At 47.1% G+C, this 129,339-nt stretch overlaps 2 protein-coding genes across 2 annotated transcripts; one reads left to right on the top strand and one right to left on the bottom strand.

The window, feature by feature from the left end:
- Window positions 1-22,655: 22,655 nt before the first annotated feature.
- Srd5a1 (steroid 5 alpha-reductase 1) lies at window positions 22,656-63,398 on the bottom strand. The gene is made up of 5 exons (XM_052159956.1): window positions 62,901-63,398; window positions 51,710-51,876; window positions 44,202-44,303; window positions 35,355-35,505; window positions 22,656-24,381 (listed from the first exon to the last, which is right to left on the bottom strand). Exons 1-5 carry the CDS (start codon window positions 63,179-63,181, stop codon window positions 24,315-24,317), a joined length of 768 nt encoding a protein of 255 aa, XP_052015916.1. The 5' UTR covers window positions 63,182-63,398; the 3' UTR covers window positions 22,656-24,314.
- Window positions 63,399-63,694: 296 nt separating this feature from the next.
- Window positions 63,695-85,272, top strand: Nsun2 (NOP2/Sun RNA methyltransferase 2). Its single transcript, XM_052159671.1, has 20 exons — window positions 63,695-63,766; window positions 64,128-64,321; window positions 64,409-64,566; window positions 65,115-65,219; window positions 67,547-67,652; window positions 69,919-69,990; window positions 71,015-71,099; window positions 72,149-72,341; window positions 74,185-74,259; window positions 75,445-75,575; window positions 78,474-78,547; window positions 79,005-79,135; window positions 79,560-79,656; window positions 81,067-81,242; window positions 81,476-81,568; window positions 82,099-82,234; window positions 82,674-82,754; window positions 82,944-83,082; window positions 84,206-84,245; window positions 84,506-85,272. Exons 2-20 carry the CDS (start codon window positions 64,151-64,153, stop codon window positions 84,786-84,788), a joined length of 2,346 nt encoding a protein of 781 aa, XP_052015631.1. The 5' UTR covers window positions 63,695-63,766; window positions 64,128-64,150; the 3' UTR covers window positions 84,789-85,272.
- Window positions 85,273-129,339: the final 44,067 nt, after the last annotated feature.

Genomic DNA, 129,339 nt, shown 5'->3' with positions numbered 1-129,339 from the left:
ACAGACACATGCTAACCCCATCTCTAGTTTCAGGTATTAGACTCTATAGTCTATTTTAAAACAAATCCCCATCCAGTAATAATTCTCTTGAAGTTGGATGTTTCTAAACAAGCTTGCTGAAATTCTTGGTAGAACCAAGAGTGATGCTGTATTTGTTCTTTTAAATTTTTATTTTATTTTTGAGAATATAATTACAACATTTCTCCTTCCCATTTCCTCCCACCAAACCCTCCCTTTATACCTCTCCTGCTCTCCTTCAAATCCATGGCTTCTTCTTTCCACGAATTGCATATTTGTAAGTGTGTATGTGTGTATGTGCACGCCTGTGTGTGTACACTATATATGTATGCATATATATATTCATATACATTCCTAAATATAACCTGTTTGCTTCATGTATGTATGTATATTCTCAGAGAAGCTCTCCTACAGCCCTTTGTTCTTTGACCTAGTGCTGGCAAAGGCCTGGCGCTGTCCATGGTGGTAAAACCCTCTCTGTAGATGGAGAAAACCCTGCTTTTCTGAATGATTCTGGGCAATGAACCGCTTGTAGCAATTTATAGCTTTTAATTTGGAATCTACAAAAGGAGGAGGAAGAAGAAGAGGGGGAGGAAGAGAAGGAGAGAGAAGAGAAAGAGTAGGAGGAAGAGAAGGAGAAAGGAGGAAAGGAGGAGAGGAGGAGAAAGAAGAAGAGGAAGAGGAGGGAGGAGGAAGGGGGAAGAAGAGAAAAGGAAGAAGAGGAGGAGGACGAGAATGAAGAAAAGAGGAGGAGGAAGTGGAGGAAGAGGCAGGGGAGGCCTAGGTCTTCCTAGGAGAACTATGACTCTGAGCTGGCTCACATGTTGGCTGACCCTGAGTCATCTTTTTGGACACCCAAGGAACTGAGCAGGGTTGTCAGGCTCAGGACACCCTGGGGAGGTTGGATAGCCCAGACCCTATGCAGAAACATTTCAGTGTCTATGTAGAGTTCAGCAGCTTGTATCACATTGTAATCACAATCTTCTTGCACACTCACATTTGAGCCGCCCTATTGAGTTGCACACTAAAGGTACTTAATTATCATTGACCCCAAATCGGAAGCACAGGACAGGGAAGAGAGGGAGACAGCTGGGGTCTCAGCTTGGTGTGCTCGGCCTGTGCTCTTCCTGGGTCCTCCCTGCCTAGGCGTAATGCAGCGCTGTTTCCCAGCTTGCTCCAATGTATCAGGAATTATCTGAGAGCAGGCATGGGGGAATCCTCTCCCCCCCAGGCTAGGAAGACAGAAATCCCCTCAGAAAAAAAACAGAGACACATGGTACTGACCGTGTCCATAGCTCACGTGTGCCCCAGAGACCACCTGACCTCTCCAGCACCCACTCAGTAATGAAGTGCTCGGTTAATGGCATGGAAAGCATCATGCCCACTAATAGAAGCTCGGGGCTTATGGGACTCTAAACAGTACACTCAGATGCTAAGTGTTGCCTCTGACGTCCTGGGATGTCCTCAGTGTAGAACATCATTGCAGTTGTAGGTATAATGATACTCGGTAACTCTTTTTCCCTAGGAAACATTATCCACTGTGCTTCAGACCGCCTAGTACCAAACAAATAAGAGGGTGAGCCTGTGAGAGTGCCCTGTGTTCCCTTCTCTGCCTGTCATGAACTTGAGATGCCTGTTGTAGATGAAGTCGTATTCTCCTCTAGCGAACATGTTAAAGCTGTAATTCTCCATTAAGACTGTAATAGGTGGTAGATGCGTTTAGGAGTAAATAGGTTAAATGAGGTTATGGAGTCAGGGCTCATATGACGGGACAGGTGCACCTTATAACAAGAGGCAGCAGAGGCCACTGTCTGTGAGCAGAGGCCGCATGTAAGCACAGTGAGAAGACACCTTTTTTGCAAGGCAGACAGGCAGAGCAACTCGGGTTCCCCTCCCATCATGAAGCCCTTCTGGTGACTAACTCCAGAGGCTTCCAGAACAGCAATAAAATGAGACACCATTGTCTAAGCTGGCTGAAGTGTGATACTTTGTCACCACCTCTGAGCAGCAGAGCACCCATCACTTCCTGATCGCCAAATCCATCCTGAGGGATTCCGGCAATGAGATAGATCCGTGTGCTGATATCAAAACAGCCGAGTTCTCACAGGCAGACTAGGGCAGAGAGAAGAAAAGGGAGCACAATTCTAAGGCAAGACTGTAAAGGGACACTGTTGAGCCTGAGGGTAAGAGGAAACCTCTGGCATTTGCAAATTAGAAGAGAAGGTAAGGGCATTCGTCAGAGAGTTTTCTGCCCAGCAAATAGCAGGCCCTGGACCGATGCCCAGCAATGACACCAAATGAGGACAAACGGCCGCTCCTGGGACCACACGGTTGAGTTTATGGAAGCCCGTGCACCCCACAGGCTTCTGAGAAGACCCTGTGGGTAAGTTAAATGGGGTGTAGTTTTGTTCAATTTACAGAGAGAGAATGAGCCAGTCAAAGACACCAGAACTGCTGCCAGCACCGCAGGGATCTCTGTGAACCACCCTGGGCTCCGCTATGCCTTCTGCTTTCTTAATTTAGATGGAAGTAAACATCTAAAAACACCCACTTGCCCCTTTCGGTTGAGCCAGCACCGGAGCAGTGCCAGGAGCAACACGCACGGTCTTCCAGTCGCTGGCTGTGTGCATTCCAGTTGCTATTGTGAGACTCTGGACAAGAACCGCACAGTGAGTCCTCGGCCAGTGGGGCCCACTGCGGGATTTAGGCCAATCCTCATTTTCCATTTGCTCGACACAAGCCTCTCTCTGAGCACTCAAACAGTAGCACTATTATTTCCGAAGATTAGCCTCGCTTCAAAGCAATTGTCTGCTTCTCAGAAGGCTGAGCGTTACTCTTGTCCCCTGTACATCTGCCCTGCTAAACACAAGCTGGCCCCGTGGGAGAAAAGCCTTACAAAATGCATGTATGGCCACTTTGCAAGACCCTTATCTGTGTAAACACTCAGTGGCAGCGTTCTCCCTGGGGATCTGGGTACACCGGGCATGTCTGCCCAGCAACCTCTTACACTCTCTGATCCTCCCCTTGTTCCTGGCACAGTGAGGAACTCTCTGAATGACCAGGCCAGGGCAGGCAGGGCAGGTGGGAGGAAAGAAACTCAGTCCGTGCCGAGCCTTGTGGGGACCGGCGATCTATTGGCCATAACAGTGTCCAGGGCTCAAGTTCTGCTTTCTCTCTTGGGTTCCTGAGTGGGTGACAATGTGGTAGGACCAGCTGCCAACTATTCTGAATTTCTTTTTGTTTGTTTGTTTGTTTGTTTGTTTGTTTTGTTTTTTGTTGTTGTTGGGTGTTTTGGATTTTTTCGAGACAGGGTTTCTCTGTATAGCCCTGGCTGTCCTGGAACTCACTCTGTAGACCAGGCTGGCCTCGAACTCAGAAATCTGCCTGCCTCTGCCTCCCAGAGTGCTGGGATTACAGGCATGCGCCACCACCACCCGGAAACTATTCCGAATTTCATCTTGGTCATCTCATAGCCTTGTTGACCAATCTTATCACTTTTTCCTTTCCTTGCCGATCTCTGCCTTAAATCCCAGTTCCAATGATGAGTCTGGATCAAACACTAAAGTGCTCTGCGGAGGACCCGTGTGACCTCTAACACTGCGGACCAGCACACAAGACATTTGCCGCATGCGCAGAGGCTTGAGAGGTGGAGACCAGCCTTGTCTACCCAGAGAGTTCCAGTCTAGCCAATGGGCAGCAAGACCCAGTCTCAAAACAAAATTCAAATTTAAAGCATGTTTCTCTGGGCTCAGAGGGTAGAGACTCTTGCCACGCCCGCCTGATGATGTGGATTTGACCCCTGAATGCACAGTGGAAGGAGAGGGAACGCTGTCGTCTGACTTCGACAAATGAGGTGACCTGAAACATACACCCCACACAGACTTGCGGAGATAGTGACAACATTTAAGTGGTTTCTTAGATGAGTGTGGTATCACATGATTGTTTTCCCAGCTGCTTTGGAGGCTGAAGTAAAAAATATATATAAATTCTAGACCGGTCTGGACTGCAGAGCAAGACCCAAGACCCAGTCTCAAAAAAAAAAAAAAAAAAGTAAGTTTTTTATTCTCCTTCCTGCTCTCTCCTTTTTTAACCCTTTACTGCATTTGTTATTATTGGTGATGGGTTGGGGTATGACGAGGCTCTTGTTTGCCACTGTGTACGTATGGAGATCAGATCTCGCCTCCTGCCGTGTGGGGTCCTGGCGTGGGGACTCAGGTCGTCAAGCCCTCTGCCTGCTGAGCCGTCTCACTGGCTCCGTGACTGATTGTCAGTAAAGTTTCTCTCGACGTTTACATACTGTTGTTCTGTAAATATAAGTTCTGAAGTCCTGTTGGTATGTAGGAGCCCAAGTCCGATCCAAATTTATGCTTTTAAATGTTTATTTTTGTGTGTGTGTATTGTCTGTATGCGTGCGACTGTGTACCGTATGCATGCAGTACCTGAGGAGGCCAGAAGAAGGCGTCATATCCTGCAACTGGAGTTACAGATGGTTATCAGCCACCGTGTGGGGGGCTGGGGACTGAATACCACGTCTTCTGAAAGAGCTCCCAGTGTTCTTAACCACTGAGTCATTTTTCCAGGTCCTAAGTGGAATTTAGTGTATATTTAGCTTCCTTTGAGATTGCCAGATTGTCTTCCAAAGCGGTCATATTATTTTGACTGCCTCGAAAGGGTCTTTCGGCCCTGCGTTCTGACAGCATTTGGTGTGTTATTATTGTGGGTTTGGCCATTTAAAAGATGTGTCATCAATTTGCGTATAAAATGATTCCCAAGAAGAAGGAAGGAGAGGTCCCTGGTCCTGGAAAGGCTTGATCCAGCATTGTAGAGGAATACCAGGACAGAGAAGCAGGAGGGGGTTGATTGGAGAACTGGCAGAGGGACGAGGACTTATGGGACTTATGGGGAGGGGGGAACCAGGAAAGGGAAAATCATTTGGAATGTAAACAAAGAATACAGAAAATAAAAAAATAAAAAGATGTGTCATGATATCCCATTTTTCCAGTTTGCAGTTCCCTGGTGGCGTAGCACGTAGAGTTTGTCATAGGTGTGTTGCTCAGTTCCATAACCCCCTCCTCCCACCACAGTGCCTATTGGAGATATTTCTGATTCAGAGCAAAAAGGATCCCTTCTTATCGTGGGAGAAATAGGTTCCTGGACTGTTTAAGCCAGATGTTTCTCTAACTCATCTTTCAAAGCTGGTAGGGAGAGAGAGAGACTCATGCCAAATGTTTCCTTTTGAGATGCTTTCAAATTAGGCAGCACAATCTCACTAAGAGCAATCAGGAGTAATTGATGGTCTCCCAGCGAAGCTGAGTGGGGAAGAGTCTCTAGCCACACGGAGCCTTTGAGAATATAGTGTGGTTTTTCAATGGGGAAGCAACCAGCCACACTCTGCACTGTGAGAAACTAATTAATTTGAGTTGGTTTTTCCAGTCCTTCCTCCCACATGTATATTTTAGACTGAATTGGCTAGATTTTAGGAAAGAAAATAAAGCATTATCTCACTGGTATAACCAGCTGGTATTTTTCATCCTATGAAACCAGAGACATATAGGAAACACCGTATTTACTAAGACAGAAGGATTCACACACACCTTCAGGCCCATGCCTTCAGCAAGAGTAGAAAAAAGCCAGGCTCAGAACTCACATCTGTTCCCATCAGAGTCCCCATGACAAGGCAGGATTGACATGACACCGTCAGTAGGAATGGCCACAGATGCAGCACACACAAGCCAAGACCTGCAGTTTCCAGCTTGGCCATAGCTCAAGATGTCCCGGTCCCTGGTGATCACAATCACATGGGCGATTGGTATCGTCTACTAGAAGGAGCATATTGAGAAGAAGGAAGCAACCCTAGGAAGCCATCTGAAGAGTCTGTCAGGCAGGGGTCAGTGCAGGGTCCTGACTAGGAGTCTGCAAGGTCAGCTCTGAGCCCAGCTAGGAATTGTTTCTCTACGTGCTCACTCTGCCCAAGCTGTGATGTGTACAAGCAATGGTGTGGAAGTGAGATATCTACCTTCTAGATTAGTCTTTATCCAAAGGCCATTCATCTACCCAATGGCTTCTCCTCCATCCCGAGCATTACTGAAACCTTTCCCAGTCTTTCCCCCACGGTACAGGTATAACGATGTCAGCCACTCTTTCTTAAGCAGTTCGCAGACATTGAAGAACCCATTCCTCCCCAAAATCTATAAAGTAAGACAATTTCAAGAAGGAATGGAACACAGAGACCCAGCCTCCAAGAGGTAAGAGACCCAAACCTGGCACCCGAGAGAGGCAGAGCACAGCCCAGCCTCTGCGCTGTTTTCTATTTGGGGCAAAAACAATGCCTTACAAAGGATTCAGCTGTGCGAAAGATTCATATCCCAGGTTCTCCACTCTTTGTCCACAGCCTCCTCCTCCTCCTCCTCCTCTTCTCCTCCTCTCCTCCTCCTCTCCTTCTCCTCCTGATCATCATCATAGTCTCCTCCTGTCCTCCTCCCCTCCTCCTCCTCTTCCTCTCCTCTACTCTCACCCGATCTGGATCAGCCCATAGAAACTCCTTCTAGAATTCAGGAGACTGGCATTGTCCCCATACCTGGCACTGCCGGCAGATACCTGTCCAGTTGCCAAGACACATCCCAGGCACCCAGAAAGATGCTAAATGCCAAGGGGTTTTTCTATTTCTCCTTGGCTGTGTGGTCGTTTTGTACAATGCTGTTTTAGGAGGATCAGGCACTGAAGCTGTAGCAGGGTTACGGTGTCTCTGTTTTATTCCTCAGACACTGAAGCTCTTCTGCATGAATTATTGTCCTCAAATTCCACCACTCAGCAGTGGTGACATTTCACGGGAAGCACAGAGTGACACGAAACAGATACAAAAGGACAGGTGGCCTGCCTTCCAGTTTTTAAACTGGTTTGGTGTTGATTGATAGTGTTGATCAGATTATATGCAACACTGTAGAGTAGGGTCTAAAAGTTCAGAAAAGGTTTTGCTGACTTAGCAGTTCATTTTTTTTTAAATTTTGCTTTTAAAAATTTATTTATCTGTTTATTTTTGTATATGGGAGTACACTGTCACTCTCTTCAGAGAAAGGCAACAGACCCCATTACAGATAGTTGTGAGCCACCATGTGGTTGCTGGGAATTGTACTCAGGACCTCTGGAAGAGCAATCACTATACTTAACCGCTGAGCCATTTCTCCAGCCATTAACTTTCTGTCTCACAAGTCAGGTTTTGAAGCTACCTCAAGCAGCTAGGACAACACCCTGGCTAGTTCCGGCAAGCAATGGAGTTAGAACAGACAAGATGTGGGCATAGATGTGATCTGGCTTCTTACTTCTGGCTCCTTACAAGGCTGGCTGCGCTGGCTAGTTTCACTTCATTCAGCCTGGCGGAAGCTCGAGTCACTGGAGAGGAGGGAGCCTTAACTGAGAAAATGCCTCAATGGGATCAGGCTGTGGCAGTAGTTCTCAAAGCCCAGTGCTGTGACCCTGCAATACAGTTTCTTGTGTTATGTGATCCCAACCATAAAATTATTTTCATTGCTACTTTATAACTGTATGAATTGCTACTGTTATGAATCTTAATGGAAATCTCTGTTTTCCAAAGATCTTAAGGTGACCCCTGTAAAAACAGTCATTCAGCCTCCCAAGGGGTCATGACCCACAGGTTGAGAAATGCTGGGGCATAGGCAAGCTTGTGGGACATTTTCTTTAAAATTAGTGATTTTTGAGGGAGGGTCAGCTCATTGTAGGTGGTGCCATCTCTGGAGGTCCCAAGATCTATTGGAAAGCAGGTTGAGCAAGCCAGTAGAGCAGCCCCCTCCGTGATCTACCTCAGCTCCTGATCCTACGTTCCGGACCTGTTTGAGTTCCTGCCCTGACTTCTTTCGATGAACAGTGCTATGCGAATGTAAGCTGAGTAAACACTTTCCTCCCCAAGTTGTTCTGTTCAAGGTGTTTTATCCCAGCAGTAGTTACTAATCAGGACACCATCCTGACCAGGGATGGTTGTATTGGTGAAGTTTTTCCTCCATGTTCAATCGTTTCCAAACAAGGAAAGCTACCTACACATAGGTGTTATGAAACCAGAGTGTTGGGAGAGCCATGGCCTTGGGCACAGCTCACCTAAGTCCTCTATGCACAGGGTCCTTCCAGAATCCACTTGGAATCTGGACCAGTCTTGCAGAGGGTTCAGCTGGTCATTGGAAGCACACAGCTCCTTGATCATAGCTGTGAGGGTCTCACACTTTTCTAGATGCCTACTGAAGAACTCTAAGCTCCTCCCAGACCCTCCCCCTAGGGGAACACAGGGATCATCTTCTGGCAAGGTGGCAGTAGTATAATCCAGTGCCTCTGTCATCTACCATGAGGGTACCACATATGCTGTTGTAAGAACAGGGTATAGGACCTTGGGGGCCACTGTAGGGTCACCCACCTTTCACATATATGCAGACAAATGTTCCTGTAACACCACAAGGAGAATGTTATTCTTACACCATGAAATACTGGAACAACAGTGTCTGTGGGCTTAAAACAAGGAATCAGTAACCCAGGAGCACCTTGCAAGGGAGCACATTTGTTGTGAGTGTGTAAAATACAAGGGGTCTGAGTCTACAGAATGCTGTGTGATACATTGTGTAACAGTCCGAGCATCCCAGCAGTGGGGCGCGTGCTACTGCTGGTCATGTAAGCACATCTGCAATGACTGTGTACAACCTCCACGGGAACCTCCGACCGACCTCATCACCACAGCACTACACAGACATGAGATGACAGAGCTAGGATTTGGACGAGCGCTTATCCACACACCCTGTGCCTCTGAGGACACACTCGGGCGGTCATTGAGTGGCAGCAGAGTGGTGCCTCGACCTCATATGAGCATAGAGTGGGTGGGTGCCTGAACACGTGGTACCCGTGAGTCGAGAATGAAAATCCCTGGAAGGAGGCTGTGTCTGCAAAGATCGGGTGAGTGCAGCTCAGAGCTGTGGGGATTTTGCGGTGATGAAGGTTTAGAGGCTAATTACCTTATTTTAGGCGAGCTTAAACCCCTAGTCCAGCCAGTCCTTCCCCAACTCTGTGACACCCGGTGACTAATAGAGAAAACCTTTTAACATAGCAGACCACTAGCTTCCATCAACTCAAAAGCTAAGACTGTCACAAGATAGTATGTTGGGCTTATAGAAAAACTTCCCCCATCTTGCTGTAACCACCTCTGTAACGTGTCCCTCAATGTATTTTAAATTTGCCTTGATCTCTCTCTCTCTCTCTCTCTCTCTCTCTCTCTCTCTCTCCCTCCCTCCCTCCCTCCCTCCCTCCTATAAAACTATAAAACTTCATAAAACTGTTTCCACATTGGGCCACAGAATTTGGGGGTGATTTGATAGGTACCTTTCTGGTCTGCTTTCAAAGTGTTTGGTATGTAGTTTGAAAACATTCTCTATAGACTGCTTGCTTGCTTTTAGATCTCTAAGGGCATTTTGGGTTCTGCTTGCTCTCTTCCGAATGCACTTTGGTTTCTGTTTCCATCTGTCTTTGAAATGTTTTATTATCCCAAGGCCTTTGTTTCCTTACATTCCTTCTCAAATACACAATCCTGTCCTTCCTGCCGCCTCTCCTGTGACGTTGCCCAGCCTTAGGAGTTTTATGAGCACCTGGTGATAAAGATTCTGAACACAAAATGCACTTGTCCCCTCCCATCCAAAGCGTGGAGGTGTCAGGGGGACACTCCACAAAGTGCAGTGGGCTCATAGGGAAACCCAACTGTATTGGCTCAGCTGGGAAGACACATATGAGGGATCGGTCACCCAGTGACGTGAGTCCTCTGAGCTTCCATATATGTGCAGGATAATGCTGAGACCCAAGGGGAGATGATCTCAGGGTAAAAGCTGAGAAAGTGGGTCCCAAAGGCAGCACAGAAAACAAGCGATCCACACACATTTTCCCTAGCTGGGGAGGTGAGGTAGGTGTCGGGAACAACAAAGTTTCCACAAAGGAAAAAGTGTTTGGAGATGAACCGCCCTCGGCACACCAGCCAACTTTACTATTGAAAAGGACTTTAAAGTATAGTAAGTAAAATTCTAAGTTACAGAGTTTTCTCAAAGGATAAAACCAGATGATAGCATCAATTAATAGGAAAAAAGCCCTCATATCAAAGACTACATTTCTATGAAAAGATTGGGAATATGTTCAGGGACTTCTAACTCCCTGCTAGACTAGAAAACTCAACCAGGGAAGCTTTCTCCCCTCATCTGAGAGTCCATTCATACGGACTTCAGAGATGCCGGATGGAGCCCACTCTCATCACTGCTACTAAGAGAGTACACGGAGCAATTACATTTCTTTCACTTTTTATGTATCTCTCTGTTTGCTTCTGAGACAGCATTTCTCCGAGTAGTCCTGGCTGTCCTGGAACTTGCCCTGGAGTCCAGGGAGACCTTGAACTTACAGAGATCCACCTGCCTTTGCCTCCCAAGTGCTGGGATTAAAGGAGTGTGCCACCACACCTGGCACTTTATGTTTTAAAAATATTTTTATGATTAGATTTATAAAAATTGTTTATGACATTTAATATTCTAAGTGATAAAATAATGTTAGTCTTGGATTTAATACATTTACAATTGAAGGTATTATGTCCTTTCTTTTTGTTTTTATGTTTTTTATAACTGTTGCTTAAACCTCCATACTATGCAAAAATAGTTTTCATGTTTAAAGGATTCAAGTGTTTTTTCTACTCTATATCTATATTTATATCTAGATATAGATATAGATATAGATATATAGAGAGATTTCGTATTGTTCAGTATACTTTGGATAAAACAAAAAAATCTAGTCTTGAAGTTACGCTTTAACTCCATTTACTCTAGTTAGATATAATCAAAGATTTCATTCTTATCCAAATTATACAAAAGACTACTCTCTAATAACATTCATGATGCTTCTATCTTAAGTACTGATGGTTCTTGATAAATTTATGTCTATGATGTTGCATGCTGCTTTTGGATGGGATTAAAACATTAAACAATATTTATATTTTGCTAGGAAAAAGGACAAAACTAGGTGACTCCTTCCAGAGTCCAATTTTAGCCATTTAGATATGACAGAGTACATAGCATCGTGGATATAGAGATAGTCCATGGAGCACAAATACTGTAAGTACAGGATCAGCATGAATAGAGACAACCTAGATTTTTTAATGTAAAATCAGCTATTTTAAATACATATTTTCTTCATATGTTACTCCATTAGGCCAAACTGTGTTCTTGGTTATTCAGTTTTAGGTCTAATAGTTCTATTGTCTGTCACATGAAATCTTATATGTCAGCAACAGAGGACAAAAGAAAACCAGTCAGATGCTAGTCACAATCGCTGATAGCTGCAGCATGACTCAGTTTTTCCTTATGTTCTCCCTCCCTCCCTTCCTCCCTTCCTCCCTTCCTCCCTCCCTCCCTCTCTTCCTTCCTCCCTCCTTCCCTCCCTTCCTTCCTGGTTTTTGAGACCAAGTCTCTCAATATAGCCCTGGTTGGCTGTCCTGTAGTCTGCTATGTAGAGTAGGCTGGTCTCAGACTCCCAGAGATCCCCCTGTCTCTCTCTCTACCTCCTGAGTTTCTTTCTTAAAGCTGGTACCAGCTGTTCCTCTCTCCTGAGAGGGCTAACCTCTCAGCCTCATCTACATCAGATCATAAAAATGAGTCTCAAGGATATGAAGGACCTTACAATGTTTAATAAATAATATATGACCTTTGCATGCAAAAAAATGAGATGCTTGGTCAACAGGGAAACAAGTTATAATTGAGAGAGAGGTTGACTAAAACTCCGATAGTGTGCAAAGGTTACAATGTTGCAGGTCCAGAGGCTGATTACAGTAATTGCAAAGGTTACAATGTTGCAGGTCCAGAGGCTGATCATGTCTGGCTAGCTTTAGCCCCCCACCCCAAGAACAGCTATTCTTTGCCCAACTATTTGTTAGAACTAATATCCACGACTAATAGATAAATCCCTTTGAAATCTATTAACATGGCAGACCTCTAGGTTCCACTAATTCAAAAGCTGAAGATAGCATCTTAGGCTTAGAGAACAGCTTCTCCATCTTGCTCTAACCACCTCACTAACGCACCCACCAATGAAGTTTAAACTTGCCTTTTTATGACTTTCTCTGTTCTGTAAAACTATAAAAGTTCGTAAAACTACTTCCACTTTTGAACATGGAATTTGGGGTCAACTAATTCTGTGTTCCTGAGCCAGAGTCATTCAAAATGGCTCCAGACTAAACTCTGTCTTATCCCTTTAGGATAAGAGCTGTTTGGTGTTTGATGGTTTGTTTGTTTGTTTGTTTGCATTGGCAGAATGAGAGATCCGTGCTGTCGGTGAGGGGGACAGTGACCATCCCAGGCTTGGCTGAATTAGGTTCTTATATCTCTCACTTTTCCTACCCTTATTCCATCCTGATCCCTTCTAACCCCCCAACACTAGGTAGGAAAGAAAAAAAAGTTAGAGGGGAAAGGGGGCACAGACCTCTTCCGGCCAATAATTGACAATTTCCTGCTGATTGGGGGTGCTGAGTTTCTTGGATATCAATATTGGATTCCGATATTCTTGGAAGTCGTCAGGTATCTTCAGCTTCTCATCAAATTGCAACAACAGCAACCAGGACCAGCAGCAGGAGAGAAGCAGCCTCCTCCTCCTCTTCCTACTCCTCCTTCTTTGGGGCGCCTCCCACCCCTCTGGGGGCTCCAGCATTTATTCCTCCCCAGAGTCTCTCTCTGCAGCTGGCAAAGATCATGTCCCTACTAGTACACGAAACAATCATATTGAACGGCTGTGGACAAACTAAGGTAGCTTTATATCTCACACCTGGGGTTAAAAAAAACCAAACATATTCACCCAACATAACTGGGTTTTTAAAGAAACTAAAGTTCTCAGTACACAACTCTTGTGTGATAAATTCTTGGGGAACACTGGGTCTCTTCAGAATAGCCCCAAACATCTCCAGGACAGTGAGTGCGTTTATCTTGTGAACTCACAGCTATCCCAGTTGTGTCTATGTCCCCCCTCCCCCTCTCTGCCCCTAGCCCAGGTTATTCTGTACTATACTGAAGCCTTTGCTGATTTTGATGCTGTTTTATAATTTCACTCTGTAGCACAGGATGGCCAGGAGCTTAATGGGTAGCCCAGGCTAGCATAAGTTTCAGACCCTCTGCCTCAGCTCCCCACCTGGTAGGATTATAAGTATGAGCCACCATACCTGGGCAAGTTTTCTTTCCCTTCCAGTTCTTTCCTTTCCAGGGCTGAGAGGTGAACCCAGGTCTTGTACTGTGCATGCCAGGGGCTCTTTCTACCACTCAACTATGCCGTAACTGTTTACTGTTTTGAACTATTGTGTCACATTACTGTAGGAACCAGGGTGTCGGGAAGGTTCAGTGCAGCTGAGTTTTTTAGAAACTCCAGTCCTTTCTCACGCTTTGAGATGGCAGACCTTTGAGCACAGTTTGCAACCAGGTGCTGGGTGGGTGTGGCCAGCAGGAGAATCCTATGCTATACAGGTTGGCCAGGGCATAGGAGGTGCCTGCTGCCGCTGGCTTCTCCAGGTGAGGTACCTATGCCACCCCCCAGTCCCTGTGCCAGTTCTCTGTTCTGCTGTGTCATGCCAAAAGAGTCTTTCTGGCAGGGAAGGATGCCAGAGGGGTAGAGTGACCTGCTAGATGTGAAGTGCCTCCAGAATCCCCTGTAGCTAGCTTGGAGACCAGCTGGCATTATCTTAGTTTCTTTGTGTTTTGTTTGGCATCTCATCTGACCAGGATCTGTCTGCAGCCCACATGTTTGTTACATAATGAGTGTTCACTCACTGTGGGGCAAGCAGATACATGCATGGTTAACACATTGTGGGATAAACTAATACATGCATGGTGAGTGCTCACACTGTGGGACAGGCAGACACATGCATGGTGGGTGCTCACACTGTGGGACAAGCAGACACATGCATGGTGGGTGCTCACACTGTGGGACAGGCAGACACATGCATGGTGGGCGCTCACACTGTGGGACAAGCAGACACATGCATGGTGGGTGCTCACACTGTGGGACAGGCAGACACATGCATGGTGGGCGCTCACACTGTGGGACAGGCAGACACATGCATGGTGGGCGCTCACACTGTGGGACAAGCAGACACATGCATGGTGGGTGCTCACACTGTGGGACAAGCAGACACATGCATGGTGGGCGCTCACACTGTGGGACAGGCAGACACATGCATGATGAGCACTCACATTGTGGGACAGGCAGACACATGCATGATGAGCACTCACATTGTGGGACAGGCAGACATGTGTGGTGAATGCTCACACTGTGGGACAAGCAGACACATGCACAGTGAGTGCTCACACTATGGGACAAACAGACACATTCATTCATGGTGAGTGCTCACACTGTGGGACAGACAGACACATGCACGGTGAGTGCTCACACTGTGGGACAAGCAGACACATGCATGGTGGGCGCTCACACTGTGGGACAAGCAGACACATGCATGGTGGGCGCTCACACTGTGGGACAGGCAGACACGTGTGGTGAATGCTCACACTGTGGGACAGGCAGACACATGCACGGTGAGAGCTCACACTGTGGGACAGACTCATGCACAGTGAGTGCTCACACTGTGGGACAGGCAGATACATGCACAGTGAGTGCTCACACTGTGGGACAAGCAGACACATGCACGGTGAGTGCTCACACTGTGGGACAGGCAGACACATGCACGGTGACTGCTCACACTGTGGGTCAGACACATGCACACTGAGTGCTCACACTGTGGGACAGGCAGACACATGCACAGTGAGTGCTCACACTGTGGGACAAACAGACACATGCACAGTGAGTGCTCACACTGTGGGACAGGCAGATACATGCACAGTGAGTGCTCACACTGTGGGACAGGCAGACACATGCATGGTGGGCGCTCACACTGTGGGACAGGCAGACACGTGTGGTGAATGCTCACACTGTGGAACAGGCAGACACATGCACGGTGAGAGCTCACACTGTGGGACAAACAGACACATGCACAGTGAGTGCTCACACTGTGGGACAGGCAGACACATGCACAGTGAGTGCTCACACTGTGGGACAGGCAGATACATGCACAGTGAGTGCTCACACTGTGGGACAAACAGACACATGCACAGTGAGTGCTCACACTGTGGGACAGACACATGCACAGTGAGTGCTCACACTGTGGGACAAACAGACACATGCATTCATGGTGAGTGGTCATTCACTGTGGGGTGAGCAGAAACATGTGCCACTCGCCATGGGGAGCCTTAGGAGACAGATGCAGGTTGTCACATTGACTTTGAATGTTGAGCAAGATACCCGATGGCTGTGGTCTTTCTGTAGAGGGTGGCAGATGCAGTCTTTGTGGTAGGGAGAGATGAAGAGAGAGCTCCTTGTGAGTTTTGCAGGGAAGGGGGCTGAGGTCTGTACTGAGCCTGAGGCCTGATAGGAGATAGTGTCAGTGAGTTATCGGAAGTTAGCACCTGACGTGTCCGTCAGAAAGCTGGTCAGCCATGACCAGGCCACGCTACGGGGCCTTAGCACTGGTCGCTGGTATAACAGGCAAGGCAAGAAATGAAGGTATTCTAAAGAGGCATTCTGATCTGTCCGTCTGACTATCCAACTATTCAAACGAAGAAGGACCCCACAGGGAAGAAGAATTCCCCCAGGAATCTCATTCTGGGGGAAGGAAAAGGTGTCAACCAGAGGAAGAACTTGTCTTCTGAAAAAGGACTTTACAGGGCTGAAAAAATATTTATCTATCATGGAAGGTGTTTTGGGGAGGTGTATCTATGTGTGCCACATGCGCACGCACCGTGCCAGCAGAGGGAGCTCCTGGGTCTCCTGGAAGGGGGGCTATGGACTGCTGTTAGGTGTCATGTCAGAGCTGAGAACTGAACCCAGGGCCCCTGGAAGCAACACAGTCACCTCTTCAGCTCCTCACAGTCCTTGAAGGTCTTGTTATGGTGCCTTACTGACCCAGTCAATGGTGGGTCAGTGTAGGGCAGGGTCAGCCCTTGATGAGACTGCCTATGTGTTCACAACTCTAGCTCCTTTTTAAACTTTGGTTTTACCTGAGGACTCCAAAGATGGATTTTGGGGGGTGGTGAATTGGATCTTTGCCCCCCTTCCCAATGTGGCCACATTAAATAAATCTTTTTCCATTTTCAACATTTTGTTTTAAAAAATTATTTATTTCATGCATATGAGTGCACTATTGTTCTCTTCAGACACACCAGAAGGGGGCATCAGATCCCATTATAGGATGGTTGTGAGCCACCATGTGGTTGCTGGGAATTGAACTTGGGACCTGTAAAAGAGTAATTAGTGGTCTTAACTGCGGAGCCAGCCATACAGCCCCCTGCCTTCCACTTTTAATTTGGCCTTTAATTGGCTGATTGAGGATGGCGGATGGGCCAGACCTGGGGCACCGGAAGCTTTGGACCCAGCTGAGAAACGCAATGAACAGGACCAGTCTCAAGCTAGGAAGGCGAGGACTGGCTCCCACCATTGTCCTAACCCCTGTATGTACAAGGCATGTATGTACCTGTGTTCCCCCACACACGAATGCTCACGACTCACGACACAGAAACACAGAGAGAATAAACAATTTAAATTATTATTGAAGTTTGGTTAATTTTTTTCATACAAGGTCTTTATTACCCAGCTCATTTTATATTTTTTTTTTTTATTTATTTATTTATTTATTTATTTATTTATTTATTTATTTATTTATTTATTTATTATATGTAAGTACACTGTAGCTGTCCTCAGATACCAGAAGAGAGTGTCATATCTCTTTATGGATGGTTGTGAGCCACCATGTGGATGCTGGGATTTGAACTCATGACCCTTGGAAGAGCAGTCAGTGCTCTTACCGGCTGAGCCATCTCTCCAGCCCCTACCCAGCTCATTTTAAACATCAGCTCATTGTCCATTCTGTTTCCGTGACAAGTGTCCCCATGGTACCTGTCCCACAGATGACCCATGGCTGATGCCCAGTCTCTTACAGCCACGTCTATAACGTAACATTTCTCCAGAATCCTCCTCTTTCTGAAGTACATGGTGACTATGTCACGGCTCTTTTAAGGAAGATTGAAAAGCAGAGCAGGAGTGATTTCTGCAGACAGGGTCCCGTGCCCAGGCCAGTACAGAACACACTATGTAGCTCAAGATGGCTTTGAACTCAAAGAAATCCTTCATTCTCAGCTTTCCTCACACCAGCCTGAGCGGTTTGGTTTCTAGGATGGGAGCCTAGTTGCTCCCCTTGGGTTTTTCCTGAGAACTAGTATGCAGTTGATTTCTGGGCTTTGAGTTTCTTTGCTAGAGGCAGGACTGCACATGGCTTATGACGTTCTTTACGTCGGTATCTAGAGGGGTTTCCCTGGCTGTGCTCTGGAGGCCAGGACCTCCCATGCACAGGGCGCGTGCGTCCGCATCCACACGACTCCTCACCTGCTGCCTCACTCTACAGCTGCTGAAGGGTGTCGCACCCCTCAAGTCCTTTTAAAAGATTTCGACATGGCAAGTCGCGGTAAGAGCATCTGCCATGCTGATCTCTGGTTCTGGACAGTCTGAGGCACTTCTGAAAAGGAAAAGCCAGTTTCTTCCTTTCTTTTTTTTAAGGAAGACTCTTTAGAATTTGTAAAAATAATAATAATAAAAAAAGAGGGCTGGAGAGACAGCTCAGCAGTTAAGAACACTGGCTGTTTTCTCCAGAGCATCCTGAGTTGTTTCGAAGAATCTACTTGGCAGCTATCAACCATCTGTGACTCCAGTTCCAGGGACTGACGCCATTCTCTGGGCTCCCTGTGCAATGCTCACACATGGTACACAGACATACATTTTTGACAAAACACTCATACACACAAAATACAAAGAAATCTTAAAAAAAAATAAAAAGAAAAATCATTTAATGTTGCAGTGTGGTGTGGTTAGTAAAAAAAAAATGAACTGATTTATTGTCTTTGAAATCCATTTATTTGCTAAAGATGGCTAAAATGAGTTTTATTTAAAAGTTCAAAGTCGAGTATAAAAATGGCTGGTTAATACCAGATGTGTGTCTATCAAGAAAACACTATAGAATACTCTTACCAAAGCAGAAGTCATGAAGCAGTCAACTGGAGTATAGACAAACTTTGTAAACTGGAGGAGTTTACAAAGCACAGCCTGATAGGATGCAGGACTATCATCGAAAATACAAGGAGAGTTAGACATGGGAGATATATCAAATTATAAACAACAATTAAGGCAGAACCGTGGCACGGGTTCCTTCCAATCTGGGCGGGTGCCCTGAGCAGAGGCTTGGACACAAACTCCACAGCCAGTCCTACAACATCCAGAGGAAGCTCCACTGCCGGCTTTCTAACATGCCCAGGACCATAGGGCCAGAGGTGAGGAGGACACGACATCTGTCCCAACACGGGAGTAACTGGGACCCGCCAGACCCAGACACGCAGGAACTTTGCCAGACCAGTGGCACAGGTTCCTTCCAGTCTGTTTGAGCTGGTGCCCTGAGCTGACCTTGGGCACAAACTTCATAGCCAGGCTCACAACACCCCGAGGAAGCTCCCCTCCCAGGTGCTCTAACACACCCAGGATCATAGGATCCCAGGATCCCAGGAGCTTGGTCACACCAGGATCTCAGGGTCCCAGAGGCAGCTTGACTCCCAGGAGCTCAGACACATCCATGATCTCAGAATCACAGAGACAGCTTGACTCTGAGGAGTTCTGACACAACCAGAATCACAGAAGGACTGGCTCTAGTTAGATACAGCGAGGGCAGGTAGTACTGATAACTAGATGGCGGGAGGCAAGCGTAAGAACATAAGCAACCAAAGCCAAAGTTACTTGGCATCATCAGAACCCAATTCTCCCACCATAGCAAGTCCTGGATACACCATCACACCAGAAAAGCAAGATTCAGATCGAAAATCACTTCTCATGCTGATGATAGAGGACTTTAAGATGGACATAAACAACTCCCTTAAAGAAATACAGAGGGGAGCTGGAGAGATGGCTCAGAGGTTAAGTGCACCAACTGCTTGCTCTTCCAAAGGTCCTGAGTTCAAATCCCAGCAACCACATGGCGGCTCACAACCATCCTTAATGAGATCTGACACCTCTTCTGGGGTGTCTGAACATAGCTACAGTGTACTTACATATAATAAATAAGTAATTTTAAAAAAAAGAGAAATACAGAGGAACACAGGTAAACAGCTAGAAGCCCTTAAAGAAGAAACAAAAAAAACTTTAAAGAATTAGAGGAAAATACAAATAAGTGAAGGAATTGAATAAAACCATCCAGGATCTAAATATGGAAGAAGAAACAATAAAGAAATCACAAAGGGAGACAACTCTGGAGATAGAAAACCTAGGAAAGAGATCAGAAGTCATAGATGCAAGCATCACCAACAAAATACAAGTGCAGAAGATATCATAGAAAACACTAACACAACAGTCAAAGAAAAGGCAAAAAGTACAAAGCTCCTAACCCAAAACATCCAGGAAATCCAGTACACAATGAGAAGACCAAACCTAAGGACAATAGGTATAGAAGAGAGCAAAGATTCCCAACGTAAAGGGCCAGTAAATATCTTCAACAAAATTATAGAAGAAAAATTCCCTAACCTAAACGAAGAGATGCCCATGAACATACAAGGAGCCCTCAGAACTTCAAATAGACTGGACCAGAAAAGAAATTCCTCCAGTCACATAATAATCAAAACACCAATTGCATTAAACAAAGAAAGAATATTAAAAGCTGTAAGGGGAAAAAAGTCAAGTAACATATAAGGCAGACCTATCAGAATAACACCAGACTTCTCACCAGAGACCATGAAAGCTAGAAGATCCTGGGCAGACCTCATACAGACTCTAAGAGAACACAAATGCCAGCCCAGGCTACTATACCCAGCAAAACTCTCAATTGCCATAGATGGAGAAACCAAGATATTCCATGAGAAAAACCAAGGTTACCCAATATCTTTCCACAGATACTGCCTTACAAAGGATAATAGATGGAAAACACCAACACAAGGAGGGAAACTAAAGCAAGAAAGTAATCTTTCAACAAACCCACACAAACATAATTCTACCTCTAACAACAAAAATAACAGGAAATAACAATATTTTTTCCTTAATATCTCTTAGTATGAAAATTATTATTACAACATATCCTAATCGATTGAAATTAAAAAATACGGAGATTTAGAAATTTGGCAAAATTTCTAAGTGGTCTCTTTGATTTGGCAATTGGAGAAATAGGTCCAATATTGTACAATCCATCTACACTTTCTGCCTGTTTGCACAGGCCAGTGTCTTGCTGTGTACCACAGAATGGTCTTGAAATCATGCTTATCTCAGCCTCTCTACTAGGATTGTTTATTTGATGTTTTTACACTATACTATGGTTTTCAGAACAGCTTAAATATCCCAAAATTATTTATACAGTCAAAAGAAACGTAGACAATTAATTTGAAAGGTGGCTTGTAAGAGAATAATAGTGAGAGTGAACTTTTTGCTTGATGTTTATAATTATTGTATCAATTTTGAAGAAGAGGACCTTATAAGTTAGTCTTTTTCTCAGATGAATGCTTTTCAAAATCATCACTGACAATGAACCAGAAACTTACCCTCACCTAATGTCTGTGTCACCCTCCAAGCAGAGCCATTGCTCATTGAAACAGTTGATGAATGACTCCATGGATAGACCATTTAATACACACACCATTTCTTTTCTTTCTCTTTTGTTTTTCTACATTCTTTGTTTACATTCCAAATTATTTCCCCTTTCCCGGTTCCCCCCTCCCCATAAGTCCCATAAGACCTCTTCCCTCTGCCCATCCCCCACTTCCCCCCCAACACCATTTCTTATATGAATGTAACCTGTTCCCTATGGACTGAGAATTATGTCAGTTACTCAAGTCAAATAGCTTTGACCATAGCAGGAAATCTGTATCCAAATAATCGTGCCTACAATTCATTCCTCAGAGCAGCAGAACTCAGAAATCCACCTGCCTCTGCCTCCCAAATGCTGGGATTAAAGGCGTGCGCCATCACTGCCAGGCTCCAAAAGTTGTTCTTATTTTTGGGTTTGTACCACAGTAAGAGCCAAGATTTTAAGCTCTACTAGAAACAAAACAAACAAACAAACAAGAAGATGTCTTTAATCCCAGCACTTGCAAGGCAGAGACAGAGGTAGAGGCAGGCAAATTTCTGAGTTTGAAGTCAGCCTGTTCTGAATTCCAGGACAGCCAGGGCTACACAGAGAAACCCTGTCTCAAAAAACCAAAATAAACAAAGAAACAAAAACTTTATTTATGTTCGTTTAATAATATGTCCATCATTTTTATGATTGATATATATATGTATATATATAGTGTTGAATATATATATGTATACACACACACACACACATATATATATATAGTGTTGCATATAATAAAAAAAGTTTTAGCCAATTCACCATGCTTCTGGAGCACTGGCTGCTCGTCTGGAGCACCAGCATTCGATTCCCCAGCATCAACATGGTGGCTCACAACATCTACAACTCCAGACCCCAGGATCTGATAGCCTTCTGTCTCTATAGGTACTGCACGTATGTGATATACAAATACACATGCAGGCAAAACTTGTATATTCACATTTTCTTAAAACAAAAAAAAAAAAGGTAATTTCCAGTGTCAATGAAGGTGTATTCTAACCACCCATGTTCCAGTGTCAGTGAAGGTGTATTCTAACCACCCATGTTCCAGTGTCAGTGAAGGTGTATTCTAACCACCCATGTTCTAGTGTCAGTGAAGGTGTATTCTAACCACCCATATTCCCCACACCTGCTGTAGAATCCTTTCTTGTTCCCTTTATGTATTAAGTAGGTCTGGAAAAAAATCTCAAATTAAGCAAATTATAAATATACTTATACTTATTATAAGTAACTTTGGTTGCATGCACATGCCACGGTAGGCATGGTGAGGAAGGGACAGCCTTGGAGCTGATGCCCTGCTTTCATCTCTATGTGGTACTGAACTCAGCCGGCTGCGTCTGCGCAGCAAATGCATTTACTGGTTGTGCCATCTTGCTTGCCCAAGAAGTAAATGATTTGTTAAAAGGGGAACTAAGGTAGAAAAGACATCAGTAACCACACAAGGAAATAAAGGAATACTCAAAAGCCATTCCTGCCCAATCACATGGGAATCCATGTTCTTGCTGACATAAGCAGCAAATGACAACAATGTAACAATCTCAACGGCAGTGTAACAGCTTCGGATGCTGCCCCGATGGAAATGTGAGGGTGGTGTTGGGACAAGCTGGACGGCATGACATTATTTAGTAGTGTAGCTTGACGTGGCGAGGCCAGAAACAGCCATAGCTTCATTTTATTCCAGTTAAAAACCTATTGTGACGGGTTTTCATTTGAATACCTAACAGCCTTAATTAAAACCATAAAGGAGTTGTTTGACTATGCATCGTCACCTAGGGTATTAAAGGGCTTTCACTACCCAACACTGGGGAAGAGGTGAGCACGATTCAGCTCCAGGGCTGAACTTGACACAGGTGATAGTCTTAACCAGTCATGAAGACAAACAATACAACTAGACTTATAATTGTAGTTTTATTAATTTCTTCAATAATCATGGTTCACACAAGGCAGAGTTTTAGGGAGTGAAGTAGAGTATAGTGTTGGGGCAGGATTCCCCTAATCCCTCACTTAGCAGGGGGAGCAAACACAAGCCTGTGGGCAGCTTGGTCCTTCATAAACAAAGAGGCATCACAGGGCAAATGTGTGATGTGGTTTAGTGACAAAGCATCTGCCTAGCAGCCTGGAGTCCTGGGTTCCAACTTTAGCACCATGTCCTCCAAAGGAGGTCAAGTCCCCAGGGTCTCGGCTGAGTACCTCCTCCCACGCAAACCTTTCAGAACGCAACAGGCAGGCCTCGCTGAAGTTTTGAGAGGGGAACTACACTATTTGAGAGGAGAGCTTTAGGCTTTCAAACAGTTCCTTGGTCAGAAAAAGGAAGGGCAAAGGATTTGACGGGGAGTTCCCCTTTAAACATTGCTCTTTGTTAAAATGAAGTTTCCTGGGTCAAGTCTAGACAGTCCGCGAACTCGAGGCGCAGAGAATAGTTTCTGTCTGTGAGTCAAAGAGCTGAGGAAGGAAGGCCTGCTGGGAAGGCCCGCTCGAAAGAGCACAGGGAAGGTGGGAGTGGGCACACGGAGGTAACAGTGGGCATACGGAAGTGGGGGCGGGAGCAGCAGGTGGTGGGCACTGTGCAGGCTGCGAACCGTGCCTGCAGGTCTTCCTGCAGCATCTTTACGGGAATCAGAGCACACAGTCCTATCTGTTCTGTTCCCTTTAATTCTGGAACCTGATGGCAAAGGGTGAGTGGTAAACGCAGCCGCTGCCCCAGGGCAGTGCTCATCCGTCCAGTGGGGATGGGTCTGCACTAGTGGCCCTCAGACCACTCAGAGCCACCGTGGGGTTAGTATCCCGGTGATCATCTTTCTCCCAACCAAGCTGGTCCTTGTGTGGGCGGCATCTTTTATTACTGCGGTCAATTCCTAGGATTGTTAGCTGGTTGTTACGTTTTTTTTTTTTCCCAAAGAGAGTCTCCCTACACATCCCAGCTAGTCTGGAGCTTTCCATCTTCATGGGCCATGATTGGTCCGTGGGGTGCGTTCAAAAAATATGAAATTCTGTTTTGACATTTTGTTTTATAATATTAAGAAAGAGATTAAAACAAAAAGGACCTCAATGAATTCTAGCGCAAAGGAAGAGCAAAAAATGGGCTAGTGAAGGGGTGCACTGCAGTCTCACCTCTGGGGGACAGAGCACTGCAGAGAGACACTTCTCTTACCAGTGTTGGGGGTCAAAGGGGTCTGCAGTTAAGGCTGCCCCGGGCCACACTCCCACACCTCCAGGCCTCTGCAGCAAGGGCGGAGCAGGCAGAACACATATCCGCTAAGGAGGTGGGTGACTGCAGCTGACTGGGGTGGGATCCTTGCAGGGCTGTAAGGGGTGCTGATACCACAAGCCAGGGGCGCTGTAATGACTCAGTGCCCCCTGCTTCTGACCTACCAGACAGGATAGCCCCCTAACTGCATGTGGTAGATTAGTTTATGATTGGCTTTGTCCTTAACCAGGGGACAACAACCCTCTATTGTCCTTCCCGAGAACCATGGAGCTGCAGGAGAATTAAGGAAAATAATTCATCTGTGAGTACTCAGAGCAAAGACCCCAGGAAGACAGCAGCACTGACGGCACTCTAAAGCACGAACGGAATTAGTATTTTTCTTGATTTGGGGTAATCTTCAAACTTCTCGTGGTACCACCTAAAGTGAGAGAGAAAAGGTTTAAAGACCTGTACATCTTGCGATTTAAGCATTTGTGAAGATGGCGGCAAAGCTATCTTTGCAAGAAATAAGGGTTTCCAGTTTTACAGTTTTAAAATGTGTGTTTGTGTGTGTGCTTGTGTGTGGCAAGTGTGTGGAGGTCAGAAGACAACTTTCTGAGACTTGATTCTTTTCCCACTGTATAGGTACAGGCACTGAACTCAGATCCTCAGACTTGATAGGAAATGCCTTAGGCTACTGAGACATCTTGTCAGCTCTAAGTTTTTTTGTTTTGTTTTTTTCTTTTTAACAATAGGGACATTTAAGTGTAGTTTTGTTCATATTTGAACAATTTCAAGTAACTGAAGTGTGTTCTCAGAAGTGGCCTGGGTAAATTCATATTTCTTTTTGGAACGAGAGTTATTGATGTGTCCTAAAAATTGTAGTGGGTTGGTCGGATGTTGCTTGTCTTCTAAAGCTAAACACCGGCTTAGCTTTAAGATGTGGTTGCATACCCCCACCCCCGCCCCACCCCCACCCCGCCAGCGATCCCCACATACACCAAGTGATGCTTTGTGAACTTTGCTCCCCAATGTAACTGGTCAATAAAAGGCTAGAGCTTGTAAGGGAGAAAGGTGGGACTTAAGGACGGAGGGAGGGGGTCACAGGTAGAGGGAGAGAAGGGAGAAAGAAGGTAGAAGTGGAGGAGGACCCCGTGAAAGGAGATGGACCATGAGCACGTGACCAGGAGAATCAGCAAGCAACACGGGGTTTCATAGCTGGGGAGCAGGTTAGTACAGCTCTGAACCTGCCCAGTCTAGGCGGACGGATTGTAAATAAAATACCTGGATGCTTGCCATTTATACATGGGCTAACTAGGATTATAAATTCATTCAACAACAACAACTACTACTACTACAATTGGTAGTGTCTGCAATTCAGCTCTTCACTCCAAACAAATGATATTTTTAGTTTCGATATAATTACATCGACGTAGGCGGCCAGCTGGGGAGGCTGACAAGGCAACAGGTGGAGTAAGGACCGGAACGAGGGAGCCGCAGCCACTTGAGAGGCTGGGCTGGAGGTGGCCCGAGCCCGGGAGCTGGAGGACAGACAGCAAGGAAGTCTGAAGCCTCATCTGCGGGAAATCACGTTTTCTTTCATAAGATTCAGAAATGACGCGTTAAAAGAAGCTTCCATAGGCATGGAAGATGCTAAGCAGAGTGGCGATTATAAAGGAAATGATTATTTGTCAGTGTTGCAGAAACAAGAGACAAGGAGTGGGAAGGGAAGAAGAAGACGACTGCTTGCCGTCTTTAGGTCGATCCAGCTGCAGCCCACAAACACGGAAATGAGAACCTACTGGGTGGCCACCACAGTCTCTCTCATGTGGTGCCTAGGCAATAGGAAGAAATGACAAGATGTTGTGGATAGCCCTGGGCTTGTATTTTGATGCTAAATCCACTCCTCAGAGGAGCTGCAGATTGAGGAGTTGCCTTGTGAACGAACCTTCTCCCCAATTTCAAATAAAGGCTTGAGCCAATGGTTGGGCAGGAGGAAGGGGGAGGAGCTGAGGGTTTGGGGGAGGAGAAAGGATCAATAGAAAAGGGGAGGAGCTACAGGGGATCCAGAGGAAGGAGAGGGAGTTAGCAGGGATTGGTGGAGAGGCGAGAGAGAGAGAGAGAGAGAGAGAGAGAGAGAGAGAGAGAGAGAGAGAGAGAGAGAGAGAGAGAGAGAGAGAGAGAGAGAGAGACAGAGAGAGAGGAGGGTGGGAGAGAGAGAGAGAAGCTCGTGGCCTGGAGACACCGCAAGTTAAATGGGATAATATAGATGGAATAGAGTAGTGTAGTGGGAGATCTGCCCAATCTAGGCTTATAGCTTGTATTCTTAACTGATTCAGTTGGGATTTCTTTTACACGGTAATTGGGTTGGAAACAAAGTAGCAACAAGAAGCTGGTCAGGGCCCCTGCATCCCCTGACTACCTCTTTGGCATGAAACCCAGTGATGGGAGGCTTTCCCAGAGGTTATGGATGGCTGCCAGTGCAAACAAGGGACCCATTTCACAATGTGACCGCGGACACTCACAGGGGCTGAAGTACCCACAGGCCTGCCAGGGGCTCAGCTGCTTCGAGCAGAATGCCCTGGGGGACACCTGAAAGGGCGCCTAGGGTGTGGATAAAGGAGGCTGGTCCTCCTAGAAGCTGCCTTCTGGAAATGACCCAGAAGGCCAAGGGCAGAACAACCAGGAAAGCACAAGTCAGCAAAGACGGTGCACGCTGGTCCTGTGACCTGGCACACGGCTGTACACCTCTGGCCACTATGAAGTGGAAGGCCATTCACCTCAAGGTGTTGTCAGATTGATTGAAAAAAATCATTAGTTAGCCAGGGATGAGATATGCTGATTGCACATTAAAGTTAGCCTTTTTACATAAATTACTGAAATCACAAGTCCACCTCAAAATATCGTATCCTTTTGTTTGTTTGTTTGTTTTTTCATGACAGGGTTTCTCTGTGTAGCCCTGGTTATTCTGGAACTCACTCTGCAGACCAGACTGGCCTCGAACTCAGAGGTCTGCCTGCCTCTGCCTCCCAAGTGCTGGGATTAAAGGCGTGTACCAACCACTGACTGTCTAAAATGTCGTATTTTAAGATCTCCATGTTTAGCTGGGTGGTGGTGGCAGTGGTGGTGCACAACTTTGATCCTAGCACTTGGGAGGCAGAGGCAGGCAGATTTTTGAGTTTGAGGCCACCCTGGTCTACAGAGTGAGTTCCAGGACAGCCAGGGCTATACAGAAAAACCCTGTTTTAAAAAAAATCTCCATGTTTGCATATATGTATAGATGACTTTTTTAAAGCTGTAATTGTTTTCTCTTGTTTCCCATCCCTCGAACTAAAGCTGTCACCTACTTGACCAAGAGCAGCCAGGCCTGGCTTCTAATTTTCAGTGGTCTTTATGCGCGGACTGAGCGCATGGCCCAACATTCCTCCTCGGGAAAGCTAGCTGCATACCTGCATCCTGTATAGTTTATGCCAATCAGTCTTTAAATTGTTTTCCAGTCAGCTATTGTGTGTATGGCTTCCAAATATACCTATGCTCCTAGCCTCTCCACAGCTTTGTACAGAGTACGCATTAGCTGTTAGCTTTCTGTCTAAGCTCCGCCCCACAGTTACCAGGCAACAGCCCAACTCACTACAAAGGGGGCTGCTTGCCCCCTCCTCGCTCTTGCTCTCCTGCTCTGAGGTCCTCCTCTGAGGCTTGTTATCTTTATGTCCCAAGGGCTGGAGTAACACTGGACTCCTCAGACCGTGTTTCTGAGTCTCGGGCTGGAGAGTCGGTGGGAATACCCGGCATTCCGAAACACATTCTGTTGACGTGCTTTTCTAAATCACTACTGCAAAAAATCCCATCCCTGTATCCTGAGGACGCACTGAGGCGGTTTTTAAAGGGCCACTGAACTTGATAAACAGGTAGCTTTACAGTAGTTTAATCTCTTTCTCAAATTTCAGTGTTTTGTCTAGGGCTGGTCTTCAGGTGCAAGCGTTTACCATTAACAAACAGGAGCGTGTCTGTATCTGCTCTGCCAAACTATGGAGAGCCGTGTCACGTGACCTGCAACCCACTCAATGCTGTACTAATTAAGTATGGCTGCTCAGACTTCTGGAGCAAGCAGCGTCCCCTTAAAGTCCTTTAAGTTTCATCCTCGACAGAGTACCCTGAGTACCGTATTAGCTGTTAGCCTTCAGTCTAAGCTCCGCCCCACAGTTACCTGGCAACAGCCAGGTAAGCCCGACTTACTACAAAGGGGCTGCTTGCCCCTCCTCGCTCTTGCTCACTTCCTCTCTGGCTTTCTCCTGATCTTGCATTCCCTCCCTCCCCATTCCCTTCCCCCCCTCCACGTGCTCATGACCAGCCTCTTCTCCTCTACGTCTCTACTCTCTCCCCTCTCTCTGCCTCTACCCTCTTATCTCCCCCCACCCATGCCCTAAATAAACTCTATTCTACGCTATACTGTCTCTGTGGCTGGTTCCTTAGGAGGAAGGGATGCCTCAGCATGGGCCCGCCGAGGCACCCCCTTCCCCCATACCTGATTACACCTTCATAGAACGCATCCTCCCTCTCTTTATCTTTTTATAAACACAACATTAGCAAGCTACAACAGCTAATGTCCTAGGGCTCTGTTGTCAGTGCGAGCATTTATAAACTGAAATTCCAGTGATGTTTCTACAGTTTCACCGCCAGGCAGACCAGTTCTGCTGCACTGCAATGAATACACAGCTAGGACTGTCTCTTTCAGGTGTTTCCTTATCCATAACTTATCTGATGGTTATATATATATGTGCCAGCCCAGAATGTGTTCAGAAATATTGGCCTTGCAAGCTAAGGACAATGTAATTATTCCCTTGGGGGTGGGGAGCAAGATGCTGTTATGTTACCTTGGCTCGTCTGGAATTAGAAATCCCCCTGCCTCAGCCTCTCAAGGAGCCTGTCTTCTAAGAGGTTTTAGACTCCTTATTCTTATGGGGTAAATGATCCCATAGCTTTAGAGTCCATTGTGAGTTATCAGGGCGCTCTGTCGAGGTCCATTAGGAAAGTGATTTGCTCCTAGTCAAAGGAATGGCATCTACCTCTGGCCGTGGGCGGGGCCTAGCGTTCTGATGTCCTCCAGTGAGTACAGCAGGGCGTACTACAGACTCCTTCAGTAAAAGTTCATCCAGTTGGCGCTGTTAGTCACCCTGCCAAGGGACCCTCCGTAAGTCACATTTAACATCATGTCACGGTAAAGAGACAGGAGGAACAATTGCTCCTTGAGACAGCGCTTTCCCTCGAGAACCCTGTCCTCAGTGCTTTTGCCATCCACAGGCAGTCTGCCCACTTTTCTGGGTTTAAAAGTGTGACTTCTTTTTTCTTCTTTACTTTCTCTTAGACATCGAGCCTAAGCCTATTTTCCTGGGCATTGTCTTATCTTAGTTTGGGCTTTATTGCTGTGAAGAGATGCCAGGACCACAGCAACCTTATAAAGGAAAACATCACTGGGGCTGGCTTGCGGTTCAGAGGTTTAGTCTATTATTGTCACGGCCACACATCCTGATAGGGCCACTCCCCATAGACCTGTGGGGCCATCTTGACTTAAACCACCCCTTTTAGAATCACAGCCACTTAGGGGTCTGGACCCCTGGCTTCAGAGGAGTCCCTGGCTCCTTTCTCCTTTTACCAACTGTGCCATCGATGTGAAGATCAATCAGTCAGAGGTCCTCCCCTACTGTGGCTTCACTTGAAGCATGGGAGAGATGTTCCCTCAGCGTTGACTGGAGCTCACTGGCTGGGGTCCCCCAGAACAAAAGAATGGGCAATTTCCCATGCCTCCTAGTCCCTGGGACCTACTTGACCTTTTATCCTTCTGATTACATTAGTGTAACTCCATATACGGTTACTGAACAACCAGATCAACAGACCAGTCTGGTACTCTTAGTTATTGTATAATATTTAAATAAAACTTCGTAAAAAAAAAAACATTTAAATAAATGTTGATTCTTTGAGCCAGCCCTTACAGTTGTTATGAATTGTTAGGACCCCATTGATTTAAGCAGAGTTCATCATGTTGAACTCCGACCTTCTGCCGCATCCCTTATCTTAGGGCTGTTATGAAACAAAGTGTCTTCCACGTCATTGTTTATCATCAAAAAAAGTAGTGACAGGAACTCAATCAGGCCATGAACCTGGAGGCAGGAGCTGATGCAGAGGCCATGCAAGGCCTGGCTTTCCTGTTTGCTTCTCACGGCTTGCACAGCTCGCTTTCTCATGGAATCCAGGACCACCAGGCCAGGGATGGCACCACCCACAACGGGCTGGGCCTTCCCTTACTGATTGGTCACTGATTGAGAACATGCCTTTCAGGCTTGCCTATGGAAGTATTTTCTCAGCTGAGGTTCTCTCAGATGACCTTCGCTTATATCGAGTTAGCATAAAAGTTTTTAGCACGGTCGTAAAACTTCCTCAGACCCCTGTAGCATGCTTCCGTTTCCAGGTTTCTTTCTCATTCTGGAAAGACATCCAGCCATCTTGTGATAACAGCGAGAACATGGGGACAGTCGGCCAGCCTAGCTGTATGATCTTTGGTTAGGGTTCCGCAGCTCAGACCATGGCCGTTGTTTGGCGAGGAAGATAGTGCCGTGCGACAGGACAGTGATACACAGTAAGATAATACGACCCGTGCACACTGTGGTTCATAAACTCCTACGTAAACCTTACAGAAAATGCAAGGCGGTGTAGGTGATCTAAACAGCCGTGGCTTTAGTTCTGAATGAGCGTGAGTAGCAGATACACAAAAGGCATGTCAGGAAGATGGAACCCGGTGATTCACACTGAACAGAATGCTGTTGGTACTCTGGACTCCGCCTCACAGCAACATCCATCCAGCAACAGCTAGGTATGCTCCTCCCACAGTTACCTGGCAACAGCCAGGTAGAACTGGCCCACTATAAAGGGGCTGCTTGCCCCCCTCCTCCCTCTCTTACTCTTTTACTCTTGCCTTTCTCTCCTGCCTCTTGCCCCCTTGCTCCCATTCCCCCCTCCTCCCATTCCCTTCCCCCTCTCTCCACGTGGTCATGGCTGGCCTCTACTTCTCTACTTTCTCCTTCTCTCTGCCTTTCTCTGCCTCTACTACTCTTAATTCCCTTCCCCATGCTCTAAATAAACTCTATTCTATGCCATACTGTTGTGTGGCTGGTCCCTCAGGGGGAAGGGATGCCTTGGCATGGACCCGATGAGGTACCCCCTTCCCCCACACCTCACCACACCTCCATAGAACACATTCCTATACCTCTTTATCTTTTTATAATCACAACAAATTCTACTGAACCCTGCACAACTCGTTGCACCTGGAGCACCTGCCCTCCTTGTAAGGGATATGAATTTGTCCCAGTTACGTCCACCATCTTTTGGCTCATTCAATGGGAACAAGAATTGACAGGTCTTTAAGTTTCATGTGTCATAACGAGTTGATCAAGGAGAAGCAAGTGGACAAATGTGCCATTATCCAACCCCAAAAATTCTGGTTCGATTTGGGGTCATTGACTGTTTGCAAGCCCACAACACCTTCTGTGGTCTTTAGACTCCTCTAATGAGAGGCTGTTCTCCCACTATCTCCTGCAAGGGAACCGTCCCAGGGGACATTGGGGCCATGCCTCAGGGCTTTTCATTTGTCTAACTTGGCCCAGAGTTTGAGAAGGCAGCCAAGTAGTGACCTTGGAGGATTCTTAGACGTTTTCCCATCTAACGTGAACCGGAGGAGCAGAGATAGGGAAAACCTCGGGTCAGAGCTGGCATTTGCCAACTCGAATTCCCTAGTCCACCCAAACAGGGATGTCTAGTGTGTTGTGTGTCGGCAGGGAGCAGTCACTACAGTCTAGTCTGTCGCCAGGGGAGATCAAAGACAACAAAGGGATCTCCCACCTTACCCATGGCTCAGTGCCTCATCACCCCACCCCTCGTTTAGTTTTCTTCTGTAGTAAACTACACCAGCTCTGAGATAAGCCAGGAGCCACATCTGCTGAGTCTACTCGGGGTAGTTGCTAACTCGATGCAGCCTCATTCACCTGTGTTCACAGAGCTAGCCGGAGTCAGAGTCAGGGAGGGGGCGGGAGGCGCCCCTCATTAGCCCCTCGTGCATGGTGGGGGACGGGAGCCAGGGAGCCAAGATTTAGCTCCATTTTTATCCCCAGGCTCCTTGTGCACAGGGACCATGGCCTCTAGTGGCTGCTGTCTTGTCCAGGCCTACTGCTGTTCTTTACCTCTGCAGGATTCGATAGGAAAACCAAACGGTGGCTCGTCCCTGATTGGATGAATGAGCAATCAATCATACTTCTGAAACTGGATGGGGGCGGGGAAGACTGAACACGAGGTGGCCAAGTCCACTGTAAAACTGTTATCTTTAACGGAACAGGGACCAAAAAAGTCCCACTTGGCATTTGAATATGAAGCATACAGAAATGGGAAATAAATAATTCAGTTTTCCACAGGAAATCCCTACTAGTGAAAATCGCAAGGCATTCTTGGTGTTGAGGGGAGTGGGGTGGGGATGGGGGGAAATCAGGGTCTCTTCTTTGGATTCTCAATCTTATCAACAGAAAATTAAACAATGGCGTAAGAAGGGGGTGGGAAAACAGTTTTTCTAGAGTTTGAGAGAAAACAAGACAGGCAAGCAGTCATTTTGGTAGCTGCTTCAGGGCTGGGGAGGATCCAGAGGAGAGAGAGACCAGCATGCTTAGCGGTGGAAGGCAGGTAGCGCGGGCTGCACGGTGTGCAGGAAGCCCCGTGACAGAAGGCAGGAGAAAGCCTGACAGAGAGCAAGGTGGCTGCGGTGGTTTGAAAGAAAATGGCTCCCAGAGGCCCACGGGGAGCCGCACTATTAGGAGGTGTGGCCTTGTTGGAAGAAGCGTGTCACTGGGGGCCAGGGTGGGGGTGGGTGGGGGGGAGGGGGGGAGGTCTTCTATGCTCCGGCTATGCCCAGTGTGACACACAATTTCCTTCTACTGTCTGCGGATCGCGATGCAGAACTAGCTCCTTCTCCACCATCATGTCTGCCTGCGTGCCGCCATGCTTCCTGCCATGCTAATAGACTGAACCTCAGAAACTGTAAGCCAGCCCCAATTAAATGTTTCTTCTTTTATAAGAGCTGCCTTGGTCATGGTGTCTTTTCATAGCAGTGAAACCCAATATAGGATATTAAAAGAAAAACGTGATAGATTCTAGCCCTGTTTAAACCTAAACACCCAGCAGGAAAGGACAGCTCAGGGGGACTAGCATACTTTTCTAAGGGGTTAAAGGGATTATATTCTTTGGACATTGGACTTAATTTAACATTGCAGCATCTATGTGAAGCGAAAAGAGACTGTTCACTATTGTTTTAACCTAATAATCAAATGGTGGCTAAAACTCTCGGTTTCTGTGTCTCTGTCTCTGTGACTCAGTATCTGTGTGTGTCTCTCTCTCTGGGAGGCCCCTTTCACTTTGATCTTGGCCACTAAAGTGGCCACTAGCGGTCTTCTCTCAGTCTTTCCAGCCCTTGGCTTCTACAGATGGTCTTGCAGAGAGCCCAAGATGCACTGCCTGCTCAATTTTTACCGAAGCCACCTGGAACAGCCCCAGAAGACCACCTAAGAGTTCTTTTTTTAAGACCCACGCCCCTGTCGTCACCAAATGTTGGGTTTTATAAAAAGATAAGGGGAGAGGGGATATGTTTGGTGGATGTGTAGTCTGGTGTGGGAGAAGGGTGTGCCTCCGCGGGCCCAAGTAGAGGCATCCCCACCCCCGCCCCGCCCCGAGGGCCCAGCCACATTAAGGTATAGTATAGAATAGAGTTTATTCTGGGCATGGGGAGGGGATCTGAGAGGTTAGTAGACACAGAGAAGACAGAGAGAGAGAGAGAGAGAGAGAGAGAGAGAGAGAGAGAGAGAGAGAGAGAGGAATAAAGAAGTAGAGGCAGGCCATGAGCACATGGAGAGAGGAGGGGGAGGGGAATAGGGAGGGAGGAGGAGGGGACAAGAGGACAGCGAGAGCAGGAAGGTAAGAGAGAGGAGGGGGCAAGCAGCCCCACTTATAGTGAGTCAAGCACACCTGGCTGTTGTTGGGGAAACTATGAGGCGGAGCTTAGACCAAATGCTAATATCTGCAGACTCCTCCCCTTTTTAGCATGAAGCAGCTACAGTGGTCGCTGCCCTATTTCTGGACAACAATCGGTGTTCTTCTCTGAGATGGGGGATGCAGGGAAACCAGAGAAGTCTAAGTAGACCAGGAAAGCGAATGCATTCTTCCCGTGATGTCGGCTGCTTCCCAGAATACACTGCGAGGTCAAACAGCAAGAAGGCACGGGGACAGGTCTCTGAACTATCACTAGGACCAGAAAGCAGGTAACAGACTCCCAGCCTAGGCTTCTCCCATCCCCCACTGTGCTTCAGAGAATGTCATTTGATACTGTGACTCCTTTTCATAGCCTTCCTCGCATGTACTTGCGATGTTTCTTTATACCTCAGAGGCTTATGTATCTGACTGCTTAGTCACCAGGAAGTGGAGCTGACAAAGGATTAGGGGGCGGGGCCTTGTTAGAGGAAGTGTCAAAAGACCCTGCCAAGTCCGGACCAAATCTCTGTCTCTCCCTGGCAATAGCCAGGTATGCCCCGCCCCATAGACCTGGCCCACTATAAAAGGGGCTGTTTGCCCCTTCTCTCTCTCTCTCTCTCTCTCTCTCTCTCTCTCTCTCTCTCTCTCTCTCTCTCTCTTCCATCCTACTCTCACCTCTCTGCCCCTTGGGCTCTCCTCCCCTCCCCCCCTCTCCACGTGGTCATGGCCGGCCTCCACTCCACTTCTCTCTTTCTCTCTGCCCCTGTAACTCCCATCCTCTACCCTGAATAAACTCTATTCTATACCATGCCTGTGTGCGTGTGGTCCCTCAGGGGGAAGAGGTGCTTGGGCAAGGGCCCACCTGGGCACCCCCTCACCCCACACCGCCATGCCACATTTCTCTAACCCCCCAATCCTCTCCTTAAGCCCCCTTCATTGATGCATTTGCCTTTCACCCCCGTCTCTGTCTCTGCCTACTGATCGGGATATAGTTCTCAACTACCTCTCCAGCCTCATGCCTGCGGCCGTGCTCCCCACAACTTTAACATTGTATACACATTCCCAGTTAAATGCTTACATTCCTAAGTGTCACCTTGGTCATGGTGTCTGTAACAGAACAGTGGCTCTGTAACAGAACCCCCATTCCTGGTTCTCTGATTGACTTCTGTCCTTCCCAGCTTCACACCAAGCTTCCAGCAAGAGGGATCAAAATTTTACCCCCAAAGCTGCAGGTCCAGCTCCTGGGCTCTTGGCGTTCATGAAGCAGGATTTGCAATTCGAGTTAATGTTAGCGTTCTGAAAGTGTAGATGTCTAAGAACGAGCTAAGCGTGCAGAGATGCGGTAGGACTTACTGATGATGCTGCTTGGCTCTGGTCAACAGCGCACTCAGGGTGAACAGCGCGAACACCACGCCCTGGAGGGACCAGCTGGCCAGCGCAAAGCCACACCATTCCACCAGCTCCCCAAAGTAGTTGGCTGCAGATACGTATTCAAACAGGCCTCCTAGATGAAAGGAGAGAAGAGACATGTCACTATAAAGGGCACCTAGCGGGATTCTGGGAATTATCGGCAGAACATAAATTCCATAGTGGGGAAAAAGCTCCTGGCAGAGTGCAGACTGAAAGGTTCTATGAGGTGGAATCACATGATGGGGGACAAGGGACTTAGGACAGTAGGGGCCTTTATTGGGGGAGGGGAGTCTGCAAAATTTTACCACCTACACAAAGAATACAGGAGAGGAGTGGTTGGTTTTCTGTGAACTCCCCTGGTTCTGAGCCAGCCAACTATTGGTGGGGGGAGTGGCAGCTCAGGTGTTAAATCGTGGGGAGGGGAGTGCAGGAAGAAGGAAACAGGAAACAGGAAGGCTTGGCACAGAGGCTGTCAGAAGAGACATGGGCAGTGGCCATAAGCTGTTCCGTGTGTCAGAGCAGAAGGAGGCAGAGGTCAGACAAAGACAGGAGGATTAGATCGTAGCTGGGGGTCAGGTTGAGAAACCAGGGTTGCTAAGACAGAAAGCCACCCAAGTGGGGTAGCCGTTGTCCTCTGTCTGTGGGATTTGTAACCGGACCCTTTCTGTAGTAAATTTTAGCAGCAGATTTGGGAAAGCGGCGTACATTAGGAGAGGTGGCGGTTTCTGGAGAAGGGAGTCAGGTCGAGGAGACTGACAGGAGGGTTTATATGGAGGAGAACCTGAGAGGCAGAGTGAGAGGAAGCCCTGAGAGAAGGAAACTTGGATGTGAGGACCTCTTCAATGTGTAAGCTAAGGATATTACCCTCTGGCCACCAGCAGCCACGTAACACCTCGGCCAGGCTTGCTTTAGCAGAAAGATTCTGAAGAGACAAGAAGTGTCTAAGACAGAGGGTTGCTGGGCCATGTCTTCAAGGAGGGACGGGAGTCTTCCCAATAGAAAAGGAAGATGTGTCCCCCCAACCAACAGCTGTTTGGCCAGAGGACAGAAGCCGCTTCGCCGCCCCCCTTAGGGGAGGACCCACGGTTCTGTCTGGGGGAACTCTCCATAGGCACCGTAGTTTTGAGGTGTCTGTGTGTAGGATGACTAGAAAAGAAGCTTCTGGAAAAGGGAGGGAAACTCAAAGCTCAGGCAAGGCCCAGTCAGCTGTCAGAGAGTGCGCCAGGGGGGATGAAGTCTGGGCGTTGGAGGCAGGGAGAGGAAGAAGCAGAGGTGTGCAGCAGTGAGAAGGAGAGACGGTCAAGGCAGGAAAAACCCGCGGTACCTAAGGCATATTTGCAGGAAAGACCTAGAGAGGCTAGAGAGGAGCGGGTAAGAATCACAACTCATTTACACACTGAGGTTTGAAATATGGGTAGGAGCGGAGGGCAGGAGAGAAACTTGAGAGCTTCCCGTTTGGCCTGTGGTTGGCCACTGCTAGGTGCAACTCAGGAGTAGTGAGTTAAAGAATGTCAATCAAAAAACAGCTCTCTCGGGTCAAGCGGTCGGCCATTACTGCATACTGGGAAGTCCCTGGGCAGGGCAGCCATGAAGTCTAGAGACACAGGGTAAGTTACTTCTAGGATCCGAAGTACTGTAGTTACTGGAATTGTCTCAGCTCAGCCAAAATGGAGTTTACAGAATTAGGTGGCCCTTGTTAACCGTCATCCATTGAGATGGACGCCTTGCTACAAGTCCTTGAACCACAACTTCGGAAGGGGCAGCATCCCTGTATCCGCGCCTGTCTACTTCTCTGTCACGTCTATAGTTAGAGAGATGACACACTCAGCCACGGGGAGTGCAGAATGATAGCCAACCAGGAGCTGGCTTTGCTAAGGGCTGATATGGGGCTGACCACCAACAGTGAGGAGAGAGCTCACGTACAGACTTCAAAACACACAGGCCAGGCCTGGCTCTGCAACGGGTGCTCGGTAAACTCCCATTCCCCATCCATGTACATCAGGAAGACCTAAGTAAATTTAAGGAGGGACATCACAGTGTTGTGATCATAAAAAGAGAAAGCGGCTAGAGAATATGTTCTACGGCGGTGTGGGGGCAGGGGGTGCCTCAGTGGGCCCATGCTGCAGCATCCCTTCCCAGAGGGACCAGCCACACAATGGTATAGTATAGAATAGTTTATTCAGGGCGTGGAGAAGGGAGTTAAGGGGGTAGTAGAGGCAGAGAGGGGCAGAGAGAGGGAGAGAGTAGAGAAGCAGAGGCCGGCCATGACCACGTGGAGAGAGGGGGGAGGGGAGGAGAGCCCAAGAGGGGGCGACAGAGAAGCAGAGACTTAGGAGAATAAGAGATGCAAGAGAAAGAGGAGGGGCCGAGCAGCCTCTTTTATAATAGGCCAGGCCTACCTGGCTGTTGCCAGGTAACTGTGGGGCGGGCATACCTGACTGTTGCCAGGTAACTGCGGGGTGGAGCTTAGACAGAATCCTAACACACAGCGTTCAGGGCTAGGAGAGAAAGGGCAGGGTATAGAGACCCCATAGAGGGAGAGCAAAACGGCCAGCACGTGAAAGCAACCGAGGCAGGCGGGGCGAACGCGGGCTGGACGCTTTGTAACTGTGGTGAGCGAGGAGAAGTCCGGGTGTGCTCTGCTCTAGGTTCCCACCCGCAGCTCCACGGAGAGGCTGCCGTGTGTGGAACTTGTTTTAAAGAGGTGTCACCTCCCAAGTCAGAAAGCCACTGCCAGAAACCACAGATCACCACCGGCTCTGGTCTGCACCCAAGCACACGAGCGCCCTGCGGGGAGCCGAGGTGACACAAGAGGAGTACTTCTCAGAAGAGGAGGAGTGTTGTAATGGCGAAGGTGGGTCAGATGCCCCGGGCTGGCTCAGGAGAGGAGCGAGCGTACTGGGCTCACCTTTCCGAGATGAGCCGTATTAGCAGAGGAGGCGTAGTACCAGTGGAGAGATGGGGGGAGGCGGACCACGACCGGGATTGGAGAAACAGCTGCCACGATTAGCATAACGGAGGCCTGAAGGAAAGCCTTCCAAACCCCAAACGCGGTGGGAATCTCTGACTCTTATAGATTTTCAGGGGCGGTGAGCAAGTTCCACACCATCTGGTTTAGCCAAGTCTAGACGCAAGGTTCGCAAGGTACTGGGTAGGACTATACATTTATCTTGCAGTACGCAAGCACAGCACAACGGGACTTCTTAACTCTTTGTCCAAGGTGTGGGGAGCCTAGGAAGCCCTCTGAGTCTGAGTGCATGTGTGTGTTGTCACGGACATGGTCAAGTCAACGACTTGGGTCTCGGTCCTATGGGGGCTGCAACACCTTCCCTGGCTGAGGCTCAGAGCCTTTCTCTGGTCCATCTGTGGTCACTGACAGTGTGTGTAGAAAATGTCTACCATAGCCTTCTCCCCACAGATATTTACAGCCTGGACTGCTCCCTTATGAAAGACTCCTGTCAAGACCAGCTAAACCCCCCTCCAGGATCCAGTTGTACCTCACACACCCCACCTCTAAATCGTGTCTGTGCGATGCCCCCAGCTCTCAGTTCAACCTGATGTTGTAAACACGATGAGCTTAACCATCAGCTAGTCCAGCCCCTAGATCTTCTGTGTGACTATCTGGGCCTGTGTTTTCTTTATTCATTCCCTCACTGCCCCAGTCAGGTCCAAGTCTGTGGAGCTGGGCAAAGACACAGCACTGAGGGAATGGGGAGGGGGAGGGGGAAGGGGAGGGGAGGGAGAAAGCAAAGAGGGTCTGTGACCTAACATACAGTTAAAGGAAATGGTTTCAAATTCTACTGGTTTGATTGGTGTGTGTGTGTGCCTGCATGTGTATGTGTGCCTGCATGTATGTGTATGCGTGTATTTGTGCCTGCATGCGTGTGTGTATATGTGTCTGCATGTGTGTATGTGTGTCTGCATGTGTGTATATGTGTGCATGCATGTGTATGTGTGCCTGCATGTATGTGTATGCATGTATTTGTGCCTGCACGCGTGTGTGTATGTGTCTGCGTGTGTGTATGTGTGTCTGCATGTGTGTATATGTGTGCCTGCATGTGTATGTGTGCCTGCATGTATGTGTATGTGGGTATTTGCGCCTGCATGTATATGTCTGCATGCGTGTGTATGTGTGTCTGCATGTGTGTATGTGTGTCTGCATGTGTGTATATGTGTGCCTGCATGTGTATGTGTGCCTGCATGTGTGCCTGCATGTGTGTGTATGTGTGCCTGTATGTGTATGTGTGTGTGTATGTGTGCCTGTATGTGTATGTGTGTGTATGTGTGCCTGCATGTATATGTGTGAATGTGTGCCTGCATGTGTATGTGTGTGTATGTGTGTGCACACACACATGCATGCATGCAGACACACATCTCAGCTTCTGTTTTTAGAATTCCTGTCTGTGTGCACCTGTGGTCCTAGTCCAGTGGGTTGTGGGGATCATTAGTTGCTTTAGACGCTTCTTGGGATAATACTATCTCACTCGACGCCATGGAGAAGAAATGGCAGAGTGCCACAGGATACATGAGACCCTCCGTGAAAACCAAAGTGTCTTAGAGATGTGACACAAGACTTAGGGCATAGCTAGTGTCTAGGGGAGAGGCTAGAGCCTGGGGGTAGGGACTGGTATGCAAACGAGGTCTAGAGTCTGGGCATGCTGCCAGAGGCAGCTAAGGGTGCTTGATGACCTAAGTTCAACCCTCAGAGCCCACAGGTTGGATGGGAAGAACTGAATCTGTGAGTTGTCCTCTGACCTCCACACGTGTGCTGTGGCGTGTGTCTGCCCTGCACGAACACATGCCCGCATGACAATGACGATGATGAAAAATGAAAAAAAAAAAGAGTCTGATTCCTTGAACTGGGCACCTCTGCAGCCTTGCTTCAAATGCCACAATACCCCAACCTGGGACTGAGGCTGCAGCAGGACCCTAAGGGCTCTTTCTCTTTGGTGTCCAGTGTGGAGAGGTGACTTTCTGGGGAAAACTTGTGGGGGTGGGGGCAGGGGCTGGTGTGCCCATGGCTGACTGAAATCCCAGACACTCTGTTAGGTGCTGTCCCTTTAATTCACAGGCAGCGTGAGGGTGCATATAACAAGACAGTGTGTGACGAGTGTGTATAATGTGTCACCCATGAGTGCACTGCCTAGGACATTAATATACGCTGATTCTATGAAGCTTAAGAGTGGGTCACGTGGCCCAGTCCCTTGCCTCTTAAGCACAAAGACTTGATTTCAATCCCCGCCCACAAGGAGCACATGCTTGTAATCTCAGATCTGGGGAGATGGAGGCAGGCAGGTCCCCAGGGCCTCCTAACCAGCCGATCAAGCTTTTATCTGCTGTTTAAAATATATTAATTGAACAAATTGAAGCAGTGGATTGTCGCTGTCACCTGTAGCCCACAGTGCTTGCCCTTTGTGCAAGTTGCATGGGTCTCTGTATCTGCAAGTGTGGACACACTAGGATCCTATCTCCACATCTACCCCCGATTCTGCCACCAACCTGCCAGACAACCTCCAGACTTGGCCTTGGCCAGTGATACCACTGTAACTGTCAGCTCTGGTAAATGACTCTGCAGGGCGTGACTCCGTCACTGAGCACACACCTAGTGTGGGAGAAAATGGCTGTGCTGAGGGTCGAGTTCAAAGAGCCTCTTGGAATCCAGAGCGTGAGGCGAGGGGTCCAGTTCAAGACTCAGGGCTGTCACACCTCATCCCTGGTGCCCTGGGTCTTCAAAAACCCCGACAGAGTGCATGCAAGGAATGCTGGGGCAAAAAAAAAAAAAAAAAAGAAAAAGAAAAAGAAAAAGAAAAAACCCTGTGTTTCCTCCTCGGTGGTCTCCTCACAGATCTGAGCAGCCACCCAGCAGCAGACTGACAGGGCAGCCATGGCTTTCTGCCAGTTTGCCGTGGTGCATGCTGAGCTTCTCTGAATGGTAGGCACGAGGCTGGGCTTCCCCACCAACTCTCTCTTGACTTTAGTTTTTGGGGGCCCCCGGGGGTCACCCTGCTTTGTGCAGGGATCGTGGAACAGAGTCCCTCGGACTTGATTTCACTCTTTTCACTTCCATCTCTTCTGTCCTTCGGTGGGAGCTGCTGGCTGTTCTGTTGTCTCTGGTGTTCCTGGCGTTCCTCTTCACTCAGATTAGAAACAATCTGTAGAAGAGATGGCCTGCCTGGCCCTTCCTGCGTGCCCGTGGCATCTCCTGTTTTCCGGGAGATGTTAGCCTTTGCATCTCTCTGCTCAGCTTGTCCTAGGGGCTGTGGAGGCCTCTGGGGATGTGCTGAGGCAGGCAAGGGGGTGGCTGGTCCTCACTGCGGGATGAGGGCTGCTCTGCCTGTTACAGGTGGTTCTCTGCCAGCCTCCGGGCAATGGGCACTGATGCTGCAGCCTCTTCGTTTCTGTCCCCAAAGACAAGCCGCCCTGGGATGTCAGCTGCAGCTTCCTCTGCTCCCTGGCAGCCATTCCTCTTCAGACAGGTTTTGCTGCTGTTTCCTCAACAGAGTGTCTGCGAAGGTCTCCTCGCTTTCTCTTTCTTGATCTTCAGGTTTTAATATGTTGGGTTAGGACATAAGTCTGCAACTGGCATCAAGAAATGAGAGAAGTTGGGCGTGATGGCACACGCCTTGGATGCCAGTCCTTGGGAAGTGGAGGCAGGAGCATCTCTGTGAGCTTGGGAGTAGCCTGATCTACACAACAAGTTCTAAGCCAGCCCTAATATGGTGAGAATTTTGAATGAAAAAGAAACTTGAAGGAAAAGGGATGCACATCTGGATGGCATCTCTGCCATGACAGGGACAGGCTGCTGTCTAGGGAGTGCCTCTGGGCTTTCGTGTGGCACTGCTGGCTAGGCAGGACCTCCCCTAGGATCCTGCTGTCTCTGGACCTTACGAGCATCAGTGACTATGAAGTGTCCCCCATAGACTCATGTATCTGAACACTCAGTCCCTAGTTCCTGGCACCATTTGGGTGAGCTTATAAAACTTTTAGGAGAAAGTGGTTGTTAAGGTAGGCAGACCTCCAGAGTATTTCTAGCCCACTCCTGATTTCACCTTGGCTTCCTGATCCCCGGGGTGAGGCGTTCCAGCTGTGACATTCTGCTGTGCTTCCCAGTACCCTCCCAACTGTAGGCCAAAACAAGTCCTTCCTCGTCAAGATACTCTCTGATCAGTGATGAGTGGTTGTAGTGATGAAAGAGGTGTGCCAAGTCTCTTAGATGTGGTGTTTCTTGAACCTGTCACTTCCGTGGCTGGGGTACTTCCTTCTGTCTGTCCCCTGCATGCGTCTCCCATGTCTGGAATCAGGTGCTTATCATGCAGATGTGGATGGGAGGCAGGAGGCAGTGCCCAGGCACTCTCCTTTGAAGAACCACACTGGACTCAGCTGTGGAGCTCACAAGCGCTCACAACCCCAGCGACCCTCTCCCATCCCTCAGCTCCCGTTCCCGTTCCCCCACCACGCCCAAGTTGTGTTGCTGTCTCCCTTAAAGCAAAACCTTCGCACACAGAGGAGGGCATGAAACGGAGAAATTACCCGCCATGCTTAGGTGGCTCAGGAATCTCCTGAGCGTTAGGGTTGACAGGGTACCTCTCACACTAGAAAGGTAATAAATAGTCACTGCAGGGGAGGAGAGACTCTGACCCGTCAAGCTGCCAAGCGGGCAAGTCAGGCAGGGTACTCCAGCAATGTGGCTTTTGTGAGTCACTACCCGGGCTGGGTGGGCTGTGGGGGCCCTGAGTCACCCCTGCTCCTGTAAGCCACAGCAACCAACCCACCTGCTCACTACTGTAGACTGGAGGAGGGTGGTCCTCCATCAGCCGTCAGTGCCCTGCCGAGACACACACACACACACACACACATACACACACACACACACACACACACACATGACTGGAATTTCTGGGCTGGCTCTGCTGCTTTCTGGCTCTTGGGAGTTGGCAGCAATTTGAAATTTGGCGTGGTTTATTCTATTTTGGTAGGGGAAGCATATCTTATTTTTTGTTATTAATCAACCTCTAGTGATTTCTCTTTCAATGTTTTAGGTTCACCCACCAAACTCTCCTGGTTTACCCATCAGTGACACCCTCCACTATAAAACCTGCCTCTATCCAGTTCTCCAGGTCAGCGGAACTCTTATACATGGTGCTCTAGTTCCTCGTGGGACCCACAACTTTTGAATGTCCCTTCCTCCGGGCAGTGATACTGCACTGAGGGCTCTACAGATGTGGTGAAGACAGGGGCCTCTGGGGCTTTACGAGTAGGTCAGGGGATGCACTACACCTAGATCACAGGGAACATAACCCACAGCTCCGAGCTTCTCAGGTGGACCAAAGGCCATGGATTTGGGCTATAAGTGTACAGAAGGGGGTACCAGTCATACAGGGTCACACCGTATCCTCTAAACTCCGCCACACATGCAGATGCTATTGGCACATGACTGCTTTTCCGGGCAATACAATTAATGTATTTTTAAAGTTTTTTCTAAACAAACAAAAAAATCTCATCCAATATTTTATATAGTTTTTTAAGAGGGAGATTTGATAAATGAAGCCATTCTGTCACAGTGCTGGACAGGAAGTATCAGAGTGGCCTGTAAGTCCTCCTTATCCAGCCTCCAAACAATGACAGCCTTCACCTCTTAAACATCTTCCCGGAAGTCAGACCTAACTGTGGTTCACCATAAAAACTTTCAGTCGGTTGTAAACGCTGTGCTGTGAGTTCTGAGCTGAGAAAAGAAGGCAGGTGGGCAGCGTGCAAAGCAACTTTGTAGAAAGGTTTCCCCTCCGTACTCACCCCTGGGTATTTTGTATCCAGTTTCCCCTGGTTTTCTCAGATTCCTCAGGATGTGGTCTGAGTGGATATTTATCACCATGCCTACTAACCACAGGGCAAAGCCTGAAGAATAAACAAGATGATTATAGTTAATAACTGGCAGGACGTAAGAAAGCCATGCTCAGCTGAACAGCACACCGCGATCCTTTGTGTCGGCGTCAGCCTGAGTGTGAGCCGAGGCTGGCGGCAACAGCACATGCACCAGTGTGAGCGGGGGCAGTGGCTGTTTCCTTGAGCATGCTTCTGGGCATTCATCCTACCCAAAACACTCTGACCTAATTCGTGGTCCTGATCTGTGTTTTTACTATGACAGGAACAGAAAACAGGACCTATGACCTGGACAGGGGAACTAGCTCTGCACGTATGACCTGGGCAGGGGAAATGGCCTGCACGTATGACCTGGACAGGGGAAATGGCCTGCACGTATGACCTGGGCAGGGGAAATGGCCTGCACGTATGACCTGGACAGGGGAACTAGCTCTGGACAGGGGAAATGACCTGCACGTATGACCCGGACAGGGGAAGGAGCCTGCACGTATATTTATCTTCCTTTTCCTCAGGAAAACTGCATGAGGGAATGCTCAAAGTCTTCCCTCCACGTGAGGAGAGGCACATACTCCCTGGCCGCACACCTTACCCCTGGGGTCCTAGGATCGTGACTCTGCTCCTCCTCTTTCCTCCTTCTGGCTCTGTAGTGCACGACCCTGGCTTTCACCCCACTAACCTGCTCCCAGCACCCCAAGTCAGCTTTCCTCTGACACGTGACCACTCATCCCCTTAGCCTCCGTCCCCAGGGGTGACAAACTATGTGTCTCTCACAGGCCCCCACCTAGCACCTCTGAGGCATCTCTCCCTGGGATGTTTCTTGGAGTCCTCGGGAGTGTTCCTGGTTTTAGGAAGTAGTGTGTGAGGCTTTAATAAAGATGCATTCATGTCTGCTTCTGCCTGGCAGTCAGGAAAAGCTCCCGGAAGCGGTCGTCATGGAAAGCATACATATCACATGAGCTATTTTCAACCAGGAAAGGCAAAATGCCGAAACTCTGCTTTGTAACAACAAAGACAACAATAAAAAAATTACTGATATCAAAAGGCAAATCTGATTTTTCTGAGATATTAAAAATGTGAAGGCCAAATGGTGTTGCAACTGTTATCAGTGCTGTGTACACTCAGGAAACTGTGGAATTTGCCAAGCCACAGGACGCCCTCTCATAGTAAACAGACCCTTTGGAACAGGCCCCTGATTTCCTCATTCTGACACTGACACTAGACATATTAAGTTTTTTTCCCCCTAACATATCAAATGCCTCGATAAGTCTTCCTGTAACCTGATGATTAGAGTGGACTCACTAGTTCTTATATTTGGAGTTTGGATATTACATCTACATGATTTGGCTTTTAAATAGAAAGGAAAGCAGAGTTGTGGAATTTTAAAAGCCTTTAAAAAAATGTATCTAAGATGGTTAAAAAGTGATTGTCAGCTTGACAGGATCCTGAAACACGGAAGAGACAAACATCTGAACAAGACTGCACAGGTTAACTGGAGCGAAAAGATGTACCCGTTCCATAGCCCTGGGGTCCTGGATTAAATAAAGGGAGAAAGCCAGCCTAACAACAGAGTTCATCTCCCTTTGCCTCCTGACTGCTGACACAGCATGTACTGGCTGGTTGTGTGTGTCAACTTGACACAGGCTGGAGTTATCACAGAGAAAGGAGCTGCAGTTGGGGAAGTACCTCCATGAGATCCAGCTGTGGGCATTTTCTCAATTAGTGATGGGAGGGGAGTCCCTTGAGGGTGGTGCCATCCCTGGGCTGGTGTTCTTGGGTTCTATAAGAGAGCAAGCTGAGCAAGCCAGGGGAAGCAAGCCAGTAAGAAGCATCCCTCATGGCCTCTGCATCAGCTCCTGCTTCCTGGCCTGTTTGAGTTCCAGTCCTGACTTCCTTTAGTGATGAACAGCAATATGGAAATATAAGCTGAATAAAACCTTTCCTCCACAACTTGCTTCTTGGTCATGATGTTTGTGCAGGAATAGAAACCCTGACTAAGACAAATTGATACCAGCATAGTGGGGTATTCCTGGGACAACCTCACCATGTTTTGAGGACTGTGGAAGGACTTTAGAACTTTGAGCTAGAAGAGCCATTAGGAATGTTCTGTAGGAGCTTGGAAGATAATGTTAAGAACAGTGCAGAAGATGGAGGCCTGGCTTGTGAAATTTCAGAGGGAAAATTTAAGACTCTTATCAGGGTTGTTGCTGTTTTGATTGTGAAGATTCTGTGGTTTTGGTTAGCTAGGGCTGAAGAATCAGCTGTGATTAACAAGATACCAGAACTACTAAAGCAAAACCTTTGCATTACTGGGACTATTGATGCTGGTTAGCTGGAGCTAAGAAATTAGCCATGATTAAGAAGAGACCAGCGTCATTGAGGTGAAATCTTTTGGGAAGAGTTTTCTAAGAGCACAGAGAGGCTGGGTTCCAGAGATAGCCAAGGTTGTACTTTGTGCTGTGGCTGGTGATATGTAAGAGTCACCCAGGTGGTACTGGTTTTGAAGGCATGAAGGGGTCATAAAGAGCAGCTGAGGCTCAGCACTGTGAGAGGCTGTGGAAGGCCATTGGTGAAGGTGCAGCCTCAGTTGCAATTGATGGCCCAGGACTGAAGAGGTCATGCAAAGGAGTTGAGGCTTGGCACCGTGAAGAGAGCCTATGAGAGGCTATTGGTGAAGCCTAGTTACAGAGGAAGACAGCAGTGTTTTGGAGATGCCAGTGCCATGAGGTGACCACCAAGAACAGTAGCAGCAGTGGAATACAGGCAGCTGGAGCCTGGAAGACAGGGTATGTGTTACAAAGGGCAGAGCTGGAGAAGTGACGCAAGCCCTTGGAGGAGCCTGGAAGATCGTGAGTTGGATCCCAGACATTGGACAGTTGGAGTTTGATTTTGCTTTTGATTGTGACTGTGCCCTGATATTTTTCCCTCTTGAAGGAAGAAAGTATTTTAGTGGAGCCCACAGTTAAAGAGACTTTGAATTTTTAAAAGATGTATTTTAAAAGATATTGGACATTTTAAAGGGATGAGCTTTTAATATGTAAAGTCTGTGGAACATTTAAAGTTATTTAGATCTTGGGGATGAATAAGAAAGTAAGGGTTGAAGCTTAATAGTGATGTGTTTGTGTGTCCAGTTGACAAGGGGTCAATTGTACTGGCTGGTTTTGTGTGAACTTGACACAGGCCGGACTTATCACAGAAAAGGGAGCTTCATTTGGGGAAATGCCTCCATGAGATCCAGCTGTGGGGCATTTTTTTTGCAGTTGGTGATCAAGGTGGGAGGGCCCCTTGTGGGTGGTGCCATCCCTGTACTCTATAGAGAGCAGGCTGAGCAAGCCAGGGGAAGCAAGCCAGTAAGAAACACCCCTCCATGGCCTCTGCATCAGCTCCTGCTTCCTGACCTGCTTGAGTTCCAGTCCTGACTTCCTTTAGTGATGAACAGCAACATGGAAGTGTAAGCTGAATAAACCCTTTTTCTCCCCAGTTTGCTTCTTGGTCATGTTTGTGGGAGAAGAGAAATCCTGACTAAGACACAGCATGACCAGTCCCTACCATGCCTTCCCTAGCAGGGATGCACTGTCCTCTCAAATGGTGATGTTTTTTGTTACAGGGAGGAGAACCAACTGAAACTAGAAGGAGGGGTGCAGCATTTTGTAAGAGCAAAATGAAGGTGAGCCTGGCAAGTATTTACAAAGATAGCAACAGTGTGGGCTGGAGAGATGACTCAGCAGGGAAGAGCACTGACTACCTTCCCGAAGGTCCAGAGTTCAATTCCCAGCAACCACATCGTGCTCACAACCATCTGTAAAGGGATCTGATGCCCTCTTTTGGTGTGTCTGGAAACAATATACTCATATAAATAGAATAAATCTTTTTTTTAAAATCCATTATCCTAAACATAAACAAAAAAACCAAAAAGATAGCAATGGTAATGTTGACCTCCAGGCTCCTGGAAGATGGAACCAGCTCACAGTGGGAGTTGCAACTCCATGCTAGAGAAGCTGTAAACGGATGTACTCAGAGCTTACTGGCCCATCCTGGTAGGAGTTCAGAAGTCCAGAATCCCAAGAGAAACACTAGAGGGAACACTGGTCCTATCAGGAACTAGAAGCCATTATGTTACATTGTGGCAACGACTGGCAGCATTCTGCTTATGTCCTGGGAACTGGAATGGGGCTGAATTGTGTTTGGTGGAAGGAATCTTAAGACAAGAGAGTATCCAGGCTGTGGCTTGGCTACTGCTTGCTGCTCAGAACGGAATAACAAGTGTAGCACAGGGATGAAACTGCAGCACTCCGTGGGAGCGCATGCGCTCTGGGAGCCGGGCAGGTCCTTGGAGCTCAGTTCTGAACCTCTCCTCTCCTTCCCTTCCAACTCTAACTAGGGTGGGAAGATCTACCCCGAGTATAGTGGCTCCTTCTGCCGCTAAGGTCCTCAGCTCAGTAAAGAGAAAGCAAGCTGAGCTGTAGCACCCATCTCTCTCTGCTTCCTGACTGTGGATCCAATGTGACCATTGTTCTCCTGCTGCAGTGCCTCCCCTGTCATGATGGGGCTGTACCCTCAAACTGTGAGCCCCAATAAACCCTTCCTTCCTTAAGCTGCTTTTGTTTTATATTTTGTCAAAGTGAGGAGAGTATTAACTGATACATTACCAGAGTTAAAAATGGATCCACTTCTGCCAAACCTAATTGAAATAAATCAGTAAGCAAAGCCAGGAGAGGGGATGCTCGTGTACATGGAGGAACAACAGAGTGTATGTGGAGGGCATGTATGTATACATATAGGAAGAGTTGAGCAGGAGGGAGCAAGCATGCATACACATGTAGAAACAGTAGAACAAGGGGGCATGCACGTATACATGTAGGAACAGTGGAGCAGGGGGCATGCATGTATACATGTAGGAACAGTAGAGCAGGGGTGCATGCATGTATATACATGTAGGAACAGTAGAACATGGGGACATGTATGTATACATACAAGAACAGTAGAACAGTAGAAGCATGTATATACATGTAGGAGTAGCAGAACATGGGGACATGCATGTATACATATAAGAACAGTAGAGCAAGGGGCATGCATGTATATACATGTAGGAACAGTAGAACATGACATGCATGTATACATACAGGAACAGTAGAACAGTAGAAGCATGTATATACATGTAGGAATAGCAGAACATGGGGACATGCATGTATACATGTAGGAACAGTAGAGCAGGGGGCATGCATGTATATACATGTAGGAATAGCAGAACATGGGGACATGCATGTATACTTACAGGAACAGTAGAACAGTAGAAGCATGTATATACGTAGAAAAAATAGAGTGGGGCTGAAGAAGGAGTATGTGTATACACATGTAGGAACTAACACACAGGTTCTGCCAGAACCTTACCCATCCCTACCCAGCAGCCACTGCACCTTCTAGATGTGTCTGTAAGGGGTCTACCTCAGAAATAGTTAAGGCGAACTCGATACCACCACTGCTATCTTTGTAAATACCTGCCACACTCCCCTTCACTTTGCTCTTGCGAGCTTCCCTCTGCCTCAGCCTCCTTGAACACACTGACAGTTTGAGACAGGCTGTGCATTTCTGTGGGAAAGCCCTTCTACCTGCATTGCTCATAACTGCGGCTCAGAGAATCTTCTTCCTCTGTTACTTAAAGCGGCAAATCTTTCAAACTGAGCACATTTATGGCTAGGGGAAGTTTTTCCTTATAATGTTGCTTCTGGCAGCAGCTAGCTGAAGGCTGACTACCTATCTGGCAGCTTCCGGTCTCCTCACAGAGTTATACACTGTATGGAAGCCATAAGGCGAGGGATCTGGCTCACTTCCTGCTGGGTGTGTCACTGCTATTTCCAGGTCCTTCCATTTAATGTTGGGGGAGAGGTCTGTAAACAGCTGACAGCTCAGGTTGCAGACCAGCTGCAAAGGTGCCTCTGGGTGACGTGATATGTCCCAGGTTGCTGTAGATGGTGACTACACCCACAGGCGGAAAGGACGTTATCAGAATGATCCAAACAATTTACACAAAAATGACTCATTTGATTTCTCTGAGACCCAGGCCTAGCTGTGCTCCAACCCAGCCTCTTCAGTGTAGCGCTCATCCTTCAGCAAGGAAGCTTTTTCTTGCAGCAGACGCCATTACAGGAACCTACAGCTCTCACCATGCAGAGAACTGAGGGCACAGCTCCCGATTTGAACCGATACATCCGTAACCCAACCACTACAGTCAAGGTTCAGAGAATATCAAGAAAGGGCGAGAATACAGACGAAGAGCCCGAGGACCGGGGCATCTGCTGTGACATAGCACCTTCAGACACGACAGGGAAGGTGTACCCATGAAATCTCAACGATACGGTTACTCAAACAGAGACCTAACTCGGGGACAACACCGGTTGGCATGCCAATGTGGCTGGGGGAAGTGTCACACGAAGAATAGCAGCAGGTGACCAATAGCTGCTGAGATGGGTAAAAATCAATTTCTCTAGGGATTAGCTCCATGTTAGATCATCCAATCCCAAGTGGTCAGCCCTAAATGCATATACATGTGAAAAACAATACATAACTCGGTTCATTTCTGCTGTGTGTGTGTGTGTGTGTGTGTGTCCATGTGTCACAATAATTAAAAAGGGGTCGTGAGTCTGAGAGGATGTTGGGGAAACATGGAGTCGGAGGATGCAGAGGGGAGTGGTGGAAAGATTATAAATACAATACATAGGTCTGGAGAGATGGCTCAGTGGTTAAGAGCACTGACTACTCTTTCAGAGGTCCTGAGTTCAAATCCCAGCAACCACATGGTAGCTCACAGCCATCTGTAATGGGATCCAATGTCCTCTTCTGGTGTGTCTGAAGACAGTAACAGAGAGTACTCACATACATTTTACACACACACACACACACACATATACACATACATATATATATACATACATATACATATTACAATATACATGCATGAAATTCTCAAAAAATAAAAAAAAATTAGCATTTGAGAGAGCAGCTGAGTGAGAAGTGAGAAGCGGCCCTGGTTATTCTAGATCCCGAGCTCTGGGCCACAGACAGCTGAGTCAGAAGCAGCCACTGCATCGCTGGGCGCCCTTACCCTGCTGCTGTAGCTTGCTGCTGTTTCCAAGTTCTCCAAATCACACCACGTGCTTAAGGACCAAAGGAAGCAAGGTACCTGCCTGGCTTAGGCCTCCTAGCCTGGCCTGAGCAATCAAGGACAGCCTCACCCTTTGGGCTCCCTAAGGAGGAGGAGGAGGAGGAGGAGGAGGAGGAGAAGGAGGAGGAGGAGGAGGAGGAGGAGGAGGAGGAGGAGGAGGAGGAGGAGGAGTCTTGCCAGACTTGTGTTTCCCTCTCTAATGTGGACTTTCTGATGGAAGCCTGTGGGGCAGGAGAAGAAGGGCTGACCTGTGTGCACTCACCTGTCAGGAAACAGGGATGGGTCACCCAGTCTTCAGCATACACTGCAAACTGGCTCAAGTATCGGCTCTGCAAGTAGCCATTGAAGGTGCAGAAGAGGAAGGCCAACACAAAGGTGAACAGCAGGGTGGGCTTCCCTCCCCGGATCAGAACAGGGAAGACCAGCGTCCTTAGGAAACACAAGAAAGAGACAATCTTGAGACTTGAGGGTCTGCCTCTGCACCGTCAGTTCACATGACTTGGCTTCGTCTTGTACAGATGGCACCCGTGCCTCACGCTCCTGTTGATTTACTCTACGCTAAAACCAGGGTGTTTAGATGAAGGGCTAATTATGCTTCAGTCCTGTTCACCAGTCATAGCATTCAGGATTCCAACCAAACAGAACATGAGACAGATACGCTGACTCAGAGAAACCTAGACAAATCCCCGCATCCTAAACCCACCTCCAAAGCAGCCTGACACCCTGGCCTCTGTGAGCACGTGCACATGCCCCACACAGACACCCCCCCCCCACACACACACATCATTTAAAGTCATGGAAATAATTAAAAAAAGATTTTAAAAGAACATATGCCTGTTAAAATGCAGTTTACTGGTGGCCAGAAGGGTATCTTGGTTGGGAAAGTACTTGTCTTATGAACATAAGAATTTGGATTTAATTCCCAGGATTCAAGGTTTGAAAAGAGGAAAGAAAATCTTCTTTAAGAAGATTAAAACACAGAGAAGATTAAATAACAGCCCGACCCCTCTGGGCTCAGGCCACTGAGTTTCTAAGGGATGAACGGCACTCTGGAGTTGGGCAATGCTCTGTGGGTGGCGACCTCTCCAGGCTATTGGAATCACAGACAGCAGGTTTTCTCCAATGTGGTTTTAAGTTCAGTGTTAATTTCTGAACCAGTCACAAGTACTGGCTGGGACTTTTTGAGTGTGAAGTGCTACTCCATCTGTGTGCTCCTCTTGCTTGCTGCATCTGATGTTCCCAATCTGTTGGACTGGGAAGAGCATCGCCCACTGGCTGATCCAGCATGCCACTCTGCCACCACCACCTTTAGCTCTGAGAGTGAGGAATGGCTGCCCTTGCTGCTGTGTGCTGGCACCGTAGTCTGATGGCTTAGAAAGGGTCGCATGCACCGTTCTGAGCTCAGAGCAGACAGACACCGAGTTAGAGCACTCAGACTCCTGGTGAGCTAGCTCTGCGGGGCTTCTGGGAACAGCTTCGCCAGCCGCAGACTTGATAACTATCTCCGTGATTCACCAGCGACTTCAGAGGCAGTGTTCTGCATCAGTGTGCACACATACCACAGTTTAATGTCAAGGTTACTGGAATCTAAAGTCATGTCAACTGCTTAGTCTATTTTCCAGGTGCCCAAAATTCAACATGAAATCTACATTATCACGTAAACTTGCAATGGACATAATTCCCACACTTAGGCTGTGCCTCTGCCAGTTATTTTGTGAGCTGGAATCTACACGTTTTAAAAAATCTCTTGGGGTACTTAGGAGTTGCCATCCAATATTCAATGGTGAACCGGCTGGTTTTGTGTGTTAACTTGACACAGGCTGAAGTTATCACAGAGAGAGCTTCAGTTGGGGGAAATGTCTCCATGAGATCCAGCTGTGGGGCATTTTCTCAATTAGTAATTGAGGGTATGAGGGCCCCTTGTGGGTGGTGCCATCCCTGGGCTGGTAGTTGTGAGTTCTATAAAAAAAACAGGCTGAGCAAGCCAGGGGAAGCAAGTCAGTAAGCAGCACCCCTCCATGGCCTCTGCATCAGCTCCTGCTTCCTGACCTGCTTGAGTTCCAGTCCTGACTTCCTTTGGTGATCAACAGCAATGTAGAAGTGTAGGCTGAATAAACCCTTTTCTCCCCAACTTGCTTCTTGGTCATGATGTTTGTGTAGGAATAGAAACCCTGACTAAGTCGGATGGGAAGAAATGCATCTGCAATGTTATATTGTGGAATGTGAATACCAGGAATGGACCAAACTGAATTTCATGAGCTTTTCAAGTGCACCACTGGAACTGCATATCATAGACTGCTTCCAGTAGTTGTGTTGTTGGCTTGCCTCTAAGAGCCACAGACTGTCTAAGAAAGCCCCCAGTGCCAAGCATGGGAAACTCCCTTCCAGTTGTTGGTCAACGGAGTCCAAGAGGCTCTCCAAAGGGCACAGGCTATTGCCATTCATCACTCTTGGCTACCTCCCAGCCACGACTGCCTGTCCTCCTCCTCTTCCTGTTCCTCCTCCTCCTCCATCTTCAGCACCACAGCAGGTTCCTATTCCCAAGGCGATGGTGCAGTCGCACAGGAGCCAGGCTGGACCTGTTAGCACGACTTCCGGGTCTTGCCCAGGGACCCTGTTATCCACTGCTCTCTTGTTCAACCTTGCATCACCCACAACAACCTGTACCAACCAGGGAGAGTTTGCCAGACTCTTAGCAGCATCAAATGCTGTTTCCACCCTGGTTTACCTCCAGGGCTTGCCGATACAGCTCAAATGACCGTTTAATAAATAAGATGCCTGGGGGGCGGGGGCAAATGGAAACTGCTTATCTTTTCTACTGGGAAAAACTTGACTGTGCTATGTGTCTGGTGATGTGTGCCTCTCCCTCCCCCACAGCCTCCGTCACACATACAAGTCTCTCCTGGCGGTTTTAAAAACCGCACCTGGCAATACAAGGGCTGTGGAGCAGTTTTCCACTTGGCCATGAAGAAACTGAGTCATGGCTTTCGCAGGAAAGTGGATGGAACTGGAGAGCCTTGTGTTACGCAAAACAAGCAAGAGTCAGGGAGACTAATAACTGCATATTCTTTCTCATGGAGGATATGTATATGTGATATATATAAAATTATATATTTTACACAGACATATATGTACATATGACTGTATACAATGTGTGTGTGTGCGTGCATGTGCGCGCGCGTATTACTGAAGTAGGAGAAAGATACTGATGGGGAACATGAAATAAAAAGATTGCAGAACAGATGAGACTTGGAAACAGGAGAGACTGGAAAGAGGAAAGGAATGGGGAGGGGGAGGGGAGGGGTAGAAAGATGATGGAGGGGGGAGGTGGATGGGGGAGGCAAGCAGAGAAGGATGACCAACAAGGTGGTCATGTAACCGCTCATTATTTTGAATGCTAATTTAATTTAAAGTTAACAAAAATTTAATTTTAATTTAAAGCAAATAAAAACAACTAAATGAATGAAGCCACTGATATCAGGACTCTAGTGCCACCAGTCCCCAAGCTAGCAGCCCACGGTGGGCACTTGGCTGAGGCGCTCAGGCTCTCCTCCCTGCTGAAGGGTCTGCTCAGCTTCTGCCACTCTGGAAGTGGCCTCTGCATCTGCAGGGCTGTCTCTGTTCTCACTTGCCTAGGACTAATCCTGGTGTTTCATATCCAAAGGCTTGGACCTGGAACACTGAACGAAATTGTAGGGAGCATTGCCTTTGTTTCTAACCTTGTGTTTTCAGAAGCTCTTCACCAGCATCAAGCCTGGAAGAACACAGACACACACGGACAGGCTCGTATGTACAAAAGGTGAAACAGAACCTCTTGGTACGTATCAAGCCCTTGGATGTGCCGGGGACTGTGTGAGCTTCAGCCAGTAGACTGTTTATCATGAGTGCCAGTGCCACATGGTAAGGCATCAGGAAGAGACAGCTCATGTTATTGGCGGGAAATCCTGTACAGTATAAGCATTTATCCCAAGGAAGGATGGTGTTGGGATAGCCCTGTGAGAGCAGGCCTACTCAGAATGTGCTGTTTGTCAAACGCTATTAAAGAAAAACAAACAAACAAACAAACAAAACAGATAAAGCCAAGTGTGGCAGCCCATGCTTTTAAACTCAGCACTCTGCAGGCAGAGGCAGGAGGATTTCTGTGAGTTCCAGGCCAGCCAGGGCCATACAGTAGGACCCTGTCACTGCCAAACACAAATAACAGTGAAAGCACAGATAATTAAATGTGGAAGGTAATGAGGGAGAACAGGTCTGTCTCGTGTGAACAAGTACTTGCAAAAGGCTTTGCTAGAAGGGCGGCTTGCACAATAGCCACCTTACAAAATAAACAGATGAACAGAGGATCATGTCTATACGACATGATCACAACTAGGCAGAGGCGATGTGAAGGACAAAATGTCTCCCGTAGCCCAGCATTTGAAGGTTGGCTCCCTGTTTGAGGAGACTTAGGAGATATGTCTGGAGGAAGTGTCTCACTGGCGACAGTTATGAGAGCTTAGGGGCGTGCCTCTCAAGGCCACTCTGTTTCCTGCTTTTGATCTGAGGCGAAAGCTCTCAGCCGGTCTGCCACCATGCCTGGGATGGACACTTGTCCCTACTCAGGAGGACTTCCTTCCAAGGGCTTCCTTGCTGGCACGTGTTGTCTCAAAGTGACAGAAAAGTAACAAATGAGAGCTTTGTCTTGGGCAGATATCAACCTTTATTGCTGATCCTCTGAGTCAAGAATTGCTGATTCGAAATGCTTTCTGTGATTCCTCTCCTCGTTTGCCTTTGCAATGCTCAGCCACCTGACCACAACTCTCTTCAATGTGAAAAACCTGTGACTGTGCTGCCATTTTTGTGCCGTCCTCTGCTCCCCTCAAAGGTGTGTGTCTTCAGGCCCTCTCTGCTTCTTACTTATTTCCAAAAGGGGAAATAAGTATATTAGTTTGTCTGGCTTCATTACCCGTAGCTTAGGGTGGTGAAATAGGTGTGCCATTTCCCTTCAACCACCTTCCTGTCTGGGTCAAATCCCTGCCCTCAAACAATAGTAAAAGATCCCTTTGTCTGGTACAAACCTAACTGTCGACCACAAGAGCCATGGGAACCCACAACTCTGCAAACAACACTTTAAGATGCCTCCCACCTGCGCTGACTCGTCACTAGAACCTGAGAAATTCAGTTACTAAATTCTAAGGGATTGTGTGCAGATTTTTTCCCAATGGCCCTACCTAAAATGCAAATAAGTAAGTGTTCAGCCCTAAACTCAGAAGGCACTGAAAGAAGGTGAAAGGGCTGGAGAGATGGTTCAGCGGTTAGAGCACTGACTGCTCTTCTGAAGGTCCTGAGTTCAAATCCCAGCAACCACATGGTGGCTCACGACATTCGGTAACGAGATCTGATGCCCTCTTCTGGAATCTCTGAAGGCAACTACAGTTTATTCACATATAATAAATAAGTAAATCTTTAAAAAAAAAGAAAGAAAGAAGGTGAAATAGTAATTTAAAGAAAGAGACAAAAGCAGGCAGGCAGTCAAGCAAGCAACACTGGGCAGGCTTGTGCCCCCAGCACACAGGAGGAGCCAAAGAGTAAGGGCAGCCTGGGCTTCCCAGTGAGATCCTGTGTCAAAGAACCAAACAAAACATGCTGCTATGGGACTTGCTTTAGCCCGAATGGTTTGTTTGGGTTGATTACTTATTAAGGAAAACAAAAAGCCCAAAGTTGAACCTTGTCCCATTTTGTCAGAAATATAAGTTGGATTCAGTCCTTGTAGTGAATGAATATGTTGACGTCAGTATGTTTCTGATGCACGACTGACAAATATTCTAAAACAAGAATTTCCATGAGTTACACAGGTGCACCTGTTGCGATCGCAGTCCTCTGTCCCTTTTTTTGTTGTTTTGTTTTGTTTTGTTTGGATTTTGTTTTTCGTGTCTCTATATAGCCCTGGCTGTCCTGGAACTCACTCTGTATACCAGGCTGGCCTCGAACTCAGAAATCCACCTGCTTCTGCCTCCCAGACTGCTGGGATTACAGGTGTGCGCCACCACCGCCCCGCTCCTCTGTCATTTGTTTCAGGGTACCTGACATCTGTACTACATCTGTGTGGTGCACACAAGACATGCGTGCAGGCAGATCACTCAGACACATAACATTTTTTAAATGGTAATTAACCCAACTCTCTTTTATTCTATGCTTTAAGCAAATCGGATGAGCAAAGCGTTCTGCAGTTTGTTGGCAAACTGAGAGGTGTGCTCAGATTCTCAGTGTGCTTCTTCTTGCTTGTCTGGCCAGGAAGTGCTCTCAGGATCTGTGAGGGCGTTTAAGATCTCGGTGTGAGCATCTGGAAGCAAATGTGCAGCTGAGAGGACAAGGCAGCATCTACTCCTAAGGGCTTTTCATATATTCTTTTTTTAAAAAAAGAAAACATTTTGGAAGCATTTGTTTATAAAAGCTTCAAAACAAGTAATTGTTAGAATACCAGCCCAAGCTTGGTGGCATTGGCGGGTCTGCACACCTTTAGTCCCGGCACTCAGGTGGCAGAGGCAGGTGGATCTCCGAGTTCAAGGCCAGTCTGGTCTACAAAGTGAGTTCCAGGACAGTCAGGGCTACACAGAGAGAACCCCTGTCTAGAGAAGAAAAAGAAAAGAATGCCAAAACAGGGTAACCACTGCCTTCCCTGTGTCCAACCTCATAGTTGATTCTGGGTTCCTCGCCTGCTACACAGAGATACAGACATGTCATCTAAGCCTCCTAGTGTGTCTGGATTCCAGGGAAGGAGGTGCCACTCTTGCTTCTCCAGGGCTGGGGCACCAGGATGCTAAGATGCATATGTCTCCACCTGTAAGTCAGGGACACTTCAACAGACGTGCCTCCCTCCCCCACTTTCTCAGAATCCTGCTTTTCTTCCTCTTGACAATCTCTCAGCTTTCTGCCACTGGCGAGTCACGGACGACCTGTCTGCAGGCCTGTGTCCTCCAGGTTTCCTCTCTGAGACAGGGAAGGAGGGATTCCCACTCTGCCTTGTGTGCCTTAACTCCCTCAGGGCTTCCGACATCTTCCTCTCTGCTTTTCTGTGTGTTGAAAGGATAGCCCTTCTCAGTGACTTCCTTGCTCCCCGGCAGGAGACCTTTCACTAACAAGCTCAATTTTTACAAATAACGTTTTGTTTTAAAAGGTGCACACAGGCTACTAGTTCCACCACACTATTGATGGTTCTCTCTGTGCAGCCTGGAGAAGACGCAATACTCTCCAGCTCCACTGTTACTGCTGATACACGTGATACTTGTATAATTCATATCCAATAAACAATTTAGGACAGTCAAAATAAAAAGGTGCACACAGTACAGCGTTGTATATAAATCTTTGTTTTCTTGAGACATGGTCCCACTAGGTAGCCCAGGTTGACTTTGAACTTGAGAAGGTTTATCTGAGAGCTCATTTTCCACAGGTGATCTACATAACTGTAAATGGGACTGTAGTGGTTTGAACAGTGAATGAGTCTATAGCCCCCACAGACTCTTGTGTTTGAATGCTTGTCCATAGGAAGTGGTGCTATTAGGAGCTGTGACCTTGTTGGAGGAAGTGTGTCACTATAGGGGCAGGTTTTGAGGTGGTCTCCTATACTCATGCTATGTCCGGTGACACAGTCTCCTTCTGATGCCTGTGGATCAACTCTCGGCCCCTTCTCCAGCACCATGTCTGCCTGCGCCCTGCCATGACAGTAACAGACCAAATCTCTGGAACTGGACGACCGCCTCCACTAAATGTCTCCTTTATTAGGGTTGCCCTGTTCATGGGATGTCTTCACAGCAATGGATACCCTAAGATAGAGAAATGAACTTTCCACCCAGACACCTTTGATCCCAGCACTCAGGAGGTAGAGGCAGGTGGATCTCTTGAGTTTAAGGACTACAGAGTGAGTTCCAGGACAGCTAGAGCTACACAGAGAAATCCTGTCTCAGACAACCAAAAATAAATACATAAATAAATAAAGCAAATTTTCCATATAAGTTGGAAACATTTTTTTTCAGGGTCTCTGGCTTTGAACTCAAGAGTGCTGGATTAAAGGAGTACCTTATCACACCCATATAGGGTGAAAATGTTAAGTTATACTAAATCTTATAATACTCCAATAAAGTCTGAGTGGGATGGACTTACTTCTCCCCATTTTCACACTCATTTCCATCCTCTTTCTTTCTCCTCTCCCGAGGATCAAATTCAATTCTTTATGCAGGTAGGGCGAGGACAATTTAGTAATCCCCAAGTTGAGTGAAATTTCTGAAACACCAATAGCTAAATGCAAATTTAGGTCCTCTGGGCTCGTTAAATTCTATGCAAAGAACTCATTCACAGTGATCAAACAAGTATTTGCAGCAAATGCAGCTCTAGGAGAGAATTTCAACCTTGGTGACTTTTGTCTTCACAAGCTCTGTGTCATTAAGCATTGTATAAACAGGGTACAAGAAAAATCAAACCGAAGGGTTTGGGGTGAGTAGAAAAATGAGAAGAACATAAGACATGCTCTTTCAGTGAGAAGCAGACTGATTTTTGTCTGCTTTGGAGGGTTTAAAAAATTAAGATACAAGGTGGAAAGGGACCATCAAATAGAAGAGATCGCCTTGAGGAGGACGATAGTTATGAGGCTGAGTTTTGAGTAAGAAAACTTAAACAACGATGGGTTATTTTTGTATGAGAAAGAATTCTGTGTGGTAGAATGATTTTTTCCCCCTTGGGTTGAATAGCTGGATTGCCCCAGAATGGGAAGAAAGAAACAAAGTAAAACTAACGATGAATCAGGTTAATGGGGGGGGGGGGAGGCAGAGCAGGCGGCTCATTTGTGAAGCATGTCACGAGAACACGTGTGCTGCATGCATGTTTGGAATACATGTATTCTCACTGCTATATATTAGTGCTGGCACTAATATCACATGCTACGCTTGCAAGAAGCTCTGGGGAAACTGAGACCCCAGTCCGTGAATTGAGAGGTCGATGGTTACAACCGGTCTCAGCCCGTCCCCACTGGTCCTCTCGATTGCTGATCTCTAAGGCACAGTTCCTGGTACAGACCTGAATTTGCCACGGCGCCCCATTCTGACCTCTGTGCCTTCTGTGTGACATGCTTCTGCAAACGCATGGGTTTTAACAAGATCGCATAAGAAACAGCACTTTGGAATGCCAGTGTCTACGAAACAGCGGAAAGAGCCTCACAGTGGGCTCATGAGAACTGCACCTTCTAAGCTGCCCCTGCTTTATGTGCCTGAGTTAAGGGCGCTTGTGAACACGCATCTCCAGTTAGCAGCCCTTGTTCATAGGACCAGATCGGACGGACTTCAGAAGTACTCCATCCAAAGGGGAAAAGGTGACAGCTGTTCAAATAAGAATCGCTTTCACTGAGTACTAATGACAGATAAAGGCAATAAGTAGTCACAGAGGGGCTTGCAGGCATGTGTTCCTGACAAGACTTATCTGTCCCAAGACTCTGCCAGCACTAGAACCTTGAGCAATGGTCACCACAACCTTACACCAAAAATAACTTCTGCAAGGATGTCTGTTTAACCTTAGACTGTTTACCCGATCCCCGCCCCTTATAACTCTTTAAGCCAAGTTATTAGTTTCAAAATACTGTATGTAATCCTTAGGCTGCTTTTGGTAATCGTTTTGGCTATACAATCTAATATGGCACATACATTCTTATTACACTAGTCTGTGAGTCCCCTCCCTTCTCTCAGTGCTGGGATGAGCGCCTCCTCGGAACCCTCTCAGTCTTCCCTCCACATCTTAAGGGATTGGTCTGCCACTGTGCTACTAAGTTCGCAGTCTCAGGACCTGCTTTTGTCCATTGGAGATACACGCAGACACGAATTTTGTTGTTCTTTGGGAGGCACTTCCATGAATTGGAGGGAGTTCAGTGGATATTCAAACAGCAGTATTGTCCCAGCCTTGTATAAAAATAAACCAAGTAATTTGATAACAGCTTTGTTTGGTAGATTATATCTTTTTTGTTGTGTGTGTCTGTGTGTGAGAGGGAGAGATGGAGAGAGAAGAGGGAGGGGAGGGGAAGGAGAGGTGAGAGAGACAGAGGGGAAGGGGAGAGAGGGAGGAGAGGGAAAGGGGGAGGGGAGAGAAGGGGAGAGGGGAGAGGGAGGGAAAGAGAGGGAGGGAGAGGGAGGGAGCGAGAGAGGGAGAGGTGCACGTATTCCATACAGCACGTATGTAGGTCAGAAGACACCCTCTGCTGTCGGTGTATGCCTTCTACCCGTTGTTCACTGCTGTGTATCCACCATCTTCCCTAGCCCCTGAGCTTCAGGGAGTCTCCATTTCCCTACTGGAGTCCTGGTATTGCAGAAGCTTGCGTGGATGCAAACTCAGGCCCTTGGGCTTGAACGGCTACCCACCCATCTCCTCAGCTTCTGAAATACTCTATCAACAATTTGGGGTACACATAATCTTCCTTTTATGTTGACTGTGCCCCCATATAAAATGCCTGCGTTAAAACTGACAAGAAACACATCAAATCAACTCCAGAGCCCCGTGAAGTGGTGGTACATGCATGCCTTTAATCCCAGCACTCACGAAGCAGAGGCAGGTAGAACTCTGCAAGTTCAAGGCCAGTCTGGACTATAAAGTAAGTTCCAGGATAGCCAGGCTGTTACACAAAGAAACTTGGTCTTGAAAAATACAAACAAAACAAAACACCAAAAAACCTAATCAACTCCTATAACATGCTAGACACTATGGTCTCAGCACTATATCTGAGAAGCCTTTCTTCCTCCTCACTGGAATATAAGAAAGAAGAGGCTCTTAACACACACTGAATTCTCCCAGCCTCTCTACGAAATGAATATTTTAGGATCAGAGAGGATAAGAGACTTTCCCATGTCCCAAATGTCACAAGACTCAACTTCCTTAGATACAGAGGCATCTTTTTTATTGTGTAGTTTTCAGAATGTAGATGGTAACATTTAAACTTTATTTACAAATGTTGAGTAAGTTAGGGATAAGACCTAGAAACAGTCCAGTCTAGTTTATTAGAAAACCCAAAGACTTGAGGTGGCCACTAAAACATTTTTTCACCTCCTGGGAAAGATTCATACCCTCACACACTGAGAAAGCAAAACATCTCTGAAATTGCTCAAGTCCACGTTCGGGGTCCAGAGTGGTTCCAGAGTAGATAGTTAGCAAGCTGAAGCTAGGTCACCTGGCTAGGAGACAGGCTACCAGGGATAGATTCCCCAAAGGGTAACAGTAGAAATGGAGCTTGGATGGCATCGCAGCTACTCCTTAGGGCGGAGTCTGCTGATGTCCAGAGAAGAAATCCGGACCACTGTGCCACTATCCCTGACCAGACACGGACTTCCACCACTTTTGTGCGGTCCTTTCTACCTTCCTTTCTAGACAATCCTTTGCATTTTGGAACTAAGTTTCTGAGCTGCGGGTTCCTCGGGAGCGAGCGCAGGAGGGAAGATCTTTACCTTTGCACATAGTGGATCAGAAACATAGCCAGCAGGACGCGGTTTGGCAGGTGGCCCAGTCGCGCGGCTGCAGGACGGATGCACTCGTACAGCGGCCACACCATCGAGGGCAGCTCCTGTAGGAACCAGGCAGGTCGCGCGGGCATTCGGCGGCCGGGCCACTGAGACGAGTAGCGGCCGTAGGAAGAGCCCACCAACCAGAGCCCCACGAAGGCCACGAGGGCCATGAAACCCTCCAGGTAGACCAGCGCGTCCATCAGGCACAACTCATCCAACTCCATCGCTGAGGTCGAGCAGCGTGCTCCATGCCCGAGTGTCCAAGTGGAGCCACATATAAGCCCAGGAGGAGGGCGCAGAGCAGCCCACAAGGGCCAGCGCTACAGCAGTGTGTACCTGCCCAGGGGAGGGGCGAGCCACCTGCTCGGGCGGGGACAGGACCGCGGGCTAGCACCACCAGAAGATACCCTCCCGCCAGGAATCCAAACTAGAGCCCGATTGGGCAAAACCCCGCCCACACATGGGAGCCCCGCCCCTTTCGGGGAGGGCACCTTAGTCTAGAGCCCCGCCCCACCCCATCTTGGAGAGCTACCCCATTGGCCCAGAGCTCTTTTGGGTCGCAAGGAGTGCAGCCGGAGCTCCGCCCCCTCAGTGCCACAGCAGAGCCCCAGAGCCTTGCAACACTCATAAAGTCCCGCCCACGCAGCAAAGACCCCGCCTCTTCGCTCGAAACAGAATCTCGCTCCGCCCAACTCTGCAACCACGCCCTTCCAAGGTCGAGTCAGGACAGCGACTGATCGCCCGACACTCCATGACTCTTTGCGCACGCGCCACGATCAGGTCGTCCATGCAGGTGCCTGAGTCTCCATGTAAGACTGAGAGATTCACGCTCAGGGCCGTTTGGGGTGGTTTTGAGGGAACACTTTCTCTGTAGGAATACTGCCCTTTTCTCGCGTGAGTTTTCGGCGGGGGCAGGTTGTGTTTTTCAGGCATATATATATATATATATATATATAAACCAATATATATATATATATATTGGTTTTTTGGATTTGGTTTTTTTCGAGACAGGGTTTCTCTGTGTAGCCCTGGCTGTCCTGGAACTCACTCTGTAGACCAGGCTGGCCTCGAACTCGGAGATCCGCCTGCCTTTGCCTCCCAGAGTGCTGGGATTACAGGTGTGAGCCACCACCGCCCGGCTCAGGCATATTTCTTGACTGCTCCTACTAGGACCCAGCCGCGGGGTCCTCGGGATGCAGCCGGAAGTACAGCGTGCTTGCTGTGTGGTGGGTCGCTGTTTGCGCTCCGCGTGTGCAGCCGCGTGGGCCATGGGGAGACGGGCGCGGAGCCGGCGTTTCCAGCAGCCGCCGCAGCCTGAGGGCGAGGAAGACGGCAACAACGGTGGCAGAAAGCGTGACCAGGCGGTAGGCTCGTGGGCTCGCGCGTGGGAGGCTTGCTCATGGGCCAGGTTAGCGGGTGTCGGAGCTTTGCTCACCTGTCATTCCTGTCAGGGTTGGGAAGGTGGATATCCTGAGATCATAAAGGAGAACAAGCTCTTCGAGCACTACTATCAGGAGCTCAAGATCGTGCCGGAGGGAGAATGGGACCAATTCATGGACTCACTCCGAGAGCCCCTCCCAGCCACGTTGAGAATCACTGGTTACAAGAGGTTAGTTTGGTGTGTCTTTTCAGAGGTGTGGACTTGGGGACTTTGGAGAGGGAGCTGTAGTGCACAGAAGCAGCCTCGATTGCTTAGGCTCTGTAGGTGGGAGATTGGAATATGAGTAGAAAACGAAACCCGGGAAAGACTTGGGGGGGGGGGCGGAATGGGTGAGCTGATGGGTCCATCTGAGCAGCACAAAACTTTGCCTCTCAACGCCCATCAGTGTGCATCATCTGCAAGTCTTGTGGCAACTAAAAAATGAATGGCATTCTGGGCCAGAATGCAGAATTGCGTTTACCTTATTTGTAAGGTGTGTCCAACCTGTGGTCCAACACTACAGTGAACTGGAGGGAATTAGAAAGTCAACTGTGTTGCTTTCTTAGATGTTCACGGGGTCACGGTATTTAAAAAAAAAAGTCTGCACACCCCCGGACGATTATGGAACATCTTCTCAGAATTGGCTTTACATTTAAAATACTTGCAATCTTAAAGTTATTAAACATCACCAACTCACCTTTTTAAGATTACTGCGAAACTTGCTTATTTTTTCATAGCCACGCAAAAGAGATTCTCCATTGCTTGAAGAACAAGTACTTTAAGGAATTGGAGGACCTGGAGGTAGACGGACAGAAAGTTGAAGTTCCTCAGCCGCTAAGCTGGTGGGTGTAGAACGCGTCCTTGTGTTGGGTGTTCTTAGGGCCCCAACACCCTTGAATGCACTTCAGGGCTCTTCAGTCACTGCTGGCATAAAGAGCCTGGCTGTAGTTTTCAAGCGTCTGTTTTTGTTTGTTTTCCGAGGATTTCTGGATGTCCTGGAACTTGTTCTGTAGACAAGGGTAGCCTCAAGCTCTTATCTACCTGCTTCTTTTTAAAGATTTATTTATGTATGTGAGTACACTGTGGCTGCTGTCATCAGACACTCCAGAAGAGGGCATCAGATCCCATTATGGATGGTTGTGAGCCACCATGTGGTTGCTGGGAATTGAATTCAGGACTTCTGGAAGAGCAGCCAGTGCTCTTAACCGCCTAGCCATCTCCCCAGCCCCCATCATCTACCTCTTTTCAAGCATCTTAGTGTTCATTTCTATAGTGCTTTTATCAACATGAGATTGGTGTCTACATATTCATAAATGGCTCCCAGTTAATGAGTTCGGTTAATTGGTTTGGGGTCCAGCCTCCTCTTTGATGTTCCCGAGTGGCCTCTTGAACTTCTGTTTACATCCCTAGGTTTCCACATCACAGTTTCAGAGTAGATGTCTGCCCTTACCAAGGGAAGACAAGCTCTGCGTGCCAGTCTCCTCCCTGGTTGCTGTGGCTGTGTTTCCCAGCGCAGCCTGCCTGTATGCTCAGGTTCAGTCAGCCTTCTACTGTACCCACTCCTGTACCCAGGACAGCCCTTTCCTTACCCATGATTCCTGGCACCAGAGGTCTAGCATTTCATTCATGTTCAATACCTGAAACGCTCAGTAACAGCTCAGATGCTCTTCATAAACTTTGAGAAATTTCTTACTATGGTTTCATATTTAAGATTTTGAGGTAGAATTTTCACAAAAATATTTTAAGCAGTTGCTAAATAAGTTTTTTCTGATAGCTATAGGTTTTAATTATTTCATGCTTTTTCATTTCCAGGCAGAGTCTTATTATGTAATTCTGGCTGGTCTGGAAGGTTTTTTTGTTGTTGTTGTTTTGTTTTGTTTTTGTTTTTTGAGACAGGGTGTCTCTGTGTAGCCCTGGCTGTCCTGGAACTCACTCTGTAGAACAGGTTGGCCTCGAACTCAGAAATCCGCCTGCCTCTGCCTCCCAAGTGCTGGGATTAAAGGTGTGCGCCACCACCGACTGGCGGGCTGGAAATTTCTGTGTAGACCAGGCTGGCTTCGAACTCAGAGACACTGTCCCCTCTTCTGTTAGGATTGAAGGCCTATGCCACCATGTCTGCATTTTGGCTATTTATATATTGATGTTGTATTTTGTTTTTAGGCAATCTTTTATGCTTTTTTTAATCATGGACTATAGCTTGCTATTTTTCGCTGGCTATTTGGATTCTCAATATTCTTACCATAGTTAAGCACAACAGGTTCATTTGAGCACTGGATGTCAGACACTAAAATCACTGTACAGAAGATTTGCCAAATTCCACACAAGGACTCCAAACTGGTGGCGTCCATGTAACTACCTCTAGTGAAACAGAATAACTATTGCAGTTGTTTTTAATTGCCTGATAAATCAAAGATCTGTCCAAAATGAGTGAGTAGAAGGGTGCTGTGTGCAGCATCCATGGAAAATTTCATTTTCACAATTTAGGCAGAAATTATCAGAAGTATCTTAATGTACAACAGTTAAGCAGGGTCTTAAGATGCCAAGAACAGTTTTTCTATGTCACTTCCAAGTTTCAAATTTGTCATTTTGGCTGTTTTCCAGTCAGCCTGATTTCATTTTCCCACTTGTTACTGTGACTACAGAGATATATAGAACCTTCATGACCTACATCGTTATAGGAATTCATTGTCCTGTCTCAGGTATAACAGTCAGCACCGACACAGAGATTAATCACTGTCTGCCCTGCTTCGTTTGATGCTGGGTTGAGTAGGCTTGGTGAGTGGGGTATTGAGTCGTACCAAGGCCATCCGTCATTCCTGCCTTTGCATGTAGGTGAATTCGTACAGGCCAGGTGTAGATAACACCTGTCCCGATCACGGACATAAAGAAGGAATGTCCTCAGAGTGGCACAAATGGCAGGAGGCTTCATTCTTCACTCGGCATAGCTGATAACAGGCTTCGTTAAAACCGAGTGCATTCGTGGTTTCCAACAATGGGAGGGGGTGTAGGGGTGGGTTTTGTACGTAAGCTCTTTTGTTGCTTTATAGGATTGCTTTGTACAGAAATAGAAAATAGACTTACAAAATCATAATCAGGAATTTGTCAAACGTGTAAATCCCTGCTACTCATGCCTTATTGTATGAAAATGGTCAATATCTTTCGTCTTTAGGTACCCTGAAGAACTTGCCTGGCACACAAATTTAAGTCGGAAAATCTTGAGGAAGTCCCCATTGTTGGCAAAGTTTCATCAGTTCCTGGTCAGCGAGACTGAGTCTGTAAGTGGGTTCTGTGAGGGCACTGGGGCCGCAGTGAGAAGTGCTGTTGATCACGCTGGCGCTGGCCGCAGGAGATGCTGCTTTGGTTTCCTGTGATTGAGTTCACCTGTCTCTGTTGTCAGCTTGATGAATTCTCATGGCTGTAGAATCTGAGCGTAGAACCAGGCTGTCACTCAGAGTACTAATGTGTGGTCTGCTCCTTCTCCTTAGATGTGTGTTCACTTGAACTGTCACACATACCATGTCCAAGATTTTAGTGCCACTTAGTGGACTGTGGAAGTTGTCTAGTTTACTTGTAATGGCATCACACTTTATCTTACTATATCTTGCCTATTGTATTTTCCCTATATTGAACCTTTACCAATTGTCTTAGTCAGGGTTTCTATTCCTGCACAAACATCATGACCAAGAAGCAAGTTGGGGAGGAAAGGGTTTATTGAGCTTACACTTCCATGTTGCAGTTCATCACTAAAGGAAATCAGGACTGGAACTCAAGCAGGTCAGGAAGTAGGAGCTGATGGAGAGGCCATGGAGGGATGTTTCTTACTGGCTTGCTTACCCTGACTTGCTCAGCCTGCTCTCTTGTAGAACCCAAGAACACCAGCCCAAAGGTACCACCCACAAGGTGCCCTCCCCACTTGATCACTAATTGAGAAAATGCCCCACAGCTGGATCTCATGGAGGCACTTCCCCAACTGAAGCTCCTTTCTCTGTGATAACTCCAGCCTGTGTCAAGTTGACACACGAAACTAGCCAGTACACCAATGCAGCCAAATACATGTAGCCAAGTGCAGCTGTAATTCTCGTAGGTGCAGACCTTCTAGGTTGGTTTGAGCAGCTTCAGTCACTGAACTGTATGTAGCCTAGAGGTGTCCCAGTACAGCTCCTGTCCATTCATGTGGAGCTGGATAAGTGCACTCTAGCTCTCCTTTTTCTTTTGGAGTCTTTAATTTCACATTTTACTTGGGGTTTCCCGTCCTTTTCTTGTCCACCTCTTTCTGACCAAGTGACTCATTCTCTGCCACTGGATAGATCGGCCTCTTGTTCACCAAGCTTTAGAAATGCTCTGCTTCCCTATTCACTGACACCGTTGCCCATTTGAAGGTTGGATCTAGTTCAGTTCCAACTACTAGCCATTTTTTACCTCGAAGGTTTTCTGTCTCGATAGGTAAAGAGCATAAGTTTGCCTGACTTTCCCTCCCTGGGTAGTAAGGATTGAAAGCTGCATGTCCTGCCTGTGCTGTGCTCTGCCCAGTTTCTTATTTAGGTTGGTGGTTGACTGCAAGGCTAGCAAACCATTAGGGATCATCCAGTTTGTACTTTGACTACAGCACAGGCTGGGTCGCGGCCAGTGCAGTCGGCAGCTCGGTGGTAATGGAGACCCAAGTTGTGAGGGAAGGTGACTGCTTGGAAGAAAGGCTTCGAGGTCTTCCCAGGGCTGAGGCAGTGAGAGCAGCTGAACAGAGCTGGCTTTGTTAACTGCAGAGTTTTAGAAGCAAGCAGAGTTACATTGATAAATCAGAAGCTTAAGTCAGTGTGCCTAGGTGAGTGAATCAGTTTAGGTAGGTGCCACAGAATCACTGCTGACATGAAACCAGAAACTCAAGACATAATAACAGGTGGAAATGTCAAGCCTGGATGTCAGGTCTGACTGTCATATGCATGGCAAGTGTTTTGAGTTGAGAAGCAGGTAGCTTTTATGAGAAGCCTGCATGTTCCCTGTATTGGTAGGGTTATGACTGAGGCAGTACTGCCCTCTTGCTCCCTGTCGGCATCTGAATGAGTCTTACCAGCCAGCTCTCAGGCCCTGGATCTTGTGAACACAACAGGAGGGTGTTGATTAGCTGCCCAAAAGATAAAGATAGGATCAGTAACTGATGACTGGTTTCTTCTTCAAGGAGTTGCTTAGCTCTAGGAAGTGGATATGATGGGGGGGGGGGAGTTGCAGATAGAGGACATGTGAGGAAGGAGGGTTGACCACCCTTGAGGATATTCACCCAACTCCTGTGCTTAAGAGGAACGGGACTGTGGGACTAACCTCCAGTATCATACCTGACAGTCTAACCTGATGTTACTGAGTTCTTAATTATCTTTAGGTAGCAAGCGACTATTGATTGGTATAAAAAATCTCCTCTCACTGACCATTTTGTCATAGTAGAGATTTGCTTATTCTTTGTAAGATTACATGGACTTTTCCTATTACACTTGATACATTCCTGATTTGAAATGCTGTTTTTCTTATTGTTGCTGTTTTCTCCCCCTCAAGGGAAACATCAGTCGCCAGGAGGCTGTCAGCATGATTCCCCCACTGCTGCTCAATGTGGAGCCCCATCATAAGGTAGTGTGCCAGATCAGATGGAAGACGGGAGGGTGGGTAGGGATTGGCAGTGTGCACTCCTCTGCTGAAGCCTTCGCAGTATTAGCCTGTCCCATAGGGCTTTGGTTTCTATAGTTTTGTCTTGTGTCTTACAGTACACATAGTTGCACATAACTTTCTCCACTCTTCGAGTTTTGGGTTTGTTTTTTTTTTTTTTTGAGACAGGGTTTCTCTGTATAGCCCTGGCTGTCCTGGAACTTACTCTGTAGACCAGGCTGGCCTCGAACTCAGAAATCGCCTGCCTCTGCCTCCTAGAGTGCTGGGATTACAGGCGTGCACCACCACTGCCTGGCTCTTCAAGTTTGTTTTTAACGTTAACAAATTAACTATACAGATAAACTTGAATGATCCTTTTGTCTAAATCACATTGGCTCCATGGTGCTCATTAGTGCAGAGCACTGTTCTTTGATTATGAGTGATCTGGTGGCTTGCTGTGACCACATGATCCTCTGAGAATGCATCCCATTACTGCATTTTCCAGATGAGGAGAAGGAAAAAGAAATGCAGTGGTCCCACACTGGAGCTGACCCTCACTGTCATGTCACACTGGGCTACTCCTGTTCACCTCTGACTCCACAGTTCCCAGCAGCATCTGTCCTCAGTCCTGTGCACACCTGTGTTTCTGTCATTGCATGACTTCTTGGTTTTATGAGCAGGGAACATTTTCTCCATCCGGTCGAAGTTTGGATTAGGTCTTGGAATGCAAGTCAGTGTATTAGAATGACTCACAAGTTGGTGTGAGGTCAAATGCAGATTCTTAAAGTTTTTCAGAAGTGATACATGTCTGGCCGGGCAGTAGTGGCGCACACCTGTAATCCCAGCACTTGGGAGGCAGAGGCAGGCGGATTTCTGAGTTCGAGGCTAGCCTGGTCTACACAGTGAGTTCCAGGACAGCCAGGCTAAGAGAAACCCTGTCTGGAAACCGCTCCCCCACCCAAAAAAAAAAGTGATACATGTCTGTTTGTTTGTTTGCTTGTTTTTATAGATCTTAGACATGTGTGCAGCCCCTGGATCCAAGACCACACAGTTAATTGAAATGTTGCATGCAGACATGAGTGTGCCCTTTCCAGGTAATCACTGTGGGGCAGGGAAGCTACTTTGGGTTGTGGTCAAGGAGAAGTCCTGCTCTTTCCTGCTTCCTGGGCAGTGATGATACTATGACTGTGAACTGAAGGTAGCACACTGTGATGATGAGTTCTCAAACCAGCACAGTCAGACTGATAGATTCCTATGTCTGTCTGTAACAGGCAGTGGGCCTGCATATCGTTCAGACTTGTGTTTGAGCGCGTGAGTAGGTGAGAAGCAGTTGCACGGTGTTCTTGGTTATCGCTGTTAGCCCCTTCCATTTGGGTGCCCCACTTTCAAGAGAGGGTTGTGGCAGCATTGGATGCCGTATGTGAAGTGGGATGTGATGGGCACTGGTGTGGGGAGGCTGCAGGATGCTCATGAGGTGGTGGCGGACATTTCTGCAGTTTCCCGTCTGTCTTGAGAGTGTGGAGCAGGAGTACTAGTGTTGGTCAGGCCAGCTTTGGGCTGTCCTGTTTGCTGGCTTTCAGCAGCTGCCCCAGACCCCAGTTCTGGCAGGAACAGTTTCTTCTCTGTATTCCTGACGTCTTGTGTCCCTCGCTGTGGTGAAGCGTAGTCTTGGTTGTAAATGTTGTTGAGCATATTCTGTCTTTTGTGGTAGAGTATGGGAGGAACCAGGAGTGAGCAGGAGCACTACTTGGGAAACTTCCTGGGGTGGTTCTGAGCTTGGGTATCATGTCCCAGAACTAGATGATGGGCCCAGGTGACAAGACCTTACCCCAGGCCAGATTGTCATTCTAGAGCAGAGCCCTGCCACATGCCAATTTCAATAACATTCATAGGAAAGCTATTGGCACAAGAGTTGGCACCAAGTAAATTGCTGTTAACAGATGAGTCTTGAAGTTTTGAGGTTCAGGAGCCTATAAACTGCCCAGTCAACAGTCTGCTCCTTCCCCTTGTTATGAAGTCTTGTTCTGAGGTCTGAGGTCTCAAGCTTTCCCCTCACCTGCCGACCCAGAGGTTCTGGTTGTCTGTTTCAGGGGATGAGTCTGCTTCTGCTGCATCTCTCCTGACTACAATTTTATGTTCCTAGAGGGATTTATAATCGCAAATGACGTGGACAACAAGCGCTGCTATCTGCTCGTCCATCAGGCCAAAAGGTTGAGCAGCCCCTGCATCATGGTGGTAAACCATGACGCATCCAGCATCCCTAGACTTACAGTAGATGTGGACGGAAGGAAAGAGATTCTCTTCTATGATCGAATTTTATGTGATGTCCCTTGCAGGTATTTATATTATTAAAAGGCCAGAATGCCCAGAATCTATGAGGAAATCCAATCACGTGGATTAGATTAAACAAAGTAGCACATGAACACTATGTGCGCACAGTTACTGAGGCCAGGGGATGGAGGAGGATGTTAGCTTAACCAGAGTCTTGAGCTAGTTGTGGAACAGTTCAGCATGGCGTTGGGTATAGAAGGGTCAGAACAGCTCCAGAAGAAGAGATGGAATGTAAAATCTACACACACACACCTTAAGTTCCTCTTGGAGCATGTATATAAAAATGTCAGTTTTCTACTAAAGTTTGTTAATTCAGTGAAAAAAATTTCACCTTTGTGAAACTCATTTTAACTGTGTACTGGCACTTCAATTTTAATGGCATAAATGTTAGAGAATGAGACTTTATGTGTAGAAACATTCTGTGAAATGACTGAGTGGCTGTCTTATAAGGAAAGACCCTGTCCTGTTAGACACCAGTTCAGAGGTGGGTGAGGCCGAGTGGTAGCCTGGGCAGGACAGAGTGGTGGGAATGAGAGCTGAGTCTGCGGAGATAACTATCAATGTGTACAGGACAACTCTTCTGAGCAGATTCCATTTCTTAAACGGTTACTGCTTGTAGTAGCACTTAGTTTGACTTGTTGATGGTAGCACCAAGTTTGGCTGAGTTAAAATGGATGGAAATTTTATACTTCAGAATAGCATGAAACTTAAAAGCATGCCCACTTTAACAGTGCGGCAAGTAAAACTTTTAATGTTCTGTATGGAGCTTCAAAAATAAATACATGAGTCATGAATTCTCTCTTTATTTCCTTAATTATAATATTCTGATTAACTGTGAGGGTCCCATGTTTTCTACCCATATGGTCTTAGAAAACATTTTTATATCCTGAAAATAAGTTAACCTTACAAACTCTTGATTATAAGCTAAAGAAACTCCTGAAGTTATGGTAGAGTTTCTACCATGTGAGCCCTGTCTGTCATTCAGCCAGTGTCATTTAAAGCAGGGCTTATGTATGGGGACTTTTCTGTCTTGTGGAACTGAAGCTCTGTGGAGCCATGAGCTAGAGCAGGGCAGACCCCGAGGGCTGGGGAGATGGCGTCTGGCCTGCAAAGTGTGATACCTTTTATCAAATCAAAGGAGAAAGTGAGAAACACTTAGCTGCATAGAAAAAAACTATAGAAGGATTAAATTGGCTTGAGTGAATTGATTGCTGTGACAAAACCTTTGCTAGTATAATACTGATTTTTAAATGTATTATTAACCAGATTTCTAAGTAGCATTTATGCAAGGTCCTAATTCCTGGGTATACAGATTAATTTTACTGGTAATAGTCTAAATATCCCTAATGTGAAATGTAAAGTTTTCCTAAAAGTCAAAGCATTTTGAGTCCTTGGCAGATCTCCGAGTACACAAACAATTCCACACCCTAACACCCTAACAAGTCACTAACAAGTCACAACCAAAACACTGCCTATTCAGAGTGGCGCGTCCTTATCTTCAGCCTGTGCATGTAAGGTATATGCAGAGCAAATGAATTTGTTTGCCATTGGCTCTCGTTCTCACATACTCTGCAAAGACACGCAGCACTCGTCTGCAGCAGAGCACTGTGGATCTGATCACGTGCAGCCAGCACTTCTCCGTGGAAGCAGTCTCTTCGGAATCAGATGAGGCTTTCTGTTCCTGTTACTTGCTTTTGGATTTGAATGAAAAGTGTAGTTTTCTGAATGCTGAAAAAGAAAGTCTTCTGTGAGGATGGAGTTGCACTAGTCAGTGTTTATAATACCTGCTTTGCAGTTTAGCTGGGTCTGACCTGGGTAGGGTTCACTTGTTAAATATCTTCTTTCCAGCGGTGATGGCACAATGAGAAAAAACATTGATGTCTGGAAGAAGTGGACTACTTTAAACAGCTTGCAGCTCCATGGGTAAGTGAACTGCTTAGACTGAGACAGGCAGACCATCTACCAGTGCGCAACGGGAGCCATGGTTAATAGTTGCCTCATGAGAGTTTGACCACCAAGTGTCTTTTAAGATTTTAAAGCAATGGTCTCAACCTGTGGGTTATGGCGCTGTTAGGATACATATCAGATGTTTACAACTGTAACAATATTACACTTAGTAAATAGCAACCAAATAACTTGATGGTTGGGGTTCACCAAAACATGAGGAACTATATTAAAGGGTTGCAGCATAAGAAAGTTGAGAACCGTCGCTTTAAAATGTTATTTAAGTAATGGTAGTGACTGTGAGCTGGTGTGCTGGCACATGCCTTTCGTCCCAGCCCTTAGGTAGAGGCAGGCAGATTTCTTCGAGTTCAAGGCTGGCCTGTTCTAGGTCATGATGCATATTTATTTGCCTTCTACACCCATTTCACTTTGGGCTTCTCACAGCAGCATCTGTCCATGTTCAGAGCATGGCAGTGTTGGTGTGTGGCATTCTTCCGTGTTGTTTGTTTTGCCTCAGTATGTGTATGTGCACACTGTGTGTGTGCCTGGTGCCCGTGGGGGTCAGAAAACTGGAGTTTTGGATGTTCCCGGGCCACCATATGACGGTAGAAGCCAAACCCAGGTCCTTGATCCGTGCTCCTAACTGCCGAGTCCTCCGCAGACCCTCCTGCATGGCACCTCAGGCTCTCTGTAGAGCTTGGTGGTCTTTTTGTCTTTTAACATGAAAAGCATGTGCTCTTCAGTGTGTAGAGGATGGTCTAGTGTACTAGTATAAACTGACTACAAATAATTCAGTAAGTACTTTGTTTATATAATTACTGGTTTTGTAAAATGGAGAAAAGGTTTTATGTTTTTCACAGGAAAACTACATATTTCAATAAATTTGGAGATTTTTTAGTAGAGAAATTCTCCAAATATGTTATACTTTTGTTGTTTAACTATTGGGAAGCATGTAACAGACTGGGGAAAAAAGCTAAAAATAGATGTTGGAATGAACATACAGCTTATATAAGACTACATTAAATTCACTAGCAACCCCGAGAGGTATTTGCTTTGTTTTTATTGTAAAAGTGCCATAAAAGCCCTGTATGTAAGGGGTAAGCAGGTATTCCGCAGCCTCTGTTCTGGGGTTGGGTGTCATGTTAACCCGAAGTCCACCCTCAGCCTCCAGCTTCGGATTGCAACTCGAGGTGCTGAGCAGCTGGCGGAAGGCGGCAGGATGGTGTACTCCACGTGTTCCCTGAACCCCGTGGAGGATGAAGCCGTGATAGCGGCTCTGCTGGAGAAGAGCGAGGGTGAGCGTGGGGCCGTGAGCAGGGGAACAGGTCTTCACCACTGCGTGTGTTTAACCAGTTGTCCTGTAACTCTTTAAAGTGAGGTGCTGTACTTTAAAGGTGGGCTTCTAGGCTGTGTTCGACATATTCCGTGAAGTGCTGGCTTGGAGCCTGAAAACTTGAGCATAAAGCTGTGCTCATCTTTCTCTGCTGACAAAACGATTGATTGTCACTGTGCTAGGCCCGTATACACTGGCTTATGTCAGAGTTTGACGGGTAGAGTGATCCCCAGTGAGAGCTTATCTGTGAGTGTGCAGTGTGTGAGGCCGATTGATGCTGTGCAGCCTTTACCAGGGTCCCCACTTCCTCCTCCTGCAAAACTGAACTTGAAGGTGCGTGTCTGTCTCTCCTCTGCCACCATTTGGCTTTTGTCTCTGGAATTGTGACTGTAGGTTCTCTTGTAGGTGGGCCATGCCGTAGCTGTGTTCTCGTGACTGCCTTGTTTGTGTAAGCCGAGCTCTACCTAGTTGTCTGTTCAGTCCTGTCTTGTTTACCAGGTCATCAGTGGGCAGGCACTGGGATTTCTTCTTTGAACTCCTGTGAACGTGGGGCTGTGAACATGGTGTTAGTCTCTTGTCCTGCTTACATGCTTTGGGTGTGCATCTGAAAGGGGGTTGCTGGATGTTGTAGTACATCTTCCTGTGTTGAGGAGTTACCAGGCCACTCTGTGGTGATGTCAATTGAACATCCTAACACATGGTTCAACATGTCCTTGGCTGACCTATAATTGTTAGTGCCTGTCCCACTGCTGTAAAGTCTTAAGATACTGAGTTCCACTGAGACATCAGACAGGCAGCATTTTCTAACAGTATTCCAAAACAGCATTTTCACAATGCTTTTAAAAGTGCTTCATGGCCGGGCGGTGGTGGCGCATGCCTTTAATCCCAGCACTTGGGAGGCAGAGGCAGGCAGATTTCTGAGTTCGAGGCCAGCCAGGACTACACAGACAAACCCTGTCTCGAAAAACAAAAAAACAAAAAACAACCCCCACCCCTCACCCCAAAAAAAAGTGCTTCATTTTCAGCCTTTTGCTGAAATGTTAGCTTTCTGCCATTAACTTAACCAGTATTAGAGTTTTTTCAAGCAGTCAGTAGGTTTTTTTTCCATGTTTTGATATCATAGTCTACCAGAGTGCCGTCCTCACAAGCATGGAGGAAGTTAGACATAAAGTGGAAGGCTCACTCACATTTCCATGGCTCAGCACCCACCGCCTGCCATCCGAGCATTAGGGGAGCCTCCGCTCTGGCTGTGCTGTGCTGTGCAGTCAGCCCTCAGCCTGGTCCTTTGGTTGACATTTGATAGGTTGGATTCTTACACTGTAGCCTTAGTAAAGATGAGATTTTGGAACAATTATTTTGCACGCAGAGAAGGAAATTATCATGATGTCATACCCACAGGCACTCTGGGTCAAGTGATAAGAATTGAACTTGGTCAGATTTTTCCTGTGTCAGCTGACGTTCAGGAAGATGGGTTCTGATCGCTAGAAGGACGGCCTAGTCCCAGAGCCGTGAGAAGCAGTCAGCATACTTAGCATTGGCAGCTTCTTCCTGTCACTTAAGCCAAGTGCTGTCAACCAGGGAGTGGGAGGCAGAGGGACTGACCGAGTTAAGGCCAGCCTGAGCCTCACAGGAGCTCCTTTTCGACAGTCCTTGACTGGCATGGACGGTTCTTGGGATTGGTCCTCAGCAGAACCCTTTGAAGGTAGTTGTAGGATGTGAGGGATTCACACTCTGGAGCTTTTTATTGATATAAAACGTGACTGGTTGCTTGGTGAGCAGTTCCCTTGACTAGAGTGCTAAGTGCCGCCCAACTCACCTGAAGCATGGGCTTGATGATGACAGGAGCATTCCTCTGTGTCGGGCCTGGCATTTGGTCCCAGTCACAAGATTTAAACAGAAAATGGAGCAGCAAAAAGTGCACAGAGTACTTAGGTGCAGGGAAATCAGGGACTATCATCAGGTGCTCAGAGCTGACACACTGGGGGAAAGATGGCTCACAGCCATGGAGTCTGCAGGTGGGGTGGGCTCCTGCCTGACTTGGGGAACACTCTGCTTCTAGATGCTGGAGAGATCCGGTGTCTACACTTTGTGTTTGCTTGGAAGGAGGTAGATTCTTAGAGCAGACTGCTTCTGTGGAAGGTTCCCCTAGCAAGTGTCCCCTTGAGGGTCTTTTTGTTGGTTTACAGTTAATTGATGTGTCTTTACCTCTCCAAGGGGCTTTGTTTCAAGTTCGTTTTGGTAGCTGATTAAATGCTAACTGATGGCTCCATTGTACAGCTTCTTACAGTCTCACTGTTGTAGACCACAGGACCAGAGCATGTTCACAGCTGCCCTGCTGTAAGACTGCCGCATTGTACCCAATGGGCAATTTTAGAAAACATTTATAATTGAACATGATTTCTGGGGTGTTTGTTAGACAAAAAGTCACGAAGACACAGATCACCTAACCAATGTGTGTGTAGAACATATCCGCCTCAGAATAGTAGCTGTGGGAGGCAAACGGACAGTGACTGAACTTAATGCATACAGCTTTAAATACCTGTATTTAATAATACCTGTATTTTAGCAGCTTGCATTTCCAGAATGTAGTTAAATGACTTTAGTAAACTCATTTAGCTGAGTCTGTCACCACAGTCCAGTTTGAGTCCATTTTTCACCCCAGGCAGGTTCTTTATACTACTGGCTCTCACTCCCGTCCTCCTCTCAGCTGCCTTTCCTCTGGGGACTCGCCTTCTCTGGACATTGTTAGGAGTATAGCTGCAGTGTATGCACTTTGACATGTGGACTTCCGGGGTTTTCTTTGACTGGGCACAACGCACCAACCTTCATGGGCTGTTTGCCTGTTTCTGTGTGTTCCTAGGCGCTCTCGAGCTTGCTGACGTATCTGCTGAGTTGCCAGGACTAAAGTGGATGCCTGGAGTCTCACAGTGGAAGGTAATCTGTGATGGCCAGGGACACCTTGAAAGAGCCACAGCAAAGAGAAACATTTGTGTTGGGGCATTATGAATCAACGCATCACATGTTGTACAGTATAGATTCTACTCGCAGATCCTATTTAAAGACAAATGCTATAATTACAGGGTTTTTTTCCTGCTTTTGTTCCTTATATGGAACCTGGGTTTGCTCTCCTGCCCATAAATATGACCTTGATACCTTTTTTAAAAAATGTGTGTGTTTTTTAAAAATGTTCAATTTTGGTTTATAAATCAAAATGGTTCCCCTCACAAAACAATCTGAGATTTGTTTTAAAAACAAAATGGAGACCTAGTCAGTGGGTATGATGATGTTGGTCCTGGACTTTGGGGTGCAGGTTACTCATGTGGGGCAGTCACTTTGCCCTGGGTACCAGTGTGCTCTTCACTGTGGTGGTGCTGCTGCTCTTGTTCGACAGGTCATGACTAGAGACGGGCAGTGGTTTGCAGACTGGCATGAGGTTCCCCAGGGCAGGCATACACAAATCCGGCCTACCATGTTCCCACCTAAGGACCTGGAAAATCTGCAGGCAATGCATCTAGAGCGATGGTAAGTCTGCGCACTGTGGGCTGTAGAGTAGGGATCAGCTGTCAGGTCGATGAGGTTGGCATCCCCTGTTTGCCAGCACCAGTGTTTACAAACAGTGGAATAGGTTTCGACCTCAGAGTTCATTGTTTGGACGCTGCATGTGCCTTCTGCCCGTCCTTCAGTGATGTGCAGTCACTGTGCAGCGCGGTGGCTTCATCCCGACAGCTCCAGACAGCGTGTAGTGAGCCTCGGTCATCACTTCTACCTTCCCATCTCTGTCTGTGTGCTCCCCTTCCTTCCCTCCATGGGCTTCCCAGTGAGGATATGCGGCTCTTCTGTGAGAAGGGCCGAGTGTCTGCAGTAAGGCTAGATCAGACCTTAGCAGACTAATACCAAAGGGACAGTTTTGGATCATTTGGCTGACTTTGCATTTGTACTGTTGTAGCCTTCGAATACTACCCCATCATCAGAATACCGGAGGGTTCTTTGTGGCAGTATTGGTCAAGAAAGCACCAATGCCCTGGAACAAACGTCAGCCCAAGGTCAGTGGTAACAGAAGACAAAACCTGGAAGAGTTAATTTATTTCAAATGCAGAGTAAAGTGGAGGTTTTGAGGGCTGAGGGTGTTAAAGTCTGAGCTTAAAGAAAGGGAGCTGCATTTCAGTTTACTTAACAGCTGTTGGAAGGGGTGAAATTGATGGTGGGCGGGCTGTGGATTCTGATCCTGCACCCTGAGGTCCATTCTGCCCACTTTCACTCTCCAGAGAGTAAGAGCTGCTCTGGAAGAAGACATTCCCTCCCATCTGCGAGCCGTCTTGGGAGGCTGTGACACAACAGCCTTCCCTACCTCCATGCACAAGCTGTTAAAAACCAAATCCAAGTCACAGCAACAGCCTCAAGAGAGGCTGCTTGCCTGCTGCCTCTGAAAAGACACAGCACAGCGGTCTGTGGCTTTAATTGTGAGCGGTGTCTACCTCTGCATGACTGACTAGTAAGATACTACCTCATAGGAGTGTGTCTCCAGCAGGGCGCAATGTTCACTCACACAGGCCAGGCCGGATACCCAAAACTTGGTCTGAGGCAGAGTGAGAGAGCTGAGGTAACATGGAACCCAGCAAATGACACAAAGACTTTATAAAGCAAGACAACAACATATCCACAGTAAAATGGAAGAGAGATCAAAGCCCTGTTAAGACAGCATGAAGCCAGAGGCACCTCAAGTGTATGCACAACACACTCATAACAGCCTCGGAACTGTTCGCAACAGCTCAGAGCCACCAGCTGTAGGTAGGGACACAGGAATGCCACTAAGATGCACATACCCAGAGTGCACACTGCTGGGGCCGGGGACAGCTGAGTGGGCGACCACTCATAGTTCTTTTCTGTTTGTTTCAAAGCTGAGTAGCTTTAGTCCTAATCCAAGATGACTTTGAATTGCACAACAATTCCTGGCCACGTTTTATAACCACAGAAGGCTTGTGCGGTAGGCAAGTGTGCTCCAGTACTACTTGCTTCTACTCTGAGCCAGTTAGTCGTATATCATGCTTTCCCCAGTTCTGTATCCCAGTTCCTGAAGCCCTGGGTGTGTGCTCCTCCCCGTTACATCCTGGAACAGTTTTCACAGCCCTCTTGTTAAGATGACAATCAGTTATGTGTCTAAGCCTAACCCTGCAGGACCCGTGTCTTACCCAGTGCGGACACAGGGTTCTTAAGAGCATGAAGGCTCTGTAAGCCTCTCCGATGTTCTTTGTGAGGCTGTTGGAGAGTCAGCCATTCCTGCAGATTCTGTTGAAAGTGCAAATTTTAAAAGCAATATGTTTTTAAGAGAATATTTGTCTTCCAGTGCTGTAAAAAACATGCAACTGGTTGACAGGAACATGATAGTCTTAATTTCCATATAGTGCTGCGAAGTGTGTCACTTCTGTGTGAAAATGAATTTGTTCCTCCGACAGGTGCAGAGTAAATCTCCAGAGGCCAGAGAGCCCACGGCATCCTCTGTGGCAACAGAGGGAAATCCCAGTGAGCAGTCTGAGCCAGAAAGTCAGATGGTCACTGGAGCTGGCGACTCAGAAGCAGCTCACAGCACTGAGAACACAGAGAGTAATGAGAAGAAAGATGGCGTGTGTGGGTGAGGAAGAAGGCGACATCTGAGCAGGGCTGTCTGTTGTCTTCATAGCCCTCCTTCATAGCTAAATGGGGTCCCAGAGCCTAGCCATGGTGACTTTGAGGGGAATGAGGACACGGCACCACTTGTGTTGTGTTCTGCAGGTCAGACAGCACTCCGGTCAGGGTTGAGGCTGCCGTGCGGACTGCCCCTGTCACACCTGCTGACCACCTTCGTTCTCCCTCTTCTCCCCTCAGCCCTCCTCCATCAAAGAAGATGAAGTTGTTTGGATTTAAAGAAGATCCCTTTGTATTCATTCCTGAAGATGATCCTTTATTCCCACCTATTGAGTAAGGATCCCGCCATTTGAATCCCACTTTAGAAAGTTCATTGTAGCAAAACAAAGGCATTACCAATCACAGACAGCTAGTATTTGGTACTTGGCTCTCTTCTTCTCGGTCATGCCTTAGAGCTGGGTAGTACTTGAGAGACACTAGCCTTCTTCATTAAGCTGAAAAGGAAGAGCCATCTGGAGGTAAAGGCGACAGGAAGCACTGACAACTGGGATCCAGTGTAGGTTCAGCTCACTCAGGACGTCAGGCAGCGGCCAAGGCTCCTGGTCTGCTCTTACCTAAGATACTCAGGAGCCGGCAGGCTTGAGTGGGAGTGTGCTTGTCCTGCACAGAGAACACAGCAAAGCGAACACTGTAAAAGCTGTAAGGTTTGGCTCAGGTTAGGGGTCTGGGCTCCCTCCCGGTCATGGGAACAGCAGTTTGCAGAAGAGCAGCTCTTGTGACTGCCCTTACCTGGCAGTGCTTGGAGGTGAGGCGGTGAGGCCCGGTGGCCTGCCGGGCTCTTAGCAGCGCTGCTTTGTTAACAGGAAGTTTTATGCCTTGGATCCTTCGTTCCCGAGGATGAATCTGTTAACCCGAACCACAGAAGGAAAGAAGCGGCAGCTTTACATGGTCTCCAAGGAGCTGAGGAATGTACTGCTGAACAACAGCGAGAAGATGAAGGTGGTGGGGGCGGGGCTTGCACACCACAGCGCTGTCACTCAGGAGGGGCGGGTCCCGGGGTTTCTTCTTTGTTTTCTCCCTGGACACTGTCTGAGGCTTGCCAGCCTAGTGGCTGTGCTTCCTAACAGTCCTGTCAAGCCTTGGGTCTCCTGGGTCGTCGGAGCAGTAACATGAGGCACTCCTGTCTTGTTGCATCGTACCTAGACGAGTCCAGCTTATTCATGTGTTTCATTGTTCAACTTTTAATTGTTGCAATGAGCTGTGGGCATAGATGTGACTGGAAGTTTGGTCTGATTCCTGAAAACCAGTTTGAGAAAAGGACTGTTTTTCTGTCCATCCTTTCTAAAGCTGCTCATAGGCAGCCATACTGCCTATAATGAAAGGGGCAGCAGTGAATGATTGTCCTGAATTCCTGTTGAATCTCATTTTTAACTTACAGGTCATTAATACCGGGATAAGAGTCTGGTGTCGAAATAACAGTGGTGAAGAGTTTGAATGTGCATTCCGTTTGGCACAGGAGGTAATTTGGAATAGGATTTCAAAGTCCTAGCCATGGTTAATGTGAAACAGCCAGAGAGGGGCTTTCTGGTGTGCCACTTAAGTTCAGCATCTAAGAGGTCCTTGAGTTCCTCCAGGGCCTAGGTTTCTTTGGAGCCTTGACCCAGCAGAGGGAATCCTGGATCACAGTGCTCTTTCTTGACTCTTACAGGGAATATATACATTGTATCCTTTCATCAACTCAAGAATCATCACTGTATCAATGGAAGATGTGAAGACACTGTTGACCCAGGAGAACCCATTCTTTAGAAAACTGAGCAGTGAGGCCTACAGTCAAGTCAAGGACCTCGGTGCGTAAAGGGATCCAAGACACCAGTTAGCTTGCACTACTCCTGAGGACCGCAGATGACAGCAGCACACCCTCAGTCAGTCCTCTGTGTTCCACACCCTCAGATCTGACTAGTCACGGACTGAGGAAAACTGAGAGGAGAAGCAATCCTCTCTGGCAGGGGCTATGCTCAGTTGGCACAGGGTTCCCTTAGCATGCTCACCCAGGGTTTGCTCTCCAGAGCCTGCATGAACTGTGCATGCCTGTAGTTCCAGCACTTAGCAAGATCAGAAATCCAAGGTCATGCTTGGCTACACAGCATGTAATACGGAATAACAAGTGTTGTTAGAGCATTCGAGATCAGGTGGAGTGCAGGATAATAACTGCTGACACGACAGTCACCTGCAAAGGGATTGTAAGTCACTTGGAGATTCCCTTACAGAGACTGTGGCAGGCTTAGAGATGTGCCGTGCCAGTTGTAGGAAAGACCTGAGCCCTTTACAGGGTCCTTCACCTTGTGCCCCAAACGGAACCCCTACTTGTACTCAGTATAAAGCACTTGGGCCTGACCCCTTGACCTGAGCACATCTGTGGCTGAGGAGTGCAGCTCAGACTGGGGTGCCCTGCTGTCCTGGCCTCATGCACTCTCTTCTCACCCTGGTGTGTGTCACAGGCCTGCAGAGTGCAGAACACTCCTTTCAGCAGAGAAGGAGAAGGAACTTCACATTAATTCATCTGTGGAGGTTTACTTTACTTTTTATCTGTCTCTGGGATTGAGGCATAGTGTACTTGTAGAGTCAGAAGACAACCTGCAGAAATGGGTTCCCTTCGCCCACTGTGGGTTCTGGATTTAACTTCATGCTGCCGTCTTCAGGCTTGGACAGGAAGCACTTTGACCAGCTGAGCGGTCCCACTGGCGCTTGTCCTGTGTTGAGGTGGTGGAGCTTTCGTGCTGCATCTAGGAGTTGGGGCATTAGTTAACCTTGAGTGCAGAGAAATGACCAGTTAACTCTCCACCTCATGCTTCTTCTCCATTCCGGCTCCCCTGTTGATTGAAAAGGATTTTCGTCCACCTGTATCCCTGCTTAGGAGTTGTGGTCACATGTGTGACCTTGTCACATGTGTCTGTTTCTCTTTTCTTCCAGCAAAGGGAAGTGTTGTGCTGAAGTACGAGCCGGATTCTGCGTGAGTATGCCTGCCTTGTGGGAGAAGGAGCTGGTTATGGTGTCACCGCAGGACTTACGAGGAGGCTAGGGCGAGAGTGCTGCCTCCAGGAGTTCCCCACAGCAGGGGCACTAAGGGTGGCAGGATCACAACTCTGACTGCACACCTGCAGGAATGGGGCAGTGGGCACAGAACTTATTCCAGAGGTTGTGTTTCAATATCGCAAGGTGATGGAGCGAACAGCATGCTTAATGCTTACACGGGACCTTCTTTTTTGGCAGGAATCCAGATGCCCTCCGCTGCCCCATCGTGCTGTGCGGGTGGCTGGGAAAGGCCTCTATCCGGACTTTTGTGCCCAAAAATGAGCGGCTTCATTACCTCAGAATGATGGGTCTGGAGGTTCTGGGAGAAAAGAAGAAAGAGGATGTGGTTCTTACCAGTGAGAGCGCTGGCAGCCCAGAGCCGCCTGAAGATGATGAGGATTCCCAGCCGACAGCACAGGACCCCAGCATCCCAGACTCAGTCCCTGGCTGTGACCCAGCTGCAGCTGAGCCATCCCGGTGAAGATGTCTCCACACGTTGAATTGGTACCATCCCTTGCTGGAGATTAAACCTAGAATGTCCTTAGCTGGGACCTGGAAGTGAGTGGGTGGCCACAGACGGGAGATTTCGGAGAGGCTTTTGCAGAGTGGATACATATTTCTGCTGTTAAAGGCTAATGCAACACAGCCTTTGCAGAAAGTCAGATCCCTTGTCGGGCCAGTATTGGCCTAGTCTTCTAAAACTATAGTATCAATCTACAAGTCTTTGGGAAGCAGCTCTGTGCTTTAACACTTTCTGGACTGCACATCAGTGTCCCGTGCAGTCAGCTGACACTGAGGTCTCAGGTGACTTCTGTGCCTTTGTGATAAAGGGTAAGGTGAGCCATCCCAGAGGGAAGGCCGGTGAATCATGACAGCAGTTTGGGGACTGTTTGTGCTTATCCTGGAGGTGCTTTAAAGTGGGGCGGAGATTGCTCGGGTCAGGAAATAAAGAGCTATTATCATAATGTGTCTTGGCATGTGACTTGGATTTACTTTTAGTGGGCTAATGGGAGAGAAAAGCACGCCCTCTTGTGTCTCACAGAGGATTTGAAGCTGGGCTGTCGGCCGGGCTCACCCATGTTCTCCCGCCAGAGGTCTGGCAGGAGCTCTTCCTTTCTGTGTGCTACTGTATTTTGTCTGCACTGCTGATCATCAGTTACTCCATGTTCTTCAGTCCTTCCTATACACGCTCTGAGTCAAACACCAGCTCTCTCTGGAGTTCAGCTGTGCCATGCTCATAAAGATCAATCCAGCTGGATTTGTTTGTTTGTTTCTATGCCCTGAGGAGGTCTTAGGATCCTCACTTGAATGTCCAACTGTGCTGTACCACAGGTTGTATGCTTTTCTACCTTGGGGAGGGGCCAGAGGGCACAGGCCAAAGACCAGGATGGGATTCCATCCGTCTATGTGGCTGTGGGAAAGCCACCATCTGCTGGTTAAAGACATTGGTCCTGGCTTTTGCAGGGGAGGGAAACCCGAGTTTCTATGAGTAGCCCTCCCCTGCTCTACAGAAAGCCGGGTAGGTAACTCACTGGTTCCCCAGAATGAATTCTGGTGTTGGGCCCTTAGGAGGAGGGGCAGACTTTGCCTGGTTCCCTGCCCAGGGGAGGCATTGTAGCAGCAGTGGGTCTTTGCTGACCCAGCTCTTACACAAGGAGCTGACCGTGAGGTGAGAAGACCACTAAGCCTTGGAAGGACCTCACTGCCACGTAGAGAGGTGTCAGCCTCAGCAGTGCGGCCCTGGCTGCCTCCATCTTGTGACTCCTTTACAGGGTGTGGGTTAGTTACTGTGTAGAATGTTCTTGGGCATTTATGTCTGATTAGAGCAGATAGGCAGTGCAGCTAGTGCGTGTGTCGCCCTTGGCTGTCGCCTCGTGGTGGCAGCCTTGCTTGTTGGCAGACATCTGCCTACCGTGGTGCCAGTCCCTGTGCCTTACAGAGAGGTCCTGCTTTTTCCTCACCAAACTTGAACAGCGTCAGCATCGTTTCTGAGACATGATTTTATTAAGTTATGAATCTGAGACCCTCCTGCTTCAGCCTCCCAAGTACGGGGCTTATAAGTATGAGTTGCTGTGCCAGCTTGGATGCCAGCTTGTAGAGACCCCCTTAGCAGATGATACTTAACTCTGATTCTTGGTCAGATCCTACTGGGAGTACAGGCCAGGTGGCAGTCCTGGGTGCCACACAGATGTGGAGCCCTTCAGGCAGCGTGCATTTCCTTTGGGTCCTAGGATATTTAAAATGGTTCCAGTGAATGCCTATAGTGACGTGTATTTTCTTCTCAATTTCAGTAAGTTGTCTGAGTCCTCTAAGGTACTTTGTGGAAGTAAAGACGTGTGTCTGTAGGACTTCTTGGCCTTGCATAGAGAGTTGTGTGCGCTTCTATTTCCTAAGTGGTGACTGAAGTGGCTTTGTGGAGCAGGTGTAAAGTAGCCATTTCATCCTTGTAGGTGGAGTAAAAGACAGACTTTAAACCCTTCTGGGGCTGGAGCAGCGGCTCAGGAGTTCAGAGTACTTGCTTGCTCTGCAGAGGGCCTGAGTTCAGTTCCAGCACCCATGTCATGGCTCCCAGCTCCAGGGAATGCCGACATGGTTTCTGCATGTACTTGCACAGACATCCAGATGCATGCAGATTCAAAAAGTAAGGCTAGGGAAAAACCTCTTGTTTCCTTTGAGTTTAGGAGTGTATGCCACAGCACCAAAGTCTGGGTAAAACATGCCTGCTTCTAAACGTGCTGCACACCAGTGGGGGTGTCCTATGCTGGCACAGTCATTCCACACATCGTAAGTCACGACAAAGGCCTGTGTTGGCACAGGACCTGGGCAGGGAACTGGAAATCAGCTGCTGGTGGAGAAGTAAGCATGTTGTCATGTGTCTTAAAAGTTCACAAAACAAATACAGAAACTGTTGGTCTCTGGGTAGAGCTGGTCACTGAGTGAGGACAGGTAAATGTTTAAATAGTGAACTATGGAGATTTAAGGCTACTCTGAACCAGAGATAAGTAAATACAGAGTTCAGGAGACAATCATACAAGTAACAGTCCCAAGAGTTGAGCTCTTAGCTGTCTGTAACCTTTGCGATCTTCACACAGCCACACTTGTGGCTGCCGTGCCCCTCAGCACTTTGAGAAAATGAACCATTGCCTCTTAGGGGAAGGCTCAGCCACATGCAGTGGACTTGTGCCGATTCTGTGGCCATCACCAGGCCTTGACAGTGATGCCTTCCAACTTGAGAATCCATGTCCTTGTAGATTCTGTGTGTGTGTGTGTGTGTGTGTGTGTGTGTGTGTGTGTGTGTGTGTGTGTGTGTTGTGGGGCTTGGGGCGGTACCACACATACTGACTTGTCTGTAGTGTGTGGAACGGGGACAGTTAAGTTGTAGAAGACTCGTGTTCCAGTCAGGGTTGCTACTGCTGTGATGAAACACCATGATCAAAGCAACTTGGGAAGGAAAACGTTAATTTCAGTTTACACTTCCAGTTAATAATAATCAGTGAGTGAAATCAGGACGAGAACTCCAGCAGGGCAGGAGCCTGGAGCTGCTGCAGAGGCCATGGAGGGTGCTCAGCCTGCTTTCTTATACAGTCTAGGATCACCAACCCAGGGGTGTCACTACCTGCACCAAGTGACCAGAAGCCAGCTAAGGGCCAGCCTATGTCCAGCCAACTCAGGCACACCATCTTGGGAACTGAATCCTGCCAACAAACCCGTGAGCTAACAAAGCAGAAAGTCACAGAGCCTTTTGGGCTCACTAGATACACTGGGGTAGAAGTAATATTCCAAAGCACTGAACTCTGGTTATATCAAGAGCCATAGCTGGCTGTCAAGGTAGCTTGCTTCCTGACCGACCCAGTGCAGGCCTCTGGCGCAGTTTTGTCCTTGCTAAAGGGTTCTGACAGCATCCACCGAGTGGCATGAGGCTGCTGTGCTGGGCACTGGCTTACAGCTTGACTCCCAATTTCCGGTTTCCTTATTTATTTACTGTTTTGAACAAAACTTTGATCAAGGAGAGCAAACGAGGTAGATGAAAGTGTGTAGAACTTGGGTCGTTGCTAATATAATCTGCTGCTGTTCTGTGGAGTCTTTGATCGTAGCCACTGATTCAGCTGCATCTTAACCACAAAGCTGTTGTCTTAATCAGATCGTGCAGGGTGCTTCATGTTACTGCTGAAATCTCTTTAAGGGTCAGAGAAGGAGTATTTGAGAACTTATCCAGGTTCACAGAAGTTAGATGATAGCCATTTAATTCTGCACACTTGATTTATGCCACTTAATCTCTCCGTCTTTAGAATTAAACTTTTTGGAACCCTTTGGGCCTGTTTTTAGAAGTAGTCAGGTACTCAAGAACTGATGCAGATTCGTGTTCTCATTGAGTGGTTTCTAAGATTTGTGTCAGAATGATTTTCAGTTAAAAAAAAAGTATGTCAGTGTTTATCCAAGTGGATTTTGGTAACAACAAACGTGTCCCAATAACATCTTTAAATACTTCAGCCAGTTCGCAAAGATTACAGCAACCAGGTTACAACCCAGGGAGCTGATGACCAGGCCCCACATGGGCTGTTTCCATCACCAAGCATGCTGCAGGTGCCCTTCATTGTGGTGGTGTAGAAAGTGTTGTGTGCACTTCCTAAGTTTTTACATTTGTGGGGAGGGGTGTCTGAGGCCAGCCCCGGTTCTTTGACAAGGTGGCCCAAGAGATGATAAGGAGTTTGTGAGGGAGGAGTGAGTCAGGTGTAGGGGTCAGGAGGGGGTCTTGCAGTTCTGACTGATGAGCAATCAGGTTGCGTCTTATGTAGGTTTCGCAGAACAAAGACAGATTAATGATTATCTGGACATGTGTTGATATTTTCATTACATGTCCAGGGTTACAGATTCAGTCATAATCAGAAAGTACAAATAGAACAGCTCTATACTGTTATCAGCTGTATAACTCCAAAGGACTAAAGAATGCCTCTGTCAAAGCAAAAAACATTTATTACAGCCTGCTCTCAGGCTGGCGGTACTTGCAGTTTATAAAGCACTCCTGACAAACAACATATCTGAACTGGTCTTTTTGTGAATAGCAAATGCTTGCACCTAATTCCTTTTACTGTATCATTTCTTCATCTGTGCTAGAAAGTAGGGAAAGGTTATTTCAGCCTGCTTTATTTACTGAGTTACAGTCAGGGGCGTATTCTCTTTAAACTACATTTTGATAGAGTTCTAAATGTAAAGGGAGCCTTAGAATCTGCTACTAACTCTCCTGGCCAGTCAGATTTTGTCAGTTATCTCTGTTTATCCTGTTCCAATTATACTGCTTGAGTTTGCTTAGTGATAGATACTCCAAGAAGATTCCTGCATTCAGGGCCTCGTTTAGAAATTCATAGCTTAATGCTCATTTATCACAATTTCCAGGGAATGAGTTACAAATAGAGCCACATTAGCGTTATCTCCCTAAAAGCAAAAGGGATCGTAAGTTAAGAACTTTCCTAAAAAGATACAAACACAGTTTTTTCAGGAAAAGACATAAAGTGGGTCCTAATACAGAAAGTCCCCAACAACGCAGCATACAGAGCTGGAAACCTAAAAGTGAGAGACAGGACAGCAGCCACAGTGTCCGACTCAGCACGGTCTGGTCTGTGTTAGACAGCTGTGCTGGCCTCATGACATTCACCGTTCCCAGTGGAGATGGCTGTGTCAGAGGGGACTTCTTAATTTTTTGAAGCTTGTTTATGCCCCCGTGTGGTCACATATATGCCATGGCTTAGGTGTGGAGGCTAAAGGACCTGTGGGAGTCAGTTCTTCCTTCTGCCTTGTGGATTCCAAGGGTCAAACTCAGGCTATCAGTTCTGCCAGCCAGTTATTCGTCAGTTTGGGGTGTGTGTGTGTGTGTGTGTGTGTGTTTTGATAAATCAAGATTTGGTTAAGCCAGGCCCCTGAGACTCACTGCTGAGATTTGCAGGGAGGGAGGTTGGATGAGAAGCTGATACACTGAAGGAGGCTCAGATGGTCTGTCACTGGTACAGCAAAGCTGCAGTGGGGTTGTGGGGATCTCTGCAGCCAGAGGCCTAGCAGAGCTGCTTAAACATCATGGCCCGGGGCTGGAGAAATGACTCTGGTTGGGAGCACTGACTGCTCTTCCAGAGGGCCCCGGTTCAATTCCCAGCACCCACATGGCAGCTCAGAACTACTTAGAACTACAGTTTCAAGGGGTCTGACACCCTCGCACAGAAACATGCAAACAAAACACCAATGTAAAAATTAAAAATCGTGGCTCACCTTCAGCCATGAGATACAGACAGCTCCGTAATGGGCGACTCAAGAACTCAGCTGGGCTGCAGCTGGGCAGGAACATTGGACCCCACACACCACAGCTGTCACCGTTCTTTCTCCATCCAGTGTTCACCTGTGGGGTAGTGATTAGAGAGCCAGTGCCAAACCACTAAAAATAAAGTGGGAACAGAAGACATTACAGCCTGTACACACAGCACAGGTGGCAGCATGCTTCTGGAAGGGTTTGGTGGTCAGGAAGTATGTTCATTTTAAGCAATAGCAGTATTAGGCTTGTCAGCTATCAGGATAGATTCAATGGCAAGACACAGTGTGTGGGTTGAATAGGTATGACTCCCATAGACTTCTAAGTATGAATGCTTGGCCCATGGGGAGTGGATTTGGAAAAAGTGTGCCAACTGGAGGCAGGCTTTGAGATCTCCTATGCACAAGCTCCGCCCAGAATGGAACACAGTCCCTTTCTGTTGGCTATAGATCTAGATGTGGAGCTCCTGGCTTCTCCAGCACCGTGTAGCCTGCCGGCTGCCACACTGCCCAATGTGATGACTCGGGACCCAGATGCGGTGGTGAAAGCCTGTTAGCTCAGAGAGGCCAAGAGAGAAAGCACCAGCTGAACCTTCTGACTCCACGGACATCCCAGAAGGGAAAAGCTCCTCCTTGTTCTCCACACTGTCTCAAATACCCTTCAACTCAAAGACCCCTCTTTCTCCTTCCTGGCTTTCTTATGTCTGCTCCCCGCCGTTGACTGTGTGCCCTGCTCTTGGCCTGTCACTGACTTTATTAGCTCTTACTTAACCGAAAGCTCTTGGGTTAAAGGTGGTGCTAGGGGTGAGCCACATCACAATCTTTCCAGTAAACAAAGCTCTCGATAAAAGACCACAACAAGGTTTTTCCTGTTCACAGTCTTAGGGTTCATAATGTGATCAAATAGCCTGCACCAGATGATAATGTACTGGAACTTCAAGCCGGCCCCAGTTAAATGTTTTCCCTGTAAGAGTTGATTGCTCGTGGTGTCTCTTTACAGCAATGAAACCTTCACTAAGGCAGAAGTTGGTACCAGGGACTGGGTGTTGCTGTGATCGGCCTGACTGTTCTTTTGTTTGGAGGACTGTGGCTTTGGTGACTTTGGGTTATGAAAGCCATGAAATGCTTTAGATGGGGTTTAGATGGGGATCATACTATTAGAAGCATGGGAAACCATGGTGCTGAGGACAGTTTGAACTGTGGGGACTTAGTTTAAGATGTTTCAGTGGAGAAGAATTTTAGTATTTTACCTAGAGATTGTTCCTAATGATATTCTGGTGAAGAACGTGGCTGCTTTTTGCCCTTGCCCAAAGAGTCTGCCTGAAGCTAAGGTGAAGAGATTTAAATTAATTGCATTAGCAAAGAAAATCTTAAAATGGCCTAGGATAGAACCTGTTCTGTGGTTCACTCTTAAGAAGAGTGTTTTGATCAAAGGTAGCAAGCCAAGAAGGGAAAAAAATACAAAATGTATGGTTCAGGGATTAAAGAGGTCCCAGGAAATGGAAAGAACCTAAATCCCATGTTCAAGAGATAAATGGATTAAAGTTATTAAATGGAATTAAGGGAGCAGTGACCTCCAGGCAGGATCCCACCCAGCTACCCTCCTGCCTTGTGAAAAGGAATTAAAGAAAAGCTTGGGTCCAGTCGTAGTGGTACACACCTTTAATCCCCAAACTCAGAAGACAGAGGCATGCGGAGTTCAAGGCCAGCCTGGTCTACAGAGCAAATTCCGTGACAATCAATCTTAGACAGTGATAGAAACCACTGGTAACCGAAAGCTGGTGATGATGTAACTGAACAAGGGGTCCGTGTTCCAGCCCTAGCAAGCAGCAGAACTTGTCAGGTCTGCTGGCATTAGGGTCAAAGGTAATAAGGTCAAAGGGCATGTGGTTCTAGCATTGGGGTCAAAGATAATAAGAAAGGGGTTATACAATTTCCCTCTACCACTGAAGAAAGTTGCTGAAGGCAGATGCATGGCAAGGATGTCCTTGTACAGAAGCCCAGAGAGGCCATTGTGTGAAGCTGTGAGGGTGACGCCTGGATTGCCACGACTACCCCAAGAGGTTAGAGATGCCAGAGCCCTGGGGTACCTGCTGAGGAACACGCTAACAAGGGGAGCCAGCCCAGTTGACATCAGTCATGGAGATGCAGAGTTTGGAGTTTGCCCAGCTTGGTTTCCAGTCTTACCTCACTGTGCTCCCTTCCCTATATGTAATGTGGGGGTAAAGTGTATCCTGTGCCATGATATGTAGGAAGTATGTGATCTGCCTTTTGACTTCCATTTTATCGGGAATTACAGTTAAAACAGTGCATGACTCTCAGAAGAGACTTTAAACCTTTGAGTTTTAAACATTGCTGTGATAGACTATGAGGACTTTTGAAGTTGAACTAAATGATTTTTTATTATGTTATTTCTATAAGCCCGTGGGGGCCGTGGAGTGGAATTTGGTAGGTATGGTCCCCATACGATGCTTTGCCCACGGGGAGTGGCATTATTGGGAGGTATGGCCTTGTAGGAGTGGGTGTAACCTTGTTGGAGGAATTGTATCCACAAGCTTAATAAACACTCATGAAATAGAATATATGCTGGGTATGGCTGATCAATAATTCAAATAAAAGGGATGATAAAGTAAATAAACCTTTGGGCACTGCACTGCAGAAGATGTAAGGCTGCAAGAGCATACATGCTGGAGTCTCATTTCACACCAGTGTAGAGGGAGTGAAGGAAGCAGATAAGGAAGACTCAGCAGCATTGATAGGAGGAGAACAACCCAGAGGAGGAACTGCTGCAATCCAGGGCAGCAATGCTCCCTTGAATTCCTTCTCTGCTGGGAAGCCCCTGTCCATCTGCTAAAGGCTTAACATTTCATTTTGGCGTGGCCATATACACTGAGGTGGAGCTCTGTCTTGGGCCATCCTAGTTTAGGACAAAGGGGCTTAAGCTAATCATGTATAAATAGCAAGCATTTCTTCGCTGTTCTGTGAGCAGAATGGTGCTGTCTGCTCTGGCAGATTCTATGCCTGTGGGCATCATTTCCAGGTTCACAAGCCTCCGCCAGGCTCTTCTGGAAGGCCACTGATCCCAATCACAAGAGCTACACCCATCTGACCTAACCTCCCCACAGAGGTCCCATCTCTCAGCATCACTCATCTGAGGCTTGGTTTCAGCCAACACATTGCCACATGGTGAAGGACTTGGCTAGGTCTGAGGCCAGGCCTGCCTCACAGGGACCTGCCCTGCACCCAGGTCACCCAGGTGAGCCGCTTCTTTCTTTGGATGTAGTGTGGCTTTGCAGAGGAATTTTAGATGAAGCCCAGAGGAAGGCAACTAATGTCAAGATTTTTAGGTCAGAGGTTTGGAGACAAAAACTGACAGTTGGCCTGGAACATCCCTGTCCTCCTATGTCTAGGAGCCTGCACTTGCAAAAGCCCATGAAGACAGCCTGTGCAAAAACTGGACAAAGCCAGCTCTTAGTCCCAGGCTCCAAAGACTACCCTGAAGGGCCCTAAAGTCTCCGAATAAGGCTAACCACAGTACCCCACCATCATGTAGATGGTACACCCCACTTCTCCCCCTCCCCTTTAAGAAGCACCTACCCCAGCCCTGGATGCCAGATTTCCCTGACCTCCCAGGAGATCAGGAAACCCACCGGAGCCGCCCCCAATAGACTTGTCTCTTTACTCTTAGTTTGGCTCATTGTGCCGATAGAGAAGCCATTCAAAGATGTACACTTAGGGGTGAGCACAAAGGGAAATAAGGCCTCCTGAGTCTTTTTTTTTTTTTTTTGATTTGTTATTTTTTTTTTCCCCGAGACAGGGTTTCTCTTGTAGCCCTGACTGTCCTGGAACTCTATCCTCGAACTCAGAAATCCACCTGCCTCTGCCTCCCAGAGTGCTGGGATTACAGGCATGTGCCACCACTGCCCGGCCCTCCTGAGTCTTGGACCTAATAATGGTTAGTTTCAGCTGTCAGTTTGGTACAATCTAAACTCAAGCGGGAGAGGGGTCTGGGTGGGTTGTATTGATTATGCCGGTTGATACGTGAAAACCCAGCCTCACTTGGACTATATGATAGGAGAACAGCGACTGAACACCAACCGCGCATGTGCTTGTTATCTCCGCTTTCAAAGGAGGATGCGGTCAGCTGCCTCAGGCCCTGCCTTGACCCTCCATAATGATGCTCTATAACCTGGAATTGTGAGCTGAAACAAAGTGCTAAGTTGCCCCCTTTGGGGTATTTTATTGCAGCAACCAACAAAGCCAGGTCAGAAATGGATATTGAGAGTGGGACCATTGCTCCGTAGTTAGACCTTCCCCGGTGGCTGTTATGCCTTCGGAACTGTTTTGTGTGTAGAATGGGGAAGCGTTTGGTACATTGGCTATAGAAATGGAGACCCAGCTCATGAGGTTTCAACAGGGAACAGGGACTCTGTCAGTAACTGCTCACCAAGGAAAGTTGCAGGTATGGACTGGATCTGGGCTATGTCAAAGAGAGAAGCTGTGTGCTGTAGGCCATGGAGCTGGGACAGAGGTTCGCTGTGGTAGGGCGTGGGGGGAAGGGAGGGGAATCTATATCTTTGAACCCCAGTTGGTTACAAGTCACAGACAAGGAATTGCAACGTTTTGGTGGTTTTCTCTGTTAGATTTTGTTTTGTTTTTATCTGATCGATTTTATCCCCTGGTTCTTCCCTTTTGAAAAATAAAATGTTTGAAGTTTGTGACTTGATTTTTATGTTAAAGGTGCTCACAGTTAAGAGGTTTTAAACTTTTTGAAACCGTAAATTAAATCTGTGGGGACTTACCAAGTTTGACTGTGTTTTACATTATGAATAGACATGAGACTTGGTATGGAAACTTTTAGTTTACAAGTATTATTTCAAGACCTCACTTTACACATGCGCCTGTGTTCACGCTTTCTCTCTCTCCCCCTCTCTCTCCCTCCCTCCCCCCCCCTCTCTCTCTCTCTCACACACACACACACACACACACACACACACTCTTTCTCTCCCTCCCCCCCCCCTCTCATACACAGGCAGGATGTTTCCCCTTTCCTCTGGAATTTTAGTTGTATATCCAGTTTCTGCAAAATCTACAAAGGTGTTGTTGCATCAGTTTAAAACCACTCTGAGAATTGTTGGGATAATCTCCTTGTGCACTGTGTGTACAAGATGTCTTTATATTATTCAAATGCTAATTTCTGTACATGCTGAGAGTTGAGTATAGGTTGGACTTTGGTGTTGTTATTTTTATTTTTATTTATTTATTATGGGGGAAACACTTTTAATCTTCAATGTGTGAGGAATTACAAGAACAATAAATTAAGCCATATGGTGAACCAAAATTTCCTTTGTACAAGGTATCAAAATACAATTGCATTTCTAAAATGAAACCATAGGTACACAGTCGTAGTCATTAAGTAAATGAAGCTAAACGCTCTACATTAAGGAGAAACGCCAACGAGGCAAATGCGTGAGTGACGACACTCCTGAACTCGGCTTCATCAAGCATCAGAACCACCAATCTTACTCCTTTTCCATCTCATTTTTGGTGGCTGAGCTTCTTTCTGGGTGTCCGTTTTTAGTGCCTCTGCAGCTCAAAGCAGCGTCCCTTCTCTGGGCACACAAAAACTTCCTGTTCTTTTTATGACGTGTCACCAGTCTCGGCGCTGTGTCAATATCCTTCTCCATCGCCTTCTGACTGATTTAATAAAGAGCTGATGACCTATAGCTGGTCAGGAAAGGAGGGGCATCTGGGCAGAGAGAGGAACTCTGGGTAAAAACGGGCTGGAAGGGGCAAGGTGTGGGTAAAGGATTTGTCAGGCAGACACAGAGGGAGAAGCAGGCGCCATGCTGGGGCTGAGGAGAAGTGACAGGCCACTTGGCAGAACGTAGATTAGTATAAACGGGTTAATTTAAGTCCTTTGAGCTAATTGGAAACAAGGCTAAGCTAAGGCCTAAGGCTTCATATTAATAAAAAGGTCTCCTCGTCATTACTTGGGTGGCTGGTGGGTTGAGACAGTCCGGCCATAGGGACTTCATCTGATAACAGAACGTGAGGTTTACAGTGAAGCTGCCGGGACCGGAAGGAGAGGAGGCTATGCAGTTAGGAGGAGCAAAAGGTCAGCCATTGTACCCGTTAGCTATACAACTGGCCCAGGGGCTTGTTATCTCCGCCTGCCTCGGCCTCCACTCCAGAAGCTGGGATTAAACGCGTGCCACCACGCCCAGCATAGACCTACTGTTCTCCATCCCTCACGTTTAGAAGGGTGGAAATTCTGTGCATAGGTGCTGACTTAGTTACTTCTGTTGCTGCGATGAAGTACCCTGATAAAAGCAACTTAAGGGAGAAAGGGTCTGTTGTGGCTCACAGCACCGGGCACAGTCCAGCATGGCAGAAGAGTCACGGTGGCACCGGCCTATGTCACTCACAGTCAGGAAGTGGAGGGAACAAAATATTTGTGTCCAGTTCACTTGCTCACATTTACACAACCCAGGATCTCTTTCCAGGGAATGGTACCACCCATAGTGGGCTTGCCTCCCATCTCAACCTAAGCATCCTTTCAGCATGGATGCCCAGAGGACCATATCCCAGGTGACCCTACATCTCACAATCTGCCTGCTGCCAAGCAGGTCAGGGGCAGCAATTGTTTCATACACTGTGTCTCGGGAGGAGTGCGGATTAAAGTCTGTTGAACGTTACGCTGTTGGAGTGGGGAAGATAGGACTCAAATCCAAGAAACACGAGCAAAGATATATACAAGCTCAATAGCATAAACACTCCCCTCATGCAAAGCAGCATAAAATTATGAAAAACTGAAAGCGTGCTGGATCAAAGGGCTAATTTTTAAATAAATACAGAATGCCTTCAAATCAAGCAGAACAAGGTCGCCGAAGGGGGGAGCTGGAAAAACAGATAAATTTTAACAGCTAATAAACGTGAAAATATGGCCTACCTCAGTAGAAAATGCAAAGCCAAGCGATCAGTTTTTGTTCCTGTCATATTGTGGGGGCCAAGGTCGTCATTGATCAAGCCTGTCTGGAGGATGGTTTGATCGATGTCGACAGGTCAAAGGCGCTCCAACTCTTTGGTTTCGGAGTTGTAGTTTTGGGAAGTTGGACAGTGCATATTTTGGTAAGTGAGAGTGGACAGACTTGCCCGGTGCTGAGTCACTATCGCATGGAAAGAGAGGATCTGGAAGCACTGGTCGGTCGGAACAGGTCAGCCCTGGGACGTCCACAGAGGAGCAAGGCTGTGCAGGTGCTGACGTGAGTCTAGTGTGAGCCAGCATGAGAAGAGAAGCAAGGAGTGAACCTCTGCAGAGCCTGCCGGCATCGGCATCTCTGCTTGCTGGCTGTCCCTGGGAAGAGGTAGACGGAGGGAGGAGGCCGGGGGCGGGGCAGGAAGAAACATGCCCTTCTCATTTTGTTGTTTGTCAGTGCATTGTCAAAAATGGGCAAACACTTGAAAAGTAATGACATTTAATTGATAATGATCCCTGGGACCAACAGTGGAAGGGAAGAACTGCCCTTTGACACACATGCACAGGCGTGCGTGCACGCACACACACACACACCAACACGGCCCAAGCATTGCAGAGATAAAGTGAGTCCCCAATGTCCTTGAATCTATCAGACATTTAAGCCATGGACCCCCAAGATGCCGGCTTTTCCCCAGGAATCTCATGAAAGGCACACTCCCTGCTCTGCCTTTCCCGGTCAGCTACTGGGACTGGGCTTCCTTCTCTCCTCCGCTTCATCTCAAACATGCTGCGCTCCACCAGCATCTCAGAGCTTGTGGAACGTCCAAGGCTCTCGGGCTGCAAAGGGGCTAGACTGTCCTGAGGTCCACACTGAAGCTAGAAGACCAGCATGGTCTCTCATCCACACAGCTGCCACCAGGAGACAGATTAACTTGTTGTTGGTTACTTGTTCTTACTAGGGAGGAATCCCGACAAGTCCACAGACGTGTAGGGAAGAACAGAGCCAACTTCTACTCGGTCACCAATTCAATGTGTCCAGGAGAGAATATCTGTGTGCTAAGATACTGTGTCACTAAACTGAATGAATCAAAGCAGGCAGTCCCATGGGGCCAGCAGGGCCACACCCATGCATGTGACAAGAACATGGAGGATAAGTCCTGGGGTCTTGGTGTCACCTTCCAGGAAGGACCCTGTATGAGTAGTGGGAGACTAAGGGGGGGGTGATCGTGAACTAGGAAGCGTGAGTATCACAAGGGCTAGCCTGTGGAGAGACACCCCTGTGTATGCAGAGGTGGGGGGTACAGGTGGCTAAGGCTAGGCAGAGACCAAGTGCAGCAGGCTCCAACTGCCAGGGAGCTTGTGAAACACAGAGGAAGGCCTCCACGGGGCAGGCCGGGTGTAAAGACAAAGCAAAGACTTGACAGGTCTACATGGCATCCGCAGGCAGCAGAGAGGGACTGGGTTCCACACGGGAAAACATGCGGAGCTTGAGTATAGACGGCAAAGCTCACCCTCCCTGTGACACACTTCCTCCAACAAAGCTACACCTAATAGTGCCACTCCCTATGGGCCAAGCATTGAAACACATGAATCTATGGGGGCCACACCTACATATCATGGCACAGGATACACATTGCCACTGCAAAGCACAGGGAAGGGACCATAGTGAGGAAATCCTGGACCAAAGCAAGACCAGAAACCCAGCTGGGAAGCCTCCGAGTCTGCATCTCTGTGTCTGATGTCTAAATGGCCTTTGGATCTCCAGTCCTTCCATCTTTGTTGACTACAGCACAGTTCTTTCTCTTGGGCTGGCGCCACTCCCTGTTAGCAGCTTTGGAGCAGAAGCCACATGCAGTAAGACAGGATTGTAGTGACCTCACTAAATAAAACAAGCTGTAACTACTCAAGACGTTGGATCCCCTGTGGGCCTGGGGACACAGGTGTTGAGGAGGAGTAAGAGCCCTTAGGTCTGTTACCCAGGATTCCAGTGTAGTCATACCATCTTCTCAGAGACTGGCTATGTGCTGAAGCTGGAGCTTTGCATACCAGAGTTAAACACACACACACACACACACACACACACACACACACATGCACACACACACACACACTTAGCTTGGATTTGAAGCCTGAAGAAATGGGGTGAATGACATGAATGCCAGCCACGGCAGATCCAACTACTGCTCTGTGCCAACATGTGAGGCCTATGCCAGGCCTCATGCCTCCCCCATGGCTCAAAAGGGGCCACCCTTCAACTGCCCACATTAGGAGACTGCATGGGAAAAGGACCCTCCACGGGACTATGCCACCAAGTCGTGTGCCAGGACGATGCTAGGACTGTTTTGTGCTGCGGGCTCTCATGGCTGCTCGTGGAGAGACCTGATGAACATGAACAAGGCTTGTCGTGGGGAGTCAGGAACTCCACAACACACTCTTGATGGTGCCATTTGGGGCTCGAGCATCAATGTCTGTCCTGCGTCTCCTCAGCCTTCTCGACCCACTTCTCTCTCTAGGACTGATTTGGGCCTCGTGTGTTCGTTCAGTATAAATCCCAACTGTTTCCTGTGCTCTCCTGAAGGTGTACAAAGAACACACAGCACCCTCCTGTCAACGGCATGCCTCCCACTTCAAAGGAGAGAAGAGACCATTTGTTTTGGAGCCAAACATGAGTGACCAGGTCCCAAGAACATAGATTCAGATTAACTTCATGTTCCAACATGGTACACTTCATCAAGTTTTACTTTTTTGACTTTAATGATGGTTATGCACATGCGTGGATTTGTGCAGGAGACAGCAGTGCCTGCAGGGCCAGAAGTGTGAGATCTGGATGCGGACCTGGGCAGTTGTGAGCCTCCTGAAGTGGGTACTGGTAAGGGTAGGGTGATGATCCCGGACTTGCATTCACCCCCCTCCACCTTACAGACTTCCCCTCCATCCTTCCCTCCCTTCTCTCCCCTCCATGAACACCCCATCTGCAGGGAGGCGGGGCTTCAGCAGCACCTGAGTCCTATCCCTGGGACCCACATGGTGGAAGGAAAGAATGATTTCCACAGGCTTTTCCCCTGACCTCCAAGTTTGTGCCATCACACATGTGCACCCATGTGATAAATAAAAACATGATGAAAGCTTAAACTTGTAATCACTGAGTTATTTGTCTTCTGATTTATTGCCTTAAAATTTGATTTTGTTAGTTTTTTTTTTTTTTTCAGTATGAGAAATTCCAAGCATACAAAAGAGGAATGTGTTGCTCCTACAGCTGCTGCCCAGTTTCAGGGAGCCATGGCTCACACACACACACACACACACACACACACACACACACACAGAGAGAGAGAGAGACAGAGAGACAGAGAGACAGAGAGACAGAAGAGAGAGGGAGATTCTACAACTTCATAAATTTCTAGAAGGAAAGGATGTCAAGAAACACTCTGCCTTAACACAGCCATGTTGTATTTTTCTTACCAAAAAAATAACGCAAAATGGTCAAGTTATGCCCCATAAAAAAATTCCAGGCCCTTAGCACTTTAAGGACCAATCAGCCAGCACAATACGTGTCCAGGGGACTGCAGCTTTCTGGAGGCAAGGTCCCCGTCCATCTTGTGTGCAATTGGCTGTGCCTCTAGCATCTGGTCCTGGGGGGGGGCACACTCTGTAAGTGCTCACCAGCTGAGCCTGGGTGTCCTGAAATGAGCCGTTTCCACCCCAGCTGTACCCAGCCAGTTTCCTCCCATGATGCACTTGTCCTCCCTGAAGGGTTATACTTCTTGCTCTAATAAGCTGACTGCTCCTTAGGTGAAATCAACGTATATGATTTTATGGGAGTAGAAGTTATTCCTCAAATGATTATCTGGTTCTCCACCTTGGCTGTCCCTTAGGATAGCCCGAGTTGCTTGGAGAAGACCTGGTCCATTCTGCAGAGTCTGCTGTGGCAAGGCTGGTCACCTGGGGTTCGGGTCCCTCACGGGGAGCCATTGTGGGGAACTGTTCCTTAGCCCATCCTCAAAGTAGCGACAGCTTCCAGAGAATGCGTGGATTGGCAGGAGCTCCTGCTCTGGAGGCCTGAAATCATTTGCTTGACCTACTTTTATGGCTTTCAAGTCTAGGAACAGTTGGAGCCCGATGATTAAGCCGAGAAGTGTTGCTTAATTGAGAGCCACAAGAGGCTCCTTTGCCAGAGAGATGTAGGGATTCCTGCTGGCCCTTCCGTTGTGTGTGTCTTATCAAGGAGGCTCTTAGGTCTTTAAAGCAGGCAGGGGTCTCTAGAACAGACTTGTTTCACTCCTTCCGCATCTCGCTGTAGACTCTTTCTCGTGGGGTCCTTCAGCCAAAGAGGATGTCAGCTCACCCACCATCGCCTGCTGATATTGGGGTCATTCGGATTCATTGAGGCCGGTCCTGCAGAGGCAAAGGCTGGACAGACAGGTAAAACTCTTACAAGGATCCCACAAGACTCTCTAGCAGGCACACACACCCTGTACCACACCCTCCCCGGGACATCAGGAAGAACCAGGAAGGTGATGGGATTGTGTGTTTGTGCTTACTTTAATATCCAGTTGACTTTGAATGGATCTAGGTAGAGCCCATACCTCATCAGATCTCATCAGTCCGAGAGTGACTTCATGGTCCTTGGGTTCAGGGACCTTGAATTGGTCAGGGGAAGGCCTGTAGGACAAAGACCTGACAGGCTTCTAGATGACAGCTAACAAGACAGCTAGAGATGCTAGAGTTTCAGACCTAGTTATTGACTAAATAGCCTGGGGGACATGAGCGCTGGGTCTTGCCCTGTGAAGCATCCGGGAGGAGACAGGTCTCTGACTCGATACCACCAGCCTGCTGAGGCCGGGCTCCAAAGCCCACGAAACAGTGAGATGACAGATCGTGAGGATTATTTTCCAGTAAAATGTGCATACTGTGAATGTTATTAATCACACTAATTAGGCTGAATTGAATTTCTGGCATCCTGGACTGGAACTACATGCCCATTCAGCAGAAGTTTCCTATTTATTCTTCCTCTCTCTTGCTTCTCCACATTCTCCCATTTTCCAGCCTCACTGCACTGGCCTGTTCCTCTGCCCATGGTCCTTCCCTGCTGCTTCCCTGGCCTTCTTCGTGTCTCTTCTTCCTTAGCTCTCAGCATGCCTTCCCCGGACACCTCCTCCTCGCCGCTATGTGGAAGCCAGCTGTCTCCCTTTAACGCCACTGCCTTATGTAAGTGGAATCGTAGGACTCCGTTTATTTTCTGAGCAGCTCTCCTTGTTTTGATGTAATGTTCTCAGGGCTCGATCAGGTTTACACCTGTCGGAATTGTTACCTGGTGCGATTTCAATCCGGCTTCTCCATCCCTTCACTGCCCTGAACAGTGCTGTGCACGTGGGTGAATACGCATCTCTTTGGTAAGCCTAAGCCGGTATGGTTTTGGTGATTGGTCTTGTAGCACCAAACAAAGAATCCAGGAGGAATCTAGGCTCACCGGAAATGATCATTAACCATGTGTGTAGATCCTAGCTCAGACTGTCCATTTATTCATGTCTTGCTCCACACCATGATAGTTGTGGGTGAATAAGGGATGAAAATAACCAATCTTGTTGGACTTGAATTGAGGCCCTGAACTGAATGTCTCTGTATGACTCCTCTCCCCCCAGATGCTTACAGTCTGTTGCCTGGGATCCTGGGCTGGGGACAGCTCGGCTCAGGGTGTCCTGCCCTACTCAGAACCTCTGGGGAAGAAGGGCTTGTCAGATGTTCCCTCGGAGGGAGTATGGCGGCCCTGCGGGGTGGCTGGTGGTGACTGAGTAGAGAACCCCTTTCAGAAACATGAATAAAAAAAGCAGATGCCGTGCTTCCTACAGTGAGGAGGTGAAGTGTTTGAAATCATTTCTTTTGAGCACTCTGGAACATCTTAGACATAAACAGCTTTTTAAAAGTTAAATGGAGATAATTCTCCAAACACAGCCATGTTCTGGAGGTTGTGGGGTCCGGAGAGCAGTAGGAGGAAGAGGGGGGAGGGGTGGCATTTTACCAGTCTGGACTGAGATCTGTGAGTATGCAAACGTTTTCAACTGTGATTTTTTTTTTTTAAATGATGTTTCTGCCCAGCTCCAGGAGAGGCCAACGAACATTGGTTTCTGACCTAGAGAAGGTCATCTTTTTATCTGTTTTAATTGAAAATAGGTTTTTCTCTTGTACAATACATCTCAAGCACGGTTTCCCCTCCCTCCACCCCTCCAGCCCCCCTCAGCTTCACCTCTGCCCCAGACCCACTCTTCCTTCATTTCCTATTCAGAAAAGAGCAGGCCTCCAAGAGACCAGGGTCAGGTTATACAGGACAAGACAAGGTGAAAGCTGTTATAACGAGGCTCAACAGGACAACCCGTTAGGAGGGAGAGCCTCGAGCAGCAAGGGTCGGAGGCACTCCTGCTCCCACTGTTAGCAGTCCCACGAGGACACCAAGCTCCAGCCATACTATACACGCAGAGGACCGGATGCAGACCCCTGCAGACCCCGTGCTTGCCGGTTCAGCGTCTGGGAGCCCTGCTTAGTTGATTCAGAGCGCCATGTTCTTGGTGTCCTCCAGCCTCTCTGACTCCTACAGTCTTTCCTTCCCGTCTTCCACAGGGTTCTCTGACCTCTGAGGGGAGGGACCGATGGAGACCCCTAATTTAAACTCTCTCCGCATAATGTCTGGCTGTAGGTCTGTGCATCCTGCTCCCATCTCCCGCCAGGAGAAGCCTCTCTGATGACAACTGGACAAGACATCGATCTATGTGTATAGCAGAACATCACGAGGAATCATTTCATTTGATTATTATTATTATTTTACCGTTGTGTTTGGTTCTACTTTAGGTCTTTGGACTATGTAGTTTTGAGTTCCTGGCCATCCAGGCAGTGTAGAGCATGGGCTCCCTCTAGTGGTACGGCTCTCAAGTTAAAGCAAACATTGTTTGGCCACTCCCACAAGTTCTGTGCCACAAATACCCCAGCAAGAATTTTGGCGGGACTGACTGCAGGGGAGGGTTTTGTGGCTGGGTTGGTGTACAGGTTTCTCTTTCCATAGCCTGCAGTAGGGGCAAAGGCTCCAATCCCATACCAGCTTGACCTTTATATGTTCAATGAGCTGACTTGAAATTGTCCTTGGCAATGAGGTCCCACTGTCAGTTTTCAGAGTAGGACCTTATGTCCTAGCCTGGGTTATTTAGGGATCTCTATGGGACCTTCTGGGCCAACAGCTCAGTCGACTGTAACCCAGCCCCACCACTGGAAGCTTCAGCTGGCCACAAAAGATGGCCAGCTCGAACTCTGTGTCCTCCATTATTAGGAGTCTCTGTAGGGGTCCAGAAAATTTCCACTGCACCAGGTTTCCACAACACTCCCTAAATGCCCCCCAATTCCAGATGTCTCTCCCTGCACTGTCTCCCTCCACCCCTTCCCCATAACCTGATCCCTCCCACTCTGATCCACACCCCCCCGTCACCCACCCCCAGTCTACCTGGAGAACCCATTTGATTTTCCCTTCCCAGGGAGAGCTATGCTTCTGCTATCTAGCCTCTCCGGGCCCAGAGAGGACGCCATTCTTAAGTTCCACCAAATCAGAACAGGCGGTGGGGTCTACCCTGGCTCAGCCCTGGGCACATAGGAAAGTTGGAGCCCATGCATTTAGTGAGTGCATAAGAGAGGCCTGGATGGGAGGTAGGAATGCAAAAGTAGATAAGATGACACACAGGGATGTCATGTGCATTGCAGTCACTTTTCCTGTGACAAAACACCCTGGCAAAAGCAGCTTGTGGGAAGAAGGGTTGGCCGGGGGGCAGGGGGGGGGGAGTCAGGGCGGCAGGGATCCGAGGGGACCGGTCACAGGTTGTCAGGAAGCAGGGAAAGGTAGAGGCTGGCGTTCAGCCTGGTTCCTCTAGCTCAGGAGCAGCCATAGGAGAAGCTAGCTTAGAGCTAAGCCATGGTGTGTGTGTGTGTGTGTGTGTGTTGTGTGTGTGTGTGTGTGTGTGTGTATGTGTATGTTAACATGCTCTATTTTCTTTCTGAGAAACTGCCCCCCAACCCCACAAAAAACAGAACCAAGAACATTATAGGAAATGACCTCAGTGGAAACCCATCGATCGAGGGCATTGGTCTCAGTGCCACAGGGAAGCCTGTAGCCTTAGGATAAAGCCTGGCTACTCTCTGCCTCTTCTCAGGCCTGCTCCAGGTGGCATGCTAAAGTACAAGGCAGGATTCTGCAAGCCTCTCGTTGTCTCCCAGGCCCTTGGGGGACATGGTCTGTCTACATCTTGCATCCCACCTGGATTTTAACACCGAGAACCCAGGCCTCCACTCTGATGAGATGCTGAGATTTGATCAAACATCTTCAACAAGAAATGTTGTGTCCTAGTCAGGGTTTCTATTCCTGCACAAACATCATGACCGAGAAGCAAGTTGAGGAGGAAAGGGTTTATTGAGCTTATACTTCCACACTGCTGTTCATCACCAAAGTAAGTCAGGACTAGGACTCAAGCAGGTCAGGAAGCAGGAGCTGATGCAGAGGCCATGGAGGGATGTTTCTTACTGGCTTGCTTCCCCTGGCTTGCTCAGCCTGCTCTCTTATAGAACTCAAGAATACCAGCCCAGAGATGGCACCACCCACAATGGGCCCTCCCCACTTGATCACTAATTGAGAAAATGCCCACAGCTGGATCTCATGGAGGCATTTCCTCAAGTGAAGCTCCTTTCTCTGTGATAACTCCAGCCTGTGTCAAGTTGACACACAAAAACAGCCAGTACATGTTGTTTAATGTTTTATAATGAATATGTGTGTAAGTGGTGTGTGTGTGTGTGTGTGTACTGGGAACTGAATCACCGACCTGTCTCCCAATCCCAAGCTTCCCTTCTTTCCTCCTTCCCCTTTTCCCTTCCTATCTTTATTCTTTCCATCCAAGCTGACCTTAAACCTGAGCTCTTCTTCCTCACTTTAGTCTCCTGAGCAACACAGCTGTTGCAGGTCACTGGCCCTGGCTATTGAATGTGCTTTATTTTGTTTGAGACTAGGTCTTATGTAGCCTAGCCTGGCCCCGAGTTCACTGCATAGTCAAAGCTGGCCTCTACCTCTCATGTGTGGGCTACACACAAGCATCACCACCATACACAGCCACATACATTTACACATACACACACACACACACACACACACACATATATATATATGGGTACTTCACTAGGAATTTTATTCTTTCTTTTTTTTTTTGATTTTTTTTTTTTTTTTTTGAGACAGGGTTTCTCTGTGTAGCCCTGGCTGTCCTGGAACTCACTCTGTAAACCAGGCTGGCCTCGAACTCAGAAATCCGTCTGCCTCTGCCTCCCAGAGTGCTGGGATTACAGGCATGCGCCACCACCGCCCGTTGGAATTTTATTCTTAAATATGTGTTTGAGGTCATTTTGTTTGCTCCCGCTAATTCAGGGGCACCTGGCAAGATTTACAAAATTGTCTAACAGGTTGGGCACCAGGCTCAAACAATTGAGTTGTAATTGCTGAAGTCTGAGGCACTGCACAGAAAAATACAGCCGTTGTGAGCCAACAGCTTCTGGGGCGACTGAGCAAGGGGTAGGGTCTTGGAGAGGGTTTCTTAGAGAAAGGCTCACTGGATTTTGTCCTGGCTCTATGCGTTGGCCTTATAGATCTGATTGTTATGATTTTGGTGGGGAAGACTGGGCATGAACCTACATCTGACACTACCTAAGCAAGCTCTCTGCCACTGAGCTGTCGATCTGGCTGGCTGTTCACTCGGTTTGAGGTAAGAGCTCATAATTGCCCAGGCTATCCTTGGCAGCCAAAGTAAGCTTTGAACTTGAGTCTTCAGTCCTCAGTCTCTGGAGCAACTGAGACTTTTACCTGGCCCAGGCTTGGTCCTAGAGGGCCATACAAAATCCCCGCTTCCCATTCTGGAGTTAAAATGCACTTTTCTGGCAAGAAGTTCTTTAAATTTTATTTTATTTTATTATTTTATTTTATTTTAAATAAAATAAGCCGCCACCCAACTGTCATTATATTATGGGCTTATTTTTTCTCTTTCCTTATATGAGAAATACCAACACATTGCAAAGAAGAAGCCGAGTAAAACCTTAAAAGCAAGTCAAAGTAGAACTTGTTTTCCTTTGAGTTGACAAATAATTGTATGTGTCTGTGTGGTGCCATGTGTGGTTAGGACACCTCTGTACACTGTGCAATGCTGAAATGATAGTAATTAACCCTTCTTCCACCTCAGCGCTTATTGTTCCTTTCTGATGAAAGCCTTTAAAGTCTCTAGCGGGCTTGAACTGCACAGTGGATTGTTATTAACTATTGCTGTCACGCCTTGCAGCAAATCATTACAATCTATTTCTCCTGTCTGACACTTGCTACCCTCTAACAATTCTTTTCAGCACAAAGTAATTAACATAGTTATTTGTTGCCGGTCCATTCAACTTTTCCTCCTGTGTAAAAATGTTACAAAATGCCCCTATCAGACCTGTAGTTCTAGGGTCTGCAAGGACATCTGGTTGTTCATATCTTTGTGTCACTTTGTTTCTTGTATTAGGTAGATTTCATCAACAAAATGAACCCTGCTTCATTCTGGTCCGCTGTGACTTGTGTGTGCTGTCAGCATTGTTGCTACCGCAGAGGTCTCAACACACTGATCTTTAACTGGACAAGAGGGGTGGCAAGCTCCTAACCATACTCCATCAATTCCATCGGGCCTGTTATGTTCCCATAATAGGTCAAGCGGTGAGCAAATACTGCCTAATCAACTGCACTTGTTTATTTTAAGATGACAAAGGTAAGGTTTCTGCATGGAAATAACTGGATTATTGGAAAGAAAAATTGGCTTCTTATGAGGCAGTGTTGTGAGTCCAGGTACCTAATGTACCAGCTCAGGACACTTTGAATAACAGCAGTGGTTGAGCCTGGGCCTGATACTCAGACTCAGATGGCCTGGGTAACTCGTGTTTGCTCGGTTCTTCATTTTTCTCCCATGATGCTTAGGAGCAGATCCAGGGCCTTGTGAACTCTAGGTAAGATCTTTCTTCCTAAATGATATTCCTAACCTTACAACACATTTTAAAACTGCACCCCAAGAAATAATAATAATAATTATTTTTTAACCAGTGGCCTAGCTCACAACAGCTAGTACTACAGACAGGACTAAAGACATTTAAAACGTAGCAACCATTGTTATAGCTCTGGCTGTGTGATTCCCCGCCTCTCCAGCTGAATCCATTAACTCATCATGGCTTTCCAGAACTCTTGCAGCGCCCAAAGCTCCAGCTCTCCACAATTTCTGGTGTTCATTTGCGTCCTTGGTTCTCTTGTGGCCCTTCACCATCTGTAGTGTGCTCGCCCTGTCTCTGGTCTTTATTCTCACGTCTGCTGTCGTCCATGGGCTCAGCTCTCTGCTGTTTCTGCACCTGGATGCTCTCTGCAGTACATCTTCTGTCTCCTGGGCTCTGCTTAGGGTGGCTACGCTGGGAGTTGACTGTTCTTTGTGCAAGGAGCACAGCACACTCTGCTCATGACAAAAGCCCAGGAATCAGTACAAAAACCATGTGAGGAGGCTTTGCTGGAGCTGGAGCTGCATCGTGAGGAGCTACTGCTTGGAAGATGAGAACATTCCTGCTAGGGACACATGCCCGTTGGCTGTCGCCTGGGAGAAGTTCTCCTCCTTGGTAATGTTGAAGACTGTCCACTGCCGTCTGCAGGGCTTGTGAGTGAGGTTTCCTAGAGTGTGGATCTAGGGTCATCGGAACTATTCATCTCCAAAGCAGAACCTCCTGAGAAAAAGCATAGTTGGGGAGGTGGCTATGACAGTTGATTTCTACCACTGGAAAGAAGTCTCTTTGGTAAGTAGCTGCAAGTCTTCCTTCTGCAGCCTAGAGGGTTTTTAAAAACAGTCCACAGCTGTGACAGTCCTGATGGCAGCTCGTGGAACAGCTGAAGGAAAGGCTGCTTGATTGACAACTTCTGTGGTCTCTGTGAGAACACCACTGCTGAAGCCGAAATTGCATCCTCTGTGAATCCTTCAGGAGTGGCAGGATATTGTTCAAGGTCCTGATGGACTAGGGAACCACCAAGACAGTGGCAGCAGTTCCTCAGCTTTTGTCTCTGTCTGCCCTGAGCTAATTACTAAGTTTCATCCCTGGAAACTGCTGCTGTGGCCAGCCAAGAAGGAAGGAAGGGTTCACAGATGCAAATCGAGGAGCCATGCTGCCCCCAGCAGACAGTTTAAAAAGGAACTGCATTAAGAGATGTTTACAGTAAAGATTTAAGAAGCCCATGAGCTTTTTAAAAAAATACTTAACCTCTAGCCAAATAGCCTTATGGAAGTTCAAGTCCTAGTGCTTAGCACCTTGAGAAGGTGGAACCCAGTGAAAGAAAATGAGATCACTGGAGGATACTCAGCCCCTTCTCTCTTTTCCTTCCTGCCTGCCATGATGAACTACCTCCCATGAACTCAAGAAGCAGAGGGTAGATTAGAGCACAGACATACGCATCTGGAAACATTTAAAAAGCTACTTACTGTTTTCCGGCCATCTTTACACACCGTCGCCATGGTGCACGTCCTGGTGCCTCGCACCATCATTGTTCTGGAAGATGCTGTCAAGAAGATAGCAATGCTGAGAAGAGAGGTCAACGCCAGGTCCTCATCAGGCTACGTGCCAAAGTCATCATTTGGTTCCTAACCATGAGATGAAGCACGGTTTTATAGGTGAGCTTGAAATCCCTCATGATCACAGAGCTGGGAAAACTGTGCACCTCACAGGAAGGCTGAACAAGTGTGGAGCCATCAGCCCTATGTTTGACGCACAGATCAAAGATCTAAAAGGATGACAGGATGACCTGCTGCCACCCTGCCAGCTTGGTTCATTGTCCTGACAACCTCAGCTGCATCATGCACCATGAAGAAGCAAGACAAAAGCACACAGGAGGGAAAATCTCAGGGTTCTTCTTCTAGAGATGTAAGGCACATATACAGAAAGCCTCGATGGATCGACTGTGCAGGAGTTGGGGTGGGGAAGGGGCTAGTTACCTTGGGCATTTTGTCACAGTGACGTAAGAGCTGGGTGACACATCTGATAAGACTGTGTGCTGGCATACTGATAAGGCATTTCTAGTCATGAAATGTATGAAGCATCTGCTAAAAATTAGCAACAAGGTAAGATGACCCATTTTATTCTTGCCACTTCTCCAAGCCAGTTTAAACTCTGTGTTCTAAATGCTTATCTGCATATCCACGGATAAGTGTAGTTCTCATGCCTCACCAATGCAGCTTCTTTTTGCAGTAGACAGAGACCCTCACTGAAATCCATAACCAGTCAAGATGCAGAGAATACTGACTGTGAGGTAATCACCCCAACTGATACAACTGATACAATGTAATCCTTATACATATGGCTCAGGAACTTTGAAAAAGAGGGGGCAGAAAGAGTGTAAAAGCCAGACAACCAAGACGTCTCCTCTGAGGGAGTGTCTCCTATACAGGACAAGGAAGCTGCATCCATGAAATATGACCAATATACCTGCCTAGATGAGGGTGTGTAAGTGACATGCCAGTGTGGATGAGGGAAATCTCACAAGACCCCTGCCCCTGTACAAAGACCGATTAATGACTGCTGAGCAGAAGAGTCAGTCTGTTTCAGGAATGAGCTTCATGACAGGTTGTTAAATTCCAAGTGGTCAACACTAAAGACACAGACATAAGAAGAGCAAGCACTAAATGGATCAGTAAGCTGTGGTCTCTCTCCCTCCCTCCCTCCCTCTCTCTGTAATACAATAATAAAGAAAAGATTAAGGATTTGAAAGATACAGAAGGCTTTAGAGGGAGAGATAATAGAATGATGTAAATACAGTACTCATGTATGAGAGTCTTTAAAATGTTTTATTAGATATTTTCTTTTTACATTTTAAATTTTTTAAAAAAGATATTAGTGGAAGGTGATTTAAGAAAATTAATTTGTTTATAATGATAAGGATAATCATAACTTACATAAATTATTAAAATCATGTTTAGTAAGATGGCTATATATAAAGGTAAATATAAAATTCAATGACAATACTGATGATATAAAAAAATTCCATTTAAGTGACCTTAGAATAAATCTAAAAGATCTTTTTTTGGTTTTTTTTTTTGTTGTTTGTTTGTTTTTTTTGGATTTGGATTTTTTGAGACAGGGTTTCTCTGTATAGCCCTGGATGTCCTGGAACTCACTCTGTAGACTATGCTGGCCACAAACTCAGAAATCTGCCTGTCTCTGCCTCCCAAGTGCTGAGATTACAGGGGCGCACCACCACCGCCTGACTTAAAAGCTCATTTTTGAAACCTATACGTACAAAGCATATACACGTAAAGATATTTTTAAAGAGAGCCCCAAAGGATGACTAGGTGGCATGAGGTCACTCAGAGAGACATTCTCTCCAAATACATCTCCAAAGTTAATGCAGCTCTAAACAGAATTGCAGCAATTTTATAAACTCAATGTCTGGATTATAATAGACAAAAAAAGACAATTCTAGGAATAGCCAGACAACTTCATTTTTGGCTTTTTCAAGACAGGGTTTCTCTGTGGCTGGCCTGGAACTTACTCTGTAGACCAGGCTAGCCTCGAACTCAGAAATCCACCCGCCTCTGCCTCCCAGAATGCTGGGATTACAGGCGTGTATCACCACTGCCCCACGGGATGTGGAACTTCTAATACCCTACAGCTCACGTCCGCGTCGGTTCCTTTGTGTCACTGCTAAACCTAGGTGGACCGTTCTCCATTTTAGGACTTCTAGGATGTTTCTCACTATTTGAACGTCCAAGAACTATTTCCTCATTTCTGAAAATGATTTTTCATTGTGTTTTGTTCCTTTTCGACTTTACCAATGTTAGCAGGTTTGGGGGATGGGGAGTGGGGGAGGGGGCTCTGCTTAGCAACCTTCCAGAAGGAAAGCACTCAGCATCTGCCAATGTCAACCGGAGGCACACTCCCAGCCCTTCTCACTTTTAAACACCTGCAGCCTCACACTGGACAACTGGGTTTTGATGCATCTGCTGGTTCTGCTTGCATAGCAGTTTGTATTGTAAATGCCAGGAGGCATCAGTATCCGCAGTCTCTTTTCCTCCCTTTCCCCCTCCCCCTCCTTCTTCCTCTCCCCCAACTCTCCCCCAATCCTCCCTCTCCCCTCCCTCTCCCCTTCCTCCTTCCTCTCTCTGTGTGTCTGGCACTGTCTCTCTCTGACACAATCACACACACACACACACACACACAGAGAGAGAGAGAGAGAGAGAGAGAGAGAGAGAGAGAGAGAGAGAGAGAGAGAGAGAGAAAACAGGTGCCCTCTCTGAAGAGAAGAGTACATTGGACCCCTTGGAGGTAGAGTTATGGGTGGTTGTTAACTGGTAATCAATCTCAAACTTTCTCTAGGAGCAGATGCACTCGTAACTACTGAGCCCCTGTCCCCCTAGATTTTAGCTTCAGGATTCTCATTGAAATGTCAGCATTTTATCATGGTTGAATAGAAGGAAACAAAAAGAGATCACAGATTAAATCTGGAACAGAAATAGTCTCAAAATGCTCTTTGGAAGAAACATAAAACTAATTATAACTTTTGTACACATTAAACTAATGTATAAAAAGCAATGTAATATCTTGTTTTATAATATTTTTTGATAATCTTTCCTGGGTAGAAAGTGTTATGTTGTGATTTCAGTCCATTGCTTAAATAGTCTCTGCAGTCTTTTATGTTCATATCAAGTCCATACCCCATATCTTAACAAGGCACTTTTGGGGGTGGGGCATTCTTTGCTGTCAGCTGAAGACATGCACCATTTTTCTTTTATGTCTATGGAGCAATCAGAACAGTCACATGAATCAAAATTTTTTTTTCATAATGTGCTTGGGGCCATATGATTTTTCTGAACTTAAACTGTGGAAGTTTCCTATAATCGGCATTTTATGGAAAGACACTAGCACTGATTATGGTCCAAGACATCCACACCATAAACAACTTAGTATTGCTTTGGGTAGATCTGAGTCCGAAAAGTTGCCTGTGCTTTATACACAGCTACATTGTTTCAAGCAGGTAACAGCCTCTCTCCATGGTGGGCGGACTCCTTGCGCTTGGAGAACAGAGGATTGAGAGCTTTGCTAGTCGCTCGTCATCTTTGGAAGCGACATCTGATTGCTGGCTGAAGAGGGTTTTCTCCATTTAAGGTGTCATTTCCATTTCCACCCAAGATAAACTGTTGTGAGATAAACTCAAAGGAAATTCCTTCTCCCTTAAATCTGCACATTTGCTTGTCCGAGGGAGGGCTTCCCTGCCTTGCAGACCCTTTGCAGTGATAAACCGTTACAGTTGCTTTGTTCATTAGAGGCATGATGCGAATGTGCGCATTCTCTCTCTCTCTCATTCTCTCTCATTCTCTCTCTCTCTCTCTCTCTCTCTCTCTCTCTCTCTCTCTCTCTCTCTCTCTCTCTCTGTGGAGGATTAGTGTTTTATCTTCTGCTTCGGTGACCATAGCACATCTTGTGACATTTTTTTCAGACAGGACATTTATTTTACGCTCATCTTGTAGCTCCATCCAGAACATCTTTGTATCAATCACCACCATTGCTCTCATCTTTTGGTGGTGTTTTTACAAATTTCTTTAACATTAAGTTAATCAAAAAAATGTATCATGAAGCACTTTGAATGGAGAGTATAACTGGAGTATAACTTTAGGCTCTATAAAAGAGAATCCGTCATTATGAATTACTGTCTTAGTTAGGGTTTCTATTGCTGTGAAGTGACACCATGACCATGCAAACTCTGATAGAGAAAAAGATTTGCTTGGGGCTGGCTTACAGTTCAGATGTTCAGTCCATTACTGTCATGGCAGGAAGCCTGGCAGACACGGCGCTGGAGAAGGAGCTGAGAAGTCTACATCCAGATCCATAGGCAGCAAATAGAAAGACTGGGTCTGGCTTGAGCTTCTAAATCTCAAAGCCCACCCCTAATGACACACTTCCTCTAAGAAGGCCACAAGCCAGAATCCTTTCAAATAACACCATGCCCCATGAGCCTGCGGGGGCCATTTTCATTCAAACTGCCATAATTACCTAATCTTCCTTGATGTTTGAGTTTTCAAATAGAAATTATGCTTGAGGAGACTTTGAGAAGGAGAAGGATTACTAGTCCAAGTTAAATTGCCACACACATCTTCACAGGAATGTAGCTACAGTGATAGCTGTATCTGGACCACTAACAATGTCTTTTAAATATAAAAGATAATTTGGTGCTTTGGTCCACAAGTGCAAGCAGTGTCCCGTGGAGTGGGCCAGTGGTTAAGCCTTCAGTGTCCTGCTTCAGTGTTACATACTGTCCTATGTCCTGTGAGGTTGCTCAGGTGCTGGGCAATCACCTTCAGTGTCCATCGTCTGCACTGCCTGCCTTCAATCCTCCATCATCCCTTACACTTGGCCTTTCTTGTTCTCCCTTTTTCAGGTTGTACTGTGTTCACATGTGCACTAGTTTATATAGATGTATATTACATTGTGTCCATCTGTGCACTTCTTTATACATATATTACACTGTACCTGTGTGTGCACTTGTTTATGTATACATATATTACACTGTATCCATGCGTGCACTGGTTTATATATATATATATATATATTACATTGTACCCCGTGTGCACTGGTTTATGTATCCATATATTACACTGCACTCATGTGTTTACTTGTTTATATATATATCTATTATACTGTACTCCCATGTACACTTGTTTATATATACATCTATTACACTGTGTCCACATGTACACTGGTTTATATATACATAAATTACACTGTGTCCACATGTGCACTTGTTTATTTTTTTGTTCCTAAATTTTATTTATGAATTAATACAAAACATTGCAGCCCAATGCACTAATCCTTATCGTCGTCGTCATCGTCGTATATATATATGTAATATATACATTACATATATATATTACAGTGTAACCACAAGTGCACTGTTCATATATACATACACCTGCATATGGTAGAGAACATGTGGGGTCTTCTGAGACTTCTATGTAAGGTGCAGAGGTAGAATGCTCTGAGCTTTTCAGGCAGTCCTGATTACTTCTCCCCACAGTGGGGGCATCTTTGTTCGACACCATTACTGAACTCACAGTCTACCTGGGCCTCAATGTAGCTGTGAAAACTTCCACAGAAAGGCTGCAGTTGTTTAATGTCCTCCTGAGAGTAAGAAGGATGCTAGCCTTCCCAAGGTCCAGAGTCTACACTCCATCAGAACTCCATTGGGGGAAGACCTTGCTGTCTAGCAAAATGCTTTCTTCCCACATAGTCAAATGATTTCTTGCTTGTTCTCAGGTCTTGGCTAGAACATTCTGACCCTTTTGTGGAGACCGGAGCTTGGGCAGTCTAGGCTGGCTTTGAACATTAGATTCTTTTGAGTCCTCCCTCACATTTCTGCTTCTGTAGTATGTGAACTGGTATTACCAATGCTTGTCACCATGTTCTATGCACATTCTGACTCTAGTGGGTTTTGAGGTGGCTGGAATTCTTGTCACACAAACAGTCTGTTTGACATCAGGGATTTACCATAGTGATACTATTGACTCAGTTATATTATTCATATGATAATCTTGGGTTTCACTTGGACTCATAATCTACATTGAAGCTATTTAATGATCAATTATTAAAAACCCCTGTTCATGCTCAAATATTGGGTCTTTGGGCAAGCAGTTTTGCATCTACAGAGAAAAAGCCTGGGAGAAAACACTGCATGAAGGAGAATATTGCATGGGCTCAGGCTGCAGGGTGAGTGGCCTTGGGGACTGTCTTAGTTCCTTTTCTGTTGCTGTGATAAACTTCCCCGATGAGCAGCCCAGGGATGAAGGTTTATTTCTTCACAGCTGTCCATCATACAGTGGAAATGACAGCACAGCAGCTCTGAGCAGCTCCTCACATCACAGTCACAGTCAAGAGGCAAGACAGGTGACTCTTTTGTTTTGTTTTAAAGATTTTATTATTATATGTAAGTACACTGTCTTTGTCTTCAGACACCAGAAGAAGGGGTCAGATATAATTACAGATGGTTGTGAGACACTATGTGGTTGCTGGGATTTGAACTCCAGACCTCTGGAATAGCAGTCAGTGCTCTTAACCACTGAGCCATCTCTCCAGCCCTGAGAGGTGACTCTTAATGCTCAACTCAATTTTTCCATTTTTTTAAAAAACAATTCAGGATTTCAGTCTTGTTAGTGGTGCCACCCACAGTGGGCAGACATTCTGAATTATCCTAATCAAGAGAATCTACCACAGGCACGCCCATCTTCCAGATGCTTCTAGATCTCACTGGATGGGCAGTAGAAATGCCTTGAGAGTGGATGTTTTAAAGACCCTCTAAATGCCACATCCTCTTCCTTTTCTGGCATATGATGCTGACAGTGCCTAGTGACATCTGACTCTCAAAGGACTCTAGTGACATAAAAGAGTGGTATGGCCCTGCCAAGCAGAGGCTCATTTGTACTAAAGTAGAATGGGGGGGGGGGGGGACTTGTTGGCAGGTGGCCAGCTGCTATCTCTGTTTCAATAACTATTTGCCTTTCCCATTAGTTTTCTTTTCTTTTCTTTTCTTTTCTTTTCTTTTTTTTCCCCCGAGACAGGGTTTCTCTGTGTAGCCCTGGCTGTCCTGGAACTCACTCTGTAGACCAGGCTGGCCTCGAACTCAGAAATCAGCCTGCCTCTGCCTCCCAGAGTGCTGGGATTACAGGCATGCGCCACCACCGCCCAGCTTTCCCATTAGTTTTGTTGCATATCTATTCACACCAACTTAGCTATTTAAGGCAAAAATAACGATTAAAAATTTTGCATTATCTCTCACCATCCATTTCCCCCCACTCCCTTAGGTGCCTGTTGGGCTCAGTTGAATGGTTTGGGCCTGGAGTCTATGGCAGTCTTTGTGAGAAATGGTGAGGGTGGTGTCCTCGCTTACAAACCTCCATGGTGATGCTCCTGCCTGGAAGAACCCTGTCTATGATTTGATCAGGACCCCACCCATGTGGTTTACGGGTCTTTGACGCATGTCCGCTGAGAGCAAGCCTCCAGAGACTGGAAGTGAAACCTCTTTCTTCTCTAGGCCTGTTGTGCCCCAGGGACAACAGCGTGAACTCAGAGGGAAGGAAGCAGGCACACTTGAGGGAAAAAGACATTTTCACCAGGTCTGGGTTTGGAAGTGAAGATGGGGATAATTCTGCTTCTGTTAGCTGGGCAACTTCAGGCTAGCATGGTGCTTGGGCTGAGGGAGTGTCTTAGTCAGGGTTTCTATTCCTGCACAAACATCATGACCAAGAAGCAAACTGGGGAGGAAAGGGTTTATTGAGCTTACACTTCCACAGTGCAGTTCATCACCAAAGGAGGTCAGGACTGGAACTCAAGCAGGTCAAGAAGCAGGAGCTGAGGCAGAGGCCATGGAGAGATGTTCCTTACTGGCTTGCTTCCCCTGGCTTGCTCAGCCTGCTCTCTTATAGAACCCAAGAATACCAGCCCAGGGATGGTACCATCCACAAGGGGCCCTACCCCTTGATCACCAATTGAGAAAATGCCCCACAGCTGGATCTCATGGAGGCTCTTCCCCAACTGCAGCTCCTTTCTCTGTGATAACGCCAGCCTGTGTCAAGTTGACTCAAAACCAGCCAACACAGGAGCTGGTAATGCCTTAGCTCTCCAGAGACCTGAAGGCTTCATCCATCCACTTACCCACCCCTTCCCCCATTCAGCAAGTTTGCCGTGGATACATGTTCTGCTGGATTTTTTTGTCAACTTGGCATAAACTTCGATTATCTGGGAAGAAGAAATCTTAATTGAGAAGTGCCTCCATAGAACTGGCCTGTGGGAAAGTTGGCAGTGGCATTTTCCTGACTGATGTGGCAGCACCACTGGGAACTATAAGACAGCAAGATGAGCAAGCAAACCACTGCGCAGAGCTCCCTCGTGGCATTGGCTTCCGTTCCTGGCCCCACAAGCCTGCTTTGCTTGCTTGAGTTCCTGTTCTGACTTCCTTCAGTGACGGACTGTGATGTGGAACTGTAACCTGAAAGACCCTTTTCCTCTCCGGGGTTGTTTTTGGTCATGATATTTTATCGCAGCAGCAGACACTGCCACAACTAAGACACAGGTGCTGGGCTTACAGGTGTGTACGTGATTTAGTATAAAGCTGGTCCGCAGGATCTCAGCTGCTCAGCGTGTTGTGTGGGAAGAAAGACACGCTGCCTGCCAGCAGGCATGAAAAACTGTGCCCACGAGACAATGGTCACACAGGTGAGGCCAGCAGCAGCCATCCTCAGAGCTTTAGCCTGGCCTCTAGTGGGGCTGGAAGGCTTCACTGAGGCTCTTCCTGGAGGGGAATTGTTGCAATATGCTACCTCTTTGGGAGCTGGTTGCTAGTGAATTCTTTCCGGCTGCCGCTCCTCCTCTCTCAGAGGATTTTACAGTCCTCCAGACTGTAGTTACAGACAAGGGTCCTAGAACAATCAGGTGGAGGGAGGTGATTTTAGGGCATGTGCCCAAAGGAGCGTGGCTGTTGGTCCTTCAGTCCTTGCTTTGCAGATGCGGGCTCCCAGCGTGGCATTCTCTTCTCATGGAACAGCACCAGGCAAGGGCAGATGGCGCATCATCTCAGAGCTCAGGAGAACTCAGCCTCTTAGTGCATCCTGTCTCCTGGAGAGGAGGAGGAGGAGCAGTGGGCAAGGACAGTCAGTGTGGCAGAAGGACTTCAGTCCTGTCTGGCAGGTGCCAGGAGAATTAGAATATAGATGACCTCATGCCAAGGTGAGGCTGGGCAATCAGATACACAGATGGACACATCTGCCCAGCCCTTTTCACTGAAGTTCATTCCAGGGATAGCAGTGCACCAGACAAGCCTGGAATGAATTTAGGGGGACCTTGTACCAGGCAGTTGCTTACGGTTTGGGATAGTCCCCACTCCAGTTGTTCAAGACCCACATGAAGACCAAGCTGCATAAATGCTAGCCCCTCAGAGGCTTGATATTTGAGGGTGAGGGGATACCCATGAGGACCCCCACCTGCTAAGAGGAGAAGGGAAAACCAGATGGGGGGAGGACTGTGAGAGGGGATGATTGGGAGGGGGGCAATGAGCGGGATGTAAAGTGAATAAGAAAGAGAGAGATCATACGGAAGGTTTTGGGTCAAAACTAGACTTTTCAGATCCAAAACATGGCCCTAAACTATAGCTGAAGAAAGGAGAACTGGAGTGGGGTCTGGCTTCTAGGGCACCACATACATGCCCTGAGCCTAGGCAGAAATTGCAGGCTGATGGGCAATCCCCCTTAACAATCCTAGCTGCTCATGGTCAAGAGATCTGCCATCTTTCCCTTCCCTTGGGTGTGGTACAGCTTCCTGGTTCTGGGTGTGCACTCATCCTTCTTGAGCGTCTCTGTCTTCTGCAGTCCGTACTGTCCCTAAGTTTTGATTCCTGTTCGACTCTTGGACAAGAGTTCCGTGTCTGACCGTTTGCTCTTTCTCCATCTTCCTGTGCTACCTGGGGCTACAGCGCCCCTACTGGTTCATCTGCTCATTTACTGCTTCTTTGCTCACGGACGCCTGGCTGCCCCGCCCCCTCGGCTGTGTGGTCCCTGACCACCGCTCACTACAACAACAACAACTACTACTACTACTACTACTTCTACTATTGAAAAAGGAAGTAAAAACCTTTTATGATAAAATTAAAGATTTACATGGAAAATATTTCTGATAAAATAGAAGAGATACATAGAAAAACACGTTAAAATTTACAATTTTCATGGAAAATTAAAGAGTAAAATGGTAGACATAAAAACATTGCTAAATTAATTGAAAATGGAAGTAGAAACATTTTATGATAGAATTGAAGATTTACATGGAAAATATTTCTGGTAAAATTGTAGAAAAATGTAGAAAAACATGTTAAAATGGAAGATTATGCAAAATTTATATAGATATAATAATGGTAGGCATAAGAGTATTTCTAAGTTGATTGAAAGTGAAATTATAAACATTTTCTGATAAAGTTGAAGATTTACATGAAAATATTTCTGATAAAATTGAATAAACAGAAAAACATGTTAAAATTGAAGATTATCATGGAAAATTATACATATAAGATGGTAGGCATAAAAGTAATTCTAAGTTGATTGAAAGAATTATAAACATTTTCAGGTAAAATTGAAGATTTACATGGAAAATATTTCTGATAAAATTCAGGAAATACATAGAAAAACACATTAAATTGACTATTTCATGGAAAATTATACAGATAAAATGGTAGGCATAAAAAACTTTCTAAATGAACTAAAGGTGGAATTGAAAACATTTTGTGATAACACTGCTCCCTTCTTAGGAGCCCGCATCTGGAAAGACCTTGCTGCTTCTCTGTCTAGCATCAGCTCCGCATCCTAAGCAATAGATGCTGTTCCTTCTAAGGCAAAGCCATGTGCTATGAGATACAGGTGTGCCCAGTTCCCCTGTGGCTAAGGTTCTAGTGGTATTGGCTGCTCCACCCATGTCCTGGGAGAAGGGCAGGATGTTTGGGGTTCCTGGTAAGTACCAGCGGAAGCTGGCTGTGTCCTGGCTGGTTAGGAGTTTCACCCCACAGAGTCCAATGAAGCAACCCATGCTCCCTGGGAAGGTATCCACCATCCATGTGGCACATCACAGTGGCCCACTAAGTCTTGCCTCCCCCATTTATGGCCACTAAGGACTGTGTGAGCTAAGGTGCAGTTTCACAGTTCTGGGTACTTAGCTGGAGGAAGGCTCTGGTTGTGGAATCCTAATTTCAGTTGCTCTAAGACATTATAGGCGCACCTTTTCCAGCTAAGGCCAGACAAGACGAAGAACATATTCCACTTACAGGCAACAGTTTTTGTGATAGCCCCGACTCCAGTTGTTCAAGACACACATGAAGACCAAGCTGCACATCTGCTAGCCCCTCAGACTTGATATTGGAGGGTGAGGGGATACCCACAGCAACCCCCCACCTGCTAAGAGGAGAAGGGAAAGCAGGATGGGGGAAGGGTTGTGAGAGGGGATGATTGGGAGGGTGGCAATGAGCGGGATGTAAAGTGAATAAGAAAAGAAAGACAGGGTGGAAGATGACTCGGCAGTTAAGAGCACTGACTGCTCTTCTGAAGGTCCAAATCCCAGCAACCACATGGTGGCTAACAACTGCCTGTAATGAGTTCTGATGCCCTCTTCTAGGGTGTCTGAAGACAGCTACAGTGTACTTACAATCTTTGGGGGTAAAAAGACATTATAGGCCAGGCTTCAGAAAGTTTGTTCTTTTCCAGTCCATGGAGAAAACCACCAACTCACTTGGAAAAAGTTTCCTCAACAAGGGTCTTGGCCAGAGCTTGAGTGTCTAGCTTGTGCCACTGGCTCGAGGAGCTGGCCTAGGTACTGACTTCTGGAGCTGGCCTAGGTACTGACTCTGTCCTGCCGTCCACTTTCTGCAAAGAGTTCTCCATCCCAGAGAACGGTCACCTTCCATCCATCTGCCCTAGAAACCACCTCAGAGCTGAGGATTCGGACTCCTGAGTGGCTCCGTGTGTATTCATCCATAACAGGGGCAATCTGGCAGCTTTACCACTGCTGTTAAATATTGGTTCCTCAAGTAGACAGGAGGCCAGCCTGGCCTTCCCAGGTACCACCTTTCCATCTGATACCTGGTCCATGCACACACTTGGTGTCCGAGTGCCTCACAGCAGGATATGCTATCGCTCCTTGATGCCTTCCCCAGGCTCTTTAACCCTCAGTGCTTCTCAGACCCTCATCTTCCTGTTCCTCAGGACCAATCCGTGCAAACTTCTGTTAGGACACTAATTGCAATTAGATAAAAATACCAATTTTGTGGATGTGAGACGAAGCCTTCCCAGCAGAAACTACATAATGCCTTTTCTATTCTTTCTTATCTTGCTTTACAAGATAAATACATTTAATAAGATTTTGTAATTTTCTTTACTATCTGTGATTCTTGATTTATTTCTAGAAACATTGTGGAGAAATGCTGTTGATAATTGCATTTTATTTTGTATGCATGTGTTCATATTAATTCTAAAGCCTCTTGGGCCTTCTAATAATAATCTTAGCAAATAAAATGTGATTATATCCCTTTTTCTCAGGATTTGTAATGATTACTTATTTTTTTTACTGTGCTTTAGAATCACCCAGAGTATGTTAAACAAAAATTACAAAGCCAGTCAGTTCTGTATATAACGCCTGGCTTTAATTAAACTAGTAGTGATATTTTGCCATTTAAATGATAGTGATTTTCACTAAGAATCTTGTGGATATGGATTTTTAAAATTTTTTAATCCCTTCTTGGCTAAAAGATTTCATTAGGAAAGACAGGTAATCATGCCAGATATGCTGAGTGTCTTCTGATTTATTATTAAATTTTCCTCTATAATGTATTGAAACAATATGTTTTGACAGGCACCTGGGTCCTCAAACACTCCTACTTGAAATTAGATAGATCATCTATAGATAATAAGTAGATGACAGACAGAGAAGATGGGTAGATGACAAATAGGTAGAGGATAAGATGGCTATAAAGACAGATGGTAGATAATAGATAGATGATAGATGTTAGCTACCTAGACTTAGCTATATAGATATGTGAGATTATAGATGCCCTGATACTATTGCATTAAAATATGAAAATTAAGATCTAGAATAAATACATGAAGGATGCATCTTTACCATACAGCCCAGGCAGAACAAGGGAACCACATAGCTTTCACACATTTTATAAACACAGTTTTGAATCCAGGGATCCCGGGGCCTTCTGCAGCATACTCCAATCCTGTCAGTGCGACTTTGGAGACTCTGGTTTTGTTTTTTGTTTTTCTAGTCACCCTCCACCAGCTCTCCGAGCACTTTCCTCAGCAGCCACACCCCCTGCCTGTCTCCAGGGGCATATGTCTGACCCCGCATTGGGCCAGATATTAGCCTGTCCTCTGTCTCAGTAGTTTCATCCTTCATTCATTTTCCCCTCAGTCCCCTAAGGTTTAGTTATTTTCTTTCCCTGTTCACTCATGCTGCTGTTTTGACCTGGCTGTCTTTCCTTCTCTGCGCTCCTTCCTAGTTTTGTGACTGGATGTATTTTCCCCTCCCCCTCCCCCATTGTCAACATCATTTCTCGGGTCTTGGTACAGTAAGTATGTCTACTTTGGGTAGACAGCATAGCAGCCATTTCCACACAAGGCTTTCTCAATTTTGTCCCTGGCCTCTTAACTATAACTTTTAAATTAATTTCTCCTTATCCCCCCAGTGATATTTGAAACACGTGTGTTTCTTCCCATCTCTTCTCTTATTCATAATTCTTGCCACGATGTTGTAAGATTTGTAGAAATTCTCTCTTATAGTTATTTCTCATGGGTTCTCAATAAGCGGGGATACGATACAGTCTCACACAGACACAAACAACCCCCCACCAGCTCAGCCTGAGACCTCCTGAGAGTCTCCTTTGCAGTCATTTCCATGAGGACACCTGACATACACCCTCAGAGCGCCCACCTGGTACTGCCTCTCTCTCACCTCATTCTGATGTTGGCACAAATAGGACTGCAGCCTTGTGGTCCTTTCTCAGAGTTGCTACCCAACCTTCCAGCTCTTTAGAGCATGACAGGCCACTTCAGGGTTGCCACTTAAGAATTTTAGGTTAGAATGAGAACTCTTTCCACTACAGAAATCTTGTTTTTTGCCTATAAATTTCTCTCTGTCTCCGTCTCTGTCTCTCTCTCTGTCTTTGTCTCTGTCTTTGCCTCTCTGTATCTGTTTCTCTGTCTGTTTCTCCCCACCTGAGTCTCTCTTTGTCTGTCTCTGTACTCCTCTCTCCCTATCATCTGCCCGCCCACCCGCCTGTCTGCCTGTCTGTCTATCTGTCTATCTATCTATCTATCTATCTATCTATCTATCTATCTATCTATCTATCTGGAATATGTGTGTTTCTTCATGTCTCTTCTATTTACAATTCTTGCCACGATGTTGTAAGATTTGTAGAAATTCTCTTATAGTTATTTCTCACTGGTTCTCTGTGAGCGGGGATACGATACATTCTCACACAGACACAAACAACCCCCCTGAGCACTGTGATCTCCTGAGAGTTTCCTTTTGCAGTATATCTATTCATCTCTCTCTCTCTCTCTCTCTTTCTCTCTCTCATCTATTTATCATCTATCTATCATCTATCATCTGTCTGTCTGTCTGTCTGTCTGTCTGTCTAACTATCTTTGTAGTTCCACAGAAGACATCTAAATCATCCAGGACCTGCAAAAGTGACTTTGTTGGAAAATGGATCTTTGTGGATGGCAGGGCATTTAGGGTCTCAACATGATTGTGGACATAGCATGGTCTTAAATCCAATGTCAAGTGTATTTAGGGGAAAGGGGAATAAGAATTGGGACCCACAGGATGTCCTGCTTTCATTTCTGTTCCTGTGGGAAATTACTCTGGTGAAAAGCAGCTCATAGAAGACAGGTTTATTTCAGCTCACAGTTCCAAGGTTACATTCCACCACAGCAGGGATGTCAGGGTGGGCAGGAATCTAAAACAGCTGCAGCCAAGAGCAGGGAGGGCCAAGGCGAGAGTGCCTCGCTCAGCTCAAGTTTTCTGTTCTTACACAGAACAAACTCAGGGAATGGTGTCACCCAGACAGTCAGTTCTTCCCACCCTAATTAATGCAGTGCAATCTCCCATAGACATACTCACAGGCAAACAGACACACAATCCTCCCCTGAGACGCTCTTCCTAGATGGTTCTAGATGGTGTCAAGTTACTAAATGTAACTATCCACTACAGCAGAGGAGTCTGTGAAGAGGGAGACAGAGGAGAAGGTTGGACCACTGATGCTGGGATGTGGTAGAGTTCATGGGGGTGACGACTGGCAGAGAACAAAGTCACGTGACTTACCCATAAGACAAAAGGGATGTTTTAGTTGGGATAAAGACATACTAACAAGTACAGTTTTATGAAGATATCTAACACAGTTGTTTAAACTTAATCCACCAGTTATAGCAATTTGAATACACAGAACCGAAAAGGCCACCAACAGTATTCGGACTGTAGCCCTGTCACAAAACATTTTTGTAAGGGAGATGGCAGAATGTTAATTTCTACAATTGGAAAGTTAAAAATAATCTAAAAATTTAAGATAAAGCATACCTAAGTGGGCAAAGATGAAACTGGCAAAATGAAACTCAAATGGGCAAAATTGTCTAAAAATTTTGCAACAGTAAAGGAAATCTAACTGAGAATGATGAGAGGTGTGAGACGGAACATCTCCCCCTTGCAGGACAACAGTGTGCTGCTGCATTGCCACGGAAAAGGTAGATTTTTACCACTTTACTGACTACAAAATTGAAAAGCACTTACAGATATTTTTTTAAATCTGAAAAACCCCACTTGATGACTCTAAATCACTGAAACAAAATAATCATTTAAAAGTGATCTCATGTGCCTATGAGCTACGCAGCCCACTCATAACAGTTTCTACCCAGGAACAGGTGAGATGGCTCAGTGGTTAAAAGCATTTGTTGTTATTGCAAAGGACCCAGGTTCAGTTTCCAGCACCTACATGGTGATTCACAACCATTCAGGCATGAGCGTACATACATGTAGGCAAACCGCTCGTTTAAAATAAAATAAAATAAAATAAATTGTAAAACGTTTAAAGACATCTTTACCATGCCTCCCTGTGGATGTGTGGAGGATACCTCTGAGTCGTGCGGCCTATTCACGAGAATCCCTACCTGTGTCTGTCTGCGGTGATATGACGCCTTCAGCAAAGGCTAGTCAATGAGCTATTGGCTGCTGTCCACGGAAAATGGGTTCTAGAACTAGGGCTTAGTGCTGGGATAACCCTTTTTACATTGTGCAAAGGTGTGTCTCTGAATTCTCCGTTGTTAGTTCTGTACAGCCGAGGGCTAAATGCTGCCAGGGTATTGGTATTGTCATTCCTGTGGCCATCACCAGCCATAGTATATTTGTAAATACTTGTCCTTCCGCATCTGCTCAGACACTTCAAGTTCAGAATCCCTGTATGCCTCCAGGCAATCCAGAATTGTGTCATAGTTTGTCTCAATGCTGATTGGTTGTAATAAAGATCGGATGGCCAATGGCTATGCAGGAAATAGGGGGTGGGACTTCCTGAGGTTGGGCTAGGGAAAGAACGATGCAAAGAAAGCAGATTTGGGAGATTTGGGAGCAGACAGAGACCTAAGTGGAGAAGAACGGTCTAGAACTACCCATGTGGCGAGTCATAAGCTAGAAAAGTCAGGTCATGTTAGATAAGCTGGCTGTGAGACTGTCTAAGTAAAAAGGCTTTAAACTAGGTGGAAGTCATTATTTAATATACATATTATATATGTCATTATTTATATCGCTGGTGGGCCTGAGAAAGTCCCACTGTTGGGGTGACTGTGCTCCGTCAGGTGTGGAGTCTGTGGCAGAGTCTAGAAGGTTCTGTGACCCTGACCTCATTTCTGCTCCGCCTCTCACAGTCTTGGGCTGCTTACTGTTGACAGATGGACATCGTTCTTTCTAAACCCGGCAACATCCGGAGAAAGTGAAAGCCTCACCCCTCTCCCAGTGTGCTGTGCGGTTGTGAACACACGCCGGTGTGAGCACACACTCTGTATGGGCATGCAGTCATGCGCGCTCATGTTACTCGCCCAGGTGCACGCTGCGCATGCGCCTCTGCTCCCTCACAGAGTACACATACAGATGTGCACACAGTGCTGCGTCCTGGACTCCTTCCAGCTTCTGCATCTCCCCCTCCAATGTCACCCCTGAAAAGCTCCCTCTGGCCTCTCGGGAAGCTTAAGGTCTACTTTCTGGTGGCACGGGTCACATCACTGTCACTGTCACATTACTTGTCCATCGGCTTACGTGTGGTAGGAGGACCTCTGCAGCAAGCCTTGCCACTTCTGTCCCAGGCAGCCAGTCCAGCAGCATCCACAGTGTGATGTCTTAGTCAGGGTTCCTATTCCTGCACAGACATCATGACCAAGAAGCAAGCTGTGTAGGAAAGGGTTTATTCAGCTTATACTTCCACAGTGCTGTTCATCACCAAAGGAAGTCTGGACAGGAACTCAAGCAGGACAGGAGGCAGGAGCTGATGCAGAGGCTGTGGAGGGATGTTTCTTACTGGCTTGCTTCCCCTGGCTTCCTCAACTTGCCCTCTTATAGAACCCAAGTCTACCAGCCCAGGGATGGCATCACCCACAAGGGGCCCTTCCCCCTTGATCACTAATTGAGAAAATGCCCCACAGCTGGATCTCATGGAGGCATTTCCTCAAGGGAAGCACCTTTCTCTGTGATAACTCCAGTCTGTGTCAAGTTGACTCACAGAACCAGCCAGTACACGTGGGGTTAACAGCCAAAGCAACAACGACTGCCCAGAGTCCCTCCGAAAGCCTGGCCACACCCTTGCTCCCCTGGCCGTGCTGGGCCATGCCACCATGGCTATGTCTACTTCCTGTTGTGAAACAGGAAGAGAAGCAGTGCAGGCTCCACCCTGAGACCCTTCCAGATACAGACCGGCTCCAGAGACAAGCAGTCCAGAGTCTCTGAATTCAGCTGCCTAGGTGCCGTGTCAAGCAAACTCATCTGCAGAATGAAGTTGAAGTTGTAATAGGACCTACAGAATACCAGCGTCCTCCACGAATGTTAGCCGCCATCGTCATCATCATCATCAACAACAACAACAGCAGCACCAGCAGCATTTGATCATATCATTAGTTTTGTCAGCTTCAACATCATCAGCATCTACATTATCACATCAGTAACATCTTCATGATTTGATCATCAACACATCAACAGCATCTTCATATTCTTCATTGTCACCAATGCAGCTGTATCATTATGTCACATAGCATGACTAGCAGAAGCATGACATCTATCATCTTCATTATGTCACCACCACCATCACCACCGCCATCCTCACCCCTGCCCCCACCATCACCATCATCACCACTATCACTACCACCATCATCATCACCACCATCACCACCATCACCACCATCATTGTGCCTATCTCCATTGGTCCATGTAATAGAACCAGTCCCTGCTTGTGGTTCCCTGTCTCCTTTGTGCTGCTGGTGGAGAGGTGACCTTGAATCCTGCCCTCCCTAGTCAGGCCTTTCAGGGAAGTTAGTCTTGTCCTGAAGGCCAGACACTGTGTCTGCGGGCTCTGGACAGGCCCAGGCCTCATCTTCCCTCCCAGGCCCAGCACAGGTCTCCGCATACAGCAGCACCTGCCTCAGGAACATTTGTGTGACAATTTAACGCCTTGGTCTTTCCCCTTGCCAAATAAGATCGACTGTTTAGGGAATGTGTTTCCTTTTCTGGGTGGGAAATGCAGAGAAGCAAGGACGTATGGAGCTGGAAGGCACCGGAGCCCAGGGGCGTGTGACAGGTTGCATGGCAGGGTTGGTCGGGTTCTCAACAGGAGCTGCCAGCAGAGAGGGTCATGCTGAGTAAGGGTCAAACCTGTGGTGGCCTGGGATGACAGGTGCAGCGTGCCAGAGCAAGGCCAGCACGCCAGGTGGAGAGGCAGATGCCAGGCTGATCTGATGACGCCAAGCTGCAGCGCGCCTGCCAGCACTGCGGCTCCGGAGCTGGAGAAGGATGCAGCGTCCTCAGCGTGGAATGGATGACGCTGCCGGGGACCGAAAAGGGAAGCCAGAATGGGTTCGCGAGTCTTTGAAAGAAGACT

Source organism: Apodemus sylvaticus, chromosome 16 (assembly GCF_947179515.1).
Source record: "Apodemus sylvaticus chromosome 16, mApoSyl1.1, whole genome shotgun sequence".
NCBI lineage: Eukaryota > Metazoa > Chordata > Mammalia > Rodentia > Muridae > Apodemus > Apodemus sylvaticus.
Note: the sequence above shows the minus strand (reverse complement) of the source record. Positions and strands in the feature narration are given on the sequence as shown.

Coding starts and splice junctions, on each gene's coding strand:
- Srd5a1 (XM_052159956.1), bottom strand. CDS start 63,181: ATGGAGTTGGATGAGTTGTGCCTGATGGACGCGCTGGTCTACCTGGAG. Junction 51,877..62,900: donor CTGATCCACTATGTGCAAAG/GTAAAGATCTTC, acceptor GTGTTTCCTAAG/GACGCTGGTCTTCCCTGTTC. Junction 24,382..35,354: donor AGAGCCAAGCAGCATCATCA/GTAAGTCCTACC, acceptor CTCTCACTTTAG/GTGGTACCACGAGAAGTTTG.
- Nsun2 (XM_052159671.1), top strand. CDS start 64,151: ATGCAGCCGGAAGTACAGCGTGCTTGCTGTGTGGTGGGTCGCTGTTTG. Junction 67,653..69,918: donor TGGTCAGCGAGACTGAGTCT/GTAAGTGGGTTC, acceptor CTCCCCCTCAAG/GGAAACATCAGTCGCCAGGA. Junction 81,569..82,098: donor CCTTTATTCCCACCTATTGA/GTAAGGATCCCG, acceptor CTTTGTTAACAG/GAAGTTTTATGCCTTGGATC.